This window comes from Diceros bicornis, chromosome 2, assembly GCF_020826845.1.
Source record: "Diceros bicornis minor isolate mBicDic1 chromosome 2, mDicBic1.mat.cur, whole genome shotgun sequence".
NCBI classification, from domain to species: domain Eukaryota; kingdom Metazoa; phylum Chordata; class Mammalia; order Perissodactyla; family Rhinocerotidae; genus Diceros; species Diceros bicornis.
The window spans coordinates 47214416-47358025 of NC_080741.1; the positions used below are offsets into that span (position 1 = coordinate 47214416).

Below are 143610 nucleotides of genomic sequence, written 5' to 3' on the forward strand. Positions count from 1 at the left end.
TGGCTAGGGCTCAGTGTGGGAGAGACACGTTCTTTTCACTCTGCTCCTTTGCACCTTTTGAATTGGAAGCCATATACATGTATTACTTACTTAAAAAAATGATTAAGCAGAGATTGGAGCTGATTTGGAAATCAGCACTCTAGTTCACTGTGTCCTGTTAAACATCTTTCACTGCTCTCTGAGCAGATGGCCCTGGGCCGGGTTGGGCCAGGGCCAGCAGGCAGCCTCCCTCCCCCCGGGGGCGTGCAGGGAGCCACGTGGGGCCCTGTGGCCAGGCACATGCCTCCAGCTGGGTCTTCCTGTGTGGTGGAAGGCCCGGGGTGCGGAACTGAGACTGGTGAAGAGTGGGCTCCAGCAGATGCTGCACATACAGTGCAAGGTCATGGTCCTGATATCTGGGTCCGGTCTGGGCAGGTTTCCAGGGCAGACGATCACGAGACAAAGGCTCATTATGAGCACCAGGAAAGGGCCTTCATCGCAGCTGCTTGTCTCCATTCACGGGGCAATTCCAGAGTGAAACTTGGAGCCAGAGCAGCCCAAGGTTCAGGAAACAGATTCGGAGGGGCCAGGGTTTCCTGGCCTGCTCTGGGCATCTGTGGGATGGCAAGAGCCCAAAGGAACTGGGTTCTTAATTCTTCCTCCATTGGCTCAGCTGAAATATAAAGATTCTTTTCAGAGCTCTCCCTGAAGTGGCTCTCCAGCATTGGGACACACACAGTATTGTGTGCTGGACATTCCCTGTAGCCAAGCAAAAGTGACAGAAAGGCCCTTTCTGTTAACTGCAAAATAAGCAGGGCTCTGTCCAAAGACAGGAGCCCTTTGCCTCACGGGCCCCCTGGTAATTCATAGGCTGTCTGAGCACCGTTTACTGCCTACAGTCTATTGGATTAGGGTTTTTCAAATCCCTTTTAGTCAGCAATGCTTTATACACACCTATATGAAAAGCATATATGTACGCATGCAAACAGATATTCCTTAATTTTTTTTTTTTGAGGAAGAGCGGCTCTGCACTAACATCTGTTGCCAATCTTCATCTTTTTCTTTTTTCTACCCAAAGCCCCAGTATGTAGTTGTATATCATAGCTGTAGAGTTGTAGCTGTTCTATGTGGGATGCCGCCTCAGCATGGCTTGATGACCACTGAGTAGGTCCGCGCCCAGGATCCAAACTGGCGAACCCCAGGCCGCCAAAGCAGAATGCACGAGCTTAACCACTATGCCACTGGACCGGCCCCGCAAACAGGTATTCTTAAGTCAAATATCCCTTATATATCCAAACACACATGCACACACATATTTATATATAGTCATATAAATATACCTTTGACTAGCAAGATAATTGATATATGATGTAGATCAAATATTTGGTACAAGGTAATCAAACAAGATCTACAGAAGGTTTGCAGTGACATACAAAGTTATAAGAGCGATAATACAGCCTCCTGTCTTTGTTTCTCCAAATCTGGGTCACCGTTAAGTCCAATTAATTTTTTCCACCTATAGATGGCAACACCTATACTCCCTTTTCTCATGGGACTCATTCATTCATTTACCAAGCATTTGGAGAGGGCACTACCATGTGCCAGGCATTGTTCTAGGTTCTGGGATATAGCAATGAACAAAATGGTCAAGGATCCATGGCCTCGCGAGGTTTGCATTCTAGTGAGGAGACAGATGTTCAGTGTGGTGTCAGGTAGCGGCAGGGATGGAGAGAGGGGAGTCGAGAAAGACTTCCTGGGGAAGTGACCACTGAAGTGCAGACTGGAGGGTTATAAGCCAGAGAGTCATGTGGAGATCTGGGGGAGCAGGTTCCAGGCAGGAGAAATGGCAACTCCCTTGCCCACTCTAGTTATATTGTACTCACTTGGCAAAAGCCAGCCATGGTTAGACCCAATTCTCTACCTACTCCACACCCACGTCCGTGTAGTTGAACCCTGGCTGGAGAAAAACATGCCGCCGTGTTGGCTGGCCTCGTGGAAATTCATGCCCAGAATCTCGGGGTGGGGGGTGGGGGTGGGAGTGGGATTGCAGCAGGGACCTTCATGCTTCTATCATGCCATGCTTCTCCAGGCCATTCACTCTCTCACTCCCCTAGGTGGCCAGTTCCCAACAGTAATTCCCCTGGCCTCACTCTTCTTACTTCCTATTTCACTGACAAAATTAGAGTAATCAGAAGAGCTATCTATCACTCCAAGAGTCCAACACCTTACGTACTTACCTCCTTGATTTTTGCCCAAATCCTTCCTCCCTATGGATGGAATGTGCCATGGAGCCCAGCCCTTCTCTGCTCCTCAGGTGTGCCACTCTCAAAACTCTGTTCTCTCTCTCCTACATTAGCAATTCCCCTCTCCCCAACTCCCACCTCCCTGGATCATTCCCATCAGCGTGGAAGCACACTGTACCATCTCCCGCATTTTAAAAACATCTAAAATCCCTCTCTTGATGGCACTTTTCCCTCCATTCCACTTTACCCAACAAAACTCCTGGAAAGAGTTGATTAGATGGCTGTCACCAACATCTGTCCTTTCATTTGCTCTTCAAGTCTTCTCAGCTGTCACTTTCTTAGTGAGACCTTCTCTGACCATTGTATTTAAATTGCACTCCCTCCTTATGTCCTCCTCCTGGCTTCATTTTTCTCCATAGCTCTCACCACTTTCTAACATACTCTATAAGGCAGGGCTCTATTTTGTTTATTGTCCATCCCTCCACCCCCTCCCCCGAATGTAAGTCAAAACAGGACAGGGATGTCTGTCTATTTTGTTCGCAGCCTCATCCCCAGCACCTGGAAAAGGGCCCAGGGCATCACAGGTGCCCTGTCACTTTTGTTCGGTGAGTGAATGAATGAATGCATGAGAAGGGCAAGGCCAGGAACAGCAAGGAAGCAGTGTGGCTGGAGTGGAGTAAGAAGGGGAGATAGAGGGAAATGAGACGGTAGAGGTGGCAAGAGGGCTGATCACATAGGGTAAATGAGAGGGTCTTACTCTAAGTCTAAGTGTGGTTCCGGATGCTGCTGGAGGGTTTGAAGCTGGGGAGGGACATGATCTGACTCATGTTACTGAGATTCTGGGCCAGTCAAGTTGAAAATTCCACATTTCACAAGTGTGTTCTTGGGCAGGCAATTTTTAAATCCACACGCACATGAAAATAGACTTCAAGACTAAAGGAGAGCTGGGGCCAGCCCGGTGGCGCAGCGGTTAAGTGCGTGAGCTCTGCTTCAGTGGCCCGGGGTTTGCAGGTTCAGATCCCAGGTGCGCACCGACGCACCACTTGTCAAGCCATGCTGTGGCGACATCCCATATAAAGTAGAGGAAGATGGGCACAGATGTTAGCCCAGGGCCAATCTTCCTTGGCAAAAAGAGGAGGATTCGCATCGGATGTTAGCTCAGGGCTGATCTTCCTCACAAAAAAAAAAAAGACTAAAGGAAAGCTGTGTGTTGATAATGGCTCCTGCTATACAGGCAGGGCCACAGGAAATGTGCACTGCCTTGGAATGGCTTTACTGGTAGAAGAGAACGTAGAATATTTCTCCCTCAACAAAACAAAACAAAACATTATTGGTAAATACTTAAACAAAACCATCCATGCTCTGCCTACTTACTGATAAAAATATTTAGCTCTTCAGGGGGCTGAAGACCCCCTTGGCTTAACCCCGTGGCTTAACGGTTAAGTGCACGCGCTTCGCTACTGGCAGCCTGAGTTTGGATCCCGGGTGCGCACCACTTCTCCGGCCATGCTGAGGCAGCGTCCCACATACAGCAACTAGAAGGATGTGCAACTATGACATACAACTATCTTCTGGGGCTTTGGGGAAAAAAAGGAGGAGGATTGGCAATAGTTGTTAGCTCAGAGTCAGTCTTCCTCAGCAAAAAGAGGAGGATTAGTACGGATGTTAGCTCAGGGTTGATCTCCCTCACAAAAAAAAAAAAAAAAAAAATTTAGCTCTTCAGTATTTTTGTTTTTTAAACAACTGATGTGCAGTATTAACACATTTTTTGAGATATTAATCAACAGTTGTTTCCCAGCACATGGAACAGATAAAACCAGCCTATATTAAATAATCATGGCTGGGATTCTAAATGCTGGGCACAGAATTTGAAAGCATCTCTGCCCCTTCAGTATTAAACACAGCAGTAAAACATCTGGCACTCTCCTGGCCATGTCTAGCATTTCTAAGCACACTTTCACAGTGGTCTGTTATGTGGTTGGATGTTCGTGGGATGCCTTCTTTATAGGCTGTTTTGTAAAGGTATAAGGTAGGCCAGTTTGGTTGGGAAGTATGTGGATTATGGGTTCAGGTGTATGTGTCTAGTTGGTAGAGATGGTGCAGCTGCTTCTAGAACTGCAGTGGGAGTGGAGAGTAAAGGTAGATTCTGAGCACTCCAGGCAAGCCAAGATGGGAGGAGAGGCAGGAGAGGACCAAGGATGATGGGCCAAGGTGGCTCTGCCAAGCTAGGATGAAAAGAGAAGACTAATTTACAAGAGGCCTTGGCTAGTGTCTGTGGCTTCTGCATCAGAGTCCTAGCTGTTAGAACTGAACATCCAGGAAGCTGGCTCTAGGCTTGCTAGACTGCACAGGGATGGCCTTGTCCCAGTGCTTTGTCAGCTCCATCCCCAGTACTCGGGGGTCAGGAAAAGAGGGCCACAGCTTCCAGGCTGATAGATGTCCTCACCCTTATGTGTACTGCCACAGTGCCCTGAGGAAGTATAGAACTTGGGACTTCAGACTAGTGGTTCCCGAGTGCGGTCCCTGAACTAGCAGCATCAGCATCACCTGGGAACTTGTTAGAGATGCGAATGCTTAGGCCCCACCCTAGAGCTGCTGAATCAGAGTCCTGGGGGTGGGTCCCAGCACCCAGTGTTTTAATAAGTTCCCTAAGGCATTCTGATGTGTGTTCAAGTTTGGGAACCACTAATTTAGACCAGTTCCAGGTGATGCTGATGCTGCTGGTTCTGGGACCAGACTTTGAGAACCACCAATCTAGAAATTTCATAAGTAAATCACTCAGTTTATGAGTAAATCTTGTTATTAATTAACAAGTATTACTGAATACCTAAGGGCTGTTTAATAAAGATTACCTCTGAACAAGGGGATTGTGGCCAAAAGTTCATGCATCTCTGTATTGTTCAAAGTTGTTATCATAACGTGTATTACTTTCATAGATAAAAAATAATTAAAAGATTTTTTTAAAGTAAAACAACCGCATCTAGTATAGTTCTTTACAGCAGTGCTTCTCAAACTTTATTGTCAAACAAACCATACAGGAATCTTGTTAAAATGCCGATTCTGGTTCAGTAGGGTGGGGGTTGAGGGTGTGAGATTCTGCATTTTCAACAAGCTCCCTGGTGATTCTAGTCTACTGGCCCATGAACCACACTGAGTTTACAGAATACAAAGCACTTTCATGTATGTTATTTCTTTTGTTCCTTGTCACAACCTCGGCAGATAGATTCACTATTCAACCATTAGGTACTACTATGTACCAAGCACTGGGCGTACAGATATGATCTAATGGGGTGGAAAACCAACCAACCACCAAAAAAACCACTTGTAAACAGACAAATAATTATAGTGATCAGAACTGATCAGGAAATAAAGAGGGTGCCAAAAAAGAAGGCCTCCAGTAGGAGGTGATGTCGGTGGAGATGGGAAGAGCCACGGAGGAAGTTCAAGGGCAGGCTCTGGGCAGACACCAGGAGGCTCCTGCAGCCAGAACACAGGGAGGGAAGGCCCCCAAATCGCATTGGAGAAGGCAGGGCCCCCCAGGGCAAGAAGGCCGTGGTAGGGGGCCGATTTCAGTCTAAGTCCGGGGCGAGCACCGAGGGTTTAAGCAGGGAAGTGACTGGTCTGGTATTCGCCTTAGAAATCACTCTGGCTGCTGTGGGGGAAATGAAACCTCTCCAGGGTCACCTTGGAGTTGGTGCAGGGAGCGCCCGGCCATGCGGGGGCGCCCAGGAGTCAGGCCCCGCGCCCCCAGAGTCGCGTGGATCTACTTGGGGGTCAGAAATCCTCCATATGAATAACGAGCCAACAGGACACGTGTTTTCATTGCTGCACTGAGGACCTTAAAGGCCCGCGCTCCGGGGAACAACGTGCTTTTTTCCTTTCCCCCCTTTCAGAGGACCTGGGCTACCACGTTGGCATCTTGGACACTTCCCCTTCTATGTCTTAGTCTCCCCACCTGTCAAAGAGGACGTTGAGCCAGCCCACGGGTGACACCCTGGACCTCCAATCGTGAACCTCGGGCAAGCCACGCGGCTGGCACGGCCAAGCAGAGGTGGCCTCGAACAGTCCACGGAGTTGGCTTCCCTCCTGGGAAACTGAGGCACGGTGGCGGCGAAGAGTGCGGGCCCTCGAGACGCCCGCAAACTCCAAGCGGCACGTCCCGGACCCACGCAGGCTTCCCGGGCCGCCCGGCAGCGGTCTCCGCGCGGCGGCCCTCGCCCAGCGCAGCCAGGGGCGGGGCCGGGCCGGAGCACCAGAGCGGCCCGGGACGCGCAGGGGGTGGCAGTGGAGCGGGGAAGCCCCGCGCAATCCCCGTTCCTGAGCTCTGGAAGGGACGTGCAGGACACACCTCCAAGATCCCCAGCCCGGCCGGGGTCGAGGGGTGCCGGGGAGCGCCTGGGCCACACTGCTGGGCGCAGCCCTACCCCGGGGCGCCCGCCCGCCCGCGCGCGCGCCGACCCCGCCCCTCGGCGGCGCCCCCGCCCCTCGGCCGCCTCCTCCGCCTCCGCCTCCTCGCAGGCGCGGGACGTGCCCAGCCGGCAACCCATCTGCGGGGACGGCGTCTGGCGCACTCACTTCCGCGTCCCGCCGCCCTGCGGCCCGCGCGCGCCCAGCCACCGCCGCCATCGGACAATAGGTCGCCCGCCCCGGCTGCCGTGAACTTCCTGCCGCGGCCCGGCGGGCCCGTGCGCCCCGGACCGCGCTCCTCTCCGCGCCGGCCGGGATCACGGCTCCGCGGCCGCCGGGGGCAGCAGCGGAGGACCGAGCGCCCGGGACGTGTCTGCGCCGCTGGCCGCTGCGCTTCTGCTCCGGCCGGAGCGGTCCGGCGGCCTCCACACCCCAGCAAAGCCGGCTTCACCGCGCCGGCCCCCGTCCAGCGGCTGCCTTGTGGGTTTCCGATTTGGTTGCTTAAGGAGGATGTGATTTTTTTTCTGTTTTTTTTTTTTTTTCCTTTTATGATTTGAAAAAGAGAAAAGAACGTACAGCAAGCTGGGTCAGCGAAGCGCCACCAGCGGCCCGCACGTGGACACCTCCCGGAGGAAAGGGAGTTGGAAGCAAACTTGGTCCGACTGGCCTTGAGGCCTCAACTTCGGCTGGACTCTAAGGCGTGGGATCATGACTCTCATGCTGGGCAGGTGGAAGGCTTTATCTGTCTCGGGCTGGACTTGAGACCCCACCCTTCGCCAGCATCTCCCCCCACACCCCCACTCCCCCACTCACACCTGGCACCGGGGCTAGGCCCGGACGCCCGTCTGCGACATGGATAAGTACGAGGATCTGGGCCTGGAGGCCAGTAAGTTCATCGAAGACCTGAACATGTACGAGGCCTCCAAGGATGGACTCTTCCGAGTGGACAGGGGTGTAGGCAACAACCCGGAGTTTGAGGAAACACGCAGGGTGTTTGCCACGAAGATGGCCAAAATCCACCTCCAGCAGCAGCAACAGCTCCTGCAGGAGGAGACCCTGCTCAAGGGAAGCCGAGGCCCCCTCAATGGTGGGGCCCGCCCGGGCCCACAGGTCCATCGGGAAGCTGGTGTGGGCAGCAAGCTGACCCTGGATGGTGCTGCCAAGCCCCCTCTTGCTGCCCCGACAGTGGGTCCTGGGACAGCCACCACCCTCGCTGCTGGGCAGCCCTTGTACCCACCCCAGGAGCAGAGGGCCAGGCCGTACGCCCGTGTCATGAGGCATGGCAGCCAGGACTGTGGTTCCAGGGAGAGTCCGGAGAGTTCTGAGTCTGCTTTCCACCAGCTGGGACCCTGCCAGGATCCTTCCTGCCTCACCCATGGAGACTATTATGACAACCTCTCCTTGGCAAGCTCAAAGTGGAGTGATGAACCAGGAGTGTCCCCCAGCATCAGGCTGGGAGTAGGGAGTGGGTGGCCTGGCCCCCCAGGGAGTGACCCACCACTGCCCAAACCCTCCAGGAACCATCACCTGTACCAGCCGCAGCTCTCCCCGAGCTCCAGCAGGTCATTTGAAAGCAGCCAGGATGGTGGTGTTGGTGGCCGCAGCAGTGAGAAGCCAGCGGGTCTTTGGACTACTGCCTCCTCTCAGCGGGTCAGCCCCGGCCTTCCTTCCCCAGGCCCGGAGAATGGGGCCCTCCTGGGGCCCCCTCAGCCCAGGACCCCTTCCTTCTCAGCACCCCTGGCCCTGAACTGCCCCAGTCAAGGAGCTCTTCCAAGAACAAACTCAGGGGTGGGGAGTGAGGTTTCAGGCATGATGCCCAAACCCGCTGTGGACCCTCAATCTTGGCTCCAGGATGGGCCCAAATCTTACCTTCCTAGTTCTGCCCCATCATCCTCGCCAGCCAGCACGGACAGTTTGCAGTCGGGTGCGGCCCCTGGGCTGGGTCCCAAGCCTGGCTGCACAGACCCTGGCATTGGTCCCAAGCTCAGCCCCACCAGCCTTGTCCATCCAGTGATGTCCACCCCGCCTGAGTTATCTTGTAAAGAAGGTCCCCCTGGCTGGTCGCCTGGTGACAGCCCGGGGCCTGTGCTCCCGGAGAGCCCCAGCACCCCCAGGGTGAGGCTGCCCTGCCAGACCCTCATCTCGGGCCCTGACCTTGGGCCCTCAGCTGCTGAATTGAAATTAGAAGCCCTCACCCAACGTCTGGAGCGTGAGATGGATGCTCATCCGAAGGCCGATTACTTTGGTGAGTGACAGGCTGGTGGAGTTGCCCACGGTGGGTGACAGGGTCCTTGCGTTTAGGGGAAGTGCTCCCCATCAGGGATGCTGTAGCTCTCCTTGAATGGCCTGCCTTTTTTGGGGGGGCGTCCTCTTTCAGCTGCTTCTTCTGATTCAGAAACTTGAAAGCATCCCTGGGCAGAAAGCGGATGTTGCAGCTGGGGGTTACCCATGTGCAAAGGGTGAAGCGGGGTGGGATTGCTCATGACTGCTCTCGGAAAGGGAAGTGCTGTGACTAGATTTCAAGGGTTTCAGATGTGCCTTAGAGCCTCTCACAGTGACTGGCTCCTGCAGGACTTGAATGGGAGCAGCTTCTCAGGTCCAGGTACCCCTGAGTGTCCCATCAGTAGTTGGCTGGATCAGGCGCGTCAGGCTATTTGAGGACCAGTGGTCAGGCAGAGGCTCTCTGCGGCCCTGTGTGTGTCTGCCTGCAGGTACTGTGTGCAGTTGAGGTAGGTGAAACTCGGACATGGAAGACTGTTCTAGAGCAGTGGTTCTCAAAGTGTAGTCTCTGGACCAGCAGCATCCCTTGTCTGGGAGCTGGTTAGAAATGCACATTATAGGGCCCCGCCCAGACCTACTGCCTCAGAAACTCTGGGGTAGGTGGACATGGCAATCAGTGTTTTCACTAGCCAGCCAGGTGATCTTGACATTCAGGACCTTTGAGACCTGCGGACTAGGTGCATCCTCACTTGGCCCCCACCCCGGGGTCCAGCTGGCAGCTGGATTACACTCACAGCTGTGGCTCAATAGGATGGAAGATGCTCCTTGCTGGTTTCCTTCAAACTTGTGGATTTTGTTTTATTCTCTTTTTTAAAACCACAGACTCTTGGAGACTGCTGGCTTCAGCTTTTTTTTTCTCCACACAGGGTTTGGAGGCGGCAAGAAAGCAGCTATCTTCTTTTGTGGAGTGATGATGTAGCTGACTCATATGAGAGCTGACTAGAAAGACAGCCTATTTTTAGAAGGGTCTAAGGGTCGTTTTTGTTTTTTTTCTTCATTTTTGAACTCTGGATAATGGGGTCATGATTTCCCCATATGAGGCCTGAGAGCCCTGGGGAGTGGAGTCCCGCTGGGGTGGCAGCTCTGCGGAATGGAGGAGGGCAGGGACAGGAAAGGCCCCTGGAAGGGACGGCTGGCTTATTGCCTTCAGTCTACCCCGTTCTCTGTGAATGAACGATTTTGTCCCAGGGTGCTTGGAGGGACGGGATCTGAGACGCCCGTGGTAGCATTGTGTTCTTGATCCTCCTGAGAGCCTCGTGGGACCAGCTCTCACACACACTGGGCAGTCAGAGGTCGGGGGACTGTGTGTTGGTTTATGTTTGAGAGCACGTAGCACCATCTCACTGTGAACTGTGTCTTCCCCTTTGCAAACTCCCCCCTTTGGGAATAATATTTCGTTGGAAATACTGTGGTTTTTGAATGTAAACTTCTGCTTAATTTTTAATTTCAAGCCCATTAAACAATGAAACAGCAGTTTTATTTTTTCAGGGTGGCAAGCTTACATACCAGATCACAGCAGAGATAGTAGCTGACGCTGTTCATACATTCACTGTATATGTATTGAGCACTGACCTTGGGCCATGCTCTGTTCGAGGCCTTGGGGAGCATAGTGATCAGGACAGACAGTCCTCTGCCTTCCCAGAGCAGACAGTGAAGTAGAAGGAGACAGGAGATGAGCAAAATAGATAAGCAAGTTCTAGGGAGAGAAATGAGGAGGTGGAGCAGAGGGACAGGAGGTGTCAGGGCGGGTTTTCTGTTTTAAATCAGATGGTCAGAGAAGATCCCATGGAGAAGGTGGCATTTGAGCAGAAGCTTGAGGGAGAAGAGGGAGTGGAAGGGCGTTCTCAGCAGGGCAGACAGCGAGAGCAGGGGCCGTGGGCTAGATTTAACTTCAACTATTTAATTTACCCGTCGCAGCAACCCCAGGAAGCAGGTTCTGTTGTTATACCAGTTTCACCGACGAGGAGAATGAATCCCAGGGAGGCTAGATTACTTATCCGAGGTCCCACAGTGGTGCTGGGTGCAGCTGGGATTTAAGCCTCACAGCTGAGCCTCTGTGCCCAAACTTCCAACTAGCATTGCCAGGCTGCCTCCCAAGTACAGATGTGAAAACCTCTTTTATTTGTTTTTACGGCTTTTTTTTTTTTAATTGAGGTAAACTTTAAGTAACATAAAATTAACCGTTTTAAAATGAACAATTCAGTGGCATTTAATATATTCACAATGTTGTACAAACACCAACTCTGATAATTCCAAAACATTTTCATCACCCCAAAAGGAAACCCTGTACCCATAAATCAGTTGCTCCCCAGTTCCCCCTCTCTCCCATCCCCTGGAAACCACTAATCTGTGTCCTGTCTCTATGGGTTTACCTATTCTGGATATTTCATATAAAGGGGATCATATTTTATTTATTTTTTGACTAAGTATTATATTCCTGTGTCGAAAATTTAAAAGACACAAAAATACGTACAGTCATGTGCCACTTGACAGGAATACATTCTGAGAAGTGCGTCGTTAGGTGATTTTGTTGTCGTGTGAACATCGTAGAGTGTACTTACATAAACATAGGTGTTATAGCCTACTACACACCCAGGCTATGTGATACTAATCTTATGGGACCACTGTTGTATGTGCAGTCTGTTGTTGACTGAAATGTCATCATGTGGCACGTGACTGTACAGTGAACGGTTAGTCTCCTTCCCGCCCACGTTTCTGGTCTAGCGTCTTGGGTGTATAATTTTATTTATTTATTTCTTTTTCCCCAAAGCCCCAGTAGATAGTTGTATGTCGTAGTTGCACATCCTTCTAGTTGCTGTATGTGGGACGCGGCCTCAGCATGGCCAGAGAAGCAGTGCGTCGGTGCGCGCCCGGGATCGAACCTGGGCCGCCAGCAGCGGAGCACGCGCACTTAACCGCTAAGCCACGGGGCCGGCCCTCGTCTTGGGTGTAATGAATATATGTGTGCAGTCACAGTGGTGGCACGCTCTCCACCTGTGCTTTGCCTTTCCCGCTGCACAGTGTGTCTTGGCAGTGGTCCTACATCAGCACGTGTTGAGTTGGCTCAGTGTCACCACTGTGTGGATGTGCCCCGGGTCACGTAAGCAGCCCTCATGGTGGCCCTTTAGAAGGGGCCATTTGCAAGGTGTAAGCCGAGCTGTAGGATCAACTCCTGGGTGGGATTTTGGGGTTGAGGGCTTTGCGCCCTTTAAATGTTCCTCGTTGCTCTCTGGAGCTTGTGCTGGGACCGCACTGCCTGCCATATAGGAGGGGGCCTGCCCTGTGTCCTCTGTGCCAGCCGAGCTTCCATTTGCTCTCCTGTGACTGTCCGTGGGGGAGGAGGAAGTCTCTCGTCTGAGCATCAGGCAGTCAGTTCTTGGCCTAGCCCTGCTGTGGGACCCTGAACAAACCCTGCTCTGTTCCAGGTCTCAGCCCCTCATCTGTAGTACCAGGTGGCTGGACCTGTGAGGGGCTCACCCAGCAGATGCCTTTCCTTGCCCTAGATCTGGTGTTATTTGAAAGATTTTGTCTGTCCGACATACTACATTTGTTAAATAATGACTAAGTTTTACTTCCTAATAGAAAAATATTTACTGATCCAGGGCTCTTGTCAGAGAGAGTCAGGGATGTATAACTGTCACTGTCAGAGTCTACGTAATTCTAGCCAGAAACAAAGCAAAACAGGTGTTTGGTTGGTTACGTGGGCCCTTTCCTGGGCCAGACAAATATGTCCCTGTGGGTACTGGACATTGTGGCAGAGCTCAAAAAGGCCTGCCATCGCCTTGGAGAACACTTGGGTCTGAAGACACCTCAGTTTCCAGTTATTGATCAGCTCGTCACCAAGGACTCTTCTGGCACTTTCCATGGCCAGCTTTGTGTGTTTGGTACAATGTAGTTTCTTCCCCCTCCTCCTGCTGGGCACCCCCTCCTTTCTCCAATATTCCTCTTTGTGTCTTTCTGTCCATGAGGAAAGAGTTAAGGACAAACTCTTGATGCTGCTTGGAGGGTTTCCTGCCGTCCCAGGCCTCTCTCTTGGAGACGCTGCTCGGTGCAGTGTGGCTTCTTTTTTAACACCACTGTTTACACTGAGAGGAAATGAGGAGGACATCGTGCCTTTTGTTTACTCTTTCTCGGCCTTTTCCTCCATGGTATCCATTTGTCTTTCTCACACTGGGCCTCTCCTCATTTTCTAAGGAGAAAGGACACAAATAGACCACCTGTCACAGGCTGGGTTTCCTGGGATGAATTTAGTGTGCAGGGGTCTTATTAGGGGGTGCTCTTGGGACCCATACCTGCAGAGGGAGAGGAAGGAAGCAGGAGTGGGCTGAGGAGAGCTCCAGCCACAGTGCGGCCTGATAAGCCTGGGCCCACCCTGCAGGGAGCTCGGGAGCCAGAGAAGCCCCTCAGAATTGTCCTGAGTCGGGGCAGGGTGGCCTGGCCTTCACGCTTCCCCATGGGTCAGTCATCAGATGTGGGCCGCCCTGGGAAGGGGGTGACCGTGGGCGAGGTGGCCCTATGTAGCTGGGGCAGTGCCTGAAGGGGCTGACAGGTATGGACTGCCTCCTGGCTGCACCCCTAGCAGCTGGACTATAACTCCTTCAGTGAAGGGAAGTCTGGGTGGCACATCACCGTGTCCACCACAGCCCCTGTTGTCGGGCAGGTAAGACCCCATTCATGTGACCTTGGGCACGGTGATTCTTTTTTTTTTTTTTTAAATTCCGCCCCCCCCCCCAAAGCCCCAGTAGATAGTTGTATGTCATAGCTGCACATCCTTCTAGTTGCTGTATGTGGGACGCGGCCTCAGCATGGCCGGAGAAGCGGTGCATCGGCTCGCGCCCTGGATCCGAACCCCGGGCCGCCAGCAGCGGAGCGCGCGCACTTAACCGCCAGGCCACGGGGCCGGCCCGGGCACCGTGATTCTAAGCCTAGTTGAGTGCCTGCGACACGCCAGGCATTGGGTACGTGTTTTGTGGGCATTGTTGTCATTTAACCTTCACAGTCAGACATCATTATTCTCTGTTTACAGTTGAGAAACTGAGGCCCGTGAGTTGCTGAAGACCACTCAGGTCTAAGCAGTGGCGTTTCCACACCATTTGGGGCTCTGACCACTCGCACAGTGGGACTAGGTGGTCTTCAGGTCTGAGGAGGATGCTCTCTGTTTGCCCCTCCAAATTCACTCTCCACTCAACTGCTGCGGGGTTGAGCATCAGCAGGCTCCCTGCCCTTTCCAGACCTTCTTGCCCCACGTTCAGGACCTGTAGCCCCTGCGCCTTTCTTCCCTGCTGCAGGTGGGTCTGGAGGTTCAGTCACTGCTAATGGCACCCAGGAGAGAACCACTTCTGCCCTAGAGGGGAGAAGGCTCTGCCAGACTCTGTTGGGCACCAGTGGGTGGAGAGGCAAGAAGAAGTTGGTTCCAGGGCTCCTTCACCCAGCAAAGGGAGAGATGGGCCCCTTCCCACCCTGCGTGGAGAGGGAGGAGGCTGCCTCTGTCTTCAGTTTTCCTGTCTTCGGTGAATGTTCCTGTTGCAGTGTTTGTACCTAGAAAACTGCAGCGGCAGCCCCGCCTTAGCCTGGGAGCCTGAAAACAGGTGTGACTCCTGGGAGTGGCCCTGCCCCTGCCAGGGGCCAGGGCGCCTGTCACACGTGATTTTATTTTACTAGCAACGCTCAAGGTTGAATAAGCAGTCCAAACAAGAACACGTAAATGTCCTATCTGCTCCTTCCCGTCTGACAGTCTCTTAAACATCAAACTGTACATTGTCTTAATGACCTTTTAAGCACTTCTTATCTGACTTTATTAGCAACAGATGCTTGAAATATGGGGCTTAAATCCAGCCTTGAATGAAAAATTGAGGGTGGTATCAGAACATTTTTCATGTAAAAGGAAACAACATGGGCCAATCCTGTAATAGAGTGGCTAGTCCAGAATTCCAGGACAGGGGCCCTGTGTGCACCCCAGAGGCCCCAGTTACCCCCTAAATATCAGGCATTTCAGTAAACCCAAACCAAGTGCTAAAGTAGTAGAAGGTGGCAGAAGATCATTAACCATCTGGCTCTGTCTGAGTAGATGGCATGGCCAGTGTGATTACCTGGGAACTTCCACCCAGGCTCCTTTTGGAGACATTGTGCTATAATTTGGACCTACTGGATCCAGGCTTCCATTGTCATGGAAGTAAATTTCTGATCCTCTGGACAACTTTTGTAAGTGACACCCAAGACTCCAGTTCTCCTGTCTGTCCCTGCAGATGCACACCCTGAGATGTGGAAACAGCCAGCCTTTTAGAAATTGGGTAGCCTATGTGTATTTTTTTAGTAGACCAGGTAATCTTCCCCTCAAGATCAAGAAGGCATTTATTTTTTAACTTTTTATTGGTGTATAATGTGCACACATTGTAGATGCTCACAAAGTGAACACACATGTGTAACCAGCACCCAGATGAAGACACAAAACATGACCAGCACCCAAGAACCCCCGCTCAGGCCCCCTTGCAGTCACCACCACCCTCCAGTCCATCCTCCGTCCAGACGTCTACAGAATTAAAACACCATCCCAAGGAAAACCGTAGTTGTGATTCTGACTGCAAATGTGAGTTTTTGAGCAATCGTGTGATTTGAAGTAACTTCTAAAACATTAAAAAAGTTAAAAACATCATGGTAGGTTTTGGGATGGATGGACAGTGCGTGGGTGATCAGCGTGCAACTGCGGATAGCAAGGCGTTGGCGATGCCAGTGCAGCCAGCTCCGTGGTGCCCGCTGGACCGTCCAGCTCCCTCTGTACTGTGGCTGCTCCTGTGTCATTGGTGGTCAGGGCTCCGACATCATTTTGGTCCTCTGTGATCTCCAGAGTGTTGGGTTTTCATCACGTACTTGAGCCCCGCCCCTACCTGCCAGCTCTCCCCACAGATTTCAGAGATTTCAAGGGGGAGATGATGAGTAAGCTCCCGAACTTCACTCAGAGTGACTTTCTGTTCACTCATGTCACACGTCACTAAGGTGTATGTGTCAGGTCCCTGAGTGCTCTTAGCAGTGGGCTTGGTGCTGTGGGGAAGGACACTAGTGCTCAGGCCCTTGCGCTGGCAGTGACACCCACACCCTCTTACTGTGGCTCTGAGGCCTGCGCTTGAGCCTTCCCCCAGCCCCGTGGGCTCCCTGGCTCCCGACACACCAACCTAGTTGCTGGTGCCTGAGCATGGGGAGTTCCTTCCCACTTCAGGATCCCCACCCTTGCCCTTCTGCAGCCAACGTCCTTCTGGGCAGCATGGTGCTGCCCGCCCCTGCAATCCACCCCGGGATGGGGTCTCCAGCTGGAGTCCTGGTGAGTCCTGACCCCGGTTTCCCACGACGTCTGCCTCGTCCCATCACGCTGTCTTCTGAGGTCCTCCCTCCTTGGGATGGTATGTTTCTGCTCTGTTCCTCTGTGACCAGGAAAGAATGTCTTGTTTTTTCCATCCAATCCTCCTGCTCTTTCCATTAATAACCTGAGCATGAAACTGGCCTTTTGACATGGCCATTCTTGCCAGAAGTTTTTTAAAAAAGTTATGTTTCGTTACATCTGTTAATTGATGACTCCCACGTAGGCGATGGAACTGTGGAAGAGAGGCATGCATTTGGGAATGAAGAGACCAGGTGTGAACCCACCAACAGACCCAGGTGTGACATGGGGCAAGCCCCTCTTCCTCTGTGCGGAGCCAAAACGACCTCTGAGGGCTCTTCCCTCAGTTCTGTGGCTGTGGCTTTGGGTACAAAACCCAAATTTTAGCTGACCAAGTAACAAGGAACTGGGCAGCATCACTGTCGGCAGTGGCGAGAGCCTGGAAAGGCAGGGACCTGAGCAGCCTAGCATTCCATTCCCCTTCTAGAGCTCTACAGAATTAAAACACAATTTTTTATTTTAGTTATGGTTGCATTTTCTATTGCAAATGGTAATCATTTTTACTTTAGATATCAGGAAAATACATGCAGTTAAAACAAGAACCATGGATCACTGGCATGCCCGTCATCCGTAGAGCAATCAGTGTTAAGATTTTCTGCTGAAAGTTTCCAGTGCAGAGTAGTGGCCGGAGCGGTTGTGATTCAGGATGTGTCATGTGCTGTGGTTTTTGGCTCTTTGGCCAAATGTAGAAGCATTTACTGAGCTAGAGGTCAGTTTACTCTGCAAAGTGTGTCTGATGAAAGTGAGATTAGAAAGGAGTGAAGATCTCCTTTAGGAAACAAACATGGGGAGCCACTGGTATTACAGTGGTCACCCACGCCAGAAGCCTTTTGAAGCTCTCATTCTAATTAAACTTGGGATCCTCAGTGCAGGGGACAGCTGAGAGCACTGGCTGTGGGGCTCACTGACCTTGTTGTTGCTGGCTCGTCCCAGGCTTCCACCACGGGCTCCTGTCATGTCCTCGGTGGTGCTGGATCTCAGACTGGGTCACAGGACACTGGACAGTGGCCTCGGAGCCTGGCACTGTCAGGGCCCCACATAGTGGATGCTTGGGGGATGTCTGTTGAAGGAATGGAGGGGCTTCAGTTAGGGTGTGAAGGGAGAAGGGGGAGGGATTGTAGCTGGGGTGATGGCACTGAGAGAGTTGAGCTAAAATTTGTTGAGCAGTTGCTCTGTGCCGGGCACTTTTCTCATCATCTCACAGGCGTTAACTGTTGAATCCTCCCAACAACCCTATTTCATTATCCCCATTTTATAGATGGGGAAACCGAGGTACACAGAAGGTAAGCAACTTGCCTAATACATTTATTGAGGAGCTTTGCCGAGTCTGAGATCTTGACCGCCATGCCGTGCTGCCTCTCAGCTCCTGGGAGCACAATGGCTTTCTGACAAAGGAAACTTCAGGAGGGACTGTGGCTTGAGGGCTGAGGTCTTCCGCTGCTCTAGTGGAGCAATGGGTAAGGCAGGACATGGAGGGGCGCCCGAGCTGGCTGGAGGAGCTGGATCCCCCCTCTTGCAGCCAGGGGCTGCACCCAGGTTCCTCTTCAGGCCAGGAGCCTGTGCCCGTACTAGCCCCTCTCTGCAGGACAGTGATGGAACCAGAGGCTCAGAGGCACATACATGGGCTGTGCAGTGGCCTTGACTGCCCATGACCCCTCAGGCCCCTGACTTCTCGTGTTCCTCTGAAGGGTGTGGGTTAGGGCAAGCAGGCCATACCCTCAAGGTGCTTGTTTGACACCCCCAAGTGTTGTGGGCAAGGATAGGGGTGTGCCAGCCCACACTTTTCTTGGGGGCAGCCAGGATGCCTTGGTCTAAGGGTCGGTGTCATCCCCAGGCTATGTGCTTAAGAGATGCTTAAAATAAAATATTGGATGAAACTGTGCTTAGAGTCCATCTGGCAAATTGAGCAGAAACCTTACCCTAAAACAAAACAGGCCTCCAAAATTTCCGAGGTGCGTCAGCGGCAGGGTAGGACTTGCCAGCAAATATTTATATCTACTCCAGGTCTTGTTTTTCATTTGTCTCCTCCCAGGGAAACCAGCTGGACACAGAACCTCTGGGTCACGCTGGAAGGCTAGAGACTTTCTGCTTGAGTGTTTCAAAGGGAATACTTTAGGGTCCGGGGCCAGGTTATTTTTAAGTTTTGAGAGCCGTGAGTTTAGACTTGGCCAAGTTCCTTCCTTATCTTTCTTGTTCTGTGACTCGTCTCTGCGTGTCCCAGGAGAGCAAGAACAGCTTATTCCCGGTTACTGGAAGTCTGTTGGGACCGTATCAGGGACCTCTATCTTCCTCGCCCCACACATGTGTTTGTAACATATAGAAAGTTCTAGAAGCCTGCCATGATGCCATCTGTTATTCAAGAGGAGGGGACTTGAGTTTAGTGTGAGTCTGCCCTGCAGCCAATCCTGGGAGGTGTAGAGACCCAGGTAATTAGAGGACTGAGTGGGCAAGGCCCCCCTCTTACAACGTGGGCCCTGAGTCAGGAGGTGAGCACACGTCACAGCAGGCTCCAGCTGGACAGCATGTGATGGTCGTTTCAGCGTGATAAGACGGTAGCAAATTTGCCTTTGCTGCCTGAAGCCCTTTTGACCATAACAGCAGCTTCTCTGTTCTCCCGAGCTCCCTGTCAGTGGGTGGAACCAAGTTGTGGCCGTGTTTGCTCACATGATGGTCACAGCTCATCCAGGAGATCGGGTGGAGGTTTTGCATCTGCTGAAATGTCGCCTGATTCTGTGCCCATCTCCCCGACCTGAGTTCACATTGCTTCCTGATGATGCAGTGGGGTATTGAATTTAGAGAGAGATGCGTTTCGGGCAGCCCCGGCCGGGGCCGGGCTCTGGGGCGTTTGTTGACAGAGTTGCCTGCACCTGAATCGTGCTGGCAGCAGAGAGAGCAAGTTGCAGGCCTGCCGTGCCGCGTGCCACTGTGCCAGCTTGGGCCCCTTGCTCCGCTCTGCTGCCCTCCACTTCCTCACCTTGTGGGGACTGCGTGTCCTGTGCTCTTATAGTCCTGTTTCCTTTCCCGTGCTGCGAGCCTTCAGAGCTGGTTTTGGATTCAGGGCTCTTGGCTGGGAGGAGTCTCCTGGCTCTGAGGGTGACAGAGTCCCGAGGCAAGACCTGCCTCAGACACTGGGTGGGGCGTTTGTATGTGTTTGTGTGTGTCAGTTGAACTTGGAAGCTTTTCCCTCGTTTGCTTGCAGAGAAGCCAGCAACAGAGTAGAGAAGCCTGGGGTGGGGAGGGCATGAAAAATACGTGTAAATGGACACACCCGGAGCAGCAGGCAGTGGATGTTGATGGCAGACACTTTGAGTTGGCCCACCAGGTCCCTCTGTGAGATCATCGTGTCCCAACTAGGGTGACTCTGATATGCCCTTCTCCCACTAATAATGCTTGGTCATCACCGGCCTCGCTCATGAAACCAAAACTACATTCTTTTGGGAAAAAAATTTAAACTATATAATAAAGCAGCACTTCAGAAATAAGGAAAATGAGGAAATAAAATCAAACGCTGAATTAGTGATAAGGTTCAAAATAGGGCCTGGACTATAGAAGTTACTCACGAGGTGTTTGTTCAATGAATGAATCATGGTGTGTATTTATCATGTTATGCGATCAGAATAAAAAACTGAAATGTTTTGGTTACAGTGCCACTGTTTGCTCAGCAATGGTGGGCTGACAAATAGCAGATGCCACAAACATAATTTCTCTGTAACTTGTGCCCACTGGTAGCTGTGACGCCCCGTGCCGATATTTGTCAGACCCTGACAGCCTGTGAGAGTTGAAGGATGAACTTCGTGGGTGAGGATGTGGGTGACATGGGTAATGGCAGGTGGACCAGACTCGGGGTGGAAGCCGAACGTTGGAAGTGCTGGACCTGCAGAGTCTGTAAACTCAGAGAAGTCCTGTTCCGCAGGGCAGACTGGATACGTGAGCATGTTTTGAGGAGAAGGGAATTGCAGTCAGAGGGCATACAACTGGGTGAGTCCCTGGATGTTTCCTGTCTTGCTTGGCTGGGTGGACCTCTGGAGTCCTGAGGCTGGGGTTGTAGGTGTGGACCCCGAGTGGGTCACTGACTTACCTGCTGGGTTCCCATGGCTCTCACCTGCCCCTCATCCTAGTTCTACCCCAGACCCTTCACCCCGCTCTGTCCATCACCACATCCAGTTCTAAGCCCAAATAACATATTCCCTAACAGCCGTTATGGAACACCTACTATATACAAGAGACCGAATTAGGATTAGTGGGGCTTCCTTTGTGCCAGACCTATTGCTAGCCCCCTGCTAGAATGTGAGCTCCATGAGAGTGGCGTATCTGTTCTGTGCATTGTGTATCCTCAGGGCCCAGGGCAGTGCCTGGCACACAGCAGATGTTCAGTAAGTCCTTGTTGAACTAATGAGTGAACACCCTGACCAATGGAGGGAGGGAGTTATTCCCTGACTCCCTCCTGAGTGTCAGTGCTTTGAGTGGAGATGTTACCACTGTGGTGGACACACAATCCAGAGTCAACCCCCCACACCCCACACACATACTCCAGAGTCAACCCACACCCCCCGACACACACACTCCAGAGTCAACCTACACCCCCCACACACTCCAGAGTCAACCTACACCCCCTGCACACACACTCCAGAGTCATCCCATACCCCCCACACACTCCAGAGTCAACCCACACCCCACATGCATTTGTCAGGGAGCGCTAGGAGGGCAGAAGCACCAGGCTAGCTGTCCTTCTCCCTCACCCTGACTAGGAGGTACTCCAATGAGCTCTCCCACGTGGGTAGAAGGTGCCTTGTGTAGCTGAAGACTGGAGGGGCCAGAAGAGATTGGGATGCCATGGTTTGTCTGGGTAGAAACTTAGCAGAGCTCCAGGGACCAGCTTACCAAAGCCCTGGGGAAGTTTGGATGGGAGCAGGGAGAGTGCTGGCAGGCACACATGTTCTTATCTGAAAAGACATTTATATTACTACAATTGGAATTTGAGGAGCTGTTTGTAGGAATGAAAAGCCACATAAGTGTGTGGGCTCTGGGTCTGCCATGGCTGGATCTGCCCTGGGCAGATTGCTCAGCATCTTCCTGCCTCAGTTTCCACATCAGGAAAATGAGGATATGGTTGTTGTGAAGACTAAATTAATTAGTATATACAGTAGTCCCCCCTTATGTGAGGTTTTGCCTTCTGAGGTTTCAGTTACCAGTGGTCAAAATTGTGGTCAGAAAATATTAAATGGAAAATTCCCGAAGTAAACAATTCATAAGTTTTAAATTGCTCGCCATTCTGAGTAGCGTGGTGAAATCTCTTGGTGGGACGTGAATCATCCCTTTGTCCAGCATGTCCACGCTGTATAGACTACTCACTTGATAGTCATTTAGTAGTTGTCTAGATCAACTGTCGTAGTATTGCAGTGCTTGTGTTTAAGTAACCCTTATTTCATTTAATAATGGCTCCAAAGCACCATTAATCTCTTACAGTGCCCAATTTATAAATTAAACTTTGTCATAGGTGTTTATGTATAGGAGAATACATAGTATATATAGGGTTCAGTACTATCGGCAGTTTCAGGCATCCACTGGGGATCTTGGAACGTATTTCCGCAGTAAGGTGGGACCACTGTATCTGGACTGTCCAGTATGGGAGCCACTAGTCACATGCAGCTAGTAACCACTTCAAAAAGTGGCTCGTCCGAATTGAGATATGCTCTTAAGTGTGAACTATACTTGGGATTTTGAAGTCTTGGTTTGGAAAAAAGAATGTAAAAGAGCTTATTAATATTTTTATATTATTTACATGTTGAAATGAGACTATTTTGGATATATTGGGCTAACTAAAATATATTATTAAAATTAGTTTCAGTTGTTTCTACTTTTTAAGTGTGGCTCCTTGAAAACGTGAAATGACACATGACTTGCGTTTGTTTTCTGTTGGATGGGGCTGTGCTGTAAGAAGCACTAGGACAGGGTATGGCACGTGGTGCTCGCTTACTGCACAAGCACTTACAATTATTTTCTCAAAGATATCAAAGCATCTTTACTTTGTCCCATCTGAAAGCCAAGCTCAGTTGATTTGTTCAGACTCACAAATGCTGGAATAAAAAGATTGTAATTTGTCCGAGGGAGACCAGTTTCATGATTGCCACTCCCCAAATGAGCCCGCTGAGGCTCACGTGTGTTCTGACGGAGGAAGAGGGTAACCTGGGGTCTGAAGCTGGTGTCTGCACAGGGCATGATGGAACAGGTGGTAATTGTACCTGAGCCAAATTTCTAGGACTTGCAAAACACACTCTCAGTTTAGCGAGTACAGGTAGAGCATCCAAAGAGATGGTCCATCCTCTTGCGGTAGTTAGAGGAGTGAAAGATGGTGTTTCCTGTCAAGAGAGGTGGGAGGGAGGCCCTTTGGGATGTGGCTCCCCTGGGGCCCTGGCTGGCAGGCTGCCGGCACCCTGTGCCTCTAGCCGTGGGGGAGGGTGGCCACGTCGGGTGGTTTTCCAGGCAGCTTCCAAAGGCCTGATTGTCTGGGGCCTGTTCTGACACAGCTCAGGCTTTCCTCTCAGGTGGTGGGGCTGAAACAGAGGCCCTTTCTTGGCTGGCTGTGGAGGTCAGTTTTAGAAACTGTAAGTGACAGGGAGCCAGCAGTCCCTCCTCTGCCTGTGGCCCACCTGTGGTTGCCACCTCTCTGGGTTACCCACACCTGACAGTGGGCATGTGGGTGTGGGCAGAGACAGCTCAAGTTTACAGCCGGAGAGCAAAGGAAGCCAAGGGGGAGGGGGGAGAAGGGAGCCGGTGCTGAGTAAACCAGCAGGGCCTCAACCCAGCTGTCCATGTTGTTCATGGGGTTTTCAGTTTCTTTCTTTCTTTCTTTTTTATTTTTCTGAGGAAGATTCGCCCTGGGCTAACATCCGTGCCAATCATCTTCCTCTATTTTTCAGTATGTGGGCCGCCAGCACAGCATGGCCGCTAGCAGAGTAGCACAGGGCCTGGGAACCGAACCCAGGCTGCTAAAGCGCAGTGTGCTGAATTTAACCACTAGGCCACCGGGGCTGGTCCTCAATCTCTGCACTGGATACTCGAGGGCAGGCCCAGCGGCCTTTTCTGAGCATCGCAAGCCCTCCGCCATTCAAGCGGCAGGGTTGTGGACCCCCACCTCTCAATGGAAGGAGTGTCAAGGAATTTGCGGCTGTGTTTTTAAAAGTTACACTTACATGCAATGAAATGTGTACTTCGATGAGTTTTAACAAATACCTGTACCCATGTAACCCACACTCCTATCAAGATACAGAACAGTTCCCGCCCCAGAAATTTCCCTCATGCCTCTTCCCAGTCAGTGCCCACCCAGGCAACCACTATTCTGATTTTTTCATCATTTATTAGTTTTGCCTGTCCTAAAACATGACATAAATGGATTCATATGGTATTCATGTACAATTGATCCTTATTATTCACAGATTCTGTATTTGCAGATTTGCCTACATGCTAAAATTGATTTGTAACCTCAAAATCAATACTCATGGCACTTTGGCGATCATTTGGGGACATGCGCAGAGCAGTGAAAAATTTGAGTCTCCCACACGCGTTCCCAGCTGAAGTCCAATGGGGTGACGCTCTGCCTGCTTGTTTCATCTCTTGTACTGTAAACAAGTGTTGTTTTTGTAGTCTTAGTGCCATGTTTTTGCATCTCTGTGCTCTTTGTTAGTGCTTTTTCTGTTTAAAATGGCCTCCAAGCACAGTGCTGACTGCTGCCTAGTGTTCCTAAACTCGAGAAGGCTGTGATGGGCTTTATGGAGAAAATCAGTGTGTTAAATAAGCTTTGTTCAGGCATGAGTCATAGTGTTGCTGGCGGTGAGTTCAATGTTTATGAATCAACAATATATGCTAAATAAAGTGTCTTTAAAAAGAATCACCAATAGAACAAAGTTATGTATTGATTGTTGTGACCAGAGTCTGGTGGGAACCTAACCCTGTATTTCCTGTAGGAGCAATGGTTCAGTATTCGCTACTTGTGTATTTGCGGTGACGTTATAGAACCTAACTACCACAGATAACGAGACTGAACTATAACACTCTTTTTGTCTGGCTTATTTCCCTCAGATAACGGCTGTGAAATTCATCTCTGTTGCATGTGTCAGTTGTTTGTCCTTTCCTTACTGCCAAGTAGGATTCCATTGTATGAATGCACGACAGTTTGTTTTTCCATTTCCCTATTGAGGAGCATTTGGGTTCTTTCAGTGTTTGGCTATCATGAGTAAGTCTGCTGTGATCATTTGTGTGGACATATGCTCTCATTTCCCTTGGATACGTACTGAGGAGTGGAATTGATGGATCATATGGTAGGAGGATGTTTAACTTTTTCAGCATCTGCCAAAAAGCTTTCCAAAGGGTCTGTGCCATTTAACATTCCCAGCAGCAGTGTGTGAGAGCCCTCCTTTGGTTCTCCACTCACTCGAGCTGTTTCAGCAATTTCTTGGGCTCTGCTCTGCTTGTTGCTTTCGAAATCACCTGCTCTCTGAGCTGGTGTCACTTGGCTGACACCCTTCCAGTTTCTTCTGTTGAAATATTATCTTCTCAAGCGATTTCATCCCTTTTTTGATGGTTACTATGCTCTCTTAAGGGTTTGATTTTTTTCCACCAGCTTTCTCTAATACAGAAGTCTTCTGTGGTTTTTGCCATATTTTAAAACTTAAACACAGCTAACTGTAGAAAACTCAGAAAATATAGACAAACAAAAATAATAATAAAAGTCACCCATCATTCTATCTAGGGATACTCACTGTTAAGACAGACTTTTTTTTTTTTTACACATAGATATTTAGTTTTTAAAAATCTGAGTGGCTTAAAATGAACTTCGTTGGAGAATTGAGGCTTTAGTGAGAATTGTGCTGATGGGCCTCCGGGGATGTCACAGAACTGGAGTTCAGAAGCCAGGTAATGAAGCATTATCCCTTTCAGTCGCTTGTTGGAAATGCCACTTCCGTTTGGTTTCTAGAACTTCCTGGGAGACTTTTGTCACTCCAGTTGCTGGTTTGGTTTTTCTGCAGGGCCAGCCAGAGTCTAATTTTATACAAGTAATTATAGAGTCAGCACTGAGAGCTGGGGCCCCCCCGCCCTCCACGTAACTGGAATCTCTTCTCCAGGTCTTCCTGGCAGACCCCTCTTCCTTCCTCCGGAGGAGCAGCAGTCGAGGGAGCTCACTCTTAAGGGGCAGCCGGAGAAGGGAAATGTTGGTCAATTCTGCCGATTTTTCTTCTGTCGGGCTGACAGTATTCCTAAAGATCTGCCCTAGTCAGTAGCCAGGTCAATCCTATTAAAACACAACCAGGTCCTGTCACTCCTGGGCTCTAAAAGAACCCTTCCTTCCCCTCTTCCCCATTCCTCACTCAGAGAATTGGAGCCAACTTCCCAAAAATATCCTGGGAGGCCCTGCCTTCCCCACCTCCACCTCCAGCCCCACCTCTTCTCCTCTCTAGGCTGGTGTGGTTGTGCACCCATCACTATTCCAGTCTCCTCCTTCTGGGTGGGTTAGTTGCTCAGTGCCCCCCCCCCACCCCAGATGTCTCTGTTCTTTGAGCTCCCCCAGGGAAAGTCACGTCTGTGTGTGCATTGCTGATAGCTCACCTACTCTGCAGATTCTAAATGAGATAGTCTTAAAAAGCAATGTTTTTGCCTTTTTCAGAAAGGAGAATTAATGATTTGCCCCATGTTATACTCTCAGTCAAGTATAAAACTGATGCTAAAACCTCTGTTTTGTGATAGGAACTCTTCCCAGTCTCCCTGTGCTGTTCCCAGGCAGGTTTATGAAGGAGTGATGTGCGGCATTTCACCTGCGCCCTCTCTCTTGCTCCCAGTCGCCTTGCAAAGCGCTCATTATTTCCCCCTTTTGAAAATGGGGAAACTAAGTCAAAGAGCAGTGAAGTAGCTTGTCCCAGGTAGCTCACTGGGTAAGCCACAGAACTGAATGCAGCGTACTTATTTGTTCTGGGGAAAACTGTGGGTGGTGTCACTTTCTGACCCTCCCCTGAAGCTGGAGACTGTCCCCAGCCTGGAGTTTCTGCGTCTAACCCGTGGGGGGGGGGGGGCGAAGGAAGGAACGCTCTGGAAACTGGCGAGTGCGACATTTCCCCTCAGCTCTAAGGTTCCACCAGCACTTCTCGCTTTGTCTTTTTTTCCTTCTCTGGTACACACTTTTTTCTTCTTTGGTGAATGTGTATTTAAAACATCTCTAAAATCAGCCGTGTGGTACTGAGGAAAGTTCAGGATTTTGGGTTTTTTTTCTTTTTTTTCACTTTTTTTTTTTTTGTGAGGAAGGTCAGCCCTGAGCTAACATCTGTGCTAATCCTCCTCTTTTTGCTGAGGAAGACCGGCTCTGAGCTAACATCTATTGCCAATCCTCCTCCTTTTTTTCCCCCCAAAGCCCCAGTAGATAGTTATATGTCATGGCTGCACATCCCTCCAGTTGCTGTATGTGGGACGCGGCCTCAGCGTGGCCGGAGAAGCAGTGCGTTGGTGTGCACCCGGGATCCGAACCCGGGCCGCCAGCAGCGGAGCGCACGCACTTAACCACTAAGCCACGGGGCCGGCCCTGGTTTTTTTCCCTTAAAAAATGGATTTCCATTCTGGTTCCTTTCTGGTTCTACATGGCCAGCCGGGCTGTGGCATTGGGCCATCCTCTGAGGTGGTGGCTTCTCACTGTTCCCGGGTCACTTATCTCAGAGCCTCTCTGCACCACAAGAGTCCCCTCCGACCCCACGTGGACCCTGCACTCAGCACCTGCTGTATTTTCCCTGGTTGGAGTGGGGGGTGGGGGGTGGGGCAGAGGGAGGGCAGCAGGGCGGTTGAGAAAGTGCTGAATGGGGAAATGCATGGAGCTGTGTGGGAAGGAGAGAAGCCAAGGGGCAGATTGAGGGGGTTTGTTCCTTCATTCATTCAGCAGGCATTTATTGAGCACCTACTGTGTGCTGGGCAAGGGCCTTGCTGCCCCCAGGGATCAGTCACCACATAGTGTGGTTATTCTGCAGTGGAGGAGCAGTGGGGGAGAGGAGAAGGCTCAGTCCTCAGCGCCTGGGAGTCCCCAAGGGAAGAACCCAGGAGGTTTTGTGAGATATTTGGAGTGTGGGTGTCCGTTGGGAGAGTGGTTGCTCTGTTTTGGTTAATTCTCAGTCCTAAGGCCTGGTGGGAAACGAGGGAGGAAAACACCTTTCCTGGAAAGGGAAGGAAGGAAAGGAGCTTTTACTGGGTACCTCCCATGTGTCAAGAGCAGTGTTAGGCACTGACATGATCACATTTAATCCTCAAAGTTACCCCATGATGTGTATGTTATTACAACCCGTTTGGCAGGTGAGGAAACTATGATTGTGCCCCAGGTGGGATTTGAACCCAGTATTTATGCCAAAACTCGCTCTTACGGGTTCCACCGCAGGAGAGATGCTGGGTCATCTTCAGCAGGAGTGGATGCTGATTCTGGGCCTGGAGATGCTGTATTTGCTGATTTACTTAGTGTTTACACAGGAGTGCTTATTTTGTGAAAAATCGTAAACTTATGCTTCGTGAGCTTTTCCTTATGTATGTTATACTTCAGCAAAAAATGTTTTTAAAGAAACAACACTCCTTAGAAAAGGATAACAAAATTTGTAAAATGTTTTAACTACTTACCTTCTTGCCTAAACTGGTCACCAATTGTGTGGACGATAAATGCCAGCTCTTCTTTATGCTTAAGCTTAGATCTTCAGATTTAATAAAAATACAGGACACCAAGTTAAATCTGAATTTCAGATAAACAATGAATAATTTTTTGGTATAAGGATGTACCATTGCAATGTTTGGGACATACTTACACTAAAAAATTATTTGCTCTTTATCTGAAATTCAAATTTAACTGGGTGTGCTGTTTTTTATCTGGCATCCCTCATTTGAGCTGAGAGCTGAAAAGAGTGAGAAATGCAGCAGAGCCTTATTTGAGAAATCAGAAGATTCTGAGGCCAAATGGAAGAAAATAATCCAGAAGAGCAAACTGGGAGCAGGATGTTGGCTGGGGGATTCTGAGGTGCTGGAGGGAAATTGAACCAATGCCAAGAGGGGGTTATGTGGAATAATCTGGCAGGAAAGGGAGCAGTGATGTAAATGTTGTACCACTCAGCCTGCAAAATGGGCTCAAGACTGCTGGAGGTTGACATTTGTTCTAGTAGTTTATATTTATGCCAAGATTCTGGGAAACATGCACAATTTTGAGCCTTCTCATGAGGAAGAGTGATCTTAGAAGTGAGCTAACTTGAGAAACTGGCTTCAAAATCTGGGGCAATTTGAACAACAAAATAAAAAACGATAGAAATGGATTATAACTCAGAGAATAAAATAAATATCCATGAGTCTTCACTGATATAAATACATAAATGGGGAGAAGGGAAAGCTCTTGTACAGAAGATTCCATTAGTGAAATGCAGCAAGAATGATGAAAATAGAAGGGTCAGCCTTTGGGAAGATCATTGTAATAATTATTTCAGGTTGGAATCATCAACAGATGCTGAATAGTGGGCAAAAATATGATATGATGAGGCTCGGGATCTTTACTTAATCTCAAAGTATTTCCTCATAAACTTATTAATTACAAAGAGAAAGAGTAACTTTATAGTGGAGAAACCTGGCAAACACCACCTTCACAAGTGATCAAAGTTAATATCACCACTAGTAAGACACATCGACATCATGTGCTCCTAATGTGATGCCCTGAGAAGGGCACATCGTCACTTCTGACGTGTTCCTGTGAAAAATGCATACCCTCAGTCTGACTATGGATAAAAATTAGACAAACCCACACTGAGGGAGAGTGGGCTAAGTAGTTGTCAAAAGTGTTGGGGTCATGAAAGACAGAGACAAACTAAGGAGCTGTCCCCGATTAAAGGAGACCAAGGAGACTTGACAACTAAATGTCGTAGATTTGGTTCTGGGATTGGATCCTGGTCCAGAAAAAAGGACATTAGCGGGACAATTGGTGAAATTAGAATAAGGTCTGTAGATTAGTATATATATGTGTGTAAAATATATAGTATTTTATATTATATTTTATATGAGTTATAAAATATATTTACATAATATATATAGTATAAACTATATATAACAGTATTATATCAGTGTTAATTTCCTGATTTTTGGTAAGTGTGCTGTGATCATACAAGATGTTAACATTTGGGAAATCTGGATGAGGGCCATATAGGAAGTCTTTGTACTACTTTAGTCACTTTTTTGTAAGTCTGAAATCACATGAGAAGACCCTGAAAGCTGAGTGAGCTTGGAGGTGGGGTCGAGGGGCAGCGGCTCTGTGCACAGGGAGGCTGGTTATGAGGCTGCAAGATGCTCTGAGGAGGCTGAACTTTTCCTGTAGGTATCAGAGACAGTAAGGATTTTTGAGCAGAAGTACGATGTGGTGGATTTGCATTATACTTAAAACATTCTTTAAATCGTAGGAAAAAAAAACACTTGTTTCTGATTATGAAGGTAGTATATCTTCATGGTAGAGTATATAAAAAATGTAGAAAAGTTTGAAGAAAATAGAAATCATCCATAACCCCTACTTCTCAGCAGTAACCATGGATAATAATTACTGTGCATCCTTGTGGTCATGTCTTCATATATAAATATACTTAAAAAAATAAAACAAAATAGAGAACAATGTGGTACATATGGCATGGTGGTCCCCTCCCCTTCTTTTCATTTAACTTTGTATTATGAACATTTTTTGTGTCATAAGATAATAATCTAGAACTGTGTTGTTCAAAACATGGGACTATTTTAAATTAAAATTAATTAAAATTAAAGAGAATTAAATATTCAGATCCTTAGATGTACTAGCCACGTTTCAAGTGCTCAGTAACTGCTTGAGCCGTCATATTGGACAAAGCAGAATAGAACATTTTCGTTATCACAGAAAAAATTCTATTGGACAGAGCTGCTCTAGAATATGATTTTTAAAAATTGTATAGTATTTAACTTTACCTCTGCATTATGTTCTTTATGATTTTCCATACTGAAGTGTTTTAAGGATATTTTGATGAGTATTCTTGTTTTTTCATAACAGCTTTACTGAGATATAATTCACGTACCATAAATCCACCCTTTGAAAGTGTACAGTTCAGTGGTTTTTAGTATATTCACAGAGTTGTGCAACCATCACCACTATCTGATTTTAGAACATCTTCATCACCCCAAAAAGAAAGCTCACCCCCATTAAGCAGCCACTCCCTGCTCCCTCTCCCCCAATCCAAGGCAACCACTTATCTACCTACTGTCCCTGTGCACATCCATTTTGGGCAGCATCTTTGATTTTTTTCCTTAGGAAAAATTCTGTTAAATTATTGGGTCAAATAGTGTGAAGATTTTTTAAGACTTTTGATACATTGAACCACACTGCCCTCCAGAAGGGTTGTCCACATTTAGCCTTCCACTAATAGGATGAGGATGTCCTTTTCTCTCCACCCTCAGTGACACTGTTATTATCATTGTTTTCTGTCTTTGCTGGTGGGTCAGTGACAAGTGTCATCGCGCCTTTGCATTTGACTCCTGGCAAGTGGAATCTTTTCCTGTGCTGACTGGCCATTCCTGTTTCAGATTAGAGTTGAGAAAGCTGACCGGCCTCTGTGTGGAGAGACTGGCAGTGTGGGGACGGACAGAGAAGGGGGAGCCCAGAAGCTGCAGGCCAGGCCCCCCGGGTGGCTGCAGTTGGGGATGAGGGTGCAGGGCTTGCTCACGAATACCTTGAACTCTTTTTCCCTTTGGAGGGTGGAGGGCAGGGAATGATTCAAGGCAGAGAATGGGAGTGTCCTGGGGCAGAGGTGAACCTGCAGGTAGTCTGGCTGAGGCCAGCCCTAGCTTACAGTGATTGGGAAATTGCCATAGTGACTTCCTTTCCCACTACGATGAAGTGAAGCCATATGAAGTGAAGCCATCGTTGGTTTTGAGCAGCTTTCTAGGTGAAGAAAGGAGACCGGTGCAATGACTCCATAGCCCAGAATGGCCTTAAATACTTCCTTTGTGGCTTGGTGAGTGTTTCCCCCTTGACTCAGGAACTACAGGGTGAGTGGAGAGAGGGCAGAAGCAGGCCCAGGGGGCCAGGTAGGATGTGGTTTGTTGCATTATCTACATCCATGGTTCTCAGCCTTGGCTGCACCTTAGAATCACCTGAGGCACTTCGGCCCTGCCCTGACACTGGAACCAGAGTCTCTGGAGGTCGTGGTGGGCGTCTACATTGATCCGTACAGCCAGATTGGAGAAGCGGCCATCTGCATGTGAGTCAGGAGCCCAGCTCCCACTGCCTCCCGGGTTTTTGTGAGAGCTTATAGTGTGGCTAGGAGGAGGGCTGTTGCTGGGGTCGTTGGTCCAGCTCTGCCCCAAACGCTTGGCCCCTCTTCCAGAACCTGTTGTCTCCCAGAGCTGCCCAGGTCCACAGGCTGCAATCTTCGGCTGAGAAAAAGCCTTGCTCAACTTGTGTCTGGAATAATTCATTCAGATATGCTCCGAGCAGACCTGCCCCCTTCCAGCGCCCCCCAAACCTTTACAGGATGCCCTGACCCTTACCTCAGCCCCTTTCAGCACAGTAGGTGGTTCCTGGCTGCGTGATCCCATGTCATGTGTAGCCTCCGGGCAGAGCTTTCTGATGTCCAGTGCAGGGGGGGGACAGCTCTGAGAGGCCTGAGAGAGGAGCGGTCACCTGGACGAGGCTGAGTGAGGTGTGAGCTGGGGGGCGCAGGGCCACACCGATTCGCTAGCCTGATGGGGCCTTTTTATTTCAAACCTTTTCATAACAACAAAAGAAGCTGGCTCTGTCATCACCTGGGTTGTCTGTGGGTTCCCTGGAAGGAGAGCTCCCGGGTCCTCAGCCCGGCTGTCCTCAGGAAGGAGGCAGGAATTCTGTAGCCAAACCTCACACCAAGGCTGCTTTGCTGGCCTCTTTGTTGGTAAATTCTGCCTTGGCAAGGGAGTGGGGGAGGTGACGTGGCCCTGAACCAAATTTGTTGTTTGGCTTTGGGTGTATGGCCAATATAATAATTTAATACCAATTTGGGATAACATTTCACATGGGACGCTGCCCAGGCCAGGCTGGGTGGTGTCTGCATTCGATCAGTTACGCTGTGTTATTCTCAAATCGTCTTCCTGGAACTGCTGCAGGGGGCCGGGACATTCCAGGAGGCAGAGTGGGCTCTGTCCCACCCTAAACCATAGTGGTTTCCCTTTTGTCTGTCACATATATTTGAGGTTCCATTGATACTTTTTTTGAGAAAAGTTTCTCCCCCTTTAAGCAATTTGAAAACCACTTTGTGCACAAAAAGTTAGGCCAGCCTGAATTATGTTTCACCAGTGCCATTAATATGGAGCTGAAACAACAGCGACGGTGCTGATGACAACAGTAATAATAAAATGTCAGATTCTCTTAATAGGAAAACTTTGTGTTCACTCCTGGTGAATTGAAATGCTCATAGTAAGGCCTGTTATATTGCTTTGGCCTCTTTTTTTTTTTGTGAGGAAGATCAGCCCTGAGCTAACATCCAATGCCAGCCCTCCTCTTTTTTTGCGGAGGAAGACTGGCCCTGGGCTGACGTCTGTGCCCATCTTCCTCTACTTTATGTGAGACACCGCCACAGCACGGCTTGACAAGCGGTGCGTCGGTGCGCGCCTGGGTTCCGAACCTGCGAACCCCTGGCTGCTGAAGTGGAGCGCGCGCACTTAACCGCTGTGCCACTGGGCCGGCCCCTGCTTTGGCCTCTTAAAGGATGTTCCGTTACACATAGTGTTAGGGCTGTTTGTCATTGGTACTCAGTTTTTTTTTTCTATCTCATGGAAGACTGTATATAAATAAAGCTCTGGACAACTGCCCAAGGCCCTGGCCTGCCCAACGTAGCCTCGCGGGTGAGAGCCCGTCAACCTGGGAGAGACAATTTGAGTGTGAGGTAGGGTCCCTATCTTCCAGAAGGTTCTGCGTGGGAGTGGCTCCAGCAGGCCTGGGCCACATCAGTCAGTGACAGTCTTAGAGCCTCTCAGGAGGAAGCCTTAGCCCTCTTGGAAACTCTGCAGCCCCTTTTAAGCCCTGCCTGCTGCCCTAGGTGTGCAGAGTCTCTCTTCTCCTGTCCTTCTTCCCCAACATCCCACTCACCCCCGGGTTCAGGGGTCCCCTCTAGAGTCTCCCTGTGTCCAGTCCCTTCTCCCTCCAGTCCAGCTGGCTCATTGCTGTCACCTTCATTATCCCACAGTTGTGCATGTGCCTCTGGCTTTCCTGTCTCTGTGCCTTCCCTTCCCTTCTCCTGAACGTAGAGCACCCTCCCCTCCCCCAACTGGCTTTTGAATGCATTCAGTGCTTATTTGGGACCTGCTGTGTGTGAGGCACTCTGCTTTCCTTCTGCCTATGGGGACACTAATATATACAGCCAGGCGCCTGCCCTCAGCCAGCTTATTTTTTGATAGATGAGAGAAGACGTGTACTGCCAGCCCTACGGGGCAGAAAACCATGAGCGGCAGAGAGGTAGGGAAGTGCTTGAATGATCCTTGGGGGGCTCTTGGCCTTCTGTTGTACATCTTTTAAAACAGGAAGCTGTTGCTAGTCCTTGCCCTTTCCTGTGGGAATATTATGATTTTTAAAAGAATCCCGTACAGCCACTTCGGAAGACAGTTTGGCAGTTTCTTACAAAACTAAACATACTCTTACCATATGACCCAGCAGTCACAGTCCTTGATAGTTACCCAAATGAGTTGAAAACTTATGTCCACACAAAAACCTGCACATGGCTGTTTGTAGCAGCTATATCCATAATTGCCAAAACTTGGAAGCAATCAAAATGTCCTTCAGTAGGAGAATGGAGAAATAAGCTGTACATCCCGACAATGGAATATTATTCAGTGCTAAAAAGAAATGAGCTATTAAGCCATGAAAAGACATGGAAGAAACTTAAATCCATATTACTGAGTGAGAGAAGCCAATCTGAAAAGGCTACATGCTATATGATTCCAACTATATGACATTCTGGAAAAGGCAAAATGATGGAGATAGTAAAAAGATCAGTGGTTGCCAGGGGTTAGGCAGAATGGATGAACAGGCAGAGCACAAAGAAATTTTAGGGCAGTGAAAATACTCTGTATGATACTACAATGGTGGATACATGTCATTATACATTTGTTCAAACCCCTGGAATGTACAACACGAAGAGTGAACCTTCATGTAAACTATGGACTTTGGTTGATAATGGTGTGACTGTGTATGTTTATCGATTGTAACAAATGTACCACTCTGGTGGGAGATGTTGATAATGGGGTAGGATGTGGGTGTGTGGGGGCAGGGGTATGTGGGAATTCTCTGTGAATTCCCTTTCACTCAATTTTGCTGTGAACCTAAAACTGCTCTAAAAAATAAATTCTACTTTAAAAAGTGCCAGAAAGAAATAAACCAAAAAAAAAAAAAAAAGAATCCCCATCCTAGTCTACTGATTATTAATGATCAAAAACCCACCCAGTTCCCCAAGCTTCCCAGGTAATCCTGTGAAGCAGAGGCCCTGGGCTGGGGTCCCTCCATGCTCAGGACCCCCAGGCCACATCTCTGGTGGGAGGAGGGACAGGCGTGGCCTCCATTGCAGAGCTGCAGCCAAGAAAGGGCTCTGCTCCCGCCGCTGAGCTCGTATTTATGGATTTGCTGATGCTCAAAAGTGTGAAACTGTTGTTTTGAGCCCCTGGGACCTTTTCTTCCCCCTTTCTCCCTCAGCCCCTCTTATGAAAGCAGTGGGGTGGACTGGAAAGGACATGGGTGCAGAGTCAGCCTGACTTTGGGCATTCTACTTAATCTCTGAGCTTCAGTTTCTTCATCTGTAAAATGATGATAATACCGGTTTTGTAGGATTGTTGTTAAATGAAGAAACATATAAATTGTGTAGCACAGAGGTTGGCACAGATGATGCTTAATCATGCCCATTCTAAAGATAGAGTAACAGAGACTGGATTAACCTCCTGCCTGAAACAACCAAAAAACGACAACCAAAAAAACAAAAACCAGACAAAATGTATGAACCAAAGGCTTTCAAGATACTGGACATCAGGCAACAAAGGACGGTGATCCTTGAGAGATGGGAAGTACACGAGGCGAGCCCTCTGATTGCTGCAGCTTCTCGCCTTGAGAGTTCTAGGCTGTGGCACAGGGAGGGAGAAGTGAGGCAGAGCCTGGTAGACTCCTGGAGTTGAAATGCAGCTGCGAGTCCAGCGAGACTAAGGCAGCTGGAGTTTATAGGACTCTAGCAAAATCTTTACAAAGCATATATCTGATGAAGGCCTTGTTATGCTGAATATATAAGAAATTCTCATAACTCAACAGAAAGAAAAAGATGGGCAGAAGCTCTGAACAGACGCTTCACCAAAGAAGATATAGGATGGTAAATAAGCACATGAAAAGTTGCTCAGGCACAACATCATTAATCGCTAGAAAAGTGAAAATTAAAACCACAGTGAGATACTACTGTGCACTTATTAAATGGATAAAATTGAAAAAAGACTGTCATTCCACGTGTTGGCAAGGTTGAGGAGAAATTAGAACTCTAATAAACCGCTGGTGGGGTTGTAAGATGTTAGAATTTCTTTGGAAAACAGTTAAACATACACTTAGCATAAGACCCAGCCATTCCACTCCTACTTAGGTCTTTACCCGACAGAAAAGGAAATATACGTCTATACAAACACTTGTACGGGAGCATCTTTATATTTGTAACAGTCCCAAACTAGAAACAATTCATATGTCCCTCAACAGTTGAGTGGATAAACAAATTGTGGTCCTGCTGTACAATGAAATACTACTCAGCAACGAAAAGGAATGAATTCTTGGTACATGCAGCAACATGGATGAATCTCAAAATAATTATGCTGAGTGGAAGAAACCCGTTAAAAAAGAGTACGTACTCTAGAGTCCCTTTATATAACCTCTAGAAAATACAAATGAATCTATGATGACAGAGAGCAGATCAGTGGTTGCCTGGGGAAGTGAGGAGAAAGGAAGGGAGGGATTAAAAAAGGCGTGGGGAGATGTGAAGTCTTTGGGGACGGTGGATGTGTTCTCTGTCTTGATTGTGGTGATGATTTCACTGGTGCATAGAAATGTAAAAACTTATCAAATTGTACACTTTAAATATGTGCAGTTTACTTTATGTCACTTATACCTTGTTAAAGCTGTTTAAAAAAATATCACTCTGGCTAGATTTTGGGGAATGGATTAACGGACAGTTAGTCTAACTGCAGGGAAAAAAATGCATATCCCTTCCTCTCCTCTCCTAAAAGTTTAATTCCTTCTTTTCCTCACTTTCCTCCTGGTTTTTGAGCTCGGATTATTATAGCAATATGTGATGACATTTTCTTACTTTCCTCTGTTGGGCATTTATTTAAAATCCTGTAGCTAAAGGGCCACATGAAAGCAGAGGGTGTTTCATAGCCCTTCTTCTTGTTGAGCCCTGTCTCAGAAGAACTCACTTCTCTTTCATCCCTGTGCTACGACCGCTCACTCTCAACACTTCTGACACTGGACGTGTGGATTTTCTCCACACCTACCAATTCTCCGACACCAGCTGGTGTCCTACAATTCAGTTCAATTCCTACATTAATTGGAGTTAGCTCAGACCCCACAGGTCAAGGGCTCAGTCTCAAAGGCTGTCTCCCCCCACTTCAGATGCCGATCTCCAAGTCCAGGTTGTCACCTGCACTTCTCGTCAACTAGCTATAAACCAGAGTTCCCATGACCCCCTCCTCGGGTTTGATAATTTGCTATAATGGCTCACAGAACTCAGGGAAACACTTATGTTTCCAGTTTATTATACAGGATGTGATAAAGGATACAGATGAACAGCCAGATGAAGAGATATGTAGGGCGAGGTCCAGAAGGGTCCCAAGCGCAGGAGCTTCTGTCCCCGTGGAATTGGGGTGTGTCACCCCCCTGACACATGGATGTGTTCACCTGCCTGGAAGCTCTCTGAACCCCATACTTTGGGGATTTTTATGGAGGCTTCACCTCGTAGGCATGATGGATTATTAACTCATTTCCCATGCCTTTCCCTTCTTTGGAGGATGGGGGTGGGGCTGAAAGTTCCAAGCTTATAATCATTGTTTGGTCTTTCTAGTGAACAGCTCTCTTCTAGGAGCCCACCAAGAGTTGCCTCATTAGAACAAGGGACACTCCCATTGCCCAGGAAATTCCAGGGGATTTAGGAGCTCTGTGTCAGGAACTGGGGCAAAGACCCATATATATGTTTCTTATTACTTCACAGGCCTGAGCCTCTCCTCAGCCCTGCCATTTAGTGAACTTACAGTGCAGGACTCTAGGTGAGATTGGGCAGCTCACCTATCAGCGGTGGCAGATTCTGGTCACCTGGCTCCTTGGATGACCATTCCATGAGGGCAGGGCCAGAGTGTGGTCGCCTTACTCACCATCCTATTGCCAGCATCTGGAGAAAGCCTGGCTCTGAGTGAGTGATAGAGAAGCATTTGTAGGGTGAATGCTTCAGCTGCAGTGGCCCTGCAGAAGGGCAGGAGGAGCTGAGGGTCCATGTCGGGGAGCCCTTGTGGTTGAGGTCCCAGGCAGAAAGACGACCTGTGTGTGTGGGATGGGGCAGAGTGTGAGGCAGGCCGGGGTGGTCAGTAGGAGATCTGGGACAGGGCTGGTCTTGGGTCTGAATCCCTGAGCAGGTGGTATATTGAGGAAGCAGCCCCCTCTTTCTGTGTGTGGCAGCAGTAGCCACAGCTGCCAACCAGACAGGGATAACAGGACGTTTGAGTTAGAACCTGGGCTCAGATTCCATCTCTCAAACCTACCAGCCGTGTGACCTTCAGCAAGTTACAGCACCTTCCTAGAACTTGGGTTGAGAAAGGAGATAGCAGCAGCTCCTTCGCTGGATGAAAACTCCCAGCCTAGGGTCTTGTATGTACATTATTTCCTACAATATGAAACTGACTTTGTTTTTTTCCCTGCTAAAGAAAGACTAGATCCTGCCCGTGAAGTACTTTTCTGTCCATTTACCCTGAGCCACAAGGATGAACTATTTTCCTACCTACTTGGCTTCTTAGGGGATCACCCTCACTCCATGACTGCTGGTTCAGAACACACGTGGCTTCCTTCCTTGCTTTGTATCTATGCTAGATGGTCAGAGTGGTGAGAGGCTCTCAGCAGCCGAAGGACTTGCGCTGCAGGAGTAAGAGAGTGAGCGGGAGGCTGAAGGCAGTAGGTCACAGCCTCAGACAAGAGGAAACCAGGAGAGTGTTGCTCTGCTGGGCGCAGGGAGCGGAGGAAGGCCTGACCTCGAGAAAGGAAGTCACAGGAAGCCCAGGGAGGCCTGCGCAGTGGTCAGCGTCCACTGGAAGACGCTGTCTATCCTGCCATTCGCTGTACGAGAAGGAGTGGGAGAGGTTTTCTGATTCATTCCCCAAACCCAAACGAGAGGAGTTCATGTCTTCATTGTGAGTCAGCAGCATCCCGCTGACTCAGGAGATTCATCTCGCCTTTCCTCCTCGGTGAGCCATCCCGAAGGCTGGTCCTCTTCCTGCGTTCACCCTGTGGACGGGTGGAAGGGCTGCCATGCTGTTGAGTCTCACTGCTCCTCTGCTCTTTGCAGCTGACATTTCTAGGGTGAGTTAAGCGAAGAGGCCACGGTGATTAACAGGGACGAAGTGATGCTGCCTTTGGGTGGTTTTGTTCCATGTTCATGAGCAGAGTTATATTTGTGTTGCTTTGACTTCCGTCCAGTCTGCTTTGGTTGTGGCCTGAGAAAGCAGCCTGTGTTGCTGTTGTAAAGATTTAGAGGTCAACCCCAGGGACTTGGGATGGTGGGTCTGGAAGTGGACCTTGGAATCGCCAAATAGTATAATTAGTACCTTGCCATTGCCTGATACTTGACATCTTTTAGAGAGCGTTTTTCCTCATCATCACATTTGAATTATGCCATTTGAATTATGCTCAGCAGATGTCTGTGTAATCCATTTCTCTTTTTTATATATGTTTGTTAAGGGCATACCAAGTGTACTTTGTCAGTGGCTCAGGGTGTTCAGAGATGAATAAGACTCTGAACCTCTGTAAAAGGTGCTTGCTTTGGGGGCAGACATGTGTACTCCAGGTACCAGGGGGTGAGGGCCAGGGAAGAGGAGAAGAGGAAAGGGCTGTGTGTGGAGCTACATGGGAAGTGATTCAACTAACCAGTTCTCCACTGAACACTTGCCAAGGCCATAATTAGGATATGGCCCCATGAAGGCACTCCCAGTTCACTGAGAGGCAGACAGTGCCCAGGTAACCAGTAACCTGCCACAGCATGTGGCGTGTCCAGTGGTGAACATGCCAACGCCATTGCTTCCACGTCCACATGCTCCCAAATGCGTGGCCTGGGCCTGCATTTGGGAGGTGCAAGGCTCAGGCCACCTGGCCTGGCCTGCTCCGGTGGCAAGTCCTCTGGCTCCCAGCAGCGGCCATCAGTACCATTGGTTTCTAGAGTGATGAGCCTGCTAAAATGAGCCTTGAAGAGAAGTGATCATGGTAGATCACTGCCGTCTTCACCGCCTCCCTGCTAGCTGGGCACAGCTCTGGGAATGCCAACAAAGAAATGTATTTTGCCCAGAATTGATATATTTCTTCACTTAAGAGCAGCCTAAGTTGTATATGAAATAATCAGACAAAAAGAAATGCTGATGCCTCTGAATTCCTTGACATTTTCAATTTCATAGTGATGGGGGCACTCTATTAACTTTTCTGTTTGCTAGGTACAGAAATACCAGCTTTCCAGTAGTTGCATCCTACACACATACATGCATGCACACACACGCATGCATACACATGCATGCATACAGGCACATACAAGGAAGTTCATACCCATTAAAGAGAAGATGGAAGGGAAGGGCATTTGGGAACTTACTGAGGTGTTGGAAATATTCTGTATCTTGATCTGGGTTTGCATTACATAGGGCATCTGTCAAACTCATTGGATGGTAGACTTATAATTTGTGCATTTCGCTGTTTGTGAATTTTATCTTGACAAAAATAACTAAGCAAATAATGAACTCTTGTTAGTGATATGCAGGCTGAAGTGTTTAGGGTGAAGTGGACTGCTGTCTGCACCTTACTTTGAAATGCATCGGGGGCTGGCCCCATGGCTTAGCGGTTAAGTGCGCGCGCTCCGCTGCTGGTGGCCCGGGTTCGGATCCCGGGTGCGCACCGACGCACCTCTTCTCCGGCCATGCAGAGGCCGCGTCCCACATACAGCAACTAGAAGGATGTGCAACTATGACATACAACTATCTACTGGGGCTTTGGGAGAAAAAATAAATAAACAAATAAAATTACAAAACTTATAAAAAAAAAAAGAAAAAAGAAATCCATCGGAAATAAAATGGATTGTTGGATCAATTGAGGGATGGACAGCAAGATGTCAACAATTGTAGAATTGGGGTGGTGGGCGTATGGGTGTTCCATGTATGATCTTTCAACTTTTCTGCATGTTTGAAAATTTTCATAATAAAATGTTGAAACAAAAGAACTACAAATAACCCCTGCTTGTGTTCTCTAGAGCTTTCCATAAACACATTCCCCCAACAGCCAGTTTTCTTGGCTGACACCATACTGTTCCTACAGACGGCGTCACCTGCTTCCTAAGGAAGTTTTGGAAGCGGTTTGAGGGCCCTTGGCTTGGTGTGTCCTCTGTGAACCCACTGTGGTTGGTGTGGGTGGTGTGGGCACATTTCATGAAGGATGTGTTAGCTTGGACTTCCTTTGGAGGTGATGCAGTTTATCCACTTGAAATGATAAGAACTCTGAAAACAGAGCTTTCTACCCCATAGGCAGAAGGCTGGGGATTTGCAGCCTGAGACCAGCCTGGCAGATTGGAACCAGAGTTAGGAAAGGATGCTGAGCCCCTGCTGACCAAGGACTCGAGCTGGTTACCCTGTTGGACGCTTGGGGAGCTCTTTATATACGTTAAAATGTTTGAAAAATCAATTATATATATAAATAAAATTGAGTTTTCAAAAATTTTAACGTTATACAATATACTTAAACATTCACTTTTTTGAGATCAGACTTTTTTCAGCTATAAAGTAATGCCTACTCTTGTAAGATTTTTTTTTAAATACGGAAAATACCAAGAAGTAAAACTAGCCAAAATTTTACAACCTGAAGAAACCACTCTTTACATTTTGGTATATTTCCTTCCTGAATTAGTTTTTATCTTATGCATTATTTACATAATTGTGGTGTTTTCATCTGACTATCACAGACAGTTCTTTGGAAGGGAGACTCAAAGGCCTCCTTTATGTGGACCGGCCCAGAGCCTGGGCTGTTGCAGCAGAGATTCTGGGTTGGTCTAGACAGAGAGACTTCCAGCTTATGCTCAGGGAGAGATCCTGGGAGGCCTGTAACTTCTTAAACAGCTCATTTTATGTTGAAGCAACTTCTCACTGAATGCAGTAACATTATAATCATCCTTACTTATGTTCCTGTTTATTGAGCATTTACCAAATGAGGGGCCCTGGCTAGGCACTCTTCATGTATTCTCTCACAGTAACCCTATAAGGGGGCTGCCATTACCTTCATTTTATAGGTAAGAAGGCAGACATCAGAGAGTTTAATTAATCTGCCCTAGTCACGTAGCTTGTACATTATGGAGTTATAATTCAAGACCAGGTCTTCTGACGGGCACTCTGTGGCTGAGGCGGATGAACTCGTCAGAACATTTTGGTTCACAGGCAGCCTTTACTGCTGCTCCTGGGAACATGCAGGGCAGGTGGAACTCACCTCTTTTTCCCAATTAAGGAACTGATGTGCAGAGAACTTACCAGGTTAACTGAAATCGTGGGAAGCGAGTGGATGGGAGGCTCAAGGTTAGAACCTGGCCCTTTAACTTCTGGTTCATCGTGTTGCCTTCAGAGCCAGAGGGCCGGGAAGGGGAGGGAGTTGTGGTGGAGAAGGTCCAGAGGAAGGCCTGGAGGACTTGAAGGGACAGGAGGGTGGACGTAGGGTGCCAGGCAGGGGAGTCCAGGAGCAAAGGCTGGGAGCTGAGACCCAGAGGGGTTGTTTGGAGGTGAGGGGCTTGGAGAAGGGGGCAAGGAAGAGCACTGACTGCAGTCCGACGGACCTGGGGCTGGGGGCCTGATACTTTTTGTAAAAAGTGAAGATAGTAAATCCTAGTTGGTGGTTCCTACTGAGAATTAAAGGAAATAATTTAGCTGAAATTGCCTGATCTGCATGCTTGGGATATTGTGATCATGGTGCAGCTTTGTGGACATTGTCTTATAGACAGTGGAGCCTTTGAAAGCTTTGGGCAGGGAAGTAGGTTGATAAAGAGGAGATATCTAACACTAGCATGCCAGTGTGGAGGGCAGGGTGGGGCGGGAGAGTGGGGGCCTGAAGTCGAGCCTGGAGGTTGTTTCCTGCAGTTGAAAGGGCTGGTTATGGAGAGGGATGAGTATCTCCCTTTGTTCATTGGGTTTTTTATGACTCAGTTTCCACTGTTCCCTCCTGACTCACTGCTGTGTTTTTCCCTTGCAGGAGCCTGTGTGAAATGCAGCAAAGGGGTGTTTGGGGCCGGCCAGGCCTGCCAGGCCATGGGGAACCTCTACCATGATGCGTGCTTCACCTGTGCGGCCTGCAGTAAGTGTGTGTGTGTGTTGGGGGGCGGGGTAAGGATCACAGGGACCAAGAAAGGGACGAGAGGGAAGGGCATCCTTCCTGGAAACTCTTGGCACTCCGCCCTCCGTGGTCCCACAGAAAGGCAGGCCAGTGTCCTTTAGAGCACCGACACAAGGCCATCAGGGTAAGGGGACTTATCACAGCACCAGAGGTTGCCTGGGGCAGACTTCAGGGATAAGTTGAGTGGCTTCAAAGTGGCCCAATCAGGTTTGTAACGCATATCAGAGGTCTCAGAAGAGCTGGAGGGGAAGCGCTGGGACTGCCCTATTGTTAGTTATCTCCCCACTGTGGGGACCAGCCAACCTTTTAAAAGGTGATTAATCAGTCAGTTACCCCATTGTGAAGGGGGGCCCCTTTATAACACTTTGACCCCAATCTTTGATTTGGAAGCTGCTCTATGAGTGTGAAGTGTGAGTGTGTGCATGAATGCCAGTATGTGTGCACACTGCACATGTGTCATTGCCTATCAGCACACACACAGCTGTGGGCATCTTTCTACTTTGGTCGGCGCATTGTGACTAGAGCAGCAAATTAGGAGACCAGGCCTGTGCTCAGCTCAGCAAGCTGCTCATTGAATTGATGGCAGCCACAGTGGAAGATTCTAACACATTGTGGGATGTTTGCCAAGTCTGACCAAGTCATGAATTGTGCTTGTTTTATGGTCTGTACCAAAGATTAATTTTGAGGAGCATTTTTGGAAAATGTCTCACTGATGTTCTCCAATTCTATACTGAGGCTAGCAGCTGTCAATTAAAAGGAAACATTACAACAAAGCCACAGTGTCAGGGACGAAGGGGTCTTATCTGGCTGGGTGGTTCTCAGTCCAAGCTGCTCATTAGAATCACTTGGGGAGATTTTAAAAGCTGGTGATGCCCCAGCCCCACCCCGACCAGCAGAATCAGAAGCTCTAGGAGTGGAATTTCTAGAGTGGGGCAAGTGTACTGTTTAAAGCGGCTCAGGAGACTCCTGGGTGTGGTCAGGGCTGAGCACCCTGGCCTGGTGCCAGGCTGCATTTTAGAAGCCCCCAGAGAAGGGAGGAGATGGGACTTGCTCTCAGCTGGCTTGTGGTACAGCCCAAGATCCTTCTGATTCCCAGTCTAAAGTTGACCAGGTGGGCATGGACCCGCCCCCTACCTTGCCAGGCCTCGATGGCCCTGAGATTTCCTGTCAAACACCTGCCTGAGAGTTTACAGTTTCTGTGTTGATCGGTACTCACCTTTGTAGGGAAAACTTGTGAAAGACTTTGAAATGGACCAAAATGTCTGCTGAATGTCCTCAGTGAAGGTGTAGGTGTTGTCTGGTTATCGATTCTCTGGGTCCCTGGGCCTTTCCTTGTCTTTGAGCCGTGTGGCACTCTGTCAGTTGTAGAATCCCCAGGGAAGGCACATGATTCTTGTCCTTCGCATGCTGACTGTGTCTGGGGGAGATGCAGTTGACTGCGGCCCTGTGGAGATCGACCACTCTTGGTTTTGCATCTATTAAACAGGTTTATTTCAGCATTTCTGATGGCCTATCTATGTATGGTTCTTTGCAGTCCCCCAGGTGTAACATCTTATTGGTCCTCATTAATTGATGAGTTAAATAAAATCTTGATTGTGTTTTATCTGTACAAGAATTGTGATCATACTTTCTCTTAAAAATTATCTTTGACTCTTGGCTCCAGCAACTGTTTCTCAATATTTGCCTTATTTTCCAGGAAAAAAGAAAATATTAAGTAGAAGCTGTTTTTCATCTCAAGCAATTACCATTTGAACTAAGTTATTGGGGGTAGAAAACCTATTGATGAGTCTGTTGGCTCCCCTTGTGGCTGCATGACTAGCTCTTAGTTCCTTAATGGGTTCAGTTTGTCTTGCTTCGAATTATGACAAGCACAACCACTTCAGGAAGACAGAGCTGGGTTGGGTTTTTGCTTGGTCTGAGATGTAAGGCCCTTGTGGTCTGGTCTCTGTCTTATTGCTTCCTACTAACTTATCACAGTCAAACTGAATTTCTCTTTTCCACTTCTGTGTCTCTGATTACACTGCTCCCTAGAATCTCAAATCTCCTCTCCCCACTCTCTCCCTACATTTAAATTCTGTCTAGCCTTTAGGACCCAGCTCAAATGCAGCCTCTTCCCAGAAGCCTTCCCTGTTGCCCTAGCAGGAAGGAACGTTTTCTCCTGAGTTTGGTATGCCCTGCGTTCTTGTTGGTGCTCTCATGGAGACTGTGAGCCACACTGTCTCTGACTCCAGTGCCAGCAAACCAGGCCCTAGACAGAGTTGCTGAGGGAATGAAGACAGGGACTCTGAGTGCAGCGGCATTCCTGTCTGCTGCGGGGCTCGCATACATTCCTGTTGTGTGTAAGCATAGGGCTTCCTCCCTGTTCTCAGGGAGCAGTTGGAGACCCAGGTGTGTCTGAGCAGCTTCTGTTGGACACTAGAAGTAAATTGCCTTTGTTCAGTTAACTTATTGCTGCCCTGTAACTGCTTTCAGTGGAAGGAGGCGCCCTGGTGCTCCGTGTCTTGGCTCTGCAGGTCCTCAAGTGTGTCTCTGTGAGCCTTGGCACCAGGGAGACGACACAGCTGGGGCTGGGCTCGTCCAGTCCATCCCCTCCTTCGTGAGTGGAAGAGAAAATGGGGGCCCAGATCGGGGAAGAGAATTTCTCGAGATTGGAAACCTAGCAGTGGAGCTGGTGCAGGAATCCCAGGCTCTTAATCTGGGTTAGCTTTGCATGTTCCTGTTTTTCTGGTTGGTTGAAGTGTGTGTTTGTGAGTGTGTGTTTTCTGTTTTTCTATTTCATTTATGAAGGTAATCTAGCTTAAAACACCAAAGATAGAGATATACTTCTGTAGGTACACACACGTATGCATATGCATGCACTCACTTCTTGGATTTTATTGATGCTTTATTAAAACATAATGTTGAGGGGCCGGCCCGGTGGCGCAGTGGTTAAGTGTGCGCATTCTGCTGCGGCGGCCCAGGGTTCGCAGGTTTGGCTCCCGGGTGCGCACTAACGCACTGCTTGTCAAACCACGCTGTGGCGGCGTCCCATATAAAGTGGAGGAAGATGGGCACGGATGTTAGCCCAGGGCCAATCTTCCTCAGCAAAAAGAGGAGGATTGGCATCAGATGTTAGCTCAGGGCTGATCTTCCTCACACAAAAAAAATAATAATAATGTTGGGATCTTGTCAACCTCACACACACAAGGCAAGGCCAAGGCCTGACTGATTTGACCGGTAAAGATACAACGAGCCACTGTTAGGTTCAGACAGTTTATTATTCTCATGGACAGCGAAAAGGAGGACATGCCAAAGGTGCCAGCTTCTTGGGTCCTTGTCCCACACAACAGAAAGGACGACCCTGAAACAAAGGACCAGATGACTGTGATGCGAGTTGTGGGATGCTGAGCGGCCAGTCCTAGATGCAGCTCTATTCTCGAGGGTGGGGCAGAGAGCCACACCGCATCAGAGATGAGAGATTGCCTCATTTTGTGACAGGCCCCCAGGGGAACTAGGGAGGTGAGTGGGAGATGCTCTTAGAGCCTCTCATCCTCCTGTGTTCCTGGGAGGATCACAAGGTGTTCCTCCCGCTCAGACAAACTTTGGCCCCTGTGGATGGTGCAAGTTCTCAGGGCACGCTGGCGGGTTCCCCTACACAGACACATGGGTTTCCCCACCCGCTGACAAGAAGCGACAACGTTCAGTTCATTTTTAGTTGTGAGAACAACATGACAACTACAAAGAATTTTAAAGGCAGTAGCCTGTTAACGTTTACTCTAGCACAGGTATTTTACTAGTATGGTTTCCTTTCTAGGTTTTGTCCAAATTTATACACATTTTTTAGAGTTGTGATCATAGCTATAGATAGTGTTGTATCCTTTTTGATTTAACATGTCAGAAGTTCATCTACCTCCTGCAGTCTTCATAATAATCATTTTAACAGTTAATACTAATCGTCTGAGTTGTACCACAGTTTTATGGCATTTAGCTGGTGTCGGGTTTGCTGGTTGTTACATAGAGCCCCAGCGAATGTCTTGGTGCACACGTTTTTTTTGTCCCTCTGCTGAATTGTTTCCTTGGTGTTCATTCCCAGAAGTAAGCATTCAGCGTGTGATGTGTGGGCGTTTATGTGGCTTGTTAAAGTTCCCTCCTTTCAGGCAGCGAGTGTGTTTGGTTGCCGTGGCTATGTGTGCTGTGGATCTCCTGTCTCCCCACTCTGCCCACCTGAGGTGGCCGTGTCCCCAGCTGGACGCTCTCAGGAAGCCGTTGGCACACCGTGGAGTGGGAGGGAGGGTTGGTGGAGAGGGCAGGCGTGACCTTGGCCGCCAGCCACAAACGCTGTGTCTCTGGCCACCGTGTGTCAAGTGGCCTGTCTGAGGAGAAGCTGGCGCCCATCTGTGGCTTGAGAGAGGCGGAATGAGAAGGAAGAAAAAGTGTGCTGGGCTTGTGGGGTCAAGTGGAGCTCTCCTTGGCACCTTCCAGAGTAGACTGTGAGGGAGAAAGAAGGCAAGGCTCTGTGTCCTCACTCCGGGCAGTTTCAGGGCCAAAAAGTAAGATTTTGTTCATTTTGTAAAGACTAAACAAATTCCCTCCTGGAGTCAGGTGAGACCTGTTTGCCACCTTCTTGGCTTCTGTTAACTTTCAGCCACGTGAGTTGGGAAATGATGGACTAGATGAGAGATTCCCCGTGCTCTCCTCCCCGGAAGCCCATAGGCCCTGAGGGTGCCCAGGTCCTGGGGGTGGGGATTGGGAGGCAGCCAGTCTGAGGCCAGTGGGAATTGTGCCCAGTGCTGGTCTGAGCTCAGAGGAAGGCCTCCGAGGGCCAGACGGGGTCCACTCAGGGGACAGAGCTGGGATGAGCGAGTCAAAGCCAGAACAGGTGACTTGGGCATTGTAACCTAGTGCTTGTGTTCCTGGGTGGGTGAGGCACTGTGGTTTGTCGGCCGAACCTTAGGGAAAAAACAACAAAACTAAGAATATATGCCATTGCTCATCTCACCTTCCAAAAACCAAACATCCATGCCTGTTAAAGATTGTGCATGGATTTTATAGTGAAATCGCACACATTTAGGCCCAATCAGGTGAAAGTCTGTCTGAGTTAGTGAAAAGCTTGCATATAGAACACTAAAAAAGTGCCATTTCATTACTTCAGGTAAATAAAACAACTAGAACCAAGTCCAGCGTTGTGGAACAGAGGTTCTTAATGAATAAATCAGCGATTGGAGATTCACCGACCAGTAGGTTCACATCTGAAGTAGAGGAGGGGTCTTGTCAGCTCTTCTATTTTTCTGACCAAGTCTAAGCCCTGCCTCTGAAAGCTTGTTGACTTTCACTGACTTTGTAAACCACCTCGCGAACCCAGCCTTTGAAAACGCTCAGATTCTGAAATAGTTGAGCGTGAACTAGGGAGGTCTTCCTTTAATCCACAAGAGGCCTGCTTCCTTAAAACAGTCATCACAATATTAAGTCATTTATAGGTGAGCTTTCTGTCGGCCATACCTCACCCTCCACCCCCAGTAGCTCACTGGATCCTCCTGACAATCCAGTGAGTTCAACAGTATTATTTTCATTTTACAGATGAGCAGACAGTGGCTTGTGGGTGGTTACATCGTTGTTAGGTAGCATGGTCAGCACTTGAGCCCAAGACCGTGTGGACTCACAGCCCTTGCTCTCGGCCACTGTATTAAATTACTTCTGCTTAGAATGTGCTTAAGAAAGGAGGCCGCTCTGGATGTGTGTCTTGCCATGACTTCTCAGGCTCAGCTGCTGCCTTGGGGCTGTGGGACAGCAAAGGTCGGGTTTTCGGACACTCTTGAGTTGTGAGGCCTGGGACTTGGAATAGGAGAGGGAGGATTCAATAGCAGGATGCACCCACAGGAGAGAAATGGATTAAGGGCTTGGATTAGAGATCTGTTGCTTCTTAAGGCCTTTGATCCCTGAATTTCTGAGCTGTTGATTGTCCCAATATTTCTCGTCATCTTCAGCATGTATGAGCTGAATGAGTCAGCTGGATCTAAGGAAAACGCTGAAGATCAAGAATGTGAGAAAGGAAGAGTGGGCAGATACAAAGTGGGCGAGGGAGAAATCAGGAAACAACCAAGATATACGAGCTGGGCAAAGGGTTGTGTGGGTTGGAAGAGAGAAGAGCGGCGACTTGTACTTGCTGTGTTATCAAAGGGACTGTGTCCATCTCTAGCAAACCCAGTTCTGCTGGGTGCACTGGAATTGGGACTGGGCTTGGTTTCCCAGGTCAGCCTTTGTTGATCCAGTCAGAGGCCGTGAAGTCCTTGATGGTGGGAGAACATCAGATTCTTCGTGCCTATGACATTAATAGAGTCTGAGATTTCTGAGCTACATGGTAGAGAGTAACTCCAGTGTAACCTACACCATTAATTGCCATGTCTGCGTTCAAAGCACCTGATATTGCACATGCATGGTTTGGGTGGAAATCTGCATGCTTTTCCCTCAGTAATCCTAGACCAAGGGTGAGATTTAGTGGTACCCAGTGTGTCGCCTGTCTTTTCAATTCTAAGAGGAGAATGGAGGGTGCTCTGATACGCCAGAGGGCGCTACACCCTCATTAGCATGAAGATGTTGCACCATGTGCCTTGTCTCAGAGCCAGAATCCTGGATTTAGGGAATAAGGTCTTATATGGGGGTCTGAACTTATTCTGGCATCATAGACACTGCTTGGGTCTCCTTGGCACTCTTGTCTTTCTAAGAGCATCTCTTCTTTTCTCTCTTAAATGTTCTGTCCCCAACTCTGGCCCTGTGGTGGTTAATTTTATGTGTCAAGTTGACTGGGCTGTGGGTACCCAGATGTTTGGTCAACATTATTCTGGGTGTGTCTATGCAGGTGTTTCTAGATGAGAGTAGCAGTTGGTGGACGAGTAAAGCAGATTGCTCTCCCTAATGTGGGGAGTCCTCAGTCGATCAGTTGAAGGCCTGAATAGACCAAAAAGGCTGACCCTTTGGCCTGTAGAGGAATTTCCTCCTGCCTGACTGCCTTGAGCAGGGACATCAGTTTTTTCCTGCCTTTGGACTGGAACGACACGATCGGCTCTTCCTGGGCCTCCAGCTTGCAGACTGCAGATCTTGGGACTTGCCAGCCTCCATAATCGTGTGAGCCAATTCCTTATAATAAATTTCTCTTTTCCTACACACGCACACACCCTATTGGTTATGTTCCTTGGGAGACCCCTGACTAATATTGGCCCTTTCGTCTTCCTTCTCTTTGCTTTCCTTTCCCTCCTTACTTCGTCTCTCTTGTATCCCGTCACTGACAACTTCCTTTGCACGCACCATTTCCATTGGTGCTTCTATACCTCTGGCACAGGTTGTAATATGAGCCAGTTTGTGGAGTATTTGCTCTGTCCTCCCCTGCCCCCTCATTTGCCTCCCAACCACCCTCATTTATACAAGAGGAAGTGCAGTCTCAGGATGGTCACACAGCTGGTGCGTGGTGGGGACTAGGGTCCCAACTCAGGTCCAGGTGGCTGCATGGTGTATGTTCTTGCCACCGCATCTGTGGTCTTACCCTTTACTGTGCATCATTCACAGTCACGAGGAGCCCATTACAATGCAGACCCGTGGCTCCACCTGCACAGATCCTGATTCCTGAAATCTCTAGAGCTGAGGCCCGGGCATGTGCATGCACGAGGAGTATCCTGGGGGATCTGATGCAGTCAGCTGGGAACTCGTCTGTGGCACTGCAGCTGGCTGCACCACCCACCCCTCTTTGCCTTCATTTGGCCTCCAGCTCTCTGGCTGCTTTCCTGAACTCTAGACTCTCACAGACCAATATGGCAGCCATGGCCATGGCCATGTGACTTTTGAGCACTTGAAAGGTGGCTAATGTGACTTGAGGAGTTGAAACTTTTATATTATTTTATTTTGGTGAGGAAGATTACCCCTGAGCTAACGTATGTTGCCAATCCTCCTCTTTTTGCTGAGGAAGATTGGCCCTGGGCTAACATCTGTGCCCATCTTCCTCTACTTTGTATGGGATGTTGCCACAGCATGGCTTGACAAGTGGTGCGTAGGTCCGCACCCAGGATCCGAACCTGTGAACCCCGGGCCACTGAAGCGGAGTGCACGAACTTAACCACTATGCCACCAGACCGGCCCCAAAACTTTTATTTTATTGTAATTAATTAAAGTTTAAATACCCACATGTGGCTAATGGCTGCCATATTGGACAGTGCAGGTAAAGCCTCTAGTTCCTAAACCTGAGTTCACTTACTCTTAAGAAATGATCAGTGAAGTTTATTATTTTTAGTACTTTATACATCACCAAGGCAGTATAGTCACACTGTAAAAAAAAAAAAAGTACACGTGGGAGAAGAAAATCACCCATAACCCCATACCTAAACAAAACAAAACATGTCTGCTCTACCCTCAGAGACATGGTTTTGCCAGGTGTCATGGTGCTCGCTCTTATGCCCTGCTGTTCCATTTAGAAGGATATCATATGCTTTCTTCCTTGTTGCTCCACAGTCTTCATAACCATCTGTTGCATAAGGTCCTGTTGACTTGATGACTCGAAACCAGTATAACCTTCCTGGCAGTTAAAGTTGGAAGGGGAAGAGAACCCGGACCATGGTGTGGGGCACCAAGGCTGGGCACGGATCCTGTGGCCAGGCTCAAGGACCAGATGCACCTCCAGGGCACTGACCAGCCTGTGAGTCCAGCAAATCCAAGCCAGGGCGGAGAGTGCAGGCCCTTCCTTCCCTGCGATCAGGGCTATGGTGACAGCTGTGTCTCTCCACACCTGCAGCAGCCACCATTGGTGGCATTTGGATGCCAGCAGGGTCCTGGAATGCCCCATTTGGGGAAGACCCTCTCTGTTCTTTATATGGATCACTGCTGTCCCATCCCAACTGTCTCGGGTCCTTTTCACTGCCCTGCCCACCTCCATCCACACAGCTGGCCTTGGAGCACAGCTGTGAGGGGGCCACTCCCTGGCTCAGAGACCTCAGCCACTTCTGGCTGTAACATCACAGTCCAGTTCCTTCACTTAGCACGGAACACGTTCCTTAAACTAGTTTAGCTCCTTTCTTGTCTTGTCTCTTGCCACTGTCTCCTCCATCTCTGTCGCCTAACCACGCTGACCATCACTTGCCCTTTCCTACCCTTGTTCCTTGTCACCCTCGCACTTCACCACCACACAGGAGAACATCACTCTTCAAGGCCATGTCCTCACTGTGGTCTCGTTGCGGCTCCTCTGATTCAGGTCTCATGTGTCCCTTGTGTATTTATCTGTCTGTGGTGGTTTAAATCATGATTAGATGGAAACTGTTGCAGGAGTCTGTGTCTTCCCCTGGACGGTCAGTTTGGGGAGAATGAGAACAGTGTTTAGCTGGTCTTGATTTACACCTGCCACTCTTTAATACCTGTAGTGTAAAGCTGGACACATAGTTAACACTGAATAAGTGTTGGAGTAAATAAAGGTGGCACTTACCTGTTACCCTGAACCCATAAGCTGACATTCTCCATTTCCCACCCCTCTTCCCCCAGCCATAAGCAACCACTAATCTACTTTCTATCCCTATAGATTTGCTTATTCTGCCTGTTTCATATAAATGGAATCATACAATATGTGGTCTTTTGTAGCTGGCTTCTTTCACTTAGCATAGTATGTTCCAGCTTCATCCATGTTGTAGCACGTATCAGAACTTCATTCCTTTTTTATGGCCGAATACTACTCCGTTGTATGGATATACTACATTTTATTTACCGTTCATCGGTTGATAGACACTTGTTTCTACCTTTTGGCAATTAAAAATAATGCCACTATGAACATTCCTGTGTATGTTTTTGTGTGGACATATGTTTTCATTTCCTTGTGTATGTATCTAGAGTGGAATTGCTGGGTCATTTGGTAGTTCTGTGTTTAACTTTTTGAAGAACTGTTTTGCAAAGTGGCAGCACTATTTTACATTCCCACCAGCAGTGCATGAGGGTTGCAATATCGCCACATCCTCGTCGACACTTGTGACTATCTGACTTTTTTATGCTAACCATCCTAGTGGGTGTGAAGTTGAGTCTCAGTGTGGTTTTAATATGCATTTCCTTGATAACTAATGATGTTGAGCATCTTTTCACGGGCTTATTTGTATGTCTTATTTGGAGAAATGTCTATTCAGAACCTTGATCCATTTTTTATTGAGTTTTTTGTCTTTTTATTTATTTATTTATTTTTATTTTTTTTTTATAATTTTATTTATTTCTTTTTCTCCCAAAGCCCCAGTAGATAGTTGTATGTCATAGCTGCATGTCCTTCTAGTTGCTGTATGTGGGACTCGGCCTCAGCATGGCTGGACAACTGGTGTATCAGTGCGCGCCCCGATCCGAACTCAGGCCACCAGCAGTGGAGCGCGTGCACTTAACCGCTAAGCCACGGGGCCGGCCCTGTCTTTTTATTATTGAGTTTTAATATTTCTTTATATGTTCCACATATAAGTCTCCTATATGATATATGATTTGCAAGTATTTTCTCTGATTCTGTGGACTGTCATTTCACTTTCTTGATGTTATTTATTATTTGCAGCACAAAAGTTTTTAACTTTGATATAGTCTAGTTTATCTATTTTTTCTTTTGTTTCCTGTGTTGTCTGTGCTTTATGTAAGAAGGCATTGCCCAACTCAAGGTCACGAAGATTCATGTCCATGTTTTCTTCTAAGAGTTTTATACTTTTAGCTCTTAAGTTGAGGTCTTTGATCCATTATGAGTTAGTTTTTCTATGGTTTGAGGTGTAGGTTCAACTTTATTCTTTGGCACGTGGAGATCCAGTTTTCCCAGCACCATTTGTTAAAAAGACTATTCTTTCCCCATTAGATTGTTTTGGCAAATTTGTCAAAAATTAATTGACCCTAAATGTGAGAGTTTGTTTCTGGTCTCTCAATTTTATTCCATTGCTCTAGTCAATTATCTTTTAAAGAGATTTAACTAATAAGAAGAAAAATCTTATTTGTCCATGCAGTTAATATTTCTGATCCTCTTCAGTCCTTTGTTTAGATCCAGATTTTCATCTGGTACCATTTGCCTTCTGCTTAAAGGACTTCCTTAACTTTTTTTTTTTTTTTTTTGGTAGTGTAGATCTGCTGGTGATGAATTCTTTCAGCTTTTATATGTCTGAATTCATCTTTATTTCACTTTGGGTTTTAAAGCATTTTTTTTGCTGGGTTATAGAATTCAAGATAGATAGTTTTTTCTTTCACTTCTTTAAAGATGTTCCATTGTTTTCATTCACTTCTTTAAAGATGTTCCATTGTTTTCAATCAGAAGTCCGATGTCATCTTTATCTTTGTTTCTCTGTATCTAACATGTCTTTTCTCTCTGGCTGCTTTTAAGATTTTCTCTTGATCACTGATTTTGAGAAATTTGATTATGCTGTCCCTTGGTGTGCTTTTCATGTTTCTCATGCTTGGGGTTTATTGAGCTTCTTGGATCTTGGAGTTTACAGTCTTCATCAAATCTGGAATGTTTTTGGCCATTATTTATTCAAATTTTTCTCTCATACCCTCTCTCCTTCAGAGCCTCTAGTTACCCCTTTATTAGCCATCTTGAAATTGTCCCACAGCTCACTTACGCTTTTTTCATTTTTTAAATTCTTTTCCTCTCTGTTTCATTTTGGACAGTTTCTATTGCCCTGCCTTTGAGTTCACCAATCTTTTCTCCTGCAACGTGTAATCTAATCCCATCCAATGTATTTTTCATCTCAAATATTTTAGTTTTCATCTATAGCAGTTCAATTTAGGTCTTTTTAAGTATCTTCCATGTCGCTGTTTAGCTTTTTGGATATATGGAATACAGTAACAATAACCTGTACTGTCCTCTGCTGATTCTGTGTCAGGTCTGGGTTGATTTCCATAGATTGACTATTCTCTCCGTTATGGGTTGTGTTTTCCTGCCTCTTTGCATGCCTGGTAATCTTTGATTGGATGCCACACGTGGAGAATTTTACCTTGTTGAGTTCTGGATGTTTTTGTATTCCTTTAAAATCCTCTTGACCTTTGTTCTGGAATGCAGATAAGTTATTTGGAAACAATGTTCCTTTCTAGTCTGGCTTTTATGATTTGTTGGGTCTGTTTGGTGCAGAGCCCAGTAGAGGACAATTACTCTGCACTCCTAGGGCACAGCCTTCCTGAGTGTTTCACTCAGCGCCCCGTGGACCATGAGTTTTTCCAGTCCGGCTGGTGGGAATAGGCACTGTCTCTGGCCCTTGTGAACACCAGGCACTGTTTTCTCTCATCCTTTCGAATGTTCTTTACCCCTGGCCATGGGTAGTTTCTTCACACACATGTGCTGATCCATGCTCTGCTGAATACTCAGAAGAGATGCCCTGCAGATCTCTACGATTTTTTTTTCCTCTGTGGCATCCTCTTTTCTGATCCAGATGATCATAGTCTGGAGTAGTGGGAATGGAAAATAAAAAGAGAATAGGTTTGTAAAACTGTAGGAAAAGAAAGACTTGGGAGTGGCCAGTGAGAAGAGAATTGGCGTGTAGAGCAGTGCTGCTCACAGTGTGGTCCTCGCAAGGAGAGAAGTGCGGACACTGAAAACATTTAGAAACTTTTGTAACAATTTGACAGAGTAAATTGGGGCTTGGATTTTATGTTTCATTTTTCCACATTATTGTATTTTATAAGAAAATAAGTCTGACAGATGGAAATTAAGAACGAAAACCCCAGAAACCTGGTCCTTTGCCACTGATAAACTGAGAAGGAAGAAGTGACCTGGAGAATCTGGACAAAGAGGGAGGTGTAGGTGGATGGGGTTTTTGGCTCAGGTAGGTTTCAGTTAAGGAAACTGAAGGTCCTTGAATGCTGGCAACAGTAACTTATGCCAGATACTTAGTATGAGCCCTCGCTGGGCTCCACAACACCCTCCACCCGGGAACCCAGGGAGTTGGGTGACGGGCCAACCTCTCAGTTCTGGGAAGTGGCAAAGCCAAGGAGCATTTTCCTCTCTCCCCTCCTGCCTTGTTCCTCAGCCTCCTGAGGCTGGATTAGCCTGTGGAGTCCAGGTTGATCTTTTCCTTTGAGCTGAACCAATGTGGTTGGTTTCTTCCTGTTGCTTTGTTATTAGCAATACCTTTTAAGTGTTAACCTATTCTGGAAAAAGCTGTTTGAAGGAGTAGATGAGGTAGAACTTTGTGCAATGATGCAAATGTTCCATAGCTGCCCTAGTCACAAGCGGTCATCAGGGACTTGAAATGGACTTGTTCAAGTACTTGAACTGAGTTTTTAATGTTATCTTATTTTAATTCAGATTTGCTTATGAATAGCCACACGTATAGCCGGTAGGCACTGTGGACAGCTCAGGTGGAAGTTACCAATTGGGATAGTACAATAAAAACGCAATCCCACACGTATAGCCGGTAGGCACTGTGGACAGCTCAGGTGGAAGTTACCAATTGGGATAGTACAATAAAAACGCAATCCCACACGTATAGCCGGTAGGCACTGTGGACAGCTCAGGTGGAAGTTACCAATTGGGATAGTACAATAAAAACACAATCTAAACGATTGCTCGTTCTTACTTTTCTCAGGAACTCTTCTTGTTGTTGGGAAAACCTTGCATTTTTACTTTTTAGGGAGGTATTTCGGAAACTGAAATTTGTGGTAACGTCTTACAGCTAAGGGCCATTTACTTTTCCAGAATAGATAAGTTGTTTCTCTTTCTAGAGGGCAGGGAGAATGGTGAGATTTGCCAGTTGAGTGTTATTTGTCAGATTCAGTGGCTGACCTCTCTTTGTGACATCTTCCACTGCTGTTTCCTTCATCCGGCTGCACTGGCTTCAGCTGTGTTTTTCTCTTTTCAACTGAAGGTGCCCCAAAGGCAAATATAAAATATTCATTAACTGCATCTATGGGAAGTGGCTTTTTGGAGTGGCTTTTTGATGAGTCTGTACATTTATTAATCAATATTTTATAAACTGTTGTTGTGATCGGAAAATAAAGAGCAACTTTGAGGGCCGGCCCCGTGGCTTAGCGGTTGAGCGCGCGCGCTCTGCTACTGGCGGCCCAGTAGTTCGGCCCGGTTCGGATCCCGGGCGTGTACCAACGCACCGCTTCTCCGGCCATGCTGAGGCCGCGTCCCACATACAGCAACTAGAAGGATGTGCAGCTATGACATACAACTATCTACTGGGGCTTTGGGGAAAAAAAAAGGAGGAGGATTGGCAATAGATGTTAGCTCAGAGCCGGTCTTCCTCAGCAAAAAGAGGAGGATTAGCATGGATGTTAGCTCAGGGCTGATCTTCCTCACAAAAAAAAAAAGAGCAACTTTGACTACTATATTCTAAAGCTCTGGAAAAACTATTGGGTATATTTTTAGTGTGCATATCACTAGCTGTTTCCTGGTGCAGGGAATTCCTCTGCCGGAAGCAATAGGATTCTGAAACTAGAATTGTAAAGATGTAACACTGACATGCTTTCCCCTCAACAGCTTTCTGTTTGATGCTAATTGTTTGGGGATGGTGTAGGTCTTAGCTTTTTTTTTTTGACCAAGATGAATCTCATTAGGTGGAAATGCTGGTTCAGAGACAAGCCCGAAGCATAGCCTAACCCGGTGGTTCTCAAAGTGTCCTGGACCAGCATTGTCAGTATCAACTGGAAACTCATTAGAAAGGCAAATTCTCAGGCTCCTCCCAGATGTACTAAATCAGAATCTCTGAGGATGGGGCCCAGCAATCTGTGTTTTAACAAACTCACCAGGTGGTTCGGAAGCATGCTGAAGTTTGAGAACCACTGGCCTTATATTTTGGTGTTTGCCCTCGACCATTCTATTTTGTCTTCTGTGTGAGCTCTGGCACAGCACAGCTGGCTCCTTGGTGTCACGCCTCCAGCTATGTGCCACTCTTGGAAGTGAGTGAGGACAGTGAAACTTGTCCCCCCTCAACTAGGAGTAGTGTGGGGAAGAGGTTTGACTAGGAAGGCCAAGAAATCCACCTTCTTCCCCCCAGTCTGAGAGAGATTCCTTTTGGGACAAAGAGATGGTATAGTGTGGTAGGAAGAGTGTTGACTTTGCACCAGAGAGACCTGGCTTCAACTCCCAGCTCTTCTACTAATTAGTTTTGGCCATGTAGGCAACTTTGCCTGACCTCTTTAGCTTTTGTTTCTCCATCTGCAAAATGAAGACTCACTGAAACTGCATAACGCGATAAGTGGAGTTAAACTGCCTAAAATGCGAGGTCACATTATTGCAGGATTAGTGAAATGACCCGAGCCAACCTCCTCCACTAGCCAGCCTGGAGTTCTCAGTGGATTGTGTTGCTGTTCCAACCTATCCTCGTCCTGGCTGTGGTTTGGCGCCACCTAGTGGTGGTTGGCTGCTCTAGCTTATATGTCAAGGAGATCAGTTCTGGGTCCTGCACCTGATTGGAACTTGCAGGACAGCGGCAGTGATTCCAGGAATTTCCAGGTTAGTTAGTGTCTGATCATTTGCCAGCTCTGGAGTGATTCAGTCTGGAGAATGCCTTCTCTCTGCCTTCCTGCTTCTCAAGACGAGGTTGCTTGCTGTTTCTGCCTGGCCTCACCTTCCTCTCAAAGTGCCTGTGGTGCAGATGGGAGTTACCAATCGGGTTATATCCACATGCGTGCCATCACAAGGGATTTTCACAGAATTGTCTAGACAATTACAGAGATACAATGTAGGTAAAGTGCCCGGTGCATAGAAAGCACTTTAAGAAATGAAAATTGCCTTCTTAGTTCCCTGGTAGGAAGAGAGAAACTGGATTCCACAAGCATTCACTAGTGCAAGCGGGCTCATGGCACAGTGGAACAGGCTGCACTTCGGAGTCAGACAAACCTGGGTTCCCAACCTGCCCACTTCCTCCCTGGGCGAGCCTCTCTGAGCCTCGAAATTTATGAAATGGAGATGATAACATTTAACCCATAAGTATTGTGTTTTTATGAAGAAAGAAGGAAACCCAGAGAGTTGGGAGCCATCCTGGGGTGTCATTCCTAGAGATTCCCAGGAGCAATCAATTCCTGCATCCTTGCACTGCTCCATGATATTGACATGCGATGGGTTTTATTTCTGCCTATTTCTTTGGTAACCCTTTCCACGCTCACTGAAACCTGGAGTAGGTGACAAGAGTGATTTGTGGGCCTCTCTGTAAAAGGCATGTGGCAGCGCAGGGACAGAAACGGGAGTGAGCGTTGCAATAACATGGGTGGCGATGTTTTTGAACATCCTTAAAACTTTTTTAATACATGAAAGTTCTAAATATAGTACTTGAAACATAGAAGGCAATCAACAGATGTTAGTGTTTTTCTCTCTCTCTGACAAAACACAAAGTAATAAATTTAGATGTGGCACCTAGTTTCAAAACTCAGGTGGTCTTTCAAAACTTCAGTGAAAACTGGGGTTTGAGTCCTTGAGAGCAGATTAAGGCCTCATCTTCTCAGAGCTGTGGGAGAGTCCTCAATTTTTCTTTTGGGATAAAGCAAATGCAGGTGTAGCCTCTGAGCCCCTCCCCTGGCCTCTGGGGTCTGGGGTCTGGACATGGGGCTTCTCAGCTCTGGGGGCTCTTGGCAGCAAGAGGATTTGTCTGGCCAGCTGGGCAATTTTTAAAATGATGATCAAAGTAACACCTACTCATTATTAAAAGTTTGGGGAAGTGTAGGCAAGTTTAAAGAAGCAAACACCTAGCCAACAACGCCCCCCCCCCCCTTCCCCCGCCATCATGCAGATACCGTGTCTGTCCGCTCAGGGGCACTGTCACTCTTGGGCAGATTTCCTTTCCAGTGTCTTTTCTTTGAATTTCTTCTTTATGTATACATGTTGAGATAAACAATTTTTAGATCTTACTTTTTTACTTTTCACGTTATCAGAGTTTTCTTTTAAAAATTAAAAAGAAAGTATTGTTTTTCAGATTATAAATATATAATTCTAGAAAAATTTGATCTAGAAATGTGTGAAGTAAAAGGTGAAATTTCTCTCTAATACCACCTACCAGTGTACCTTGTACTAGAAAAAAATTTTTGAATATTGAAATATATAAAGAAGTGAAACTTTCATTTAATACAACCTGTCAGTGCTATATACTACTAGATAAGTTAAAAGAAATTTATAAAATAGAAAGTGAAATTTCCCTGTAATAGTATCTACCAGTGCTACCGCTATTGGTTTTAGTGTGCAATCTTCCAGGTTTTTTTTCATATCAATGGGGGGGGGGTGTGTGTATGTGTATAGGTTACTGAAATGGAATTGTACTATAGAGTTGTCTAGCTTGATTTTTTTCACTTACTAATGTATTCTGAATATCCTTCGATAGTATAAGCATTTTCCAATATCACTAAAACACTTGAATGGCATTTTAAATGGCTACATAATATTTCATCATTTAGATGTACTCTGTTTTATTTGATCATTTCTTTAAGGCTGCCACTTTGGATCTAAGTAAACATTTATTCCTATTTCTGATTCTTTCCCTAAGCTAAGTGCCAGACAACCCCACTGAATCAGAGATAAACATTTTAAATTTTCCTCTCCGGGAAAAGTTTATCATTTTGCACTCTTGTCAGTAACTTACAGAATTATGCAATGACAACAATCACAAATGAATGTGATCATTTAAAAAAATCTCTGTTGGGGCCAGCCCAGTGGCGTAGTGGTTAAGTTCGTGCTCTCCGCTTTTGACGGCCCAGGTTCGCAGGTTCGGATCCCAGGTGCAGACTTATGCACCGCTCATCAAACCGTGCCGTGGTGGTGTCCCACATACAAAATAGAAGATGGGCACGGACATTAGCTCAGGGTGAATCTTCCTCAGCAAAAGGAAGAAAATTGGCAACGGATATTAGCTCATGGCCAATCTTCCTCATTCACGCACACACACACAAAAACCTTTGTTGATATCTTAAGTGAAAAAACTCTTTAATTTGTGTTTCTTAGAATACTAAAGGGTTCAACGCTTTGGCATGGTTGATGATCTTCCTCTATGATTTTTGGAACACAAGTGATCTGCCCTCTATTAGAACAAAAAATTAATTCCTGCTCAGATTCCTTAGAACTTCATGGACCCCATTCCAGGAACTAGAACTGGGCATTCTCCACACATGGGGTCAGAAGCTTCTCTCTCGAGGAAGTCCTGTGCCGAGTCCAGGCCGCCTCCTTGCTCCTTCTAGTGGCTTCATCTGCAGCTGCAGCCTCGCCTCCGTTCCTCTCATCAGAACTGGGTTCATCCCTGTGGGAAATCCCAGAAGGGAGCGACAAAACAAGGGAGCCCCACAGACGGGTCTGGACCTGGGCTTCACTTGTGTCAGAGAATGTGGGGATTGTTTTCCTTCGTGGCTAGGCAGCTCCTCTTAGAGTGGGCTGTTTGTGTCCTTGTCACCTTGGCTGCTGGGGAGGAACTAGAGGCAGCAGATCAGCTCTCAGCCGGGTGCCTGATGGGGACAGCAGGTGGAAAGGATACTCTAGTTACTTCTCATTCTCCTTTCTAAAACTTTGAGTCCTCTGGACTCTTTTTATAGAGGGGAAAGTTATAAGTAAAGTAATTAAAATTAACTTCCATGGCTGCCAGGGGGTTCTGTCAGTGAACCCTGAAATCACATAGCTATAGGCACTCATTCTTGTTACCCTAGCTTAGCAGAGTCAGGAAATGCTTGTGAAGGTTCTAGAATGGGAACCTTCTAGAAGAGAGGGTAACTAACTTTGAGGGAAGAACAGGAGAGAAGGTTTAGAGAGCTAGACTTGTCGCTTTCTAGCATATGCCCACTGCCCTTTTCACACTCCCTCACTCGATTAAAGTTTGTTTCAGGCTATAAAAATAATTTAGTCATTGCGGAAAAAACTAATTAAAAATCACCAATTTCCTTCAGTCTTTTTTATGACTGCATAATAGTACATATGCCATAGCTTATTTGATAGGAATTAGACATTTGGTTGATGCTCATTTTTCATAAGGTATTATAAATGATGCTGAGATGAAGATCCTTCAGACAGTCTGACTCTGATTATTTCCCTAGAATAAATTTCTGCAGTAGAATTTTTGGGTCAAAATAATCTGAACTTTCTAAATTCTGTTGATATTTGATATCAAGTTTTCTCTTAAAAGCTTGTTACCATTTCTTCTATCCCCACAGAGTGGAGAGTGTCTGTCTGTCAGTGTCATTGCTAACACTGCTGTTGTTTTAAACCTTTGCCAGTTGAATAGATAAAGCATGGTACGTTATTTTAATTTGCAACTTAAAAAAATCAAGAGAAAAGTTAAAGATTTTCTCTTTTATTCGTTCATCATTCATACTAGTTTTGTTATTTGTCTTTTTCCATTCTTGGCCCATTTTTTTTATATTGGACTGTTAGTTTTTTGCATATTGGAGTTAAGTTCTTTTTTGTCACGTAGCACAGATGGTTTTTCTAGTTTGACATTTGCCTTTTGATTTGTAGTATTTTCCTTAAAGAAGTTATGTGTGTGTTTGTGTGTGTGAAGTTTAAAAACTACAAGAAAGTACTAGAGGAAATAACCCTTATTTACCTACCACCCAGAATGCACAAACATTTATATATTGTCATTTTGGCTTTTTTTTTTTTTTTTTTTGTGAGGAAGATCAGCCCTGAGCTAACATCCATGCTAATCCTCCTCTTTTTGCTGAGGAAGACCGGCCCTGAGCTAACATCTATTGCCAATCCTCCTCCTTTTTTCCCCAATGCCCCAGTAGATAGTTTTATGTCATAGTTGCACATCCTTCTAGTTGCTGTATGTGAGACGCGGCCTCAGCATGGCCAGAGAAGTGGTGCGTCGGTGCGTGCCCGGGATCCGAACCCGGGCTGCCAGTAGTGGAGCGCGAGCACTTAACCACTAAGCCACAGGGCTGGCCCAATTTTGGCTTATTTTTAATAAAGAAAGTAGAATATTACAGGTAAATTGGTATCATCTTGGTTCCCCTTTGCATTTCATTTCCCCCTTCCCAGGGCAGCTGCTATCATGAATTGAGTGTCTGGATCCTTCCAGTCCCAGCTTTTATACTGTGACCACATGTACAGTATCAATCAACAGTATATAGTACTAGTTTGTGTGTGTATGTGTGCTTGCTTTAACTTACATATGTACTACCTCTCATATTACTGCATCATTGAGCAATTTTCCTTATTTGCACGAGTGTGTTCAGTTCAGTTCATAATGATTGCACAGATCTAGTTCATTCATTTTGATTGCTGTATAATATCGCATCCATTAAATGTAACTCCACATTCTTCTTCAGTGTATTGATCAATTTTTCTCTATTGGTGAAGACTGAAGATGCTTCTAGGTTTCTGGGTTTTCATTTCAGTGCTGCAGTGAGCATCTGTGTGTGCATCTCCCCCTGCATGTTGGGAGGTCTTCTCAAGGGGCATCTCGAGGGGCGCGTTGTGAGTAATGTGGATTTTCAGCTTTACGAGCTCTTGGCAAATTCTTCCCAAAGTGGTCGTGCCTGTCGACAGCCCCCCAGCAGTGTGAAAGCGTTCCTCTCGTCCCACACCTGCACTGGGATGCGGATGGTGGTATCAGGCTTCCTGATTTTTGCCCATCTGGGAATGAGGTAGCATCTCATTGTGGTTTTAATTTGCAGATCCTGATTGCTGGTGGGATTGAACATCTTTTTAAATGGTTATTGCCTAAAGTTTAACAGGTTTTCTCTTCTCTGCCCCTTCCCTTCCTATCCTTGGCTCATTTTTCCCATTGGGTTACTTATCTTTTTCTTATGATTATTGGTGTTCTTTATATGTTTTAGATACTAGTACCTTGTTTTATGTGTTGTAGCCATCTTCTGATTCCTGGCTTGCCTTTCCTTTTATTTCTTTTTTTTATTTTAATTTTTTGTATTTATTTACTTAAACATTTTAATTATTTATACTTAATTATTTTAGACCACTTCAAAAACTAGTCACACTACAATTTCCATTGTGGGTTATGAAAGGAAATAAGTGAGTTACAGGAAAAAATTTTTTAAAAGGTAAAATCATGACTTATACAGTATAAAAGTCAGACAGTTGTGTGTATTTTCTCATAATAGCTTTTGTTTTTCACACTGAAGCCTTTAGTCCGTCTGGAGGTTTTTGCTTTTGTAGTTAAATGTATTTCCCTTCTTGTGGCTTTTCCCCTGCATTGATGCTTTCACATTCCTCCCTGAGCCCCAGGAAGTCTGCAGTGACAGTCTCTTCTCCGTCGCCTTGCGCTCTTTGCCTGCTCTGGAGTCACAAGCCAAGGGCATGCAGTGTTTGTCGAGGGGATTTCTCTGTGTTTTGCGCACGGTTAATGTTTCTGACATTGGTGATTTTGGTTTCATGTGGACCCTAGCCCCAAGGGGCTAGATTCCACTAGTGTTTAGAATTCGTTCAGCTTTTGAAACTCCCGCGGAGTCTGTTGGGTATGTTTTGTGCCTGGCTCTGGAAATGCTCCCAGGTCTGGGAATGCGCTGAGTCTCCAGGGTCTCCCATAAAGACGCTCCTGCTTGCTTTGAACACATGGCCCCATTGTGTGTTTTTGTAAGAGATCAAAGGAATTGAAAAAGTATGTTATTCTTGTCAGTGTCCTAGCTCCATGGAAACTAAAGTTACATCTAATGAGTCAGGTGCTTTGAATTTTTCCCACTCCTGCCCACCCCATTTAGAGCAAGAGAAAACAGGAGAAATCATTATCTTTTCGACAGTATGTGTTTTCTGTAGTTCAGATGAAAATAAGGAAAATAAGAGTTGACCAATTTGTAGGACTTTCTTGATAGGTTGTCACCAGCGTCCCACGGAGAACATGTCAAAGGTGACGGTCTTAACGCCTGTGGGAAACAGCAGCTTCATTAGAGACTGTTGCCCAGTACCCCCATGTGTGTGTGCCTCTGCTGTCCTGTCACCACGTGTCTTGCTGGCTTCTTTCTCAGCAGAGAGGAGGTGTGAGAAGTGGGCGCAGGATGATTCCCAAGTCAGCCCTGGGTCTTCCCGCCAAGGAGCACCCACCGAGGACCCTTTCTTTTGGCCTCTGCCCACCCATTGCCAAGGGCCACAGCAGCTTCAGTAACCAGAAACTATTATCGACAGCTGGCATTTTTTGCATGTTTATTTCTGCTTAAAACGATTTTGCCTTTTCTCTCTCTTTTCCCTGAATATTAACATTTTCTTTTTACCCTGTCCTTGTGTTTCTTCCTTAGGCCGGAAGCTGAGAGGAAAAGCCTTTTATTTTGTCAACGGCAAAGTGTTCTGTGAGGAAGACTTCCTGGTGAGTTTGTCACCCAAGCTTCCCCTCCCCCCCATCCTGATCAGAGTCAGCAGGGAGCATGCGGAGGGGCCGGGCCAGGCAGAAGAGGGCGATTTCTCCCCATGATGCCCAGCGCTGCTGGGAAGCTGCACTGCTGGAGAAAGGGGTCCTGACTTCCCTTCTGTAGATGGCTGGGGTGGCCCATGTTCCCAAGGCAAATGACAAACTGCAGAGCTCTGTGCTTTGAAGGGATTTGAGGGTCACTTGGCCTGTCCTCTTGTCGCTTTGCACATTCCTGCCTGCTCCACCCGTCTCTTAAACCTCTGCACTGGGACCCGGCCCTCTTCTCATCCTGCCTGCTCTCCATGGGAATCCAGCCTCTCCCATGCATCGAAAGTCCATCCATGTGCCATTGACTCCCAGATCTGAGCTCCAGCCCTGTGAGCACCTCTGAGGCCAGCTGCTGACATCTCTCTGCCCACTGGAGAGTCCCCTGGGCTGTCCCCTAGCCCCTCACACTCCATTTGTCTGAAGCAGAATCATCACCTTGCCTGGCTCCTTGTCTCTCAGCACAGTCTCCCAGGGTCTTCCTTGGCCCCTCCTCCTCCTCATCTCTCCCAGAATGCGGCCAAGCATTGAGCCCTGTGCCACCCTGTCCTTCCCTGGGCCTGCTTAGCTCACAGGTCAGCGTGGCTCAGCCAGGCTACCCTAAGGGCCTCCTCCACACTGCCTGCGCGGGTGGCAACCCAGCCCGCCCAGGCCCCCTGTCTCCAGGGTTCAAAGCATGTGCAGAAGCTCTCTGCGATCTGGAGCTGCCGGCCTCCTGTCTCGCTGACTCTGCTGCTTGCTGTTCTCTGCACGCTGCAGAGCCTCATACCTTCATGCCTCTGCTTGTGCCGTCTCCCCGGCTTGGAATGTCTTCACCCTTTCTTTGCCCTGATAGCTTCGGCTGTCTTCCTTGACCCTGTACTCCTACAGTGCAGCGCCCCTCATCTGCACTGCCACCTGGCCGGGTCTTGCCCTGGCAGAGCAGTCAGCGCACTGCATTGCATCCCTTTACAAGTCTTTCTCTCCGACTTGACCGTAAGCTCCTAGGGAGGGAAGAACGCGCTTCTTCACCTTTACATCTTCAGGTCCTAACACAAGGCCAAGCATGGGGTGGTGCTCGGTACGTGGTAGTTGAACTGACCCTGTGTTTCAGGGGTGAGGAACGTGAGACCCGGAGGTGGCTCGGGCCCTGCTTCCTTGTGAGTGTGAGGGTTGATTCATCATGACTCGTGTTTGCCAATAACACACAAGCAAACCCAAACTGGCTTAGCAAGAAGGAAACGCACTCCAGCTCTGTGCCCGGGAGTCATTTCCCTTCAGTCTTTGGCCCTGCCTCTCACCCTGTTGGCTCATCTCAGGCCTCTGTGATGGCCACGTGGCAGCAGCACTCCAGAGTTTGCATTCTCTGCTTTGAATCTGAAGGGCCAGGTGCCTGTCCTGTACCCGTGGGCTTACTGGCTCTTGTGGGTCACACGTCCATCCCTGGGCAAAATCATTGGCGCTGGAGGAATGCGAGGCTTCGATTGGCCAGGTCTGAGTCAGTGCCCCACCTTGGAACCCAGCGTGGGGTCAGCCCCAGGAATCATGGGGACCACAAGGTGGGATGTGGGGTGTCTTACTCCTAGAATGGGGAGGAGGTGCCAGGCAGCAGAAACCTCCAGTACGTTACATGGTGTAGAGTGGCAGAAAGTTCCCCTTTTTCCTTCTTTCTTCCTTCCTTTCCATTACATTTTCCCCCATTAAATGTTGCAATATCTAAGCTTCTAGTACCTTCCAGTGCATAGTATCTAGTATGTTTTCTGAAGTGAGTTCTTCGTTTCTTTCAAGACTCCAGCTGTGTGGTGTTTTGGTAAGGTAAGGCAGATAATATTTATTGAATTTCTTTGAAGCTAACTATAAAAGTCATTGGCTTTTTAACCAGAATCAGACTTGAGTTTGAATGCTATCCTTACCTCTTGTAGGCTATGTGACCTTGAGACGTTCACTTAAACTCTCTGAGCTTTCCTTTGCTTCCATTTCTCAATATAATATATACCTTGCAGAATTGTTTTAAGGATTAGAGCAGTGGTCTCAAACTTGGGCCTGCATCACATTCCCCTGATGGGCTTGTGAAAACACAGTTGCAAGGTCCCACCCCCTGAATTTTCAATTCAGTAGGTCTGGGGTGGAGCCCAAGAATTTGCATTTCTAACAAGTTCCCAGGTGATGCCAGGAAACTTCTCTTTGAGAACCACTGGGTTCGAGATGAAAGCCTCTCCATGCCCAGCCTCTTACACAGAGCCTGGCATGTCATGGGTGCCGGACACAGCTGTTGTAAGGGCGAGTGGTGCTAGTGTTTGTAATACAGAAGATATTCTGTGATTCATCACAACGGCGTTGTCCTCAGGGAAATGACAGACTCCTGTACCGAGTAACACATCTTTCTTGGAAATCCCTTGTTCTCCTCTGGACTGGCGGGGAGGCGGCTGGATCCGTCTGCCTGCCTGGGCTAACTTGTTCTTCTCTCTCCTCTGCAGTACTCTGGATTCCAGCAGTCTGCTGACAGGTGTTTTCTTTGTGGGCATCTGATCATGGACATGGTGAGTGGGGTCAGCCGACCAAGATACTAGCGTGGGAAGGCATTCAGAGAAAAAAGAAATTCATAATTGAGAGCAGTGTTTCCTCCCTTGATTTTTGCTTACAGCTGGCTTCATTAAAAGAAGACCCTGTGCAGTGCAGCTTGTCTGCTTTAGTAGAACCCACATTGGTGGCTTTTATTGGTGTTAACATCCTTAACCATCCGGTTCACATGAGGTCGTGTTTCTGATGAGGCTCTCTCTTCTGGGCCGTCTGGATCACACCTCCCTATGATGTTCTGTGATCCTTGTGGCATCCCAGGTGAGATGGCAAACGGAGCCTGTGTTTACTGCAGAAATCTCAGCTCCCTTGAGTCAGGTGCAGAAAGTCAGGTAAACACGGCTGTTTGCCCCGTGTTCTGCGCAGCTCAGTCCATTCCTAAGATGAGTTTGCGGGCCATTAGTTCTGAGACTGGGGAACAAGGAGTAAGTATTGTACGTTCTGTTCCTCACTCAGCCACTGGCTCTCTGAGCTTCAGCCTCTTGGGCCTCAGTCTCTTTATCTCTCAGTGGGGACAGTCTTTCCTTCCTGACTTCCTTATAGAGTGAGGTTGTGAGGTTCATGAATACAGAGTTCGTTTTGTATCAAATCGTTCACCATTGAACATCAGGCCTGTAGAATTTCTTTAATATACTGGTCAGAGGAAATGATTATATTTCATTCTTTTAGTTGGAAAGAGTTATTAAATCTCTCTCTAAGCTGACTCATTAATTCCATTCTGGAGAAGGGAATTGCTAATCATTGCTATTTTTTTTTTTTACCTTTTTATTGAGAAACAGGTCAGAGTAAAGGGTGTACATCTTAAGTGTACAGCTGATATGAATTTTCACATATGCATATATCCATGTAACTACCACTCAGATCAAGACGTAGAACGTTTCCCACATCCCACACCCCAGAAAGTTCCTTCTTGTCCTCCTCCCAGACAAGAGCCCCCTCCCATAGAGGTATCCACTATTCTGACCTCTATTGCCCCAGATTCGTTTTGCTGGTCCCAGAACTTCATATAAATGGAATCATATGGTATAGAGTCCTTTGGGTCTGCCTTTTCTCACTTAGAAAAATGTTTTTGAGATTCACCATGTTGTTGCCTGTGTTGGTAGCTCGGTTATTTTCATTGCTAACTAGAATTCCATTGTATGGATTTAGGAGTTTATTTGTCCATTCTCCTGCTGATGGGGATTTGAGTGGTCCCAGTTTTGGGCCATTTATGAATAAAGCTGCTGTGAACACTCTTACACATGTCTTTGAGGGACATAAACACTGCTTCCTGCTGGCTTTATGCTAACGTGTATAAACACAACACGTGGACCAGAGCCGACCCTGTTCATGAGAGGACCTGCTGTTGCCCGGCCCTGACACATCACAGCCGAGCTTAGCCCTGTGAGGGCTGTGTCCTTGTTAGTAGCCCAGGCCTCCCTGGGAACATGGCCCTCCACCCGTTCCCCCAAGGGAGGCAGGCAGGAGCCACACACCCTCACCCTGACCTCCCCAAGTGCCTGCCAGACTCCACAGGGCTCGATTTCTTTAGCAGAATCTGTCCTTGATTTTATTTATTTATTTTTTTCCCCCAAAGCACCAGTAGATAGTTGTATGTCATAGTTGCACAGCATTCTAGTTGCTGTATGTGGGACGCGGCCTAAGCACGGCCGGAGAAGCGGTGCGTCGGTGCGCGCCCAGGATCCGAACCCGGGCCACCAGCAGCGGAGCGCACGCACTTAACCGCTAAGCCATGGGGCCGGCCCTGTCCTTGATTTTAGAGTCCTCCTGACAAAACCACTACATGTGAGGTCAACAGTGTCCAAATTTATGAACGTGACTATACCCTACTCTTGTTTCTGGGTATCCTAAGCCTTCTTTGGGCCTCAGGGTATTTCATTTACCCATGGCTGCATGACAAACCACCCCAAAACTTAGTGGTTTAAAACAACAGTGATTTATTATTATCACGATTCCATGAGTGGAGAATTAGGCTGGAGCTCAGCGGGGCGGCGATTATTCTGCTCTCTGTGGCATTGACTGGGGTCACTTACTCAGCTGTGCTCAGCTGGTGGCAGAGTTGAACAGCCAAGATGACCTGTCACCCTCCAGGCCTCTCTCCCTGTGGCCGATAGTCTTATTTGGTAGTCTAGTGTGGGCTTCCTTATAGTGAGAGAGAGGACGCGGAAGCTGCCAGTCTTTCATCCTTGACTCAGAAATCTCAGAACTTCATTTCTTCCTCATTCGATTGATTAAAGAAAGTCGCAAGGCAGGGGAAATCCTCTCCACTTGTTGAAGTGAGGCTCAGCCTGTGCATACAGGAACGGGAGGAATTGAATTTTGGAGACCGTCTCTACCACAGGGGGTAGTATGAAGTTGAACCTGGATTCTTACAGGTCTTCCCTAGGACTTGAAAACTTTCAGCAAATGTCTGTCTGGTAGTGACACCCAGTTTTAAAAACAGAACCCTTAACTGCTGCCAAGAATTGTCATAATGCAGAGGAAGATTCCTTCAGATACTACCCCTGTTCTCCAACAGAACCCCAGTTGTCCAACTCTGTGTGAATTGTCTGTCTGTGCCCTCCTTTGTTAATCGGGGAGAATACTCTGCACTTGAAGGTTAGAACTGGGCATTTTTCCACATTAAAAAAAAAATTATTGGGGGCGGGCTTGGTGGCGCAGCAATTAAGTGCGCACACTCTGCTGTGGTGGCCCAGGGTTTGCAGGTTCGGATCCCGGGCGCGCACCCACGCGCCTTTTGTCAAGCCATGCTGTGGCGGCATCCCATATAAAGTAGAGGAAGATGGGCATGGATGTTAGCCCAGGGCCAATCTTCCTCAAGACAAAAGGGGAGGATTGGCATCAGATGTTAGCTCAGGGCTAGTCCTCCTTACAAAAAAAAAAAAAAATTATTACAACTAGTCAGAATGCAGCAAAATGGCGTCTTTATCCTACCACACCTCTGGAACAGTGTGGGTTAAGTTAATGTGAGGATCTCTTTCTGCCAAGACAGCATTAGTTTGGGTCGAAATGCATCCCAAGGTCCAGATTGCCAAGTGGACTTGGGAAGCCCAGCCGGTTGTTTTTCCTATTTGGCAGCTTAATAGGGGCCTCAAAGGTTAGTGAAACCCCAGAGGGAATTGAGGAAGCCTGAAAGCTGAGCTTTCAGAGGAAGGCTGGAATAGCACCGAGTACCCCCCTTACCCCTCAGCTGCAGTGTGCGAGGTGTGGGGTTGGCCTCGGAGGCAGCACTGGGGCGCTGGAAGGAGCCGGGACACAACACACCTTTCTCACAGGCCTCACGAGCACTGACAAGGGTTTCCTCAGTTCCAAGTCCCCTTCCTTCTGCCTGTTGGAAGGCTTTCTGTGTGGCCCCCGCTCCGGAATCCTGAAGCCAATTCTGCACATTCCTTGCAGATGAGTATCTGGGTGCAGCCTTGCTGGTGTTGATTCCATAGCTCAGTTGTTTGTGCTAAGTTTCATGGCAGGTAATTGCAGAAATGAATCTCCTATTGAGTCAGCAAAGATGCTTTCAACTGCAAATTGTAGAAAAACCCAGACTCATTTTAACTCAGACTGGTGGTTCTCAAACTTTAGCATGCATCGGAATCACTTTATTAAAACACCAACTGCTGGGCCTCACCCCAGAGTTTCTGATTCAGTAGATCTGGGGCAAGGCCCAAGAATGTGCATTTCTAATAAGCTCCCAGGTGATGCTGATGCTGCAGGTTCAGGGACCACACTTTGAGAACCACTGACTTAATAGGAAAAATGTTTGATTTCCCCTAACAGGAGGTTTGGAGGCAGGCAGTTCCATGGTGGGTTAATTTGATTCCTCACTGGCATCACCAAGGGTGTTCTCTCCATCTCTTCTCTCTCCTACCCTCCCTGTCTCGGCTCTGTCTTGGTTTCAAGATGGCCTCTTACAGTTCCGGGTATCACATCCAGATCGAATGATGCTGAGAGGAAGAAGGTTTGTGGGGCTTTCTCTTCGTTGTGTTTAAAAACAACAAAGAGGCTTTGCTTACACTTGGATTTGAGATAATCAGGGGCCCGCCAAGTCACGGCTTCTGGATTATCATGCTGCAGAGTCAAAGCTGCTTAGAAAGGGCACCCAGGAGGCAGAAGTTAAGAGGTTTTTTCCAAGCTCTGCCATTTCCATGTGGTATTTCCTTTAATCTTTCCACGTACTTGCTGCTCCCCAAATCTGGGATGGATCCTTTCGTGGCACTGCTTTGCATCATTTCCTGCAAAAAACTGTAAAAGTTTGTTGATGGGGGCCCTCTAAATTCGTTCCTGGAGGTTTATGAAGTACAGAAGAAGGATCCTGTTTGGTTCCCTCCTGTTTATACATCTAACTAGATGAGCTTTTCCTGCCCTGTCATCTTGACCTTGGTCCAAGTGAAATTGGGATGAGTGAGCCCCGTGTGGTTGATTGCTCATATGGTCCCTTGGTCTGATGTGTTTCTCCCTTCTGCCATCCCTTCCTTCCCCATAATCCCTGCTGAGTCCTGGCCTCTTCCTTTGTGCCCCCAGATCCTGCAGGCCCTGGGGAAATCCTACCACCCTGGCTGTTTCCGCTGTGTCATCTGTAACGAGTGTTTAGACGGTGTGCCCTTCACCGTGGACTCAGAGAACAAGATCTACTGTGTTCGAGATTACCACAAGTAAGGAGAGCTGGGAGCCGAGAGGAGGTGCCTGTGTAAGCCACGCTGCTCTCAGCAGAGCTGAAGATGGAAGCCTGCTGGGGTAGCTGCAGGCTGCCTGTACTGTTGGTCCACAGTCCTGCACAGGCTTAATGGCGAGGGGTGTAGCAGGAGCCTCGGGAGGTCAGTTGATGCCCATGCAGGCAGGAGCTGGTTAAAGAATCATGTTTACTGAAAAAACAGCATAAAAACCTATAATCAGATTGCCTGCTAGGCCTCAGGATTAACCACCAAGCCCTGTGGCTCCAGCTTTACACGACTTCAAAAGGCGCCGATTCGGTGCTGGTTTCCCTCAGTTTGCCTGGGCCTATGTTAGGCACCAGGAAGGAGTAAACAGACAGGCTGGTCTCTATCCCTAGGAGAGGGAGAGGCAGCCAAATGTGCTTGTTACCCTGAGGAACAATCTCGAAGCAGTACTGAAGCATATCCCAGAGGGAGAGCCGTGCTCGTCTTTACACGAGGGCTGGCAGGATTTACATGGAGAGCGCCGGCCAGGAGACAGGGCTGGGCCAGTGAGCAAGGCTCCCTGCAGGCTCCAGACACAAGTCTCATTCTGGGCCTTGCCTCTCAGAAACACCACAATGTGCCTTTACTGCTCCTTTGCTTCTCCCCCCAGGGTGTTGGCCCCCAAGTGTGCAGCCTGTGGGCTTCCCATCCTTCCACCTGAGGTAAGAGGCTCTTTCAGACCTGCTCCTGGGTCATTCCAAGATCTGTGTCCTGTTCTTCCACCTTTAAAATAAACCCTTCCAAAATCTCAGCTCTGAGATAAATAGTGTCCTCACCAAGAAGCTCCTTTCTCACTAGCCAGCATCCCCAGGCCAGTGTCCTTCTTGTGACCTGTTTGTTCCTACAATCAGGTCAAACTCTGACTTGGTACTAACTCCTAGGTTAGAAGATAAGCATAAAGCTTGCCTTTTATTAATTTTTTAAAAAGAACCATCCGTGTAGGTGGTTTTTTCAGTGTTGACTCTGACGTTCCAGAAGGTAGGACTGCTGTCCCTCCCACTTCCTCTCCTCAGCTGACTGCGTCCTTTCTCCTACTAGTGTTATATCCACTACTCATTTATGCTCTTCTCCTAAGGCTGCCTGCTTGTTACCTCAGAATCCCCCAACCCCCTCAGCATGTGGAGCCCTGTGGGCCCCTCAACTGGCCTCTTGTTCTTGCTTTCCTTTCTTCCAGGGCTCAGATGAGACCATCCGTGTTGTGTCCATGGACAGAGACTACCATGTGGAGTGTTACCACTGTGAGGTAGGCACCCTGCCAAGGTCCCCAAAGCCCGTTGTAGAAGTCCAAGAGAAAAGCATCTTGGGTTCACTGGGGCATGAGATGGTCAGCAAGATTCGGGCAAGGGGCTGCCCTCCAGAGCTGATGGAGGAAATGGGGTGAAACGTGATTGGGGGGAGGTTAGAAAGGATGCAGATGTTTGGGGTATAAAGGTCTTTACTATCTTCTCCACATTCATAACTGCCAAGTCCTGAGACATCACAGCTGCTCTCCCTGAAACTGCAGAGCTGGGAGGGTCGTGTGCAGTGTGTTTCAGGTCCTGTTTGGGAACCAGATTGTCAGGCAGGTGTGTGGTTTAGGGAATAGACTTCCTCCCCTCTAACTTATAGGCTGTGATATCTGCCAAGAGCCCCTTTCTCAGCCGAGCCCTGGAAATCATGAAGAAACCCCCCTTGGAAACAGGCATGTCCCTGGTTGGTGTGAAGGTGGGTGGGGGCCCATCTGCCCCTTCTCTGTCCTTGTGTCACACCCTAGGCTGAAGGAGCCACTGGTGCCCCATGACTGTCAGGCAAGCCCTTGTGAAGAGAACAAACACTTTAAGGGCCTGTGAAGTTTTAGCCAGAATTAAGTGGATTCACCCATGGAAGGAGAATAGGTTTATTTTGTGACTGTGCGTGGGGTGAGTGGCGGGTGGTGGTGTGAGGCTGATCCCACTGCCAGCTGAAGAAATAGGTGGGAATCATTGTCAGTGGTACCCCAGGTGCTGGAGAAAATGGTGAAGACATTTGCCTGACAGTCCTCTCCTTACATTCCCGACCAGCACTGTCCAATAGAAATCCAAGAGCCACAAATTCAAGGCATGTGTACTTTTAAGTTTTCTAGTAGCCACATTAAAAGAGTAAAAAAAAAAAAAAAAAAGTGGGATTCATTTTTGTGATAATATTTTATTCAACCCAATATATCAAAAATGTTATTTCAACATGTAATCTAAGAAATTTTCCATGAGATGTTTAACATCTTCTTTTTGTCCTCAGTCTTGGAAATCTGGTGTGTGTCTACACTGACATCACATCCCGATTCCCACCAGCCCCATTTCAAGTTGAGAGCGACATGCTGCTCTTGTGTCGGACAGCACAGTCCAGACCCTCCCTAGGCAGGAGCTGTGTGCTTCTGCACCAGCATTTTCTGCCTCTACAGAATCGTGCAACACCTTCTGCTGGTTGTGGGAACTGTGGCCTCTGTGTCAGTCTTACAGTCCATTTGTTTTGTTTTGCTACAAACAAAACGTTTGGACGTTTTTGCCTTACCCCAGGACTGTGGTCTGGAACTCAATGATGAAGACGGTCACCGCTGCTACCCGCTGGAGGACCACCTGTTCTGTCACTCCTGCCATGTCAAGAGGCTGGAGAAAGGCCCCTCGTCCGCAGCCCTTCACCAGCACCACTTCTAGCCAGAGCCTCTCACAGACGGCATGGCGCGCATGAGAGCCAGGGTTGCCCAATGAGAAATCTGCCTGTTGATTCCAGCGGCCCTGGAGTGGAACTGGGCTGGAGGGAGAAGGGGTGGGCAGGCGAGTTCCTGCACGTCCGTGTGGGACGCCTTGCCTTTAACCTGGGGGGTGAACCCTGCCTATCTGTATGTGTAGTTTCCAAGTGCCTTTCTCCGCTGCCACACCCTCACCAGATTACTCAGGAAGACACTCCAGCAAGCGTGTGGCATGTGACAGGAGATCGCATCAGTGCACCTGAATGAACCCTCCTGTCCCCTCTGGGAACAGTTCCTGCTTCAGAGGGAAAGGTTTGCCTTAGACGTATTTCACAATATCCTCGGAAGAGAGATTTCAGCTGCCAGTACATTCAAACCTTTCCCTCCCCTTAGGAAAACACCTGCACCCAAACACCCCCTCCCATCCTTATACACACTTGCATGCGCGTGCGCACGCGCGCACACACACGTACACACACACACTCCCTATGGTTTCTTCCATCCCAGAGCTTCAGTTTTTTTGTAAAATGGCTGCAAATGTTAATTGCATTATTGCAAGAGGGAAGCCCCGTCGTGTGCTTTGTATCTTAGGAAGAATTTACTTGGTCAGCCAGAGCTAAGTTTTGAAATAAGCGAGACAGAGTTTCCTGCTCGTCCACTGACAGCATTTTCTGTGCTGCTGCAAATCTTCACTCCCTTCAAGGCAGCTAGGGGCCCGATGGAGATTTGCCCTGTTCTAGCAAAGTGTGCTTTGGGACGAGAACTTGGTGCAGGCACCAGGCTCTCTGTGCCCCTTATTTGTGCTTTTTATCTGGAGCTGTCCAGAGTCGCTCCTGCCAAGGCAAGTCTCAGGATCCTATGTGGGGACATCTCTTGTGCCTATTTCGCTTATTTAACACTTGGAAGTCCTGCCCACATGCTGAGAGCTAGCCCCTTATAAATGAGGAGAGTTTTTGTGTGTGTGAGATCTCTAAGCCAGCAAGGGAGGGAGGGCCTCCAGATAAGTTATTATATTCATTTCACAGGTTTCTCTCTTGCCCAGTTCTTGACACAGGCGCTATGTTGGAAGAAACCGGTATAAGGTACATGCTTTTGTCTGTTTTTTCTTTTTTTAAGTGTTTCCCTCCGCTTTCACAGTCTTCCACAAACAAAAAATACCTCACAGGTAAGAGCTTTACCAAGTCTCAGATTAAGGAGGAATTCAGCCATCATGCTGAACTCAGATGCCTTCTTTGGTGTGTTAGGAATCTCAGGCTTCACACAGGCTAGACTCCAGCAGGTCACAGCACTGTAGTCTTAACTAAAGGTCAGCTGGGAACAGATCCTATTGAAATTGGGTGCTGTTGCCTTATGCATTTCATCACGCTGACACCCTGGGGTGGCAGGGGCTAAGGGAGGGCCACACACTGGCAAGATTTCAAGGCCATCTCTACACTGAAGAGGCAGAATTTGCCCTGCATGTCACATTCCTGAGGCTAGAGGTCAATACCCGTTGGTATTTCAGTGAGAAGAAGCTGTGAAGAAAGAAAAAAGGTTGGCCGGCACTTGCTCTCTCAGCCTGTGGGGAGGGCCCCATGGCCTTGTCACAGGAGGGCGGGGCCCTCTCACCACTCGCAGCCAGGCCAGTTGCATGGCATCTGGCCTCTGCTCTCTGCCTCCTCACCCCACACCCAGAGCGAGGGGACTGGACGGTTGGGGCCACAGAGGGCGGTCAGTGGAGCTCAAGGCACGTGGGACTCGCAGACTTTTCACTGGTCTTGGCTCCACTTCTAGGCCTTGTTTTGACTCATTTGGTAGCAGTTACTTGTAAGAGGCACAGAATTGGCACCATGGATGTCTCTTCCATTATTATTAGATGCATTCTGTTGGAGTCCTTTGCCAGATGTCACTTTAACCCGGGCTGCTTGCTTTCATTGGTCCCTTTTCACGAGCTGGGCCTCCTGAAGCCCGTGAATGCGTGGAGCTGTGACCTGGGGGTCACACCCCTCTCTCCTGTCAAGCCGCCCAGCTCAGCTCTGGCAAGGCTGTGGGCAAATGAAGCCAGCCAGTGTGTCTTAACCTGTCTTTGCCCACCGAGGACCGTTTCTGGCCTTGCTGACGCACCTTTGCTCCACTTCCAAGTCAAGCAGAGTGAAGAAATGGCCTTGGAGCCACTGTCAGAAGTGGCAGGGATTTGTCTGCAAATTGGGTAACTGATTAAACAATCTGATTAATTTTTTAATGAAATTTTTAAAGTGGCCTTGACTGAAGTGATTCGGATATCTCTGCAAATATGGCATTTTGTATCATTGAAGAAGAACAGTAAGAGAATTTCCAGACATTCTAGAAATCAGGGCAGCAACTTCTTTTGTCATCAGCATCCCTGGAGAGGGCGCTGGGTGGGAATCTCGCACCAGTTGTTTCTCTCCTTGGGCCCTTGCACAAAAGCCATGAGGAGATGTCCACCTACCTGATATTTTAAATGTTCTATAAGTTATTAGCCAAATAGAACTGTAATGGAGTTGTATTTATAGGCACCTAGAAAGAAAACACAGGCACCTGGTAGACCAGGATGAATAAGTATGTCTTAAAAGGTAGAGCCAATAGCCCTTCCTGAGTTCCCTAGACGGCTCTTGGACTTTAGATAAACGAGGAGAATTAGGGCCTGATTCCAGACCCCAAAGCCATCCTCCAGCCTTCTCCCTTGCCTCATTTTGCCCTTTAGTTTTTTCTTGTCTTTTTTTTCGCCCCTAGCTAGGGCCATTCAAAAACCTGCCTGGGTGGTCTAAGAAAAGCCAGTAACCCAGTTTGGCCTGCTGTACCAGGATATTTTCTCTCTCATGTTATTCCCCCATCTGTCGCTGAGTAAAGAGTGATTGGTTCATCTCTTACACGGAAGAGCATTTAGTCTTGTCTGGGTCATTGCCTGTACATGGCAGCAGGACGTTCCATTTCTCCATGGTTAGTGCTCAAGCGAAAACTTGTTTCAGCTGAGTCCACTGAGGTGATGCCGTTGAGTCTTGGGTGGCCCATGAGATAATCAAGGAGTTCTGATCGCCTTTAAGTGCTACCATCGCCTTGTTTTCATGGGCTTGAGTCATGCTTACAAAAGGAAAAACAGAAATCTTAGGACTTGAGAGAATTATTTGGAATTCACAGTCCTTTGCATGCCGTTTTTGTGTGCCATTTCTCATGCGCCTAAAATTATGAGAGCTGGGATGGCTGCTGGTACCCTTGCAAAGAATGTGTGCAAGACTTGGCCCCCAACTATTGTTGCTTGATGCACTTGTTAAAACTCTGTCTGCCAGGAAACCAAATTCTTTGTATTCTCCTTTGTGCCAGGGATAAGTCCTAATTTCCCAGTTACTATTTGAAATAACTTTTTTTGTGTGTGTGTGAGGAAGATCAGCCCTGAGCTAACATCCATGCCAATCCTCTTTTTGCTGAGGAAGACTGGCCCTGAGCTAACATCCGTGCCCATCTTCCTCCATGTTATGTGGGACGCCGCCACAGCATGGCCTGGCAAGCAGTGCGTTGGTGTGCGCCCGGGATCTGAACCTGGGCTGCCAGCAGCGGAGCGCGCGCACTTAACCGCTACGCCACGGGGCCGGCCCCCTGAAATAACTTTTAAAAGTAGTAGAAAAAAATGACTAAAATATATTAGCTATGTATTGTTCTGAGCCAGAACTGGACAGATGTGGGAAATTCCGTATAGTGTATGAAAATTTCACTGTGAGGGAATTATTTTCCTCTGTCTCTTCTTTTACTTTAAAATTATTCAAAATATTGTTACTATAAAATTATTCAAAATTTTACTGTTACTATGAAATTATTCAAAATTTTACTGTTACTATAAGATTCAAAATATCATGACAATAAAACTGCATCAATTTGTAGACTATTAAAGTGCTCTCCAACATAATGATGTTTACTGGGTCTTCTTTTGTGTGTGTGGAATAAGCAGACAGTGCTTTTTGCTAACTGGATTTGGTCTTTTATAGCTCTGGATTCTTAAAGGAACACGTGGGTGTCAGAACTGTCTAGGGTCTCAAATTTTACCCTATTTGTAAGCTAAATAAGCTAGCAGGCCATGGTTTCATGGGTCCTGGCAGAAGTTACAAGACTCCTAGTCAGAGATAAAGGACAGTTTATTACTCATAGCAACAGCAGTAGCATTTCACTTTACCAGCATTTGCACTGGTTCCCTGAGCTCCAGTTCCTGCAGGGCCCCATGAAGAGGGCCAGGTGATACCTGCACATGCAGCGGACTACGTTACAAGAGGAAACCCAAGCTCGGGAACCACAGTATTTTATAATGGGCAGTAAGCCTGCCTGACTTTTGCTCCAGAGAGAGACACCATCTCTACCATCCAAGACTGTTCACAAACATCCTTGAAAAGATATTCTGGAACTAAGGCAGTTGGTGCCTAGCTCACAAGATGTGTAGGGACGTGAGAGACCCTTGGAGAATCATTTTCCAAGAATTGGCAGTTTCTTCAGCTGGGTCCTTAATAGTGAGACTTTTAAGGTCATGCTGCAGTGGTGGTCATTTTTCTGTTCCCTTTTGTGTATGTTCCCTTTCCTTTTGTGTATGTTGATTTTTTTTTTAATGAAGTTATGACCAAAGAATCCCAGGGGTGAGTGGCCCTCTAGCTTTGAGGCAAGCATGCGCAGGAAGGCAGGACTTGCAGAGTGAGGGGGTTGAGTGTGTGGTTAGAATCCTTAGGGTTGGGCTGGCCCCGTGGCTTAGCGGTTAAGTGCATGCGCTCCACTGCTCGCGGCCCGGGTTCGGATCCCGGGTGTGCACCGACGCACCACCTCTCTGGCCATGCTGAGGTTGTGTCCCACGTACAGCAACTAGAAGGATGTGCAGCTATGACGTACAACTATCTACTGGGGCTTTGGGGGGAAAAATAAGTAAATAAAATTATAAAAAAAAAAAAAGAATCCTTAGGGTGGAGGAGATGGTCCAGCTCCTTGTCTTTCGCTGCTCCATGGGCTTGTTTTAGGTTTCAGTTTAGTTCTGGTGCCTGCCAGTTCTGATGTGGCAAGGACATGGGAAAGCTGAGAGCGAGGATGCTGATTATTGTGGTTGTCTTACTTGAAAATAAAACATCTTTTTAAGTGATCAGAGAGCAGTTATTCTGATATTACAAACATAGGCTGCCGTTTTCTATGACCCTGATGCTACAAGGGATGAAAATATAGTCAGGGAAAAGGGTGGTCTGGGCCATGGTGTACTGGTAAGTTCAGCTTTTGGGGGAAAAGATTAAGCCCTGATTTGGAGTGTTTGCTGATTTCTATGATGTAAACATTCTCAGGATGGCCCATTTCAGGCTATCAACATGACATCCCTGAACTTGGAGTTGGGAAGAGATGGCACAGTCATGACAAATCCTAGCTGGCCCAGGCCTTTGGGCCATTTGGGCTGAAGCAGTGGGGAATCTGGTTTGGTTTGAAATTCCAGGATGAAAGCAGGAGCAGCAGTAACAGCTCGCGTCTAATGTGTGCTCATCATGTACTAGACACTGTTCCAAGGACCGTGTTCCTTATAATCCCTCATTTTATGGACAAGGTGGCTGAGACACAGAAGGGTGAAGTAACTCTCCAGGCAGTAAGGACCAATAAATGGAGCTGAGATTCTATCCTGGGCAATCTCACCCAGAGGGAGCTGTCTGCCTACTCTGGCTGCCGGGGCCATAACTTGTCCTTTAGTGTTTCTGTTCATTACAGCTACTCGGCCTAACAAACTCATTGTGAGGCTGAAGAGGGGCTTATCGCTGCTCTCTGTTGGAGACTATATTGGTTTCCTATTGCTTCAGTAATAAATAACCAAACTTAGCGGCTTAAAACAAATTTATTATCCTACAGTTCCAGAGAAACGGGCTTTACAGGAGTGTTAGCAGAGCTGCCTTCCTTCCGGAGGTGCTAGGAAAGAAGCCATTCCTTGCTCTTTTCTAGCTTCTAGAGGGTGCCCACATTACTTAGCCACATTACTCTGACTTCTGTCGTCATGCCTCCTCTCTAACCTTGCTTCTTTAAGGACCCTTGTGATTACGTTGGGCACGCCCACATAATCTAGGGTAATCCCCTCATCTCATGACCCTTAATCACACCTGCAAAGTCTCTTTTACCTTGTAAGATAAGACATTCACAGGTTCTGGGGATTAGGACATGGACATCTTGGGTTGCGGGGCACTAGTCAGCCGACCACGGAGTCCAACAAACTTTTTGGGTGGAAATGAAAGAATATCCTGGGGATATAAAGTGCATTTTCTTCAAGCATCGCTAAAAGTAGGGTTTGCATTTTCCCTGGGTTGAAAACCAAAGTGCTTCATACATAAAAGTGATTTGGACCTTGGACTCAGGGTGTAAAAACATTTAGAGTAGGTCATATTCTGTGGGAGAAAAAGAAGCCAGGGAGGTCTGGTCCAGGAGAAGGTCCTGGGTATGTGACAGCCCAGGTGTGCAGCACTTTCAGGAGAAGTCCTGGTTATGTGGATGCCCCCAGGTGTGTAAGGCAGCCTAAGGCACATCCACCACTTGGTTACACGCACATTCCTCCAACTGATCCAAGTCCTCAAGGACAGGCTGCTGTGGGCCCTGCGTTGCCCAGGGGACCTGGCCCACAGCAGGCCTATGATGGAGGGGAAGTGAGGGAACACACCCAATTTGGAGACTTAGCAGGAAGGCAGACCCCACAACAGACAATGAATCAAAACTCCATGCGTGGCAGCCACACTCTCCTGTAGAAGCATGGACGTAAAAGTGGGCTGCAGACTGGTACCAACAAACTTCATCTGTAGCTTCGATTGTTTCCATGAGAAGCTCCTTGGCAGATTTTGTAAAAAATTATATTTGTATTTACATAGGTAACATAATTTTGCTATAGAAAAAACTTGGCTAACGAGGTCAATTTATATTACCTATCCTTGGCTGATTTCTCATCCTGAATATTGCTTTCCCTAGAATTCAATTTTGGCTTGTTTAGCATTTAAAAACCCCAGAGGAATGCCTGTTTTTGCTGGGATCAGTTTTTACTTTTCAGTCTCACTGATGTTCACAAAGGCCTTGGCTTGTATTACACAATTGGCAAAGAAAGGTCAACCTTTGTGTCTCTTAGTTCTGTGGTGACAGAATTTCTACATGGTGACATGTTCAGAGAGCCTGGGCAGGAGCTCTCTGCAGGGAGGTGGCTGTCCAGCTGGAAGCATTCTTTTCTTAAAGACTTACAAGATAGGCTGCAACTTAAATCCCCGTTTTATTAAAGGAGAGGAAATGTCCAAGAGCCCAGAGCTGGTGAGTAGAAGCATCATCAGGACTAGAGATAAAGTCTTCTGATTGCTAACCAGCAGGGGAGAAGGGGTGAGGTGCATATGTGATCACTGTTCATGCCAAGACAGGGAACTGGCCCTGAGTCCCCTCTGGCGCACAATAAGGCCACAGGCAGGATGGCTTTGGGGTCAAGAGCCCAGACTCAGGTTCTAACTCAGGCTCTATCACCTAATTGCTCAATGATCAATCTTAAGCAAATTTAGTTCCCTCATATGTAAAAATGGGGATAACTACTGAACTTACCTTAAGGGATTGTTGTAGGATTGATTGAATTAGTCCAGGTAAAGAGCTTAGAGCTCTTAATTGCTCAATAAGCATGATAGGCTTTAAGACTTAATTGATCTTTCCATTGGGACGACTGACAAAATAAATTACAAACTAATTAAAGTAAATGGAAAAAAACAATACAAACACAAAACATTTTGAAAAGAGCACATATGCATAGAAGAAACCGTAAAGTAAAATACTGGTAAATTGGAACATATAAAAGTGAAAATTACTCTAGGTTCAAAAATATAAGGAAAGGGTAAACTATAAACAAGAAAAAGATTGCAATGTGTTTGATAGCCAGAATTCATATCCTTAATATATTAAAAAGTCTAACAAATCTATAAGAAAAATTGAATACATACATCAAGAGAAAATATATACATGAAGTAACAAATGTAAGTAAAAGGAAGTTCTGTTTTTCAATTATGAAAATTGCAAAGAAATCATAATGAAATTTATGATACTCAGTGTTGGTTAGCATGCAAGGAAACAGATGCTGTTGATGGAAGTGTGTATTGGTTTAATTTTTTTGGAGGGCAATTTGAAAATACGTACCAAAGTCTTTAAAATGTCCATGAAATGGACCTTAAAAACGTCCATCTGATCATTCCACATCTAGAAATTTATATGACATTCAGAAATAATTCCACACAGCATTATTTTTACAAAGTGTTAAACTGACAATAACCCAAATTCCCTACAAAAGAGAAATGCTTAAAATACCTAGTTCTCTAATGGGTTATCTTCAAACAACATTTAATAACCTTAAGTCTCAGACAAAAAGCTAAGGGGACAAAATGAGACACAAAGACACTTCCCGTACAACCCCAAATTTGGAAAAATAGTATATTCATATTTTAAGAAGTGTGGAAGAAAAAGTCTAGGGAAAATAATTATGATGTTAATAGTAATGATCTCGGGATGGGAATTCGCGTTATTTTTATTCCCAATAATTTTATGTATTTTACAAATTTTCTATAATTTCCTCAGGAGGAAAAAACATTATATTGGAGAAATTAATTGATCGAGCGAGAGACTGCTTAACAAACAGCGTTCGATGTCTCAGCCACTCCTTAGGTTCGAGTCCACTTTCTGCCGTGGACGTTTCGGGCCTTCTCAGTTCTTCGAGCGAGGCACCTATAAAATGGGTAATATACTAGGTTATCTGGGGTCTTCTTACCGCAAAACCACCCATGTTTTAAGGTTTCTCGATGGAATTTGGGAGCCAGGTTGCCTTTGGACCCGGAGCTCTCCAAGGACAGAGCTGCAGACTCCGAGCACTCTGCCGACCCCCTCTAACGCGCGCAGCCGCACTGCAGCGTTTCCCTCTCCGCCGAGGGTGAGAGCGAGAGCCCACCCCGTCCTGGGAATCTGGGACTGCGCCGCTTCCCATATCACCACAGAGGTTTCCGCTACACGGAAAAAACGCCCGAGCTGCTGCCTGAAATGCGCTTTTGTGTCTTCCGGTAGCTAACCTACGGCCACAGCACGCCCCCACTGCAAACGGCCACCTTTCCAGGAGTGTTTTCCTAAATGTACCCAATTTGCAGAGACTCTTTATGTACATCATTAATAGGGCGCTTTGCAATTTACAAATCACCTCACACAACTTCGTGTTCCAAACACAGCTTAAAAGATGACACTTTGGGCTAAGTAGCGTTAAAATTCAAGATATTTAACTTTGACACTTTAGCCATAGTCCTTTCCAAGGAGACCCTGTAATCAAAGTCGAAAGTGGCAAAAAGCGCGCTTCGAGCCAGCCAGGAGTCGAACCTAGAATCTTCTGATCCGTAGTCAGACGCGTTATCCATTGCGCCACTGGCCCTGTGCTGGTAAGCGCCTCCCTGTAATGCAGATCATCCGTTACGCAGCTACACGCTCCCCTCACACAATTACTGCACTTCCGTGCCTGCGCGGGGCGCCACGACTCCCAAGGCTCCACCTTGTCCCGGCAAACGCACTCCGCCAATCCGCAGCGGCGACGTCACGCGCTCTCTTCGGCGTGCTCCAATTCGGCACCTCGGACAGCCTCCCTTGCATTCGCTAGCGCGCGCACTAAGTTTGTCCACGGCCGCCTCCCGTTCGCTGGCAGGCCGGGCGGGGCGGGGAGAGGGGCGGGACGAGGCCGAGCGCTGCGGCTGCCGTGCCCGGGTGACTGGTGGCGCCGTAACCCAGGTGGCGGCGCGGGGCGGGCGCAAAGAGAAGGAAGGAGGTGGTGGTGCAGGATGGCGGGGACAACCTACGAGCGGCTGAAGCTGTGAGTCCCACGGGCCGGAGGCCGTTGACCGGAACGGCCGGAGGGGCGGCGGGCGGGGCGGCAGGTGCGGGCCGCCGGCCCCGGGAGGGTTCCCGAGTCCGGGGCGGCGGGCCGGGTGTGGAGCCCCCCGCACTCCCCGCCTTCCTCGCCCGGCGCGGCCCTTCCGGGAGCTTGTGGGTTGCGGCCGCCCCGAGGCCCCGCGCGTCTCGCCGCTGGCCGGGGAGCGACGGTCCGGCCAGCCTTTCTCCGCCCGGCTCGGCCTCGGCACTGAGGGCGGAGAGCCGAGCTGCAGACCGGCTCCCAGCGAGCCGGGGTCCGCGTTTGGGTGCAGCCCTTCACGGCATGCTCCTCCTCACGTTTTTTGGAGAGGTGGCGGCTAAATTTATCCTTATAGTTTAACAGAGGTAAAAGAGAAGTTTTTTTTCTTATTTTAATGGACCCATAGCAGCACGTTAGAGTCCACGCACAAATCGACAAGCCTTTCTCTATCTGGGCGTCGAAGCCTGCCTGACGAGTCTTTAGGATACAGAAAAAATTTAAAGTACAGTTAGTACTCGTAAGGTCCTGAAAGATTTACTTGGCTTTAAATTTTGTACAGCACAAGCATAAAGCAGGTTCTGAAGTCTGCATTCCTCGCCAGAGGCTAATCTCGAGAATTTTGGCACTGCAGATTGACTTTTCGGTAAAGCCAAGTTCTTGAAGCTTTGAGAAATAAAATACACTTTGGTCGTTAGAGTTGTAAGTTAGGTATTTGTAGAGTTTTTGTCTTGTCCTGGATAAATAAAAACATGTATTTCCTTTTGCATTACCATCAGCCCCTACGCTTTTCTTGTCTGTAATTAACTTTGTTCTGCTTATTTTGTGCTTAATGCTTATCTCTAGACTGTTTGAAAATCCAGTGGCCATAGTCTGAGCATGTCTTTGGCAGCAGAAGCAAATGTAGTTTTTGAGAAGTTCATCCATTCCTAAATAAGTTAAAATATCTTGATACTTAGGCATTGGTATCACATTACCTTTGCAAGGATATGAGGACCTCACAGTGTGGTTTGGGCACTTCCTATGCTCACCAGAACCTCAAGCTCACTTAACTTTCTGGAAGGTTCAGTTTAAAGTTAAGGGTGCAGAATTGGGAGCGCGGGGATCTCCTCGACATCAGATATTTTGCAGAAAATATGGTGATTATTTTTCCCCTTTGCCACTTCTGTTTACTGTGATTCTGTTTGAAAGACCCCAGCTGCGCGCTTCCCTCCACCTTTTCCTCGCCAAGTTTCTGTATTCTCTTCCAGTTTCCCTTTGCAAGGTGATCACTTTGTTGGTGAATGAGTCCATCAAAATGTCTTTGACTAAGGTACTGGCCGGGCCAGTGTCGCATGTGCTCTTCTGGCTAATTAGGTTATTGTTGTCTATCTGATAGTCACTAAAGAGTTTAATATGATCCTACACCAAGTCTCAAATGTGTTTGAGCAGCATGGAGCCTTGGCTTGATGCAGCTCAGCGTTAGGTTACTGAAAGCAATTGCATTTTCCTGTGGCAAAGATTGAATGAGATGGAGAACTTGAGAATTAGGATTGTTTATGAGCTGCCAACCAGGCCCTAAATTCACCAGTCCAGACCAAAAAAAGCGCTCTATATCCGTAAAAGAGAAAGGAAATTTGGCTCTGAAGCGGTGAGGCTGATGCTTTTGTATTGATTTCTGTGAGAAGTGGAAACTATAAATTTGTTTGGATGAAAAAGTAAATCTGGGGTTATGTGAAAGACATTCTCTAATTTGTCAGTCCTTCACGTTTTTCCATGAAAAAAAGGTTTGAGTGCTTCTGTAAATGTGAAGATACAACCTTTTTGCAACTTCGTTTTTCTGTACTGGGAGTTTGTAAGTTGGAGCATCTGCTCTTGTTCCTTCTTTCTGGCCCTTCCTGTTCTGAGGCATGCTGTTTGGGGTTTTTAAATGTGGTCTCTCACCTAAGATGCCACATTGTCTTAGATGCATTTGGAGGTGGAAGTGGTTTCTGATCCATATGAGAATTAGTGGGACATAATAGCCATTTTTTAAAATGTGCCTGGAGATATGTTTTAAGAAAGATCCAGGGCCGGCCCTGTGGCTTAGTGGTTAAGTGCGCGCCCTCCGCTGCTGGCTGCCCGGGTTCGGATCCCGGGCACGGATCCCGGGCACGCACCAACGCACCACTTGTCAGGCCATGCTGTGGCGGCATCCCATGTAAAGTAGAGGAAGATGGGCACGAATGTTAGCCCAGGGCCAGTCTTCCTCAGCAAAAAGAGTGGGATTGGCGTGGATGTTAGCTCAGGGCTGATCTTCCTCACAAAAAAAATAAATAAATGAAACATCAAGTTTAACCAAAAAAAAAAAAAAAAGAAAGATCCATACAAGAGATAGTTTGATTATTTTATTACAAAAATATTACTACTGAGTTTATTTAAATATTGTATAAGTGCTTGGAATTTTAGTAATAATTTTTCTACATTATGCCATACATTTTCTCCAGTCCATCTCTGTCCTGCTATCAAGTTCACTTTCCTAATGCCCCAGTTTCATCCTCTACTCTCCTGCTTATAATTTCCAGTTCCATCTTTTTTTTTTTTTAAAGATTTTATTTATTTATTTTTTCCCCCCAAAGCCCCAGTAGATAGTTGTATGTCATAGCTGCACATCCTTCTAGTTGCTGCATGTGGGACGCAGCCTCAGCATGGCTGGAGATGCAGCGCGTTGGTGCGCGCCCGGGATCCGAACCCCGGGCCGCCAGCAGCGGGGCGTGCGCACTTAACCACTAAGCCACGGGGCCGGCTCCTCCAGTTCCATCTTACTGACCTGTAGAATTAAGCTTACATTTCTTAGCCATCTGTATTCTAGCCTCTTCACAATCTGTCCCCTAACTTTATTTCCCATAACTGCCCAGTGCTTTTTTGTGTGTGTGTGTGAGGAAGATTAGCCCTGAGCTAATATCCGATGCCACTTCTCCTCCTTTTTTGTTGAGGAAGATTGGCCCTGGGCTAACATCCATGCCCATCTTCCTCTACTTTATAGGTGGGACGCTGCCACAGCATGGCCTGACAAGCGGTGCATCGGTCCGCGCCCGGGATCCAAACCTGCAAACCCGGGGCTGCCAAAGTGGAGTGCCCAAACTTAACCACTACACCGCCGGGCTGGCTGTGCCCAGTGCTTTTTTCCCCCCTCCAGCAGAGTTGGCCACCCTCTTGTATCTTCAAGCTTGGGCTTCTTTTGATCCTTCTACCCAGAATGCCTTCTTCCTCTTTCCACCTCTTTACCCACTGATCACATCCATGGGAGAGCTGAGACATCTTAGGCTTTTTTAGTCAGAACAGACTTAGATTCATATCCTGACCTTGCTACTTGGGTTGTGTCCTGGCCATATTACTTAATATCTCTGAATCAGTTTTTCATCTGTAAAATGAGAACGTCACTACTTCACAAGATTATGATACAGATTGAAAGAGTGTAGGTGAAATATCCAGCATACTTAACAGGTACTCACCTTCTCTGAGAAGCCTTTTTTCCCACATCTTTCCCTTCACTGAGCTCCCATAACAGTTTACTGTCACAGCAGCTAGCCCGAAACATCCATATGGTTGTGCATTCTGTCTCCTCAGATTGATTAACAGTGGATTTACTGTCCCATGGACAAGAGGACTGAAAGTTAGAATGATCAGTCCATAGCACTCTTTGAACCACTCACTCTGCCACCTAGCAATGATGAAGTCATTGTATAGACTTTGTTTCTCCAACTAGGTTGCAAATATGTAGAACATATTAGAAATACCTTAACATTGACTTCTTCTCTAGTCCTCCTCTGTTCCTAGCATAAAACCTTGTGCAGAACAGGTCCTCAGTGAATCGGCTCAGTAAATGAAAAGAACTTTCCAGTGTAGAACACCTACCACCACTTCAAAAAGAACACAGTCTGGGGTAATTTGGAATGGATTCTTTTGAAGTAGCAGCAGCTTAAGTCATTTTGTGTATAGTATTGTCTTTCCAGTGCCTCTGTGAGGTCATAGGTTGATGTATATCCTCTGTCATTGTTGAAGACAGGGAAATAATTGCTCTTGGCCCCACAGTCAGGTCACACAGCCAAGGCATGGCAGAACCTGCCTTGGACACAGCAGGCCCAGTATCCAGTGATCTTTCCATTACACTGCGTTATTCAAATTACCTTTTCTTCTCTTATCAGGTTGCTCTTGCCTTAGTCCTTGGACATGTCTGGTATAGAAATGAGTCACTTGTAATTGAAAATAGTTGGCATGTTCATATGCATTTTTAATATAGAAAACAATATTGATTTGTTCAGAATTTAAAATTCATACTTTTTAAACGTGTGTTCCAGGAAGTTCTAAATATCCTGTTTGTAACTCCTTTTTTCATCAGTTGAGTAAGCTTGGATAATGTCAGACAGTGATAAATTTGAAATTACAAAACAGTTCCAACAGAAGTCCATTATTGGAAACGTTTAAAGCATGTTTTTTTTTTTTTTTTGCTTTTAAGAGGTCAGCTGAAATAGGTGTAAGGCAGGAAATCCTTTAGAAATTGAGTCAAGCTGCAGCTTGCCTCTGAAGAAACATTTTTTCCTCAGTTAGGAAGTCTCCTTTCTTCTTGCAAGATTGTCATAGCTGTGAGGTCAGTTGGGGCAGATGTGACACAACCCTGACGACAGATGTAAACTAACCGACACTGTGATGAAGACATGTGTAGTCTGTCCAGTACATTATTCACACATTTCTCTGCAAGGAAGGATGGAGGGAAGCGAAGATTATCCTCATAAATTTAGGCACGGATGATGTGGAGTTTGTATCCAAGGCATTAGTTGAGTGGGGGGTCGAGGTCTAGATTAGTGCTAGGCTGCGTCAGATTACTTGCTGTGCTTGTTTTAAATGCGTATTCCAAAGCTCCATATTAGACCTGCGGAGTGCAAATCTCTGAAGATGGGGTCTGGGAATCTGCAAGTTTAACTAGGTGTACTGGTAGTTCTTATGTACTCTAAAAGGTGTTTTAGGGCTGGGCCAAGCTGAGTGAGAACCAGAGCATGCTGGTAGAAGAGATTCTTTGGAGGGCCTGGGGGTCTGGAAGATTTTGCTGTGGATTACAGCTTCAGATTAGGTGGTGTTTAGACCTGGTCCTATGAAGGAGTCTGATTTTTAGAGTGAGTGAGTTTTAGGACGTACAGAGAATAGGAACTAGGAGGGACCTTGGGGTTTTGAGGAAGAAGATGGAATTAAAATTAATTGGCTTCCTAGAAATATCAGCCGGGTTTGGGATTTGTTGGGCTCCTGGGTTATCAGGGATGAACTGAGGCTGTAGAAGAGGTGCCCAGGCAGTGACTCAGTGATGGGGAGACCGTTGGGACACAAAAGGAGGATGAGTGAGTGGTGATGGGAGGAGCACCATCTCGGTATGGGTGTAGTGGGCTCAGAGGCCCTTTTTTCTAAGTTTTTACTTATCGATCGTAAAATCTAGTAAACTGTTATGTCTGTATGTTTTCAACCAGAGATATGGTAAATTTGATCATTAAGATTTTGATTTAATTCTTTATGTAAGATTTTTAAGGAAATACGTTTTTCCTACAGTTTTGTGTCATAACTATGCAAATAGTAATTTTATTTTAAATTGTGGTAGAATACATATAACAAAATTTATCATCTTGACCATTTTTTTTTTTATTGATGTTTTAATGGTTTCTAACATTGTGAAATTTTGGGTTGTACATTTTTGTTTGTCCATCGCCATATATATGACTCCCTTCACCCCTTGTGCCCACCCCCCACCCCCACTGCCCCTGGTAACCACAGTCCAGTTTTCTCTGTCCATGTGTTGGTTTATATTCCACATATGAGTGAGATCATACAGTGTTTGTCTTTCTCTTTCTGGCTTATTTCACTTAACATAATACGCTCCAGGCCCATCCATGTTGTTGCAAATGGGACAATTTTGTCTTTTTTTATGGCTGAGTAGTATTCCATTGTATATATATACCACATTTTCTTAATCCATTCGTCGGTCGAGGGACACTTAGGTTGCTTCCACTTCTTGGCTGTGGTGAATAATGCTGCAATGAACATAGGGGTGCATAAGCCTCTTTGGATTGTTGATTTCAGGTGCGTTGGATAGATTCCCAGTAGTGGGATGGCTGGATCATAGGGCATCTCTATTTTTAATTCTTTGAGGAATCTCCATACCGTTTTCCATAGAGGCTGCACCAATTTGCATTCCCACCAGCTGTGTATGAGGGTTCCTGTTTCTCCACATCCTCTCCAACATTTGTTGTTTTTTGTCTTGGTGATTATAGCCATTCTAACGGGCGTGAGGTGGTATCTTAGTGTTGTTTTGATTTGCATTTCCCTGATGATTAGTGATGTTGAGCATCTTTTCATGTGCCTATTGGCCATCTGTATATCTTCCTTGGAGAAGTGTCTGTTCATTTCCTCTGCCCATTTTTTGATCGGGTTGTTTGTTTTTTTGTTGTTCAGTTGTGTGAGTTCTTTATATATTATGGAGATCGACCCTTTGTCAGATGTATGTTTTGCAAATATTTTCTCCCAGCTGGTTGGTTGTCTGTTCATCTTGATTCTGGTTTCATTTGTCTTATAAAAGCTCTTTAATCTGATAAAGTCCCACTTGTTTATTTTTTCTTTAGTTTCCCTAGTCTGGGTAGGCATGTCATCCGAAAAGATTCCTTTAAAACCAATGTCAAATAGTGTGTTGCCTATATTTTCCTCTATGAGTTTTATAGTTTCAGGTCTCACCTTCAGGTCTTTGATCCATTTTGAGTTAATTTTTGTGAATGGCGATAGCACATGGTCCACTTTCATTCTTTTGCACGTGGCTGTCCAGTTTTCCCAACACCATTTATTGAAGAGACTTTCCTTTCTCCATTGCATGTTCTTAGCACTTTTGTCAAAAATTAGCTGTCCGTATATGTGTGGTTTTATTTCTGGGCTTTCAATTCTGTTCCATTGATCTGTGTGTCTGTTTTTGTACCAGTAGCATGCTGTTTTGATTACTATTGCTTTGTAGTATGTTTTGAAGTCAGGGATTGTGATGCCTCCTGCTTTGTTCTTTTTTTTTTAGGATTTCTTTAGCTATTCGGGGTCTTTTGTTGCCCCATATAAATTTTAGTATTCTTTTTTCTATTTCTGTGAAGAATGTCCTTGGGATTCTGATTGGGATTGCATTGAATCTGTAGATTGCTTTAGGTAATATAGACATTTTAACTATGTTTATTCTTCCAATCCACGTGCATGGGATATCTTTCCATTTCTTTATGTCATCATGGATTTCTTTCAATAATGTCTTGTAGTTCTCATTGTATAGGTCCTTCACCTCCTTGGTAAGATTTATTCCTAGGTATTTTATTCTTTTTGATGCAATTGTAGATGGTATTATCTTTTTGAGCTCTCTTTCTGTTAGATCATTATTAGCATATAGAAATGCAACTGATTTTTGTAGGTTGATTTTGTACCCTGCAACTTTGCTGTGGTTGTTGATTGTTTCTAATAGTTTTCCAACAGATTCTTTAGGGTTTTCTATATATACAATCATGTCATCTGCAAATAGTGAGAGTTTCACTTCTTCGTTACCTATTTGGATTCCTTTTATTCCTTTTTCTTGCCTAATTGCTCTGGCCAAAACCTCCAGTACTATGTTGAACAGGAGTGGTGAGAGTGGGCAGCCCTGCCTCGTTCCTGTTCTCAGAGGAATGGCTTTCAGTCTTTCCCCGTTGAGTATGATGTTGGTTGTGGGTTTGTCATATATGGCCTTTATTATGTTGAGGTACTTTCCTTCTATTCCCATTTTATTGAGAGTTTTTATCATAAATGGATGTTGTATCTTGTCAAATGCCTTCTCTGCGTCTATTGAGATGATCATGTAGTTTTTATTCTTTGTTTTGTTGATGTGATGTATCACGTTGATTGATTTGCGGATGTTGAACCATCCCTGCGTCCCTGGTATAAATCCCACTTGATCATGGTGTATGATCTTCTTAATGTATTGTTGTATTCGGTTTGCCAATATTTTGTTGAGGATTTTTGCATCAATGTTCATCAGCGATATTGGCCTGTAATTTTCTTTCTTTGTATTGTCTTTGTCTGGGTTTGGTATCAGGGTGATGTTGGTCTCGTAGAATGATTTAGGAAGTGTTCCATCTTCCTCTATTTTTTGGAATAGTTTGAGAAGGATGGGTATTAAATCTTCTTTGAATGTTTGGTAAAATTCACTGGAGAAGCCATCTGGTCCTGGACTTTTATTTTTTGGGAGGTTTTTGATTACTGTTTCAATCTCTTTACTTGTTATTGGTCTATTCAGATTCTCCATTTCTTCTTGGTTCAATTTTGGGAGGTTGTATAAGTCTAAAAATTTATCCATTTCTTCTAGATTGTCCAATTTGTTGGCATATAATTTCTCATAGTATTCTCTTATAATCCTCTGTATTTCCATGGTATCTGTTGTAATTTCTCCTCTTTCATTTCTAATTTTATTTACTTGAGCCTTTTCTCTTTTTTTCTTAGTAAGCCTGGCCAAGGGTTTGTTGATTTTGTTTATCTTCTCGAAGAACCAACTCTTTGTTTCATTAATCCTTTCTACTGTTTTTTTGGTCTCAATTTCATTTATTTCTGCTCTGATTTTTATTATTTCTCTCCTTCTGCTGGCTTTGGGCTTTGTTTGTTCTTCTTTTTCTAGTTCTGTTAGGTGTAATTTAAGGTTGCCTATTTGGGCTTTTTCTTGTTTGTTAAGGTGGGCTTGTATCGCTGAGTTTCCCTCTCAGGACCGCTTTTGCTGCATCCCATATGGTTTGATATGGCATATTATCATTTTCGTTTGTTTCCAGATAGTTTTTGATTTCTTCTTTAATTTCATCAATGATCCATTGGTTGTTCAGTAGCATGTTGTTTAATCTCCACATTTTTGTCACTTTCCCAGTATTTTTTTCATGGTTCATTTCCAGGTTCATAGCCTTATGGTCTGAAAAGATGCTTGTTATGATTTCAATCTTCTTAAATTTATTAAGGCTTGCTTTGTTTCCCAACATATGGTCTATCCTAGAGAATGTTCCATGTGCGCTTGAGAAGAATGTGTAGTCAGCTGGTTTTGGATGGAGTGCTCTGTATATGTCTACTAGGTCCATCTCATCCAGTTTTTCATTTAAGTCTACTATTTCTTTATTGACTTTCTGTCTGGATGATCTATCCATTGCTGTAAGTGGGGTGTTAAGATCCCCTACTATTATTGTGTTGTTGTTGATTTCTCCTTTTAGGTTTGTTAATAGTTGCTTTATGTACATTGGTGCCCCTATGTTGGGTGCATATATATTTATAAGTGATATGTCTTCTTGATGGAGTGTCCCTTTTATCATTATATATTTCCCTTCTTTGTCTTTCTTAACCTGTTTTATCTTGAAGTCTACTTTGTCTGATATGAGTATGGCAACACCTGCTTTCTTTTGTTTGCCATTAGCTTGGAGTATTGTCTTTCATCCTTTCACTCTGAGCCTGTGCTTGTCTTTAGTGCTAAGATGTGTTTCCTGAAGGCAGCATATTGTTGGGTCTTGCTTTTTAATCCATCCTGCCACTCCGTATCTTTTGATTGGAGAGTTCAATCCATTTACATTTAGGGTAATTATTGATATATGAGGGCTTAATGTTGCTGTTTTGTCACTTATTTTCTGGTTCTTTTGCGTTTCCTTTGTTTCTTGTCCCATTTGTTTCGGACTGCCAATTCAGTTTGGTTGTTCTGTCTTATGACTCTTCTAGTTTTCTTTTTGTTTATCATATGTGGTTTTGTTTTGATTATTTGTTTAGTGGTTACCTTGAGGTTTGGGCAAAAAATCTTGTGTATGAGATAGTCCATTATCTGATGGCCTCCTATTTCCTTATACTAAATCAATTCAGTCGCTTTCCTCTTCCCCTTCTAAGTTTTTCTTGTTATACCTTATTCTATCTTGTGTTGTGGCTGTGTGTTTACAGTGATGAGGTTAAATTTATTTTTGGTGAATTTCTTCCTTTGATCTTTGAATTTAGTATTTAAGTGGTTACTAACCTATTCCGGTAAAGATCTACTATTTTTCTGAGTTTGTCTACCTACTTTTCTCCTTACTCCAAGCTTTGTGTTCCCTTTCTCTTCTTTTTTTCAGGCCTGAGGGCCTTCTTGAGTATTTCTTGTAGTGGGGGTCTCGTGGCCATGAACTCCCTTAGCTTTTGTTTATCTGGGAGAGTTACTATTTCTCCATCATATTTGAAGGATATTTTTGCTGGATAGAGTATTCTTGGCTGAAAGTTTTTGTCTTTCAGTATTTTGAATATATCATTCCAGTCTCTTCTAGCCTGTAAAGTTTCTGTTGAGAAATCCGCTGAGAGCCTGATGAGAGTTCCTTTGTACGTTATTTTTTGTTTTTGCCTAGCTGCCCTTAATATGGTTTCTTTGTCGTTGACCCTGGCTAGCCTTACCACTAGGTGTCGTGGTGAAGGCCTTTGTCTGTTAATATATATAGGTGTCCTGTTGGCTTCGCTTACTGGTATTTCCTGCTCCTTCCCCAGATTTGGGAAATTCTCAGCTATTATTTCCTTGAATAGGCTCTCTGTTCCTGTTTCCCTCTCCTCTCCCTCAGGAATACCTATAATTCTTATGTTACATTTTCTAATAGAGTCAGATATTTCTCGGAGTCTTTCTTCATTTCTTTTTAGTCTTAGTTCTCTTTCCTCTTCCATCTGGAGTATATCTGTATTCCTATCCTCTAAGGTGCTAATTCTTTCCTCCATATTTTCAGCTCTGTTCTTTAGAGATTCCAGATTCTCCTTTATCTCCTCCATTGTGTTCTTCATCTCCATCAGCACTGATTGGTTTTTCTTTATGATTTCAATCTCTTTTGTGAAGAAACTCCTAATCTCATTGAATTGTTTGTGTTGTCTCGTATTTCGTTGAGTGTTTTTATGATAGCTATTTTGAAATCTCTGTCATTTAGTTTATGGATTTCTGTGTCTTCGGGGTTGATTTCTGGGTGCTTTTCATTTTGTTTCTGGTCTGGTGATTTCATATATTTTTGCATTGTGGTTCCTGTGTTGGTTTTGTTTTTCCTCATCCTGGAAATCTCTGGTTGCAATTTCCACCTGCCGCCACTGTCTGGTGGTAAAGGGCTGTGTAGTCTAAGCCCCCTGCGCTCTGCCCCGGTTTTTCTGCTGCGATCCGCAGTTTTGTTTTTTTTTGTTTTTTTTTTTCCCCGCTGCGATCCACGGGTCCCGTCGTTTGATCAGGTCTGCCGCGGATCACTTGGTCTGGTGTGTCGCGGATCGCTAGGTCTGGTCTGGTCGGTTGAGCTGCAGAGTCCGGTTTGCGGGGAGGGGGGAGCTCTCTCTTTTGCCCTCTGGGTCCCTGACGGGGGAGGCTTCTCGTTTGCCCCTCTTTATCTGCTCTCTGGGGTGCTCAGATGTTGATGGTAGCCCTGTGGCTCCTCTGAGTCCTCTGTGCCGGAGTTTCCCACTGGCTGAGAGCGCCCGAAGAGCCACGGTTTCCCCGCCGAGGGCCGCCCCTCCCCCCTCTCTGGGAGCCGCGCGGACCCGGATCGCTGATCTGATGGGGAGGGAGAGGAGTTCTCCTTACCTCTCCCCACTTCCTCCCGGGCCCAGCACGTTCTGCTCTCAGATGTGCGGCAGTGTGGATCCCTCCGCTCTGGCTTTTCACTGTCTGGGATTCCGTTGTTGGTCTGTGACTGTTCCTTTTGTTGTATGTTATCGAGGGAAGAGTTCACGGGAAAGCTCACTCCGCCATGATGCTGACGTCACCTGCCTCATCTTAACCGTTTTTAAGTATACAGTTCAGTGACATTAAGTACATTCACATTGTTGTGCAACCATTACCACCATCCATCTCCAGAACTGTTTTCATTTTGCAAAACTAAAACTCTGTACCCAGTAAACAACTCCCCATGGCCCCTCCACCCAGCCCCTGGCAACCCCCATTCTAGTTTCTGTCTCTATGAATTTGAGTACTCTAAGTACCTCATGTAAGTGGAATCATCCAGTATTTGTCCCTTTGTGACTGGCTTATTTCACTTAGCATAATATACTCAAAGTTCATCCATGTTATAGCATGTGTCAGAATTTCCTTCTTTTTTAAGGCTGAGTAATATTCCATTGTATGGATGTACCACATTTTGTTTATCCATTTATCTGTCAGTGGACACTTAGGTTGCTTTCATGTTTTTACTGTTGTGAATAATACTGCTATGAACATGGGTGTATGAATATGTCTTTGAGACCTTTCTTTCGATTCTTTTGAGTGTATACCCAGAAGTGGAATTGCTGGATCATATGGTAGTTCTGTTTTTAATTTTCTGGAGAACTGCCGTACTGTTTTCCACAGGAGCTGTACCATTTCACATTCCCACCAACAGTGCACAAGGATTCCACTTTCTCCACATCGTCACCACCGCTGGTTATTCTCTGTTTTGTTTTGGATAATAGCCATTCTAATGGGTGTGAGGTCAGCAAATATTACCATTTTTGAAGTCGGTTAGTTTTACTGATTGTGATTTGACAGGATTTTGAAGAGGTTAGTTGCCTGAAATATATAAATGTTACATGGGGAAAAAAGTATGTTTTCAGACACTAGAAAAATCATATTGCCAAAACTGAAAGGAAATAAAAATAATATCTGATGTTTATATTATAATTAAATATATTGCTTTTCTTAAAATTTAACAAGGGTAATTTTTTAAAAGCAGTCTTAAAAGCTATTGAATCCCAGTTGACTATAAGATTAAATGCATTTATATTAAGTATAATAGAATTGCCCTTGTTGAATTTTAACTTTTAGTCCCCTGTGATTTCTTTTTCTTTTTTATCCTATACTTGGGCAGTAATCCTTGAAAGCAAAATAGTCAACCAAATGAAAGTAGTCAAAATAGGAAATGATTGTTATTTAAGTATTATGCTCTTTTGATAGATTTTCCAAAATATATGTCATCTTAACAGAAACCATAACTCGGGGTTGCTATTGACCCCCTGTCTTGAAAGAAACAAGGTAGTATTCTCGTTCAGTTGGAGTTAATACTTAATACCTTTTGGATTCTGAGAACCTCACCAGTTTATGTAGGACCCGAGTCCTTTTTGGTATACAGTATTACTTTGAACTTTAGAGATTTGATATCAGCAACATAGTTAATGACCAAATAATCTTCTTGGAGGGAGTCTCCTTGTCTTAACTTTATTTCATAAAATAAGTAATGTGAGAGAGTTTTATGGAAATGAAAGACTTCACAGCAGTTGAGGGAACACCATTCTTTTTGCACAAGGAGAGGGTTTTCTCCAAGATTTTTGTTTAACATTGAGTCTTCTGTCTTGGTTTCTGTATATTTATTATATTGAGAACTCCATATAGCCTGTGAATTTTGAAGAACTCCAGGCAGAACTTGGCTTCAGTGACACTTTGTAGACTTTCTGTCGGAAAACGCCGTGCTCCCTCTTTCTTCTCTTATTAGTTACAGTATAACCTCAACTCCAGTTAACATTTGATCTGTCAAGATCTGTCCTTAGCTAGGAGAAAGGAAACGATTTTTAAAATTTTGTTTACTCTGTCATTGAGCCAAAGAAAACAAGAGTTAAGGGCCATATATAAAAAACTACTTAATATAGGTGTTTGCTGACTATGTCATGTTCTCTAAGAAAATTGATTGAGCTGCTGCTATCTTCTGGTGTGAAAAATACCAGGGGGAATGGGTAAGCTCAGAGTCCTTGTCTGCAGAGACTTAGTAGCCTGTTTGGTGAAAATTTAAAAACAAAAATAATAATAAAACCTTACACACTAGCAAAAAATTACAGCACTGGATATTTACTCAAGTGTTTCTGACTCTGCTAGAGAGTTAAAGTTAATTTCACTAGCTTTTTTTTTTTTTTATAATTTTATTTATTTATTTTTTCCCCCAAAGCCCCAGTAGATAGTTGTATGTCATAGCTGCACGTCCTTCTAGTTGCTGTATGTGGGACTCGGCCTCAGCATGGCTGGAGAAGCAGTGTGTCGGTGCGCGCCCAGGATCCGAACCCAGGCTGCCAGCAGCCGAGCGCACTCACTTAACCGCTGAGCCATGGGGCCGGCCCTCACTAGCTTTTGAAATTAAAGCTGGGAACATAAAACTTACAGAATAAAATTTACTACATAGAACAAATATACTTCATTCAGATCAGTATTAAGGCCAATTAAAGAGTGGTGGGAAATGGAAGGAGGGAAAGGAGACAAAGACGGCAGAGGGATGTGTAGACGTCTGTGAGTTGGGGTGACACCTGCTGTTATGGTTATATGAATTCTGAGTCATCACTTATCATTACTCTTCTTAGAAATGCTGATTAGCTGGCAGTTACTGTTCCTATCTTCATTGCCCCAATTCTTAAGCCATTTTCAATAACATTATCAGAATAGCTTTGTGGCAGCACTTGCAACTTAGATTCTAGCAGCATTTCTCTGAGAGGTGAGATCCGGCAAAGGTCTTACAGCCCTTGGGCTAGAACTCTCTACCTTGATCCACAATTACTCTTATTTTTGTTTTTATTATTATTATTTTTTTGTGAGGAAGATCAACCCTGAGCTAACATCCATGCCAGTCCTCCTCTTTTTGCTAAGGAAGACTGGCCCTGAGCTAACATCTGTGCCCATCTTCCTCCACCTTATGTGGGACGCCACCACAGCATGGCCTGACAAGCGGTGCGTCAGTGCGCGCCCGGGATCTGAACCCAGGCCGCCAGCAGCGGAGCGTGCACTTAACCGCTACGCCACGGGGCCGGCCCTGTTTTTATTATTTTAACACAGTTTTAAAACTTAATGTTTATTTTAGTTTAATACCTGTATATGGTTTAAAAGTAAACAGTACACAAAACTTATAATAAAAGAGCACCCTTCTGCATTCCCAATTCCCACTGTCCCAGAAACATCTGCTTTCAACTTTTTAAGCATTTTCTTCTGGTATTTTACTCCACATTTCTAAACAACATGCTTATATGTACTGCTGTTTCCTGATTTGTTTTCAGTTTTAGTTATCTGATGACTTCCTACTTTAGAAGATGAGACTTTAACTTTTACACCTGTCTCTCTTTTCCTCTCCTCTCCTCTCAACATAGTTATGGTAAGATATTCAGTGTTCACATTGTTATGATTATATAGATATGGTTCAAACGAAGTCAGTAGTATATTTTAGTTACGTTTGCTTATAAAAGCATTTTGTTTTTCCTGGAATTAAAAAGTACCTTTTTTCTTTTTATTTACTTGATTTTTTTTTAACTCATCGCTAATTAATCTTCAGTCTCTGACGGCAGTAAAACTCTCAAACATGTCAGGTAACTATCAATTCGTTTTCTTCTCGGAGATTTACCTCTAGAAGTCCTCTGTCCCCCTGCTTTAATCTGGACTGGCTGTTCTTTAGGCCTGTTGCATTGCTGTTGTCCTGGAACCACTGTCATGAGAATTTCTTTCACCTCTTTCTTGTTTTGGATCGCAAGTCGCGCTCTCTCTATTTACTCCACTTTGATGAACTGCTCTTTCTTTCTAAGAAAGAGTAAAGAGGTGTCTTTTGAGACGTTGCGCATCTGAAAATGTTTTCCGTCTGTCCTCACACTTGTTTGATAGTGTGGCGAAGTATAGAATTCTCAATTAGAAATTATTATCCTTTAGAATTTTAAACACCTTGCTGTTGAATAGTCCAATGTGTTGCTGTTGAGTAATTCAGTAGCGTGGCTGTTGAATATTTCAATGCTTCTTTCTCTTGATTTTTTTTTTTCCTAGAAACTGTAGGGTTGTGTCTATATAGTGTTTTTTTTTGTGTGAGGAAGATCAGCCCTGAGCTAACATCCGTGCTAATCCTCCTCTTTTTTTGCTGAGGAAGACCGGCTCTGAGCTAACATCTATTGCCAATCCTCATCCTTTTTTTTTCCCCCAAAGCCCCAGTGGATAGTTGTATGTCATATCTGCACATCCTTCTAGTTGCTGTATGTGGGAGGCGGCCTCAGCATGGCCGGAGAAGCGGTGTGTCGGTGCGCGCCCGGGATCCGAACTCGGGCCGCCAGTAGCGGAGCGTGCGCACTTAACCGCTAAGCCATGGGGCCAGCCCTGTCTAGTGTTTTGAAGTTGTGTGCTTAATGTGCCCGATGTGTGCGTTTTCCATTTGTTTGACGGGCTTTTTCCATCTGGAAACTTGTCCTTTGGTTTGAGTTTGTTGTTGTTGTTTTTATGTTTTTTGCCTTATTTCTTTGATAATTTCTTTCTTTTTGTGTGGTCCTCTGGAATTCCTGCTAAATGGATGTTGAACATCCTGGATGGAGCCCCTCTCTCTTTCCTCCTTCCCGCCTGTTAGCCTATTTCCAAGCACTTTTCCTCTCCCAAACCTGCATTTGAATGACTAATATCTGCTCCGCAGCCTGTACCCACCTGTTGGTACTCCCCAGATTCCATCTTCTGAAAGGATATCAAGGCTTTTTGTCTGCAGGGTTTTCACTCTTGGAGATTCATTTCATTCTACTTCAGTGAAAATTTTAATTTGTTGATCTTCTCATTTCAAATGTGTCTATCCAGACTGGAAGTGATATATATTGTATGTTTCATCTTCTTATAAAAGAAATTTCAGTTTCTAACTTTGTCATTGTAAGGACTCTAAGCACATAGTGAAGTCATTAACTTTGACTGTGATTATTAGGAATATAACAATTAGTAAAGGCCCAGTTCTATAGCTGTGTGTTTTTTTGTATATGATTTAAAGTCTTAATGCAAGATTTATATGTTTTATCAGTGTTCCCACACGCTTCCAGATCAGTTTTAAATTTAAATGCCAAGTTTGGAAAAACTTTTAATTGCTTATAATAGGGATATTTTTTGTTCCATATATATATTTTAATATATTTATATGTATATATTTAATGTAATTATATATTAAAATTTTATTAGGAGCCTTTTCTGCTCTCGTAAACACTTGATTTTATAATAAATACGTTCTCACTGACTGAAAGTTATCTATTAGGTTACACACCAAAACTTGTTATGGAAACAAATGTGGCTTTTCAGTTCATTAATTTCATTCAAATAATTTATTTTCATTACATAAATTTTGCCAGGTGAGAAGCTTAAGTGCATTTATATAGATAAAGGTAGTCGGAGTACAAGAGGATGAGCTATTAAGGGAAAGCAATATGCATTTCTCTATTGGCTTTTTATTTATGTATTTATTTATGTACGTACGTATGTAAGGAAGATCGGCCCTGAGCTAACATCCATGGCAATCCTCCTCTTTTTTTTTTTTTTCTGAGGAAGACTGGCCCTGGGCTAATATCTGTGCCCATCTTCCTCCACTTTTATATGGGACGCCGCCACAGCATGGCCTGACAAGCGGTGCATCACTGCGTGCCCGGGATCCGAACCCCGGGCCGCCAGCAGCAGAGCGCATGCACTTAACCGCTATGCCACGGGGCCAGCCCCGAATTGGCTGTTTATTTAGATACAAGCTATGTGTTTTTGTGCATTGTGTTAAAAAGTGGAGGAATTTGATTTCTGAGACTGTGTGTCTATTAATCATCTTTTTATGTTAAGAATAACATTAGTTATTAAAGAAGGAACACACCTTTTGTGTGAAGTAAATTGTGCTAACTCTGTCTCCCCAGTTACAGCTGTGAACTTAGAAGAGCATAGACCCCTGAGCAATGTGAAAAAAATGGATATAATAAAACCTGTGGACTTTACTCAGTGGTCAGAACTGTGCAGCCCTGCTCACACTTTATCTGAAACCTGTTAAACTTTGCCTCAGATGTGAAACTAAAGCAGCTGAGTAGGAGCATAGATGATGGCTTTGTCCAGAGACTAAAGACAGCTGACGTGTTAAAAAACAAAACCAGTGCTCTGAGATTGTGTAGTAATATAATAATGCCGCCATTTCGTGGAGTCCCTTCTTAGTGCTGGGCATATCACATGTGTTCTCTCCTTTACCCACTCCTGTCACTTCTCTCTTTTTAATGGAGAGGAAACTGAGCAGGGAAGGCCATTGGTTTGTTCAGGGACTCATGATAATAAGCATGAAGTTGGGATTCAAACCAGGTTTATAAGAGTTTAAATTCTGTAATTTTTTCACCGTACTATATTACTAGAATTTGAAGGCATCCTCTTCTGGTAGGATGGCACAGAAATGATGTGTTCAAAATAGACCCTACTCTTTGGGCCGGCCCCATGACTTAGCTGTTAAGTGCACGCGCTCCGCTACTGGCGGCCCGGGTTCGGATCCCGGGCGAGCACCGACACACCGCTTCTTGGGCCATGCTGAGGCCGCGTCCCACATACAGCAACTAGCAGGATGTGCAACTATGACATACAACTATCTACTGGAGCTTTGGGGAAAAAAAAAAAGCAGGAGGATTGGCAATAGATGTTAGCTCAGAGCCGGTCTTCCTCAGCAAAAAGAGGAGGATTAGAATGGATGTTAGCTCAGGGCTGATCTTCCTCACACACACACACACATAAAAAAAATAGACCCTACTCAGTCAAGAAAACATTGTTACTTATACTTAGATTAAGAGATAAGGAAAAACCTTGGTTTAATAAAATTTAAATTAAAGACTTTCCATTGAAAATGGTTTTTAAAAAGTTTTATCACTTAGAAACCCAAACACCAGGTATCAAAAAATTCAGTTGAGGGAAGCATCTCATTGTTTAGTGCCAAGAAGATAAAGTGTTTCTATTTGTGAGTGTGTTTTGGCCAGGGGTTAATGTGAAGATTATTTCATTCTACAGGGATTTGGTCACTGTATTAGTTTTCTATTGCTACTGTACCATATTACCATAAACTTAGAGATTTAAAATGATACAAATGTATTATCCAGTAGTTTCTGGAGGTCAGAAGTCCAACACGAGTCTCACTGGGCTAAAATTAAGGTGTCAGCAGGGCTGCATTCCATACTGGAGGCTCTGGGGAAGAGTCCACTTACAAGCTCATTCTGAGTGTTGGCTGAATCCACGTCCTTGTGGTTGTGGGACCGAGGTCCCTGTTTCCTTGCTGGCTCTCTGCCTAGGGCCACCCTGAGCTTCTGGAGGCTTCTCTCCTGTCCTTGCATGTGGCCCCATTATCTCAGGAGCCGTCAACAACTTGTCAGATCCTTCTTATGATTGAAATCTCCCTTCCCCTCCTGCCGCGTCTCTTGGACTGACTCTTCTGTCATCTTCTGCTTTTTTTTTTTTTGTGAGGAAGATCAGCCCTGAGCTAACATGCATGCCAATCCTCCTCTTTTTGCTGAGGAAGACAGGCCCTGAGCTAACATCTATTGCCAGTCCTCCTCCTTTTTTCTCCCCAAAGCCCCAGTAGATAGTTGTATGTCATAGTTGCACATCCTTCTAGTTGCTGTATGTGGGACGCGACCTCAGCATGGCCTGAGAAGCTGTGTGTCGGTGCGCGCCGGGGATCCGAACCCGGGCCGCCAGCAGCGGAGCGCGCGCACTTAACCGCTAAGCCACGGGGCTGGCCCTAAAATAAAGCTCTTAATTTTCAGCACGTTCTGTCTGCAGTTTAGTTGTTCACACTTTTAGCAATGCAAAGTAAAAATGATTGCAGGAAGGAGTAGTAGGGTGTAACCAATATCTCATGCTGTCTTTTTAAAGCTAACATTGTCTTTTATCCTAAACACTTTTTTCTTGTTATAAACTTATATCTTTGTAAATAAATCACTAAAGACATTCATTTATAATTTTTATTCAGATTTTTTGTTATTCTGAGACATTTGTCTTTGATAAATCAGAGCACTGTTTTATATAGTCTTGATATTTTGGGTGAGGCTTTACCCCTACTATGCAACTCTGGTTTCTTATTTTGGAATGTAACTTTTTCTCAGATTTGCTTTTGTCATATTCTTGTTTGGATATATTTCTTATAAACATGCAGATTCACATTGGTGTGAATTCTATCCAGATATGTTGGAAAATATTTCAGTTCTTTAAGTATTAAGAAACTTGGAATTATGACGAGGAAAGCAGATTTTTCACTGTAATTCTGGGGCCAAAATGTGAAATCTACGTATTTTTACTTTTAGAATAGCATTATTGGAATACTTATACCTAATTACACATATATAATAAAGTCATCAGCTTAATACAATTGAAGATAGATATAAATTAAGCTAAATAGCTAATATGTTGCTATTCATGTATCCCAGTTACATATATTCAAACAGAATTTATTTAAATTGGGATATAATTTGATTCCAGTATCTTCCTTTCAAAAGTAAATCACTCAGATATTGTCCATGTGATATCAATGCCTTCCATTATATTATTTCTTTAAAGCATGAATTGAATAACCTTTCTAGTCCTGTGTTCAGAGTCCTGTCATGAAAATTTGCAACTTTTCTCCCTTCTCTGTTAAAGAATGTTTTTGTTAATGACAAAGAGTTATCATTCCTGTGAGTCAGCCCTTTTATGCTTTGCCAAAGCACCTCATAAATGCTCACTGGATTCTCACTGTTCCGTGAGGTAGTTAGGGTAAGCATTCTCATCCCTAGGCGTAGTTAAGGGCAGAGATGTCTTGTCTGTTCACGATTGTGCCAGGAGGTCTTACATTTTGTTTCCTTTAATCTTCAAGAGGACTGATTACCACTCCCTCCCCCAGATCTCCCTACTCTACCTTTATTTTCTTTCTAGTGTTCACCATTGCCTGAAATCACTAAGTTACTTCCTTGTGTACTGATTGTCTTTTCCATTAGAATGTAAGCTCTGTGACCCAGGGACTTTGTACCACGAGTACCTAGAACAAGGCCTGGCATGGGGTAGGCATTCATGACTTGGCCAGCACTACATAGCTAGCAATTAGCGAAGTCAGGATTAGAACCTCTGTGTTTTTTACAGCAAATCTTGAGGCCTTGTTAGTGTAACTACCCCTAATGCAGTGCTCTTATAGTTTGTTGAAGTAGTGTTTTGATTAGAGGCTTATGATCAGTTATGTGAGTGTTGGGTTTTGATTTCCCATATAAACAGGGCCTACATGTGTTTGTTGATTGACTGATTCTGGATGGTTCCTTTGGCATTACTGGGACTAGAACACTAAAGCAGCATTGGTAATAGACTGTTGCTTAGCAATGCTATAATCATTATTTTAAAAATAAGATAACAGAGGAGAGATTCTTCTTATTCATTTGAACCTTTATAAAAAGTACTCATGGAGTTTCTTAGGACATTAGAGGTAGGACGAGATGTTCCATGATAGTACCAGCCATTGTGTGAAAGCATTTCCCATGACTCGTTCAGGTCTTGAGCCTCTTTAAGCCCCAGAGAATGTGGTGGGACATCTCCTGCTGCACAGACACTTGCACGGCATTTAAAAGATTGGAGGTATGGAGGGACTTAAAGAACGAGGCTTATCAAAATGCCATCTGATTTACAGACAGCACTTTTTTCAAAAGCTTTCATAAAGAAGTCTTGTTTTTCAGGTCTGCTTTGTGTTAAAAAAAAATTTTTTTTTTCTATTTGTTGTTTTATAATTATTTATCACCTACCTCCTAGTCCCTGGTGCTTGTGTAATGTTTAGCACATGGCAGCTTTTCAGTAAATTTATTGACTTACCCTTAGAGTGCAACTTATGTTTGCAGAAAACATCTTCTGCAGATATGGATTGATATGTTGGATTTTTTTTTCTTAAGGCTTTAAGACTAGAGATAACCACCCTATGAGTAGATTGTCCAGAAGTTTGTTATGTTTCTTTTAGTTTGTTTCAGGACCTCTCACTTCATTTTCTTGTTATAGTTTTATTGAAGTGTAGCTGACATACAGTAAATCTAAGGTATTTAAAGTGTACAGTTTGATACATTTTGACATATTTTTACACCCATGAAACCATCACCAGTGTCAAGGTAATGAACACATTCCTCACCCCTGAAAGTTTCCTTGTGCCTGTAATCCCTCCTTTTTTTCCCTCCCTGCACAAGTTAAACATAGAACTACCATATGATTCAGCCATTCTACTTCTGGGTAGTCACCTTAGAGAAATGAATGCATATGTCTGCCTTAAGACTTGTGCAAGAATATCCCAAGCTGGAAACAACCCAGATGTCCATCAGCAAGTGAATGGATAAACCAATTGTGGTATATCCATACAATGGAATACTATTCAGCAATAAAAAGGAATGAACCATTATATTTAGTTTGAGTTGAAGACTACCATATTTGAAACAGATTTGTCTTTGTTGCATTTTGCTTTATTTGTATTAAAATTGATTTTCATTCTTTTAGCATATCCCCCCAAATGGAGGAAACTAGCATAATATTAAGAAGTTAGTTGTAGATGAACTATAAAAGGATGTAAGTTATGTTTGGATAATTAAGGGTTGATTATTCCTCTGAAAACTTATAGTCAAAAATAGTCAGTACAGTTTGTTCTGCCACAGGATTTGTTTCTGTAACACCAAATTGCCTGTTCACGATTGGTACATAAGAAATGGTGTCACTGATGGTTGTGTGGGTTCATATAAGATTTTTCATAGGCAAGGGGGGTGGAAAGAGGGAGCAGAATTAAAAAGGAAAGGAAGAAGCCCTCAGATTGGCTGCTGCACAGACAGAAATTGTTTCAAGTGTAGTTTAAAAACAATTAAGATTAGTTCCTGGAACAAAAAAGAAACTAGTTCCCTCCCCAGCCTTGGTCAGCTTCTGGAGCGGTGTACTTCCTCCTGTGCCTGCCTTAACAGCCTCAGTCTGCATTGTTTTAGTGCTTGCAGATCTGCATTTCTACTTTATTTCTGTTAATTGTTATTATTTCTTGAGGCAGTCTCTAACCCTGCTAAATTGCTTGCCTGAGTTATCCAAGTTATCTCCTGACGAACCAACTGTTATTTTTGTTGGACTCTGGTTACGAAGTTGCATAAATTTTGAGAAGTCTGTCCCAACCCTAATTTTACTCCCTTTATTTTATTTTTATTTTGCAGAATGAGTAATTTTTTTCAGGAACGCATATGTGGCATTCTAACCAAAAAGCACCTGAATGTTCAAGTAATTTATTTTAAACGATTTTCTGGAAATGTTTTGTTAAAAATGTGTTTCTTAGTATTTTTAGCTAATGCTTACATCTTGCTTACTATGTGTCTGATGTTCTAAGTGCTTATCAAAGATTAGCTCATTTTATCCTCACAGCAGTGCACTTTGATGAGTCTGGTATTATCTCTATTTTCTGAATAAGAGAACTGAAGAACAGAGAGAATGAGTAACTTGCCCAGGGTCACACAGCACAGGTAGTCTGGTTCTCTAGACTGTGCTCCTGACTACTATGCTACATTGCCTTCTGCACCATGTTGAATATAATAAGTTAGATTTTATTATGATCTTCTTGTGTAAGTCAAATTGTTGGTTTTACACAAATTAAAACCTTGTCAGCATTAAATATGCAAGTGAAAAGAGTTGTAGTGAACACATAAGGACAACATAACAGCTTCGTCTATTCAAACTCCACCCCCCCTCCCCCGCCAAAGGCGCAGTAGATAGTTGTATGTCATAGTTGCACATCCTTCTAGTTGCTGTATGTGGGACGCGGCCTCAGCATGGCCTGAGAAGCGGTGTGTCGGTGCGCGCCCAGGATCCGAACCGGGCCGCCAGCAGCGGAGTGCGCGCACTTAACCGCTAAGCCACGGGCCGGCCCAGCTTCGTCTATTCAGAAGCTGGGAAAATGATGTCAGATTTAAACACTGCTGAAATTGTGTTAATAAATAGTTGTTTAGAAGTCTTCATTTCATTTGGTTCAGTTATTTATGGTTTTAAATTTCTTCTTAGGCATATCACACCTGAAAAATTTTATGTGGAAGCTTGTGATGATGGAGCAGATGACGTACTCATCATCGATCGTGTGTCCACAGAGGTTACCCTCTCAGGTATTTTATAGCCGGATTTAGAAGTGTCTGAGAAAGATTTTATACTTAAGTTGCAATAATTAAAATAAATTAATCAGAAGTATGTCAATGTGTGAATCTGAGTGTCTTCTTATAAAATTTTAATTCTTGCTGCCTCATTTGATTTTTATGCATTAATTATATGCTTTCTCCTGTTTTATGAAAAGGAGAAATGATCTTGAAAATTTTAGGTAGCATTTTACTATCTGTGAGGGTTTAAAAACATAGTTATTTCTGAATTTGTTCCCTTATCTGTACTCTTAACAGGATTGGTTTTGTTGATAGCTGTAAGATTTAAGGTATTTGAGTGTAGCAAAGTTGTTTTAGCATTAAGTTTGTGGAATTTTAACAGCTTTTGGTTTTGGAAATATTCATGACTGTGAGGATAATTTAATAAATGAAAGATAATATATACATCACTGACTAAAACTTGTGTTTTAGGCAAATGATGTTCTTAAGCTTTATCTATCTTATCTATCTATCCAGTTATATTTTGGTTTTGCTTCTCTGCGGTGTGAAAAACAATTTTTTTTTCAGTTGTGTGGAGCACTGATTTCTCACCAGATTAATTTGAAATAATTTTGGTGACAAATTAACATACTATGTGATACCACATTTAGAATTTCATATTTCATTTGTTTAAAAATTTACCTCTAGACAGTTCTATATTTTTTTCTTAAGTATAGTATTTGAGTAACCCTAAAGTAGGTATTCAATAAACAGTAAATATCCTTTGAATGGATAAGGTGAAATATGAAAATATTTTCCATAGGATAGTAAAGTGTTAGAAAGTTATGACTATAAATTTCCATTTCCTTGGTTATCTGGTTGTTCTAGTAAGTATCATATGTAGTTTTCCTTTGACCAAATGTAATTAGAGCCCTGTTTTAGTTTGATAATTTGGCATTTCCTATGTCTGTTGCTTCGTGGCTGCTCTCTCAAGATAGCCTGTTTTTAACCAGTGTTAGTGTACTTCTCCTCAAGTTTAATCACAGTACTTCTTTATCCTGTATTGATACAACCTAGTGTCTTATAAGCTTTGTATGGATGTAATATTTTCAATTATTTTTGACCTTCAGTGACATTTTATTTGTAGATAGAGATTGCAGACCCATTTGAGTGGACAAAGCTGAAAGTCATGGATAGTTTGGATGTCATCACATGTCACAATCATCAGTAGACACAGGAAGAGATACTTTGACTGAAGCCGGTGATGATGAGGGGCTGCCTCACTCACGCTTTCTCTGCTGGTTTCTTTTTACCGGAATGCAGACCGTTGCCACAGAAAGAGGGATTTTTTTTTTCCCTGAAAAACTAACATATGTTCTTAGGAATTATAGTTTTATTGCTGTTACATTCCAGTTAATATAACTTAAAGGTCTATCAGTGTTACATTTAAGTTTATCACATGATCTCACTATATTCAGGATTTTCTCTGAGCTTTTTCACTGCGCTGCTAGTCCCATTTTTCATGTGAATTAATTGTGGCATAGCATTGCTAAGTAAAATGAATTATTGAGAGAAACAGAAGTGAATTTTAGATGTAATTCAGAATTAATTAATTCAGAATAACAGGAGTGCTTTAAGAAATAGGACTTTGGTTTATGGCAGTGTTTCAAAATGAGTTCCAGATGATAATTAAACTGTGACTGAAAGAAAAATTTTATAGCCACATAAATTTGGGAAACCTTGAATTAAACAGTGGAACAACTTTCTTTTACTGGAGGCCTTCTCAGAGCCTTTATTTTCCACTGTGCATTGTGACTCTTTCTGGGAGAGGGAATAGAGGTAATCCAGATGTAGCAAAATTAGCTTATTTGACTGGAAGACCTTACCTCCTCCCCTTTTGGGGCATTATTCCCTAAACTAGTGTGTTACAAAATATGTTTTGTGAAACACAGTGGCTTAAAGTTTAGCAATTGTGAAATGAACCCTGTAATCTAAGATACTCTTATTAATAAAGGTATTATTCATAAAATCACAGTTATGGTGATGCCTCACTGTACATACCTGTATAAATTACTATTAGACACGAGGAGGAGGCTTTTCCTTCCTCCTTCCTCCCTTGGATCTTTGCCTCCATTTCCCACATTCTTAGACTGGATAGGTAAGTGTTTTTTTTGCTTTCCACTAATAGCATGTAGAGATTAAAATCTTGTCTCTACCCTCCCTTTCATTTACTTTCTAATTCTCTTAAAGGGATAGGGACTTAGTTTCTGGCAAGACATCTAATAAATTTGGTTGAAACTGACGTTAGAAATAACCCGCAATTTACCTGATGAGGATGCTGAAGCATGTTACTTTTGGCATCATATTCTAGACAGGCAGAGACCTTTATATGTAATGTGGACATCTTTATTTTATATTCTGCCCAAGTTAATGAAGGAATGTTGCTTTCTTAGAACAAATTATACATATTGATTTAGTTGAAGTAACTATTGAAATCAAACTAAATTTCTTTCTATTGGTGAGCTTTTTCTGTGTGATTTTTCTTTTTTCTTTTAAAGTCAAGAAAGATATTCCTCCTTCAGCTGTCACAAGACCAATATTTGGTATACTGGGCACAATCCATCTGGTGGCAGGTAAGAAAAAATAAACTAAGATGAGTAAAGAAGGTACTTAAATTAACATGATTAGAATATAAGATGAAGGCATACTTCATATCATGCTTTAGGCAGTAAATCTGTAGGTTAGGTATTTGTCATTAATTTCTAAAAGTGATATACCCCAAGTGGCAAGTGGTTAAATTTATCAGCCTGAGGTTCTATTAAAAAAACAGTTTTGTTTTTGGTTTTGGTTTTGGATGTAGCAAAATTAGCTTATTTGACTGGAAGACCTTACCTCCTCCCCTTTTGGGGCATTATTCCCTAAACTAGTGTGTTACAAAATATGTTTTGTATTTTGTAGAGTTGAAATCTCTAGTCAACTAGACATTTTTCATAAATTCTAAGAGTATTTAAATAAAAATTTTAATGCATTGATAGATCAGAATATTCTATACCTTCAACCCCACTGTGGGGTTGAGTATGACATAATGCATGTTGGAGAATGTTACCTGGTTCTCAGTTCTTAAGAAAGTGATTTTGTTTGTCTAAATTTCATTTCATCGAACTTTAAAAAAATTCCATTGTATTAGGCACTGTGCTAGATGCTGAGTTATAAAAGATGCAAGTCCCTTGTGTCCTGCAGTTTACAGTTTAGTGAGAGAGGCATTTAAGTAGTAAATTACTGCAAGTACAATTACTTGTCTCCTAGACAAGTTCTAGGAGAGAGATGTACATAGGCACTTGTGGGTTGATCTTGAATAGAGCTCGAGGATTAATTTAGTGGTCAAGGTTGACCCTGTTTTATTTGTGGGGGCAGTGGCCAGGAGCAGTTTTGTGCATGGTGCTGTGATGGCTCCTCGATTCCAGACTACTCATCTTTGTCTACTCGCCTTTGCAGTAAGCAGTCATACTGCCCCAGCACACTTCTCTACCATTTAGAATGACATGAAGGACATAGGAGTGGTGGTGTAGATGGGACATTGTCCTGCAGTGGTTACATCTCATGACCTGTGATGACTTAAACTGCACATTGGGAAATGCATTAGCAGAGGCCTGGGTGCCTTGCAGATGACAGAGAGAGAGGTGTTTTCTGTCTCTACTTTTCATCTGCTAAGATCACTCTTTTAGTTACCAAAAGCTTTTGCTTTTATCTTTTTGGGAAAAAATTTGACCTTTCAATAGGAATTTTTCTAAATAAATGCTGGTCTTTCTATATGTAAATTATAAGATTGCTTAAAAATAAAGTATGGGCCTTTTATTATATGGCACAATACAGTCTCATTCTGCTAGCCTTTAGAGTTTAAACAATAAGCACTGCTACTTTTGTCTTTAGAGTTGCCTTATTTATATTTATGTGTGTTTGGCTTTGCTTTTTGTAGGTAATTATCTAATTGTCATTACCAAAAAGACAAAAATAGGTGAATTTTTCAATCATGTAATCTGGAAAGCAACGGATTTTGATGTCCTTTCTTATAAGAAGACAATGTTGCACTTAACTGATATTCAGGTAAGACATGGAAGCACTTACTAATTGCAAAAGCCAAAAGTGTACGGTGGGGGATGGAGGAGGGAGGTGAAATACAAAGAATGTTTGACGGAGTTCTTGTTTTTTTTTTTTTTTTTTTTTGTGAGGAAGATCAGCCCTGAGCTAACATCTGTTGCCCATCTTCCTCTTTTTGCTGAGGAAGATTGGCCCTGGGCTAACATCCATGCCCATCTTCCTCTATTTTATATGTGGGACGCTTGCCACAGCATGGCTTGATGAGCAGTGCGTAGGTCCGTGCTCGGGATCCAAACCTGCAAATCCTGGGCCACCGAAGCAGAGCGCATGGAGTTAACCACTATGCCACTGGGCTGACCCCAATGATGGATTTCTTTTAAGCCTAATTATTTAAGCAACTCATAGAGCAAGGTCTATATACCTTTATACCTAGCCATAAAAATGCATTTTTTTTTTTAAAAATCCTTCATATGTTTCATTGCCTTTGGTTTGTTTTTCTTTAAAACTGACTCAATTCTTAAATTATGAAATTTCATATGGAGAGAAAAGGACAAATAGAAAATGCATATGTACTCAACACCCAGGTTTAACTTCATATCCTTTTTGTAAAGAAATAAAACATCAGATACCTTTGAAGTTCCACTCATCCCATTTCATTCCCTCTTTCCTCAGAAGAAAAATTTTCTTCACTATTACCACATGTGAATATAAGAGTGTGTATATGTGTGTATATATGTTCAAAAAGTCCTCCTTTTGCACGATTCCTACATGCATGGATTTCAGTTACCATGGTTTAGTTAATACCAGTTCTCTGACAACATGGTTTAAATTTTGGTTAACACGGTATATTAACTAAAGAATGAGCCCACCAAAGATGAAAGTGCAAAGAAACAGAAAGTGACAACTCTAGAATTGAAATTCGAGTTGAATGTTAATGGGATATAGAATAAATAGCTGACTGTGAGAATACTGACACTGTTGCTGTACAAGAGACTCTAGATACGCAGCAAGAAGTCTTAGTAAAGGTGAATTTATTGACATTAATGTTGAAGCGGTTGTGATGAAAAGGTTGAAGATATCCCAGGGGAAGCAATGCCAGCAACAAACTTCACGTTAAAGGAATTCTCGGAGGTATTTCATGACTTTGAAAATGCAAAGGATAAAGTGATAGAAGCTGGTTCAGACTTAGGTGTATGATAATTTGCCAAGGTATAAAAAAGATACTCTGTATCATAAGTTACATGATAGGAAGGCAAATACTGTTCAAGCTACTCTTGATAAATTTTTTATAAGAAATAAAATATTTTAATTCATAATATTTCTAATGTTTTAAATTACAGTGTACTAAGTAAATACTAATTTTGCTATTTTTCATTTCCGTATACATTTATAACTTAGAGTAGTAGAGTTTTTAATGTTTTGATAAAAAATTTGTAAAGGTCATATAATAATTGTAATTTTTCCCATTGATTATTTAGATAGTTTAGGGTTATTAACATTAAGATAGCATGGTCATTTTTACAGTCACACCCTACCATGCAAAATGAAGACTGCCTGTATTCATAGTCAAATAGTATCTATTTTTGCTTGAAGTATTTTTTAAAACTTACTTAAATGGCATTATCCTGTTCTAAGTTTTGAAAATTGCTTTTTTTTTTTTTGGTGAGGAAGATTAGCCCTGAGCTAACGTCTGTTGCCAGTGTTTCTCTTTTTCTGCTTGAGAAAGGTTAGCCCTGAGCTAACATCTGTGCCAGTCTTCCTCTATTTTATATGTGGGTCTACGTCTCAGCATGGCTGCTGGTGAGTGGTGTAGGTTCACACCTGGGATCTGAACCAGAGAACCCGGGCCACCAAAGCAGAGGCTGCTGAACTTAACCACTACGCCAGGGGGCCAGCCCCGAAAATTACTTTTTTTAAGTCAACATTATGTTTAGAGATTTACATCTATTGAGTGTTGATTTTCTAATGTAATCTTATTTACAGTGTTTGCTTTTTAAAATTTTTAAGTTGTATTTTTACTTCCAAAATTACAAAAATATTTGTTTCTAAAAGAAAACTTATAAGACATGTAACTTACCTGTGATAAACAGTAAAAAATTAGTCCTAGTGCTACTGTCTTATTGACTGAAACTGTAGGATATGCTTTTTATACTTTATTTATTTTTATTTTTTTGAGGAAGATTGGCCCTGAGCTAACATCTGTTGCCAATCTCCCTCCCTTTTTCCTTCTTTTCTCCCCAAAGGCCCAGTAGGTAGTTGTATGTCATAGTTGTACATCCTTCTAGTTGCTCTATGTGGGACGCTGCCTCAGCATGGCTTGATGAGCAGTGTGTAGGTCCACGCCCAGGATCTGAACTGGCGAACCCCAGGCCACCGAAGCGGAATGCGTGAACTTAACTGCTGTGCCACTGGGCTGGCCCCCATAAGTTAGTTTAAATTTACAATTTCTTTTTTACTATATGTGTATGTTAATATATTCATTCTCTATGAGACATGATATTTTAAGGCAATAAAAATGGTTGTATTCATTTAATAGCCCAGTAATGTGTACTTGAACAATTTCGTCTTGATTATTACACTTTGGTGTCAGGCTATGTAACTAATTTTAGCATTGTTCACTACATATGCTTTGCTTGTACCTTTTGTTTTAAAAAAAATATTTCTGAGCCCAAATTAAAGATTTTGTGGTATGTAGATTTGTAACACGTAGATTAACATGTTAATCATTTGGTAATCATTAAACATTACCACACATTAACAATTATTTTTTAAAGCAAGGATAAAAACAAATGTCAATTTTGGTATTCATTGGGAAAGCCAGCTGAAATAATTTTTAGCTGTTTACTGGACTTTTTTTTTTAATCTTTATTTTTTTAAAAAAAGAATTCAATTTTACTTCCCATCCAGCCCAAACCTGTAAAGTTTTTTAAGAATGAGGATGGTATTATTCTCTTGTTATTTCCTCTCTACATTACTGGGCCCCTCATAAATTTATGTTTTTCATTTGTCAAATGAGGATGATTACGTTAATCTAGCAGGGTTGTTGTGAAGACGAAAGAGAATCTAGATAAAGTATTTGACACACAGTAGGTCTTAACCTAAGGTGATGATGTTTTGTTAAAATAACTCTTCTGCCCATTAGAGTAAAAATTGTGAAGGATACCAAAGGGAAAGAGTTCAACCTAATCAATTAGTATAATAATACCCTACACTATTTATCGAGCATCAGCTGTGTGTCAGGAACTGTCCTAGGTCCTGGGAAATGGTGAGCATCCCCTGCCCTGGCCCAGTCCTTGTGTCAGTGGTATTTAACAGGGCTGGACTTACAGGTTTTATTTTCATTCTCTTTTCATGCTGACAGATTCCTTTTCAAGTATGAGATAGACTGATTTTTTTTTTCCCCTTTGTTTACAGTTACAAGATAATAAAACTTTCCTAGCGATGATAAACCATGTCTTGAGTGTGGATGGGTTTTACTTTTCAACGACATATGATTTGACCCATACTTTGCAGCGGCTCTCCAATACTAGTCCAGAATTTCAAGAAATGAGTCTCTTGGAAAGAGTAAGCTTAATCTTCACTTATTTTTACTTATTTATTTACTTTTTTAAGGGGTATGTCTCTATTTCATCCATAAAAATATATATTGATTTTTCTTAATCCTGGCTTGTATCAGGATCATGTATGGGGCTTTGAAAACATATCATCTTTCAAATATATATCACAATCCCAAATTCAGGACCCCGGAATCTGTATGTTACACAGACAGGAGTGAGAGCCACTGGTGTAGGTATTCAGAATTCCAGCCTAAATGCATATGTTGGTGTTTTCTAGCTCTCAGTATTCTGTAGTATAATGGTTATTAGCATTAGCAACATACCTATACTTATAAAATTAATATTCTAACAAGTGATGTTCTTTCTACAGTGCATTATAGATTTTGCAGCTAGAAAAGTAACAACTTATTGATTTAAGAACTTGAAAAATATCCTTTTGTTTAAGTGGGGTTTTTTTGTTGTTTTGCTTTTTTAAAGATGAGTGTATCTCTAAAACTAGGCCTCAGATGATCACAACTTAAAATTTCTGCTGTTCAGGAACCTGGATAATTGCTGCCTTGATTTCTTTTCTTTTTTTTTTTTTTGGTGAGGAAGATTGGCCCTGAGCTAACATCTGTGCCCATCTTCCTCTGTTTTATGTGGGACTCCTGCTACAGCGTGGTTTTATAAGCAATGCGTGGGTCCTTGCCCAGGATCTGAATCTGTGAACCCCAGGCTGCTGAAGCAGAGCACATGAACTTAACCACTATGCCACCGGGATGGCCCAGCTGCCTTGATTTTTTTTATTAACAAACCTAGTAGCTGTGTTTAGGGGGCAGACAGAGTTAAAAGGTTGCTGTCAGTTACCTAAGGTTGGACCATATGAAATTGCCAGTAATTGACCAGTTTTGACCAATAAAAATGATAATTTCTTACAGTTGAGCCTAAGTCAATATTTTAGTTAACCGGCTCTTTTAAGATTTCATACTCTATCTAGTAAAATTGTATGTAGGCTTAGATGTAAATTTAGATGTAAGCTAAGCAATCAAGAAATTTGGCTTTTAACTATCAAGAGACTGTAGCTTTTAAAAGTAGTTGCTACATGGGCCGACCCCGCGGCTTACCAGTTAAGTGCGCGCGCTCTGCTGCTGGCGGCCCGGGTTCGGATCCCGGGCGCGCAGCGACGCACCGCTTCTCCGGCCATGCTGAGGCCGTGTCCCACATACAACAACTAGAAGGATGTGCAGCTATGACATACAACTATCTACTGGGGCTTTGGGGCGGGGGGGGGCGATAAATAAAATTATTAAAAAAAAAAAAGTAGTTGCTACATTCTGCATTTGTTTATCAAATGTCTCTCAAATGCCTGCTATATACCAGGCACTGTCCTAGCCACAGGGGACCCCGAATGAAAAGACATGGCCCCTGCCTGGTGGGAGCCTACAGTCTACTGGGGAAGCGGAAGTCCAAGTAATCACAAAACAAGGGACAGTTGCTGTCATGGAGATATGTATCAAAGTGTGGTGGGATCCTGAAGGAAGGTGGGTCTCACTCTGTCTGAGGAGTCAGGGACAACTTTACAAAGGAAGGTAACTTTTCAGCTGAGACTTAATGATGAATAGGCCTTACTGGTCAGATGACAGTGGGAGAGGGAGGGTTCTAGGCAGAGATGGTGGCAAAATTAGGCTAAACTGTAAAAGAAGCCATCACATCTGTTGGAATGAGAAGGGAATTTTTTGTCAGGTAATCAGAAGAGTCAGTTAAAGTTAACATAGGGAATCATAAGAATGATAAATGAACCATATATACCTTAACATTTTATCTTAACTTAAAACATAAAATTTTACATTGGTTAATTTTTTGATGTAGGACCAGAGGCTTTTCTTTGTTTTTGGTTCCTTGATTCCTAATTGTCTTTCCTTATAATTACATCTATAATGCTTTCCAGTTGAGTCTCTTTAAAGATTTTGACACAGAGCAATCTGTTTGCAGAGTCCTGTAGATTTTTACTGTTTCTGTAATCTTTTATAGTTGCCACTGCCACTCTTAATTCAACAGCAGTTTTGTTTTAGCAACTTCCCTTTTTATCAAGTTAAATTCAAATCATTCAACTTTATAGAGACAACAGTTTGTTTTTAAGTCATATTTCATTGATTTATAAAATATTTAGTTAAAAAATTATTTAACGATGAACAACAAGTACAGCAGAAACCAATTGGGAACACACACCTGAATCTCTGGCTAAGTGTGAGAGCCACTCGTGTGACTTGCAGCTGTGGAGGGCTGGGTGGGGGAATGTCAGTTGGGGTGTTTTATAAAGACAATGGAGAGAATTGGTTTAATCTACTGAGTTGTTGAGGGACCTTCTTCTGTATTTATAGTTTGAAAGTTGGAGTGGCCAGAGATGAGATCAGAGAATTAAGTAGGGGCTACCAGATCCCAGGACTGGTAAGGTCATGTGAAGATTTGGTTCTTTAGTTGACAGAGAGCCAGTGAAGAATTTCCAGCAGACAGGAGACGTGTAATGTTAGAGAACTCCTGCTGGCAGCATGTGGAGGAATGGGTGGGAAGGGCAAGGCCAAGACTTGAGGCAGAAGCTGTTTTAGTAGTTATTCTGGAGTCAAGGGTTGGCCAGGCGTGGTGGGAGTACAGATGTAGAAGAAGGGATGGAGTTGGAAGGAGATTTAGACTTGACGATTGACTAAATATCAGAGAAAGAAAGACTGACAGGACTCCCAGGTTTCTGTCTGGCTTGAGGCAATAAGACAGGAAGATGCAGAGGAGAGGCAGACTTGAGGGGAAGAGGAGTTCTGTTTGGAGCATATCAAAGAGACCTCCTTCTAGCCACCAGGTGGAGACATTGATTGTTATAGTTTTCTTTCTGTAGAAACTCAACTTGGCAGGAGATATTTTATTAATTTTAAAACTTCTCTCTTAGGCAGATCAGCGGTTTGTATGGAATGGTCATCTTCTAAGAGAACTTTCTGCTCAGCCAGAGGTAATGTACACTAAATAAAACCTGCTTGCTTGTTACAGTACAAGTTTTTGTTTGTTTGTTTTGTTTTTTTATGAGGAAGATTAGCTCTGAGCTAACATCTGATGCCAATCCTCCTCTTTTTTCTGAGGAAGATTGGCCCTGGGCTAACATCCATGCCCATCTTCTTCCACTTATATATGGGATGCCGCCACAGCATGGCTTGACAAGTAGTGCTTCGGTGCGCGTCCGGGATCTGAACCTGTGAACCCCGGGCTGCCAAAGCAGAGCACGTGCATTTAACCGCTACGCCATAAGACTGGCCCCTACAGTACAAGTTTTAATTGAATACATATTATAAAATGGCTACCTAATCACTAGGGAGTTTGATAAGTAATTCTAATTTAACTGTTTATAACTTATAAACTTTGATCAGGTTTACCTTCTCACATTTTTGTGGGTTGAAGAAGCCTAATTATTTTACTCTGATCTCCCTGTAGAAGCCTTCAGTAAAGAAAAAATACTTAAGAAGAGATAGAATGGGTCTTGGTGGATGAAAAGTGGAGAAATGAGAGGCTAGAGCTAAGTCCCAGGCCAGTGGAGAGCTCTGCATTTGTCTTCCAATGGGGATGTGATTCCCTTCAGTCACCCAGGAGAAGGGTGCATAGATGTCACCTTCCTCTGTCCTTAGTTTATACAAATGAGGTGCAAACACAGAGGCCAAGCGAGGGAGCATAATATATTGAGTCTAGGCAAATAGGTTTGGCTAATGGCTTTATTTCTTGTCATTTGCTTTGCTTTTTTGGGAAAAGTAGCTTGAGCTACAGTTAGTGTGGGTCTGTCTTTTCCCTGGAGGAGTGAAGTTGTAGGCAAAGACTAAAAAGGAGGAAGGTAAACATTCTGCAACTTCATGTAGTTTTATTAGTGTTCCAAAATCTGTGCATATTCAAGCCCATGTGATTGTAGCACATACTTAAATTTTTTTAATTGAAAAGACAATGTTACATTAGAAAAATTTCTTGAAAATGGAAAGTTACCCATAAGCTTACTACCTTGTGATATTTGTATATTACCTCCCCATATATAAATATTTTTTATGTAATGCTTTTCATTTATTTTTTAAGTATATTTATTCCTAAATATAATGTATATCTTCATTTCAGCTCCATCGGTTTGCTCTTCCAGTATTACATGGATGTATCCTTATATAATATTACTCTTTAGTTTTCTAGCAGTCTTTATTTAAATATTATTATAAGGCACATTTAGAGACAGTCTCAAATATTGCATGAGATGAGTATTTTAGAATTAGTAGAAATTGCTTTTGGTAACAAAGTCAAACCCATTAACGTAAAATCTTAGAATACTGGTTGTGAATGACTGTTGTTTTTTTAAAGAATGAACTCTTTAGAATGAATTATTCTCTCTCTGTTTGAGAGTTCTGGGGCTGGTGGTTTAAAAGAAGGAATATGTATTCTGTGTTTTGCTTTTATTAGACTTTGTATCAGTAAACGAGAGTAGTTTGAACTTGGCTATTGAAATGAAAACTTTCCAGACTCAGGAACTAGGGTGACCAGCAACTTGGAGAGGAGAATTACAATTAATAATTGTATTTGTAGTTTGAAATAGCCACAGAAAAATGTCAGTAGATGATATACAAAGAATAATGCTTGGGTCGGGGGAGAACAGTACAAATGGAAAATGAGTAATGGTTATCTAATTGTAAATTCATTTAAAAAACTTATCTTTATCATAGACATCATAACAAAAATAGGGAAGCAAAGTGAGCTGGCTGTTAAAGGATAAGCACAATATATGCTCATGAGTGCCTGTGATCAGGACTGTGCGCTGCAGAAACTGAGGTGATCTTTCTATGAAGTACTCCCAAGACGCTTATTAACCCAACCGTCTGTGATTTATTTGTTCGTTATGTTAATGTGATTTCTTTAAATTATTTTGCTTCTTATACTTAAAAAAAAGCAGAAAAGTAATGGAGGGAACATTTTCCACAGTTATGGGAGAATAAAAATCAGAAAATCTCAGGATAAAAGCTCTTATTTATTCTGTTTTTTTTTTCCCTCCCTTCCCTGGAGCTTTCGAGATTCTCCTAAGGATATAAAAGAGCAGATGTATTTAGGTGGTGCTTTAAGGGGTTTGGGCATTTGAGGGGTTTGAGATTGTAAATGGACAAATATTACCAACTGAGATTATGGAACATTTTTCTTGGCGATTTTAGAACAGCTTATCCATTTAGCTTTAAATCTAAAGCTTTAAATTAGCTTTTGTTTAGAGTAGTTTCTTGACTAGAACCATAGTCACATGTTTCACGTATGTACAGAGAGATGAGCAAGAACAAAGGCCTCAAGGCAGGAGCATGACTGCAGTAGAGAAAGTGGACAGGGAGAGTTGGGAGCTGTGTTCAGAGAAGTAGCTGGGCCCAGATTATGCAGGGCCTTCTAAGCTTTGTTTTACTTGAACTGTGATGAGAAGCTATTAGGATTTGAGTAGAGGATTGGCATGATAAGACAGGATCACTCTGACAGTGATGTAGAGAGTAGGCCAAAGGTGAGCAAGGGAGGATACAAGGAATAATTAGGCAGTTGCAATAATCCAGGTGAGAGGTGATGTTGCCTGGGACCAGGATGGTAGCAGTGATGGTGGTGAAAAATGGGTTCTAGATATGTTTCAAAGGTAGAGCTAACAGGATTTTCTGACAAATTGTACATGGGGTATGAAAGAGAGGAGTTTAGTATGAATCTAAGGTTTTTGGCCAGAGTAAGTGGAAGGAAGCCATCCATTGAGGTGAGGAAGAGTCTACAGTTGGGAGGGAGGCCATAGAGTATCTGGAGTTCCATTTGGACATGACCATTAGAGAGGGAGGTTATGTTCCTACTCCCCCACCTCTCTTCCCCAAATGAGGAATATTACCACATGCTGATGAGAAAGATTTTGGAGAAGGGGAAACTTGGAGAAGGTGAGAGCACACTCATATGCTGGGCTGATGTCCTTGAGTGTGTGAGGGGGCTGGGGTCAAGTGCACAGGTCGAAGGCCTGCCGTGGACAGCTCATCCACCATTGTAGAAGGGAAGCAGATATGTGGATGTGGATGCTGGTGGGTAGATAAATGTGGTGGAAGCATGTGGATAGCTTTCATTTTCACGGTGAAATAGGAAGCAATGTAATTAGCTGTGAGTGGGATGAGGGAAGAGTATTGGAGGTTGAGGAGAAAGTATGAAATGGGCATCCTGAATGGGAGGATGGCCCTTGGAGTAACTCACTGATAAAAGACTAGACATTCACATTTTAAAAGTTATATCATGGTGATGTGATACCATATGATTTTTATTTTCCTTTTGTTCCTTCTGTGCTTTCTGGATTCTCTAAAGTGTGTGTATATTTGTCTCCTAATCACAGGAAAATGATTCATAAAACAGTCAGTCATATTCCGTGCTACACTTAGTTCTCTAAGGGCAGGCTCATGTCTTACTCATCTTTGTGGCCTGGCTCTATTTTGATAATTTGGGTGAGTAAATGAATGAATAGTGCCTTGGATTCTTCTCTAGTGCTCTGGGTTTCAAAGGAGTGTGAATTGGGAGCTCAAGATGAGTCTGATGATACCAAGTAATAGAGTGGGATGAATCATTAGAAATTCATATTGCTAGTGTCATTCGGTACCACCATTTTGAAAATTATTTGGCATTCTGTTGTGAATTTACCAGCACTTCTCTGTGCATACCCAATACGTTTATACCAGGAGGTATTTACAAGAATGTTCACAGCACCACTGTCAGAGCAAACTGAACACCATGGGTTCCATCAGCAGAAGAATTAGACCTCTTGTGGGATTGTCCTTACAGACTGCACACAACGCTGAAGAGGAATGAACTGCTTCATGCAGTATAAGGATGAATCTTAGGAACTTACTGGAAGGAATAAACAAGGACTTGAAGTTTATAAAGAGTGTGGTACCATTTTTATAAAACTCAAATAAAAGCAAACCATGTGTTTTTAAGTCATGGTTTTTAAGTCATGGTTGCATGGATGAAACTGAAAACGCAAGAGAATTGTCTCCACAAGCCTAAGAATAGTTGTTGCTTCTGGGCAAGAAGGCAGATGGATGGGACAGAGAAGGAACCAATAATTAGGTTCAGGGTTTTAATACTGTTCTGAAGTTGGATGGTACGTTCATAGGTTTTTATTTTATTATGCTATTATGCTTTATAATGAATCAAAGTATATTAAGAAAAAAATGTTACGTGTAGAAAATAACCGTAAGGGAAACCCAAACAAATGAGGAGGGAAAAAAGGTAAGTCCATTGAAACAATAAAAGAAACCTGTCTGGCTGTTACACCCACCAGTCTGGCGAACGTTTAAAAAGCAGACAGTATCAAGTATTGGTAAAGATGAAAACTCAAAGTAATTCTTAAAACAGTTTGGCATTTCCTAATAAAATCAGATGATAAATGTACTCTGTGACCCAGCAGTACTGCTCCTTAGAACCACTTACACATGGTCATGTACACAGACGTTTGTTGCAGCACTGTTTAGGATAGCAAAAATTGGAAACAACCTGTACAGTAAAATGGATAAACTGTAGTATATTCAGACAGTGGAATATTATACAGCCACAGCAGCAAATGAACCTCATGAACATAATGTTGAACAAATAAAGCAAGCCAAAAGAATATATACAGTATACAGTCCTGCGTTGCTTAATGATGGGGACACATTCTGAAAAATGCATCCTCAGGCAGTTTCAGCATTGTTCGAACCTCATAGAGTGTACTTACACAAATCTAGATGGTATAGCCTACTACTCCCCTAGGCTATAGGTGCTAATCTTATGGGACCACCGTCGTGTATGCACTTCATCGTTGACTTGACTAAAACGTCATTATGTGGCACATGACTGTAATTCCTTTTATGTAAAAAAAAAGGTCAAAACTATTCAGACTAAACAATAAATAGAGTGGGAACGATGAACTGAGTGGATGGTGGTCACTTCTTGGAGGGCAGTAAGGGAGCTAGATGGAGAGGAGTGAGTGCTCTGGGTGCTCCAAAGGTGCTGGTGGGTACACGTGTGGGTCTGTATGTGTATGTGTTTAGTATTTTTTATTATGATCAGATATATTTAACATAAAATTTCCCATTTTAACCATTTTTAAGTGTACAATTTAGTTAAGTGGCATTAATTACATTCACATTGTTGTGCAAACAGCATCAAAACCTTTCCTTCACCCCAATCAGAAATTCTGTATCTATTAAGCAATAACTCCCCATACATGAGTGTTTTTGTAAGTATTTATATATGTTATGTATTCTTTTCTATTTATCGTATTTCATAACAACATTATTTTAGTGTAAGAGGTTTGCTGTCTCCAAAGCCTTCTGTGACTGTTTACTCCGGCAGTGAGGTAGAGAGGTTAGCCTTTAGAATTTCCAGGTATATAACTCTTCTACATTACTGAGTTAGTGAGTTACCATGTAGCATGTACTGTTACCAGTGGTTAGGAAAATAGTTTTATATTAAGAAAAGTTTTTGAGGAGATACTCTTTTTTTGTGTGTGAGGAAGATTAGCCCTGAGCTAACGTCTGTTGCCAATCCTCCTGTTTTTGCTGAGGAAGATTGGCCCGGGGCCAACATCCCTGCCCCTCTTACTCTACTTTATATGTGGGATGCCTGCCACAGCATGGCTTGATAAGTGGTGCGTAAGTCCACGCCTGGGATCCAAACCTGTGAACCCCAGGCCACCAGAGCAGAGTGTGCGAACTTAACTGCTACGCCACCAGGCTGGGCCCTGAGATATTCTTTTTTTTTAATATTCCGGTTCATTTTTCTTGTTTCATAGAAAAAAAGAGCTAAAATTTCCATTTCTGCATAATCTTTAATTTGCAGTTTGATCTGTAAATTTTCATATGTTTACCAACTGTTATGGCTAATTTACATTTGTAATTATGCATATAATATATTTCAGGTTTTTTTTCTTTTTAACTGTGGTAGCCTAGCCTTTTCCTCCTTTTTTCCACTTCTTATTTGAACGTTAATCTATTTTAAATTTATCTGTTTTTCATTCAAGCTAGGTTTTTTGGTGTTGGTGGTTAATACTTAATTCTTTACTTTTAAAAAGTGGTCGAGGATATCAGGGAAATGAAATCATATTATTTAAATAGAAACATTGTAGAACCTCTTAAACATACTGTCCATGTGTCATTATAGGGTTACTGACTTGACAGTATTTCACAAGTGAATATTACAGTACTAAAGACTGGTGAATATTCATGAAGAATCAAAAAAGATTTGCATATTCTCTTGTCTCTTAAAGACGGAGTCATTCTCAGTAGGGTAAACAGATTCAGATTTAATCTGGAAATAATACATATGATTTCCATATATGTTACATTTTTCTTAATGTAGTTAAGTTATTACTATGCACTCGTGTTCTATTAATGGAAAATGCTTTGATTGGATTCTCATCTCGAGGAGAAGTTGTTTCAGAGCTGGTGTGCGCTATTATGTAAGAGGTGAGATTAATTTTGTCAGCAGGACTCAGTACTGGGTTATATCTCACTAATTAATGTTTGTCTTATGGTGACATGAATGTAACCTTTTGTATTTTATTTGTTTTCATTATCATTTGATAGCTTCGCTAAGTATTTATCTCCTACTTCATTATAATAATTAGGTAGGTCTTCTGTGCTTTACTCCAGCTACTGTGTTACATCGCAAATGTTAATGAGACGCTATAGGCTGCTGCTTACTGCTTTAAGAGGAATTGATCATGTTATTTGCTGGATGTCTGAAAGCACAGCTGAACTTAATGTAGTTTTCAGTAACCTAAACTCATATCAGAAAGTATTTTCTTGCTCTTGCATAAAGCTCTTTATTTGCATGCATAAAGCTAGACATTTGACTTTATGCCTTCAACTTTAAAGATTTACATTTTGAGCATTTATTCTCTAGGCTTGTGCTAGCAACATGCTAATTTGCTTGAACCAGGTCTTTAAAATATGTATTAAAGTTACTGTCATTATGAAAAGGAGTTTCTCTAACTCTATTTTTTTTTTTAAGCCAGAATATATCAGAATAAAATCCTATGGGCCATTAGATAAATCGTAGAAGTTTTGGGCCAGGAAGTTGTAAAGGTTATTTGATTAATCTCCCTTATTACAGATGATATAACAGAAGAAGAAAGACATTTAGTGAGTGACCTGGCCAAGATCACAGAACCAGTTGGCAACTCCCTTATAACTAGATTTTCTTGGATGGAGATATATTTTTTAATTAAGTTTTTAAAATAGGTGATGCATTCACATAGTTCAGGTATCAAAAAATATTAAAAGGTATGCAATAAAAAAATATTTCTCGTTTCTAACCCCATCTGCTTCATCTTACTCCCCTATCAGCTAATCAGTTGTTAGTTTATTTATCCTTCCAGACAATTTTTATGCTATTACACGTATGTGGTGTTCTCCTCCTTATGTAGACAGTGGTCGTGTACTGTGCACATTTTCTTGCACTTTGGTTTTTTCGTATTTTTTTTTTAACAATATAGCTTGGAAATCTTTTCATAAAGATTCTCTCTCTCACTCCCACCCACATACACACCCACACACACACACACAAATACAATCTCACTCTCACTCCCTCATTTTTTTAAAATAACTATATATTATTTGTTAATGACAGTTATGGAAAGAACCAAGTATAGCCCATGCCTCTGACAAGTAGTTTTGGAAGGTGTTGAGAAGATATTTCACTGCTGATTTGACTCAATAATTTTGTCCCCTTCTGGTAATATATTAACTAAAACACTGATACCTCACACCTCAAAGTGTTAACGTTTGTGAAATATGTCAGAAAGAACATTAAGAAATATTTGAGACAGTTAAAAATCCATTGATTTCTTTCTGATAATTTGGTAACTCGAGTCAGGAACCAGCTTGAAAGTTGCCTTTGCATAGCAAGCTTTTCTTATTAAAAATAGATCATGTAAACAAGATTGTAAAGGAATGCTTCAGCTATTTGAGAGGACTAACCAGTATCAAGACGAAACACTGTAGAGCACTGCTTTTCAAACTAGGCTTTGTGAGTGTATTCATGAATTTATAGAAATTTTAGGACCATATACAATTTTTGTGCTTTCGTTTTGATAATTAAAATTATTATAAGCATCTGCTGAGCCATTTGCATTATTATAGCGAAATACTATTAACGTAATCACCCAAATTTGCATTTAATGTGTTTAATGGTTTTAACTTTGAAAATAGTATTTTTCAAACTGGGATCTATGGACATACTCTCAGAGGTCCTTGAGAATTTGTTTTTTCTTTAAAATATGTCTCAAGTTTGATAAACACTGTTTTAGAGGAATTTTATATTTATAAACAGTTGATAAATAGCCACCAATTTCATCTGTTTATTAATAGGTTGTTAATACTCCCCTTTAAGCCTGTGTAAATGAGTGAGCTTCTGTTAGCTTTCTGATCACGTCCTATGCATTTGTTTGACATTTATTTTTATAAGTACTTTTCCACTAATTCAAACTGACTTAATTCTCTCCTGAATTTCTGATGTGTTTCTTATGTAATAAATATAGTTAATTTTAATTTTTTTTCGATTTAGGAATTGATTCTGAAGGTCATGCAGCTAACTTTGTAGAAACAGAACAAATCGTGCACTACAATGGGAGCAGGGCTTCATTTGTACAGGCAAGTTAATATGTTTGGTAGGCAGCCAGCCAGTTGGCCTTTTCTGCTTAGATTGCCATTTTCTGCCATGTTGTTGAAATTTCCCTCTTCTTCTCTCTTTTTAAAGTAATATCATTGTCTACCGATGTGGAAAAAGTTTGCTCAAAACAAGGATATTCCATTAATCTGGCACTCACTTGCTGTTGTTCCCTGCCCTTGAATTAAATCCCTAAAGGGGAGGATAGAGTAGGAGGTGCAAGGGTTATGGAGAGGATGCCACCTGTGTGCTTCAGGGCGATGATGACAGGAGGAGCAGCTGGCTGATGACTACCTGCCCTGCACTTCTCTGTGAGGTGATCTCTCTCTTCTGTTGCCTCCGTATGGAGTTTTAGATCACTTGCTGCTCCAGAGCATTGGTGGCGAAACATAAGTTCATAGACATATTCATTTGGGAATGAATAAGGCAATTTTCTAGTTTTATTATAATGCCAAATTATATAACAGACATAACTTGTTAATTTTTACTGGTAGATAAATTGATTTATTTTAGAATTTAGGAGAAACACAGAACTCTGCTATACTAGCGCCGTGTATATAAAATCAGAAGGAAAAAAAGTTCTTTCCAAATGTATACCCACAAAATAGGAACTTGAGGAACAGGTACACATGGACTTCTTTCGTCGTTGGTAGGTTGTACTTATATTTTTTCCTTTGCAGTCATTGATATAGATAGATAGGTAGATATTGATATATATATGTATATGTGTGTATATATATACATTGATATACACACACACACACATATATACATACACCTCTGACAATAAGCTGAGAAAAATAAGTTTGTGCGTGTATGTTTCTTCTAACATTTCTCTCTTTTCTTTTAGACTCGAGGATCAATACCAGTTTTCTGGTCTCAAAGACCAAACCTCAAGTACAAACCGTTGCCACAGATCAACAAAGTAGCAAATCATGTGTGTATGTTTCATTGGCTAAAAATAGACGCTTAATGGCATTATAGTTTACATATAGAGCATGTATTTATTCTTCATAAGTCGGAATTGAACGTCTTTGAGGCTGTTCTTGATTCTGGCGTATTTAGTATATTCTATTTGAGATTGTGCTCAGAATTAAAATTGTAGTATTGCAGCTCAGAGTAGAATGTCTTATAATTACTATTTACTACATGGTATTTAGAATATATAGAAGACATGGTTCCCATCCTAATGTCATTCTTTTGAATATAGAGATAGGATATTTAAGGAGATACTTTAAAAATCTTATAAGTAGTCTTATAATGTAATCTGGTAATGTATATAACTCTTTTTTTTCCTCTCTAGATGGATGGTTTCCAAAGGCATTTTGATTCACAAGTAATTATTTATGGAAAACAAGTCATAATCAATCTGGTATGTTTCTTACATGTTTCTTGGGGCACAAACAAAACTTAACTTTTTTTTTTACATAACAAAATTTACCATTTTAACCATTTTTAAGTATACAATTCAGTGGCATTAAGTGTTTTGCAGTGTTGTGCGATCATTACCACTGACCATTTCCAGAACTTTTCATCATACCAAACAGAAACTCAGTATCCATTAAACAATAACTTAGTATTATCCCTCACCTCCCAGCCCATGGGAACTCTCTTCCACCTTTTGTCTCTAAATGTGCCTATTCTAGGTACCCCATTATAAGTAGGGTTATATAGTATGTGTTCCTTTGTGTCTTGCTTATTTCATTTAGTATAATGTTTTTAAGGTCCAATCATGTTATAGCATGTATCAAAATTTCATTCCTTTTTAAGACTGAATAATATTCCATTGTATGTATTTACCACATTTTATCGTTTTATCTATTGATGGACATTGGGTTGTTTCCACATTTTTGCTATTGTGAAGAATGCTGCTATGAACATTGGTGCACAAGTATCTGTTTGAGTCCCTGCTTTCAGTTCTTTTAGGTATATACCTAAAGTGGAGTTGCTGGATCATATGGTAATTCTGTGTTTAACTTTTTAAGGAACTACCATGCTGTTCTTCACAGTGGCTACAACATTTTACATTCCCACCAACAATGCACCAGAGTTCCAGTTTCTCCACATTCTTGCCAATACTTGTTATTTTCTAGATTTGTTTTGTTTTTAGATTGTAGGCATCCTTATGGGTTTGGAGAGGTGTCTCATTGTGGTTTTGATTTGCATTTCTCTAATGACTAGTGATATTGAGCATCTTTTCGTGTACTTATTGGCTGTTTGTATATCTTTGGAGAAATGTCTACTCAAGTATTTTGCCCATTTTTATTCAGGTTGTTTGTTGTTTCTGTTGTTGAGTTATAGTATTTCTTTTTATATTCTGGAATTAATCTATCAGATATATGCTTTGCAAATATTTTCTCCCATTCTTTGAGTTTTCTTTTCATTCTTTTGATGATGTCCTTTGATGCACAAAAGTTTTTTTATTTTGATGAAATCCATTTTATCTTTTCTTTTTTGCTTGTCTTGTTGGTGTCATATTCAAGAAATCATTGCCAAACCAATGTCATGAAGAGTTTCTCCTATGTTTTCTTCAAGAGTTTATAGTTTTAGATCTTATGTTTAGGTTTTTGATCCATTTTGAGTTAATTTTTGTATATGGTGTAAGGAATGGGTCCAACTTCGTTCTTTTGCATGTGGATGTCCAATTTCCCCATTACCATTTGTTGAAAAGACTGTCCTTTCCCCATTGAATGATTTTGACACCCTTAAATCAGTTGAACACATATGCAAGGGTTTATTTCTGGGCTCGTCCTTCCATTCGTTGGTCTTTATGTTTGTTTTTATGCCAGTATGACACTGTTGATTACTGTGGCTTTGTGTAGTAAGGTTTGAAATCATGAAGAGTGAGACTTCCAACATTGTTCTTCTTTTTCAATATTGTTTTGGCTATTTGGGGTTGCTTGAGCTTCCATATGAATTTTAGGATGGGTTTTTCTATTTCTGCAAAAAAAACTGCCATTGGGATTTTAGTAGGGATTCCATTGAAACTGTAGATCACTTTGGGTAGTCTTGTCATCCTAACAATATTAAACCTTTCATTCTGTGAACACATGTCTTTCCATTTATTTATGTCTTCTTTAATTTCTTTCAGTAATGTTTTGTAGTTTTCAGTATACAGGTTTTTCACCTCCTTGGTTAAATTTATTCCTGAGTATTTTATTCTTTTTGAGGCTATTGTAAATGGAACTTTTTCCTTAATTTTCTTTTTGGATTATTCGTTGTTAGTGTATAGAAGTGCAACTGATTATTGTGTGTTGATTTTGTATGCTGCAACTTGCTGAATTCATTTATTATCTCTAACAACTTTTCATGGGATCTTTAGGGTTTTTCTGCGTATAAGATCATGCCATCTGCAAACAGATAATTTTACTTCTTCCTTTTCGATTTGGATGCCTTTTATTTCTTTTCGTTACTAAATTGCTATGCCTAGGACTTCCAGTAGTCTGTTGAAATGAAGTGTCAAAAGTGGGCATCATGTCTGTTCCTGATCTTAGGGGAAAAGCTTTCAGTCTTTCACCATTAAGTATGATGTTAGCTATGGGCTTTTCATATGTGACCTTTATCATGTTAAGGAAGTTTCCTTCTATTTCTAGATTATTGATTTGAGTTTTTTATCAAGAAAGGGTGTCAGATTTTTCAAATGCTTTTTCTAAATCAGTTGATATGATCAAGTGTTTTTTTCTTCACTCTATTAATGTTGTGTATTATATTTATAATTTTTTTCTTTTTTTTTTTTTAGTGAGGAAGGGTCACCCTGAACTAACATCTGTTGCCATTCTTCCTGTTTTTTTTTTTTTTTGCTTGAGGAAAATTCACCCTCAACTAACATCTGTGCCAGTCTTTCTCTGTTTTGTGTGTCAGATGCCTCCACAGCATGGCTGATGAGTGGAGTAGGTCCACACCTGGGATCTGAACCCACGAACCTGGGCCGCTGAAGCGGAGCATGCAAAACTTTAACCACTTGCTGAGGAAGCCTAGCCCTGGGCTAACATCTGTGCCCATCTTCCTCCACTTTATGTGGGGCACCGCCACAGCATGACCTGACAAGCGGTGCATCTGTGTGTGCCCGGGATCTGAACCTGGGCCGCTAGCAGTGAAGCGCGCGCACTTAACAGCTACGCCACGGCGCCGACCCCTGCATTTTTGTATGTTGAACCATCCTTGCAGTTTGGGAATAAATCCCACTTGGTCTTGGTGTATAATCATTTTAATGTGCTGCTGAATTCAGCTAGTATTTTGTTGGGAATTTTTGCTTCAATATTCATAAGAGATATTGATCTTTAGTTTTCTTTTTTTGTAGTGTCTGTTTTTGATATCAGGGTAATGCTGATCTCATAGAATGAGTTAGGAAGCCTTCCCTCTTCTTCAGTTTTTTGAAAGAGTTTGAGGAGGATCAGTGTTAATTCTTTACATTTTTGTTAGAAAATTTGTGAATCATCATCACTGTGAAGCCATCTGGTTCAGGGCTTTACTTTGTTACTGATTCAATCTCTTTATTATTTATAGGTCTATTCAGATTTTCTGTTTTTTCATGATTCAGTTTTGGTATGTTGTGTGTTTCTAGGAATTTGTCCATTTCATTTAGGTTATCCAAATCATTGACATGCAAATATTCATAGCATTGTCTTATAAAGTGTATAAATAAAGTATAAATAAGGTATTCTCTTCTAGAGTATAAAAATACTTTTTATTTCTCCAAAATCAATACTAATGTCCCCACTGTCGTTCCTGATTTTAGTAATTTGAGTCTTCTCTCTTTTTTCTTGGTCTAATATTATAGCTAAAAGTTTGTCAATTTTGTAGATCTTTTCAAAGAACCAACTTTTGGTTTTATTGATTTCCTCTATTTTTTCAAAAATTCTTTATTCTGTTTATCTTTGCTCCAGTCTTTTATTATTTCCTTCCCTTTGCTAGCTTTGAGTTGCGTTTACCCTTCTTTTTCTGGTTCCTTAAGTGTAATGTGAGATCATTGATGTAAGGTTTTATTATTTTATTTATTTATTTATTTATTTATTTTTTTGTGAGGAAGATCAGCCCTGAGCTAACATCTATTGCCAATCCTCCTCCTTTTTTTCCCCCCCAAAGCCCCAGTAGATAGTTGTATGTCACAGTTGCACATCCTTCTAGTTGCTGTATGTGGGACACGGCCTCAGCATGGCCGGAGAAGCGGTGCGTCGGTGCGCGCCCAGGATCCGAACCCGAACCGCCAGTAGCGGAGCGCCTGCACTTAACCGCTAAGCCACTGGGCCAGCCCAAGGTTTTATTTTTTAATGTATATGTTTACAGCTATAAATTTCCCTTAGTACTGCTTTTGCTTTTTTTCACAAGTTTTGGTATATTGTGTTTTTGTTTACATTTGTCTCAAAATATTTTCTAATTTCTCTTGTGATTTCTTGCTTAACCCAGTGGTTGTTTGAGTGTGTTGTTTTATTTCCACATATTTATTAAATTTCTAGTTTTTTTCTGTTGTTGATTGTTAGCTTCATTCCATTGTGATCAGAAAAGATACTTTGTATGACTTCAGTTACTTAAACTGTATTCAGACTTATGTGACCTAACATATAATCTATCCTGGAGACTGTTACGTGCATACTTGAGAAAAATGTGTATTCTGCTGTTGTTGGGTAGAGCGTTCTGTCTGTTAGGTCTAATTAGTTTATGGTGTTCAGATTCTCTTTTTTCTTATTGATCTTCTGTTTAGTTGTTCTAGCCATTATTGAAAGTGAGCTGTTGAAGTCTCCCAGTATTATTGTAGAATTGTCTGTTTCTACCTTCATTTCTTTCAGTGTTGCTTCATATATTTTGGGGCTCTGATATTTGGTGCATATATATCTTAATTGTTACATCTTCTTGGTGAATTGACTCTTTTATCAGTATATAATGTCCTTATAACAGTTTTTGACTTAAAGTTTATTTTGTCTGATCTCAGTATAGCCACTCTATCTCTCTTTTGATTACTATTGTGTGGATATCTTTTTCTATCCTTTTACTTTAAACGTATTTGTGTCTTTAGATCTAAAGTGAATGTCTTATACAGCATATGATTGGATCATGTTTTTTTAATCCATTCTGCCAATCTATGCCTTTTGATTGGAGAGTTAATCCACTTATATTTAATTTCTGATTTATAAAGAGTTATTTCTGCCATTTTGCTACTTGTTTGCAGTACCTCTTGCAGCTTTTTGTCCCTCATTTCCTCCATTACTATCTTTTTTTATGTTTAGTTGATTTTTTTGTAGTGACACATTTTGGTTACCTTCTCATTTCCTTTTGTGTATATTCTACAGATATTTTCTTTGTGGTTACCGTGAGGATTACATGTAACATCCTAAAGTCATAATATCTAATTTGAATTGATACCAGCTTAACTTCAATTGATACAAAAACTCTACTCTTATGAAGCTTTGTCCCTTCTCTTTACATTATTGATGTCACAAATTACATCTTCATACATTTTGTTCCCAATAACATAGATTTATAATTTTTTTTTTATGCATTTGACTTTTAAGTCCTGTAGAAAATAAAAAGTGGAGTTACAGACTAAGACTACAAAAATGCTGCCTTTTATATTTGCCCATGTATTTGCCTGTACTAGAGATCTTAATGTCTTCGTGTGATTTCGAGTTACTTTGTAGTATCCTTTCATTTCAACCTGAAGGACTCCCTTTAGCGTTTCTTGTAGGGCATGTCTCATGATAATGAACTCCCTCAGCTTTTGTTTATCTAAGAATGTCTTAATTTCTTGTTTTTGAAGGACAGTTTTGCCAGAAACAGAATTCTTGGTTGACAGTTCTTTTCTTTCAGCACTTGAAATATATCATCCCACTGCCTTCTAGCTTCCAAGGTTTCTGAAGAGAAATTGGCATATAATTCTATTGAGAATCCCTTGCATGTGATGAGTCTCTTCTCTCTTGCTACTTTCAGTATCCTCTCTTGTCTTTGTCTTTCAGTAGTTTGATTGTAATGTGTTTGGTGTGTGTTTCTTTGGGTTTATCATACTTAGAGTTTGGTGTGCTTCTTGGATTTAAAGGTTTATGTCTTTCATCAAATTTGGGAAGTTTGGGGACATTTTTTTTTTAAATAATCTCTCTGCCCCTTTTTTTCTTCTCCTTCTGAGATTCTTATAATGAGTATTTGATGGTCCCAGAAGTCCCCTAGGCTCTGTTCACTTTTCTGCATTTTTTTTCTTTCTGCTCTTCAGACTTGATTGCAGGTATACCTCGGAGATATTGAGGATTTGGTTCCATACCACTGCAATAAAGCAAATATCACAATAAAACAAGTCACACTAATTTTTTGGTTTCCCAGTGCATATAAAAGTTATGTTTACATTATACTGTAGTCTCTTAAGTGTGCAATAGCGGTCTGTCTAAAAAAATGTATACACCTTAATAAAAAATACTTTATTGCTAAAAAATGCTAACCATCATCTGAGCCTTCAGCAAGTCATAATCTTTTTGCTGGTGGAGGGTCTTGCCTCGATGTTCATGGCTGCTGACTGATCAGGGTGGTGGTTGCTGAAGGTCGGGGTGGGTGTGGCAATTTCTTAAAATAAGACAGCAGTGAAGTTTGCCACATCAGTTGACTCTTCCTTTCACGAATGATTTCTCTGTAGCATGTGATGCTGTTTGATAGCGTTTTACCCACAGTAAAACTTCTTTCAAAATTGAAATCAGTCCTCTCGTATCCTACTGCTGCTTTGTCAACTGAGTTTATGTAATATTCTAAATCCTTTATTGTCATTTCACCAGTCTTCACCAGAAGTAGATTCCACCTCAATAAACCACTTTCTTTACTCATCCCTAAGAACCAACTCCTCATCCGCTAAAGTTTTATTGTGAGATTGTGGCAATTCAGTCACATCTTCAGGCTCCACTTCTAATTCGAGTTTTCTTGCTATTTCCACCACATCTGAAGTTACTTCCTCCACTGAAGTCTTGAATCCCTCAAAGTCATCTATAAGGGTTGGAATCAAATTCTTCCTGTTAATGTTGATATTTTGACCTCTTTCCATGAATCATGAATGTTCTTCATGGCATGTAGAATGGTGAATCTTTTCAGAAGGTTTTCAATTTACTTTGCCTGGATCCATCAGAGGAATCACTATCTATGGCAGCTATAGCCTTATGAAATATATTTCTTAAATAATAAGACATGAATGTTGAAATTAGTCCTTGATCCATGGGCTGCAAAATGGATGTTGTTAGCAGGCATGAAAACAACGTTAATGTCATTGTACGTCTCCATCAGAGCTCTTGAGTGACCAGGTGCATTGTCAGTGAGCAGCAGTATTTTGAAAGGAATCTTTTTTTCTGAGCAGTAGGTCTCAACAGTGGGCTTAAAATATTCAGTAAACCATGTTGTAAACAGATGTGCTGTCATCCAGGCTGTGCTGTTCCATTTATAGAGCACAGGCAGAGTAGATTTAGCATAATTCTTAAGGGCCCTAGGAATTTTGGAATGGTAGATGAGCGTTGACTTCAACTTAAAGTTGCCGGCTTCTGCATTATTAGCCCTAGACAAGAAAGTCAGCCTGTCCTTTGAAGCTTTGAAGCCAGGCATTGACTTTTCTCTAGCTATAAAAGTCCTAGATGGCATGTTCTTCCAATATAAGGCTGTTTTGTGTATTTTGAAAATCTGTTGTTTAGTGTAGCCACCTTCATTAACTGTCTTAGCTAGATCTTCTGGAGAACTTGCTGCAGCTTCTTCATCAGCGCTTGCTGCTTTACCTTGGGCTTTTATGTTATGGAGACACTTCTTTCCTTAAACCTCATGACCCAACCTCTGCTCCCTTCAGACTCTTCTTCTGCAGCTCCCTCACCTCTCTCAGCCTTCATGGAATTGAAGAGAGTTAGAGCCTTGCTCTGATTTAGGCTTTGACTTAAGGGAATGTTGCGTCTGGTTTGACTTTCTATCCAGACGACTTGCTCCATATCAGCAATAAGGCTGTTTTGCTTTCTTATCATTCATGTGTTCACTCGAGTAGCACTTTTAATTTCCTTTAAGAACTTTTCCTTTGCATTCACAACTTGGCCAACTGTTTGGTACAAGAAGCCTAGCTTTCGGCCTATCTTAGCTTTTGACATGACTTCCTCACTAAGCTCTTGCTTTAAAGTGTGATTCTTCATTTCACTTGAACACTTAGAAGCCATTGTAGGGTTATTAATTGGCCTAATTTCAGTATTGTTGTGTCTCAAGGAATAGGGAGGCCTGAGGAGAGGGAGAGAGATGGGGAACGGCTGGTCGGTGGAGCAGTCAGAACATACACGTTTATTAAGTTCGCTGTCTTATATGGGTGCAATTCGTAGTGCCCCAAAACAATTCAATGGTAACATCAAAGATCACTGATGACAGATCACCATAACAAATATAATAATAATGAAAAAGTTTGAAATACTGTGAGAATTACTAAAATGTGACACAGAGACACAGAATGAGCAAGTGCTGTTGGATAAATGGTGCTGATAGACTTGCTCAGCAAGGCTTGCCACAAGCCTTCAATTTGTAAAAAATGTAATATCTGTGAAGCGCAATAAAACAAGGTATGCCAGTATATCGTTTGTCCTATCTTCAAGTTTACTGATTCATTCTTCCTGCTCAAGAGTGCTTTTGAACTCCTCTAGTGAATTTTTAATTTCCATTTTGTACTTTTCAGCTCCAGACTTACTGTTTGGTTCCTTTGAATAATTTCTTTCTTTGTTGATATTCTCATTTTGTTCATAGACTGTTTTCATGATTTCCTTCAGTTCTTTGTCTGTGTTTTCCTTTAGCTCTAAGCATATTTAAGACTGTTGTTTTAAAACCTTTTTCTAATAAGGCTTCTGCAGGGATGGTTTCTGTCAATTTATCCTTTTCCATTGAATAAGCCTTGTTTTCCCATTTTATTGTATGCCTTGTGATTTTTTTTTGTTGTTGAAAATTGGGCGTTGGATGGTTATAATGTGCTAACTCTGAAAGTCAGATTCTCCTTTCCTGGGGGTTTGCTGTTTTTTCTGTTTGTTTTGATTGTTGAAGGCTGTAGTAATCCATTTGTTTTGAAACTTTTCCAAACTATTTTTGCAAAGACTATTCCTTGTTGTGTATGCTCACTAAAGTCTCTATTCTTTTACCTCATGTTTAGCTAATGTTTTGACAGATTTTCTTGAATGCTAGGAACTGAAACAAAACAAAAACAAATAAAAAACAGAGAACAACCCCTAGGGATCAGCCTGAGGTGAAGGCTTGAGGTCTTCTCAGGACTTTTCTGAGCATGCATCTTGCCTGGGGTTGTGTGTGGCTTTCTGAAATTCTCCTTGTACCTGGCTGCTTTTGAATGTCCTAATTTCCCAAAGAGTATCACCCCAACTGCTTATGCAGGCTTTAAATGGTCTATTTTATGTCTCCACATGAAATCTCTTGCCCTATGCATCTGTTAGTTTGTAGTCCTCTCGTAGCTTTTAGGAGCAGTGTCCACTTTTCCTGCCTGTGTTGAGAGTTATGCAAAACAGAGACAAATGAGTCAGTCCTTCAGGTCAGAGCAAAACATACACAGTAATTTGCGAATAAGGTCTAGTCTTCTCCCTCCAGTTTGAGGAAGGAAACTGAGAACTGGGTCGCCACTGCTTAAGACTAAGAGGGCACTGCACTGGGTTGGGGTGGGGGCAAGGGCAAGTAAAAATGCGACAAAACTGCCCTACAATTTTGAAGATGGCTTTTTCTTGGGTTGGGCATTTGCTTGGTTGCTGTAAACCTTTGTTTTCCAGAGCTTCTACAAAGTTGGTTCAGACAGCTTCTGGTTTTCTGTTGGTTTTGTAAGGGAACAAGAGCTTGGAGCTTCCTAGTCTATCTTTTTGCTGATCTTGCTCTCTCCTTTTAAATAAACTTAAAAGTATGGTGTTTTTAATTTTTTACAGGTTAACCAGAAGGGCTCGGAGAAGCCACTTGAGCAGGCATTTGCAACAATGGTGTCTTCCTTGGCGAGTGGAATGATCAGGTACCTCCCTGGAAGTCTGTTGCGGGTCTTTTCAGATTAGACGTGCACTTAACATATGTACACAAGTACATAGATCTCGCTAGACATTATATTTCAGCTAATTGTCTGTTTTCAATACTAGATCAAAACATAACTTTGTTGGCTTGAAATTTTCTCTGGCATAATTTATATTGCTGAATAACTTCAGAACAGTCAGTTTTAATTTGAATTTTGTAAAAGTTTAGTCGTTGATTAAAATCCCCTCCTTGAGGCTTTGTGTCGCTGTGGCTATTAGGTCACGAGTTTCAGTTCCTCTTGATTGTTTGATGTGTCTCTGTGGTCTCGATCACCATGTGAGCTGGAGCGATTTACTCTTGCATGGTGGCCTTGTCTGGTGCAGCTTTGCCTCTCCTGTAAGTCACCAGGCAATAATTGCAAATTTTGTGCAGCCTTGTCAGAAGAGGGGCATCTAAAACATCAACAATTGTTCTATGTAAAGGTGCAAGGTAATGAGTCAGCCCATTTGGAGCTTTCTGCAGCAGGAAGCTGCGGCGGGAGGTGGGGGTGTACTGTGGTAGGAAGTGGCCACAGGCACTGGGGGGAAACTTTCCAAAGAAATGGTACTGGGTTATTTTGGGAGAAATTTTTTTAACCTATGGAAAATTTTAAACATACACAAAAATAGAATGATTATAATGAACCTTTGAGGAAGAATTTGTGTGTTTTGTCCAACTCAGAAGCTCTAGCAAATTCATCAGATCCTCACTCCATGAACATTTCCACCTTCTCACAGTGGAACCTGCCCATACACACTTTGGAGGACTCAGAGAAGGGATTCCTAACTAGGATGTGCCTCACAATCCTCAGGAACTTACTCAGAATATGCCTCAGACCTGAAAAATCAGAATCTCTGGGTTTGGAGTCTGGCCTGTATATTCTGGAGAAAGTTTTCTGGCCTCTCTGTACACCCCTGTTTAAGAAAGACCCTCTGCCCCCCAGGGTTTCCATAGCTGTGCTTACCTCTAGACTTGTCTTGAGTTTGTAGCAGCAGGTAACTTGGAGAACTTGAGGCATAAGTGAGAGTCTGAAGTTGTGTCCTTGGTGTTCCAGGGGACTGGGAGGGCACTCAGTGCTAAAGAGTGAACACCCCAGAGCTATTGTTATTTCCCTTCTGTGAGCTCTGAAGACCACCAGACAGAGGAGCATGTTAAAAAGTGTATTTGAATTTTTTTTTTACTTAATAAATATATATTCTGGCAGGGGAAAAAATCAGTTTGTTGGTTAAAGTGAAATCAAATGGTAGATTTATTGTCATCTTTCAGATATCTATTGGACTGATTCACTTTTTAGTTTTTTAACCATTGTTACTTTGAGTAAATTAAATAAATTAAGTTGATGGATTGGGGAATGACCAGAAAGAGAAAAGTCGTATGGTTGCACTTCTGAGGAATGGAGGGACACATTAGCAATGGAAAGTTATCCTTTTGGAAACTGGGTGAAAAAATGAGATATGCTTCTAAGGGTTTCTTCCTCGAACTTTGAAAGAAGTAGAACTGCTTGACTATTGGGTTCAGAAGTAAAATAATATATTTAAAATAATTTATTATCAAAATATAACTATGTAACTCGTTCTTAGAAGATACAAATGTGATTTTAGAAGGATATGAGCTTAAGAATCCAAATGTGTTTAGGTGCTAGTGAGCTACTTAAATTCTTCAAGTCTAGAACTATTCTGGTCAGAACACTCCAAAAATAACTGTCACACTGCCACTTTCATTGGAGCTGTCTTTGAAAATGCTTCCTCCCGCTCCCAGTCTTCCCAACATCTAGCCTCTCAGTTGGCTAACCTTTATTTTTGTCCTAATTTCTAAGGCTACCATTCTCACCTGAGGTAGCCATTGAGGTGGTAGGAGCCCCTCTCCACCTGCTTAGAAGCCCACACTCTATTGATGCCCCTTGGTCTGTTGGAGCCAAGGGAGTCGCATGAGAGCAGATGCCTCATCTGAATTTTACTATGTAGACGAGAGTGTAATGTCCTTCAGTCCTCCTGCTTTATGACTTGACTTGCTCCCTGAGTAGGAAGTTGGACAGAAGTGGAATATATGAGATTCTTCGTGTATCCATGATGTTCAGGTTCTCTGCATTCTTTCTTCCTCCCTTGGCTCTCAGGAATTGGTTCATGATTTTTTTCCCCCTCTTAAGAGGCAACATTTTTCAGCTCATGATAGGACATCTTTATTGTTAGACATGTTTTAACTTTGAGATTTGTGCCTCTTAAATATTAAATAACTGAAAACAACTCATTACAGATTGACCAACAAGAAAATTCTCTCTGCCACGTGTATGTGCAATGTATATAGATATTGATAAAGTGAACCAGAGGGGGACCATCTTACTTCTTTTTTTCTCACAACCCCTAGTACACAACAGACATTCAATCTAATCCTTGGACTCAATCAAGTTTGACCGTTTTGAACATATTAACTAATTTGAAAAACAATAAAAATTCTATTTTTTTTATTCTTTGCACATGGGGGTAGAGAATAAATATATGCTAGACAGTCCATTGGACCAGGCTGCTTTATATTCATACCTCACTGCTGGACTTGAGCTCACTTCTCTAACATTTTCCTGGGCCTCCTCTCTATTCCTATCTGAGGGCCTCTAGAGGAACGTGTAGATAGAAGAGAGAGTGTGAGTGAGTGTGTCTGTGTGTGTAGTGGTAAATTCAGAGTGAAGGAGGCTCTACTGTTGCCAAGAAATACGTATGCTCTGATATAGAGAAGAAAAATCAGCTTATGAAGGTATTATTAATAGAAGGAAAATGAATAATCTGGTTGGTTTCTGAATTTCTTTTGGTAGATATTTTGCCTTTGACTTCCATAAGGAATGTAAAAATATGAGATGGGATCGACTAAGTATTTTATTGGATCAGGTAGCAGAAATACAAGATGAATTAAGGTAAGCTATATTATTTCCCTCTGGAGGTTGAGGGAAGAGGTATGTGTATATATTAATCATATTTATTATGCATTATCTAGCAGACTTACAAATACAGTTCACTGGGTTGACAGCACTTGTTTATACTATTATTTTTAGATTTTTTTTTTTTATTGGAAAGATGTGACTTGATTATTTAAAAATATGTTAAAATTCTTAATAATGACTCAAAGCCAGGTATTTTCATGAATTATCTTCTATATATTTACAAATATTTACATAATTAAAGTTAGTTTGCAACTGTTTTATTTTCAGTTGTTTTCATGAAACAGATAAACATTAGCCTACCTAGTCTTTGTTGTGATAGTGTTTAATTGCTTTTCTCTATTCCGTTCTGATATAATACAGTTTCAATTAAATGTTCTCCTTCACATTGAGCATCTAGTTTTTTCCTTCTCTCTTCCTATGATGAAAGTGCTGCAGTGAGTCACTCTGGATATATGTATTATTACTTCTGTAATAAGTTCCTAAAATAAATTCTTGAGAGCAGGATTAGTGGATCAAAGGATCTGAATATCTTTATGGTACTTTCTGTGTGTTTACTGTGTTATTTACCATATTGATTCACAGGTTTACTATACTCTATGCATATGTTAGTCTTTACTTATTTTAAAGCCAGAAGAAGGAATCTATAAACCATTCTATCATTATGTTCTGCCTGTGTGTGGTTGTAACTCTGGCAAGCCAAATGCACTTTTTAATTTTCGTTACACAGTAACACAGTAAAACTTCTCCTATAGACATTTGCTCAGTTTTTTACAATATATTTTTATACACATTAAGTAATCAGCCTACCATTAGTTAAATCTGCTTTTTCTCTGAGGTTTTGTCATGAGCATAGCTAGTGAAGGGGATTGACTTCTATCATCATTGGCTGGGCCTGGCACATTGTCAGAGGGGTTGGTTCCTTGGGTTCACCGTTAATTGCTGCCATACAAGAGTGGCAGAAGGAGGGATTGACACCAGAGTCTGTGTCCATTGCCACACACTATGTTCCACAGGGACAGTAGAGCTTTCACCAGTGACTTTCAGATGACCAACCTCTCTGGACGTTTTTTCCTAGGAGTTTTTGGGGAAGTGGAAAGAATCTGGGCTTTGGGGTCTGACACATCTCATGGTGATATCTCCGTTTGTCTCTTATTAGCCATGTGACCCGGGGCAAGTTAGTTATCTTCAAACCTTGGTTTCTCCATTTGTAAAGTAGAGATAATAGTATCTACCTCATAGACTTATTGTATAGTTTAAGAAATAATATATATATATTTTTAAGGATTTATTTATTTATTTATTCCCCCTCTTCCCCCGCCAAAGCCCCAGTAGATAGTTGTATGTCATAGCTGCACATCCTTCCAGTTGCTGTATGTGGGACATGGCCCACATACAGCGTGGCCGGAGAAGCGGTGCGTCAGTGCGCGCCCGGGATCCAA

At 43.7% G+C, this 143610-nt stretch overlaps 2 protein-coding genes and 1 non-coding gene across 4 annotated transcripts in view; 2 read left to right on the forward strand and 1 right to left on the reverse strand.

Moving 5' to 3' along the window:
- The first annotated feature begins 6811 nt into the window (after positions 1-6811).
- LIMD1 (LIM domain containing 1) lies at positions 6812-76036 on the forward strand. Its single transcript, XM_058556645.1, has 8 exons — positions 6812-8874; positions 42854-42955; positions 65108-65175; positions 67719-67781; positions 72334-72464; positions 73120-73171; positions 73684-73752; positions 75041-76036. The coding sequence occupies exons 1-8, from the start codon at positions 7482-7484 to the stop codon at positions 75176-75178; spliced, it is 2016 nt and encodes a 671-aa protein (XP_058412628.1). The 5' UTR covers positions 6812-7481; the 3' UTR covers positions 75179-76036.
- Positions 76037-84549: 8513 nt separating this feature from the next.
- Positions 84550-84622, reverse strand: TRNAR-ACG (transfer RNA arginine (anticodon ACG)). Its single transcript has one exon. It is a non-coding gene; the product is annotated as a tRNA-Arg (tRNA).
- A 346-nt stretch (positions 84623-84968) lies between these two features.
- Positions 84969-143610, forward strand: part of SACM1L (SAC1 like phosphatidylinositide phosphatase) — a 68685-nt gene continuing 10043 nt past the window's right edge. The window contains exons 1-13 of one of the 2 annotated variants that reach the window (XM_058556646.1): positions 84969-85054; positions 108834-108931; positions 111457-111531; positions 112875-113002; positions 116411-116560; positions 119471-119530; positions 120670-120703; positions 125928-126029; positions 128131-128216; positions 129083-129169; positions 129536-129604; positions 139125-139204; positions 142046-142144. In XM_058556646.1, coding sequence (XP_058412629.1) covers positions 85023-85054; positions 108834-108931; positions 111457-111531; positions 112875-113002; positions 116411-116560; positions 119471-119530; positions 120670-120703; positions 125928-126029; positions 128131-128216; positions 129083-129169; positions 129536-129604; positions 139125-139204; positions 142046-142144 — 1100 coding nt within the window. In that variant the 5' untranslated portion in view covers positions 84969-85022. Of the gene's footprint in view, positions 85055-108833; positions 108932-111456; positions 111532-112874; positions 113003-116410; positions 116561-119470; positions 119531-120669; positions 120704-125927; positions 126030-128130; positions 128217-129082; positions 129170-129535; positions 129605-139124; positions 139205-142045; positions 142145-143610 lie in introns of those variants that run through there. The other variant, XM_058556657.1, reaches the window with a different exon arrangement.

Bases quoted from the DNA above. Each gene is read 5' to 3' on its own strand.
- LIMD1 (XM_058556645.1), top strand. From the start codon at position 7,482: ATGGATAAGTACGAGGATCTGGGCCTGGAGGCCAGTAAGTTCATCGAA. The intron at 42,956-65,107 runs GTAAGTGTGTGT...TTTCTTCCTTAG, and splicing joins CTTCACCTGTGCGGCCTGCA to GCCGGAAGCTGAGAGGAAAA. The intron at 72,465-73,119 runs GTAAGGAGAGCT...TTCTCCCCCCAG, and splicing joins TGTGTTCGAGATTACCACAA to GGTGTTGGCCCCCAAGTGTG.